Below are 144,179 nucleotides of genomic sequence, written 5' to 3'. Positions count from 1 at the left end.
TTTGAATGCTGTTAGTCCCAAGTTAAAATTGGGGGGATGAGTGATCCATTCATTTAGGATTGTGTAAGAATCTATTGCTTGGTAGGAGCTGAGTTTTGTAACAGAAGTGTTTCTTCCAGAACAGTTAAGAAACAGTGTCAGAAAGAATCACATTTACTTTGTTGCTGGATTTGCAGGATTTAAATTCAAACATTCAGAATTCAACTCTCCTTCCCTTTAAAGTTGATAATGGCAACTGTTTTGAAGATCAGAAATGCAGAGGAACCAAAACTGAATCAAATGTTGGTGTGGATCTGCATGGCAATGGAAAGATGGACACAGCTTCAGGGAACATTTTGGGAACTAGGCCTATTTCTGCCAACACCATTTCACCACTGAGAACCATAGTGCAGGGTATTTAGACTTCTTATTCTGAAAGAGTTTCACCGGATATTTTCATCTGGCCCTTACTGCCTCCAAATTCTTTTGACATTAGAGTTTATTGACTTCATGGTTGGTTGAGTAGTGTATTGATGGTGTCAACATATTTCTGCATTTCAATTATATGTCTCTGTATCATCCTAATTTTATTTGAAAAAAGCAATTAGCTTTTGGTATTTTATTAGTTTTTCACACTGTCAAGCAAAATGGGTGTATGCTTGTTTTAATCATGTTGTATGAATAAAGGGCTACATGTACTTGATTCATTGTTCTTTCCTTGTCAAAACATCTGAATTCAGAATCAACAAATGTAGAAGAGGAGGAAGTACTGGAGATGATTCGTGGATGTTTAGATTTGCGGGATACCTACGTTTACAGGGAAAAAGTTGCTCCATGGGAGAAGGTAACAGAGCTAGGAAGTACTGCACTGGAGACAAGCAGTGATCCATTTCACTTTGACCTTGTTGAGACAACTACTGTGAGTTTTCCTTTGCTTGCTTGTAATTGTCTTGCTGCACAAAGAATCTATTTGAATTCTCTGGCAGTCAAGTAAAGTCAGTCACTTTTCTTTTAAGCTTCTGTTTAATGCTGTTTCTTCCATTTTCCAAGCAGCATCACTTCAGGATGGAAGATGGAGTTGTACATGTTTATGCGAGCAAAAATGGTGAGAACTAAGACCTGCAAGGAATTCATACTACAGTGCAAATAAAAATTCATTATGTAGTTCTTAATCATTGGGCTGATATAAGTTTAGTTGCTTAGTTCATCAAATGTGAGAATCTTCTCTCTCCCTCTCTCTTTCTCTCTCTCATTTTTATTTTTTTTTTAATTTTCTTTCAGACACTCTGGATCTTTTCCCTGTTGCAAGTTCAACAACATTTTTCACTGATATGCATCATATTCTAAGAATTATGGCTATTGGAAATGTTCGATCTTCATGTCATCATCGACTAAGATTTCTTGAGGAGGTGGTGTTTTTCAAACTTCCTTTCTACTTTTACATTGTGTTATTAATATTGGCCTGTGTTTATAACTTATAACTGAACAATATACAGAAATTCCGCCTTCATCTGTTAGTAAATGCAGATCGGGAGTTTCTGGCTCAGAAGAGTGCACCACATCGCGATTTCTACAACATTAGAAAGGTTGATACACATGTGCATCATTCTGCCTGCATGAACCAGAAGCACCTCCTGCGCTTCATCAAGTCTAAGCTCAGAAAAGAACCTGATGAGGTATGATCAGTCTTTCATTTGAATATTTTATTCTGTTGCTTATTTGCTAGGCTTTAGCCATTTTACTTCAATGATAATAAAGGTAAGATTCTGCTTTGCTTTGGCTTCCAAAAACTGTTATATTCTTTCTTTTTTTTGGATGCTTTTTCTCATGGTTTCTACTTTTCAGGTTGTCATATTCCGAGATGGGAAGTATCTCACACTTAGGGAAGTTTTTGAGAGTTTAGATTTGACAGGGTATTCGTTCTTGTGGATTTGTTGATTTTTCTTGTTTGTTTCGGATATAGAAAATGTCTCTTCTCAACTCATATTTGCAATTGCATGGCAGGCATGATCTGAATGTTGATCTATTGGATGTGCATGCTGACAAGAGTACCTTCCATAGATTTGACAAGTTCAATCTTAAGTATAATCCTTGCGGACAAAGCAGATTAAGAGAGATCTTCTTAAAGCAGGACAATCTTATCCAAGGTTTGAAGCACATTGGAATGAGAACTTAAACTTATTACCTAAACAAAATTTGGAAAATATGAAGTCGATAACAGTCATTTTGTTTGGTGTCATCGTTATGTGAAACAAGTGTTACTCAATTGGCTCTTCCTTTTAGATTAGAGACTCATATATGTGAGCCACTTGGAGCTAACAATGGGTAGGGTATGGGTGAATTCTGCTGTAGTTGGACCTTGCCCAACAGACCCAAAGTGTCAGATTGTTTATATTAACAATATTCAGTTTATATCAGGATACCATTGAAGCTGTAACTGAGGAGCATTACATAATTAAAGCTATATTAAATTTCTTAAGAGACATAGTCCATAATTAAAAATTGGGTAGTATTTGATATGAATTAGTTTAGTTATCAAACCCAAATCTTTTTAACTCGAGTAGTTCGAACAGATTGGCAAGTTTGAGTCAAATTTGCTGGTTCTACTAAGTTTTGCTTAGAGGTTTGCAATGGAACAGGCCAGGGCAACATGACCTGACATGGTTCCTGCTGCATACTAAGGTAACCCACTTGTATTATTTCCTTGAACTTGGCTTGGTTTGGCATATTTCATCATGAATGAATCCTTTGTTAGACCAATATATGCTAACTCTAGCCAACTTGAATCTCCTCACGACAAAATCAGTAGGTTTTCCAGTCACTTATCACAATTGAAAATTTTGAACTTCAAATAAGTGCTATGTTAAGGTGCTTTGTGCTGGCATATCTGTCGGCCTTTGGACTCATTTGGTTGCTGGGGAAGTGGATAAACAATGGAGAGAATGCTGAAAGCAAATTTGCATTTTAAAAAAAAAACGATTATGTTACTCATCGATTGAGTTTCTAGTTGACACCACATCCACTAGTACCCTTGGATAAGGGTGTGATGCCATCAGCACTTACCTACCATATGTAAAGTTTCATATCCTCATTATAATCGGAAGAATTTCTTTACCCTCAAATAGATATGAATGTTCAACAATAATTGTAGATTTCTTATGGCTAAAATTGTTGTTTAATGTTCAAAGCCAACACATGGGAGGTTACCATTATTTCACAGATTTCAGAAGATTAGCAATATTGTTAGATACCCAAGGGATGTTCTCTAATATTTTCCGTATTCCCTTTCTTGCCTTTTCAGATGCAAGGACAGTTGTAATGCATAAAAAGAATTTGTTTTCTTCAACACGTCTAGGTCAACTTGCTAACATGATGCTTGGACATCCATTTTTACCATGTTGATAATGGGTTACTAAGAGAATCTGGAATTTATCTTTTACAACATGAAGATGTTTTGTACCTTTAACCATTGATGATTAACTTTGCTCTTTAAGTGTTATTTCCAGTTAAACTGGATTAAATTATTATGTGGATCTTCTAATTGCAACTCACCTAGTTATGTAAATTTTCCTCATTATTTTTTTAAAACTATTTTGATATTTGAAATGCATATTTATTGAAAGCAAGGCCATAATGGTATTTTCAGCATGAATTATGCATAAAAACATTTATTGGTATTGATTAGATATTCGAATATTTCAGGGCGTTTTCTAGCAGAATTAACAAAACAAGTTCTATTGGATCTTGAAGCAAGCAAATACCAGGTCTTTGATTTGTTTTTTGTGTGTGTGTATGTGTGTATATATATCACTGTTTCTTTCCTTTCAACTTATTATATGGTCATGATTAGTTTTATACTTCTCCTAGTAATGTTTGTTTTTTCCCCTTAAGTTTCCTTTTTTTTTTTTTTTCTTTTTCTTTTTATTGCTAGAAACTCCTGCATTAACAAATACAGTGGCTTACTTTGTGCCCTTGAGGCATGGCTCAAGTGGGAAAGGGATGGGGAGGGTTTGTGGGAGGTTCTAGGTTTAGGTCCCAATGGGTACAAAAATTTACCTATCAATATATAGTGGCTTACTTTGTGTTGATGTCAAAGTCCTATTTTGTGCTCCTTTCATAGGCTTGCCCATTTGTGCATAGTTCTATTGAGATATGTTGAATTTCTTAATGAATTGCCTATAACATGCTGCCTTGTGGCATGAACTAAAGCCATGATTCTCCATTTATATGAAGCCTCACGTTTTGCATTTCCATTGTGAGCTCTGCATAAGTATTTTCTAATTTACCTTTTTGTGCGAAGATGAAAGTGATGCTTAAAATGGTTTGCTTATTCCTTAGGTAGATAATAGCCCCAAGCATCTAGATTCCACAACCATGATGTATGCCAAGGAAGTTACACTTACCTACCTCTAGATGGAAAGATATTTGTTGAAAACTCTATAAAGTGTTCATCCTCATTCGTGAGGAGGAATGTCCTTTCTATGTTTTTTATGGAGGAAGACCCCCTTGGAAAGTGATTTGGAAGTGGCTGTGTTAAGATTGTTGTCTCTTTTGTTCTTTTTTCTGATGGTGAAGGTTTCCTTATTCATTATAGATATAGATCCCCCTCCTTGAATAGTAAAGGAAAAGGCTTCTCTTTAGCTTATATTTCAAACAAAGATGGCTCCTAAAATCACCTTGCTCCACGATTAACCTTGATTATATCCATATCTTCTTGAAGATGTCCCATCCCTCCCTCCCTCCCTTGACTCCTCAGACATAGTATCCCAATGTTATATTATGATATAAAAGTCAAGAATAGGGCTGGAGGCTCCTATGTAGACTTAGTCATCTCAGTGAGGGGGAGTGGACCCTTTTATCACCTAGTATTTGGAATTTGCTTGAGGACTTGGTTTGGGAAGCTTGAAACAGATGTGTGTTGGACCCATTTCAGATATATTGGGAAAAGGGGCCCATTGTGCATGGGAAATGCATCTCACCACCAATGTGTAATGTGCTATGGCAAAGAGGCCCCTTAAATCAAAAGTTCTAAGGGGCTTACAATTGGTTGGATCTTGCTTCCTATTATGCTTGGGTTTATTTGGTAGACTAAAAGGCCTCTATTAGTTAGGTCTTGCTAGTTGGGTTTTCTTTGTAGGCTTTTGTATAATGAACCAGAGATCATTTAGAGGTAGGAATTTTCTCAATCTTGAAGATCTCCTAAGCCTATCATGCCTTTGGATCTTCTTTAAAAGCTCTAACCCCCATTAAGATTACTACCATCTCTTTGTGTACTCCATTTCTTCCCTCAGCTTGCTTGACCTCCTTTCTATAAACAATGTAATGGTCGTTATTCTTTAACTTGCAAAGCTCTTCCTTCAAGCAAACCACGCTCACTCTTTGCAATCTGTATAGGGACCTAATTACTTTTCTTTTCACGTTGTCATTAACCCCTCTAAAAATTCGGGACAGTATCCACAACTTCAATGATTAACTAAAACCAACTCCCAATCGTTCTTTCCACCCTTCCTACCCCTTCCAACTTCATGCTAATTGATTGAGCATTCCAACTTCTTTAATTCTCTTTCAAGCTTTGACAAGCAAACTTTCCTTTTCCTAAAAGCGTTAGACTAACACTTTGTCTCTTTCCTCACCTTCAATTTCCTTAAGAGATTCAAAATCTTTGCCTCGTAACCTACAGTCAGCATGCCCAAAAACTTGCTAAAATTTGCCAAATAACTTTCAGCCCAATCCTCTGGGTGAGAGCCATCCTCATTGCTCCTCTCACTATCCTCAATTTCTCCCAAAAAAAGTTCTCTGTGTGTTGTCACCAACTAACCCAGCCGAACCTTCCAACTTGACCTCATTGCCATCCACCCAAACCATTTTAATCAGGTTAACATCCAAACAAAGACCCCCTCTTCTGGAACCCTAGGTTCCGTGAACCTCCTCCAATCCAACAAAACCACAGAAGCACCCAAAGAAGAAGAAGAGGCACCCAAACCCCCCAAAGGAAATATCGGAAAGGGAGAAATACCTAGGAATCTTTCGGCTTCCTCCATTAGGGCATCATTAGAGAGCAAAGAGCAAAGGGACACCCCTCCACACGATGAAGCAAGCATCACCAATTCATCGTCTTCCCCACATATTCTCTCCTTCATACTCAAATCACCAACCCTACGGCTTTGGTTCATTGCCTTAGCTACTTCGCTTGTTACAAGGGAAGAAAAAGTAGTAGGAGCACCCATCGGTTCCTTTAAAACAGGCGAGAGCTACCTTAAGCTCCTCTCCGGCCCAAAACAAGGGCTTCTTAAAGATTGCCCCTCACAACTCTTGGACTGGGCAGAAATAGAAGGCCCAATAGAGCCCTCATTTGAATCACAATCAACCCACTTCCTAAGGGCCTGTTCACCTCTATTTGGGCTAAACCCTCAATCACTCAGCCTAACCCACTTCCTAAACTCCTCTTTGCAACACCAGCTGCATCACTATTCCTGCACAAGCCTGCAGATCTGTCAGACACCCCATTAGAGCATGCTGTCCCCTCCCTCACAGGAACCTTCCCCTTCCAACCTCGAGAAGTCTCATTCCAACCACAAGCAGCCACCTCACCCACAACTTTTTTACTTTTCATAGAGTCAATTTCAGACTCCTTTAGGGCGCGTGAACTCCCATCACCCTCATCCCTTACCTCTCGCCAGTTACCTTTTGGGACCACTCACGACGTCCATAAGGGGACTTCCCACCAAAGCTGCTCTGCAAAGCAAACCACCCCAACACCACTTGTAGAGAGCTAGGAAGCCTTCTCCCAACAGATTTTACAAGAACTCTGGCCCATTGTTTGTTGTGACTATGGGCAATATCTTCATCCACAGTCACGAAGCTGCCACACCTATCTCCTAACATTTGGAAAAGCTCCATGCTCCACAAGTGCAACAGAAGACCTAAAAGCCTCACCCAAACTTCTATGGCATGAAACTCATTTCGAAAGCACCCCTCTTGAGGGTCTCGCTTCCTTAAAGACAAACTCTTGTTTTCAAACAATCTCAACCCCTTGTTAAGCATTGAATCTGCCTCCAAGGAATCTTTAAAGACAAATGAAATAAGAGCACCCCCAAGCAAAAAATTAAGACACTCCTCTTCTCATTTGTCAGTTCTAAAAGACCCACTTCTTTAAAACACCCAGGTCAAGCACTAGATCTCCAAGGTCCCTGTTTTAGGTTTATGAAATTTTCACTGACTTTAACCCTGTTTGTTACTCCCTATCCTCATCTTGTGATGGGCAGATCCCCATTTTCAGTCAAAGAAGTTTGAGGTTCTTGAGCTCCTTCAAAGGTGGTTTTTATTTATTTATTATTATTATTATTATTATTATTATTATTATTCATTCTTGGGAGGTGATTTGGGAAAAATTATGGAATTGGACCAGTTAAAGAAAAGAGATAGGGCTATAGCTAATTGGTGTTGCTTGTGCAAGAACGATACCAATCATATCCTATTTCATTATGGTGTAGCTCCTATTCTTTGGCACCTATTATTCTTGCTCTTTAACGTGTTAAGATGGTGTGGTCCTTTTCTTTTTTTTCTTTTTTTTAATATTTTGGGTTGTGGGGAGGATTTGGTTTAAAATGTGAAGAAAAGCTCGAGGTTAGCCTCATTATATTTGTTCTAGACTATTTGGTAGAAGTTGAAATCAAAGAATTTTTGAAGATGTGGAGAAGTGATCCAAATGTTAAAGGATTCTTTTTTTTTTTTTTTTTTTTCATACAGTATTTTCTTTGGTCCAGATTCTGTGTGGGAGCAGGATGTTCATTTGTGCTTGATTTTGTGGGTTGGTGGGGCCTCAGTGTGTTTCCTTTTCTTGTTTCTCACCCTTGATTAACCTTTATATACTTCCTGTGTTCTTGGATTCTACCCACTTTTTGATTGGCATTTTAATAAATTGTTCATCTGCCTATAAAAAAGGTTGTTGACCCGTACTGTGGGTGGGAAATGGCCTAAAACTGGCTCGAGCTTGGCTTACACCTTGCTAGGGATGGACCTCACCACCATACAAGGCTTGAGCCTTACCCAACCTCAGTGCACACATATGCTAGCCTAATCTTGGCCTGCACCATAGCCTATTTCAACTTGGGGACTAAACAATGTCAACTTGCAAGCTAACCTAACCCTTGCTTGTAGGCTACCTAACCTCAGCTCAGAAGCTAGCCTAACACTAACTCATAGGATAGTGGCTAGCCCAATCATAACCCCAACTTTAAAAATAAGCTTAAACTAGCTTGAAGCCTCTTTATATTTTATTCTTTCTCTTATAGGTGGGAGGATTTGAACAATCAAAATGAGTGTGTGCTTCTTATTTTCTAAGTGGAGGGAAAAGTGATTTCATTTTCATGCCTACTTAAAATGCAGCCTCGGGGCCTAGGTTCAAGCCTTTATTTTGGTAAGTGATTTAACTTGAAGGCACTCTAGGGTTGTCCAAGTCCAATGCTAGCCAAACTCAACTCACCTCCCACCCCTAGCCCCAACTAAGTTTGTGGGTTTCCTTAAATTTTATTTTGGGAAATGTTTGAAAAACTATTTCCATGCCAATTCAAGTTTGGATATGAAGAAGTTTGAATCCTTGATTTTGACTTGAGTTTGATGCTGCTTTTTCTTCTTTTTTTTTTTTTTTCATATAGCATGTCATTTATCTAAACATTTGAATCTAAGTAGCCTTGGCAATTTGGGGATTTGTGAATCCCCCATAATATTGCAATTTTCCTAGGAAATCAATGTAAACCATAAAACAAGGAATTGGAAGCTCTTGGCAAGAATCTTGTAAATATTTGTATAAAATTCAATAGTATATTGAAAAAAGAAAAGCTAATGGGGATAAGCCTTTTAGGGTTTATTCACAAGGTGAGATCAATAGTATTTTGGTAATATTTGTATATAGATTATATACTGTCAAATTTTGTAGTAGTTAATTCTAGTCCTATTTAGAGTTTAGAAAGGGAGGATTCAGTTGTTTGGAAGGGTGGGGGAAATGGAAATTTTGGGGTTAAGGAAGCTTATAACTTGCTGATTGCTCCCAACGATTTTGCCTTCCCGAAAAAGTGCATTTGGGTGAATAAAGTCCCAACCAAAGTTGCCTTTTTTGCTTGGGAGGCCATGTGGGGGAAGATTCTTACCCTAGATAGGCTTCAAAAACAGGGGTGGTAGCTCCCTAATTGCTGTTTTTTATGTGGTTGTGAAGAGGAAACTGTAAATCATATTCTTTTACACTGTATAGTGGTCAGAGTCCTTTGGGAGATCGTCCTTGCCTTATTTGGTATTCAGTGGGTGTTCCCAGAAATAGTCAAAGAGGTGTTAATTAGTTAGAGGGGCCCTTTTGTTTGTTTGTTTTTTTTTTTTTCTGATTGCCATAGCCTTCTGTCCGTGTTCCCTTCTTTAAATCCTTAAAGAGTGGAGCCTTAGCTCACCTTGTTCATTATAGAGTCCTCCTAGGGTTGTCCTACATCAAAAGAAGGAAAGTCAGCCAGGTAGGGGTTTGTAAATTGTCATATATAGAATTTTGAATTATTTTGAAATGATCCAGTATGAATTCAGATTTAATTGTATGAACTGATTAGTTATAAAATCAAAATATTGTTGTGGAATGAAAAAGTTATAGTCCTTACACGTGGAAACCTGTTCTGTAATTTTGGTTTCGATCCTCTCCTGAGTCCTATATGGAACAATTTCGATAGCCTCAGTCCACCAAATCATTATTCTTCAGAATTACATACTTTAGTCTCTGATCCAAGCCCAAGGATTTGTAAAGCCTGAACTTGAATTGTTTGGTGCAGTTAAGTATTGATTGAAACTTCAAAGAAGTCATTAAGGGAAAATGGAGAATCTTTGGGCAGCATGTTGTGGTAACAATTGTAGATGTAGTTGGAGATAGAAGAGTTGGGAAAACTCATGACCTCTCTCTCTCTCTCTCTCTCTCTCTCATGCGCACTTGTTATAGCCTGCCCTTGAGGTGAGAGCTTGGTCATTATCTTGTTCAGGCCTCTATTTACTTATCTCTCTTTTCAGCCCTGTCCAATCTATCGGCCCTATTGATTTCTCTCCAGAAAAATTCATATGGCAATCTAAAGCCCCATCCAAGGTCAAGGCCTTTGTATGGCTAGTGGCCAACAAGAAGATCAATACCAATGACTTGCTACAAACAAGAAGACTTTACAAGCCCTTAATCTTGATCATTATACTCTATGTACGAGGAGTGGTGAATTGATTGATCATCTCATTTTACGGTGTTTGATGACCTTGGCGCTTTGGCTAGGCTTGATTGGAGTCATCCTAGGAGCACAAGTAATGCGATGATCATTTCCTTTAGAGGTTTGGGGAGTACAAGTAGAGGCAAAATTCTTTGGAAAATTCAATTCCTCACTCTAATTTGGATAGTATGTTAAGAAAGAAATGTAAGGATTTTTTAGGATAAGTGAAGAAGTACATAGTCAATAGAGGACTTAATGTATTTTTATTGTTCTTCTTGGGCCTCAACAGTTTCAGCTTTCAAAAGCACTCCTCTTAATGTTATTTAGCTCAATTGGAATTTGGAGTGTATATAGAAAGTGTTTAAATAACAAATCTTAGAGCAAAATTTCAGTCTCTTTTGTAGATGTATTGATGCCCTAAAAGAGTAGAGCTACATTTCCTTTGTATAGTTTTACATGGTACAATATTGAGGTATTTGTCTAGATGGTATATTGGAGAAAACCTATTCATATGTTCTTTTGGTTAGAGTTTGTATATTTGGGAAGGATTCCTCATCCTTCACATGTAATTTTGAATCATTATATATGAATATTTTGTTTCTAGCAAAAAAAAAAAGAATTGTAAGTGTGGTTGAGACCTTGGCTATGTTTGGCCAGCTGCTTATTGAAATCTGTTGGCTGAACCGATGATATTTTGGCTTTCAATCTGTTCTTAAAGATGTCTCCAACTTCTACTTGTTCTGAATGTGAGACAACACATTGTCATTAATATGATTGAATTTAGGATGTTTTATTTCTGTGTCAGTCTACCCATGCATTCACTTACATTCATTCCTTGTCTTTGAAGGAGGAAAGGCCTCAACATTCAAAATATTTTCTTTTTCCCAAACTGAAGTGAAGTATTTGATAGAAGTTCAACTATTATGGAAGAATTGTTATGAATTGCTCATCTATTTAAGGTTATAATATGAAATACTAGCTTTTTAAAAGTAACGAATTGAGGTCTGGGAAACGTGTTCTGTTAACTGTAGAAATATTTTTATATATTTTTTGGTTATTTAAATATATTTTTTGGTTATCTAAATTTAATCTTTCTATCATAAACTGGATGTATCTTGCATGAAAAAATAAATAAATAAATAAAATATTTACTAACATGTTTGCTAGGAAAAAAATGATTTTGGATATAAACAATTTCAAAGTAAACAATGAATAAATAATTTTTTTCTGATCAAGAGATCTTGACACATAATTTTGTCTCAACAGCTCTTAAATATAAAATACTCATCTAGAATTTTTTGCCTTGTTTCTCAATTAATATCCAACTGGCCCTGAACATGTGTCAATTGTTGTGCTATTAAGCTCTCTGAATATGTTAATCTCTACTGTTTAATTTCTCAAGAACTTGGCCTATTTTGAACTCTAGAGTTGCCCTTATGGACATGGATGCAACTTATTTATGTTAGCTTCTCTTCAAAACATTATTTTTTGGAGTATCTAATTCTGGTTACTGTATGATGTCCAGATGGCTGAGTATAGAGTGTCAATATATGGAAGGAAACAAAGCGAATGGGATCAGCTGGCGAGTTGGTTCATTAACAATTCAATTTACAGTGAGAATGCTGTTTGGTTAATCCAGGTATTTTTTGACAATAACATTTCTTCTGGCAGCTGCTGTGTTGTGTTCCATTAACTGGCTATCTAAGTTCCTGGTATTTCTTATCAGTTTAAAATTTTTTGGACTTATTTCAAATGATTTTAAATAGCTTGATCTTGATTCGCAAAGCTGTATAGTTAATGTCTGTGATAGAATTTTATTTTAGCATTTGTTTGTATATTTATTTTTTGAGGGTCTTTTATGTTGATGGTGAACCAGACAAAATATAATGTGAAAATGAGGTGGCTTGGCTCAATGGGTGAGCAAATACATCCCTCTGAAAAGGGAAGAAAAAGAGTAAGTGATAGTGGGAAGAGGAATGGGGTGAAGAAAGACTCTAGTGAATATCTACTATTTACTCTCTCTCTCATTCTTTATATATATATATACACACACACACACTTGGACTCGCACATACGCCACTCTAGGCTTTGCCTTTTAGTCTGAGAAAGAAAGGACCTCGGAAGGTGGCAAAAGACGGATATTTTCATATATATATAAACCTATAAAGGAGAATCCTGAATAGAACTGTGGCCTCCTTTCAGTGTGTCATTTTGTTGACATTGGACTAGCAGATGATTGTTTAAGGTTCCCTCCAAAGGAACCCACCAAACAGGATTGGAAGAATGGTTTTTCTGTTTCAGCAACTACTGACTAGCCTTCCTATTTGTAACATGATTTCAATGTTACATGTGAGTTGGTGTTGACTTGTACAAAGTTTTGTTTTTGGTCCGTATGTGGTATTTTCACCAATCAAATGTGATTTTTTTCTCTCTAAATTTTGCGTGATTGTTTTGGTTGCTATTAATTTTGTGGACTTACATGTTTTCATTCTCATTTTGGTGCAGCTACCACGGCTATATAATGTTTACAAGCAAATGGGGATTGTTACAAACTTTCAGAATATTTTAGATAATGTGTTTATTCCTTTATTCGAAGTAACAATTGATCCAAGTTCTCATCCGCAACTACATGTATTCCTAAAGCAGGTTAGTTCATCTGTTTGCATGTCTCTGAGAAAGTCATCTGCTGAATTATGAGTTGATAACGATTCAATTTTCATTCCAAGTATGTTGACTATTTATTCATGAATGTTGTCCTTGTTTTTATGCTTGTTATTTTAATCTTGAAGTTTTATAGCCACATAAGTGATCTATATTGAAAAAACCTTCTTCTCCTTGGTTTTATTTTATTTTATTTTTTATTTTTATTCTTAATTATACAGAGTTTTATGTGAAAATTTATTTTAACATTCCATATGTGATGGTTTATGATTATATTTGTTGGTATTTTTTGATAGGAATTATATTTTATTATATTTGTTGGTATTGCTCAATGTAAATGAAGTTAATATTTAGAAATTTCCTCTTTCTTACTATAGTAAAGCGGATTTTATGTATTTCCACCATATGTGCATTTAATATTTTATAAAATGCATAAAACATCTAAATATCTAATAGTTCAAATGCATAAAACTAAATTTTTAACTTTTAAGTTTAAACTTGTCTTGCTGAGGGAAAAAGGCTAAAGTTGTCCTCAAACAAATTGTTTATCTAACTTTTTATTGACAAACCTAATTTTAGAGAACAGTTGATTTCTTACGCATAATTGGAATTTTTTATCTAAAGGGTGGTCAAGAAAATATATATTCAGTCAAACTTTATTTTGCACTCATCTGGGTTTGTGGAACATCGCACTTGATATAAAACTACTTTGTGGAATCATCATACTCATGAAAATTACTTTCTGGACGTGATTAACCCTCTCAATAATCCTATTTAGTTATATCTAGATTTTTAATTATATTATTTTGTGAAATATGGTAATATCAACCAAGATGAAGTCGTTTCTCAGCCTGATGACTGATTCTGATACTTAAGAGCATGGGCAGATGCACGCTGCATATGTAGGAATGCATCTTCGGCTCATCTTCTTCTTGGGATACCTTGTATTTTAGTTATCTCTCAGGACTGCACTAATGGTTCTTTGTTTGCCAATACAGGTTGTGGGTTTCGACATTGTAGATGATGAAAGTAAACCAGAAAGGCGTCCAACTAAACACATGCCCACACCTGCCGAATGGACTAATGAATTCAATCCTGCATACTCTTACTATGCTTATTACTGCTATGCTAACTTGTACACTCTCAACAAGGTTTGTATTATAACTTTTTTTCCCCATTTTCACAAATTAAGGCCACTGTATTCCTCTTTGTTCAAATGCACTTACATAAATTTTGAGCTCCCAACATTGACTGATGGGTTAGAAGTATAGATTAGTAGAACACTGTAAATCTTTTTGTGAAAGCTTTATATAGAAATTTGCCTTTGGGTTGCAGTGTTATTGATGCTTGCATGCCTAAAATGCATTCCTACCATGTATTGATCTTAGTGTCTTCAGATGGATTCATGTTTGATGGTTGACTTAACTTTCTACTTCTGCTTCTGTCATTGCTGGAGAAATTTTGAAACTCATAGAGTCTGCACTTCAGGTTTCTAGTTTTAGAATGACGGCTCTTCTTCATTAGTTTGCTTGCATGAATCTGGCTGGTGCTGATGAATAACCTAGCTTTAATCCTAGATTTTTGGAGATCTTTTATTTGAATCATGCAGTGAGGAATGATTAATGGCTTTGAGGATCTCTTGACTCTGAATAGTTGCTTTGTTCTCTTCATAAGACTGGCAGGCAACATGCAATATACAAGTTTAACCAGCTGATCTCCCTACATTTTGATTATTTATAAAACTGAAATGAGTTTAAAAGATGTTGATGTTGCTTTGAGTTTCTTTAATTCAATTTCTATATCACAATAATGGATAAAATTTGTTAATATAAAAAATTACGCTTGAAAGATTCACCTTGCTACTTCCTAGTTGACAATGAAAATGCATCCTTGTTATAAAAGTACAATACAACACTCCCCGCACCCCTTCCCCCCCAGTCTCCACTTGCCAGCACAAACCACCATACATATACAGGCACACACCAAAGTCTACCATTTAATTGCTGGATTATATGGACGTTCCTTACCAGTTATTTTCTTTTCCCAGCTTCGTGAGTCAAAAGGACTGCCAACAATCAAATTCCGGCCACACTGTGGAGAGGTTCTGCTTCTCTTCTTCTTCTTCTTTTTATTTTCTTTTCTTTTCTCCTCTGTACTTCATTTTAGTTCTATTTATTATTTTATGGCTATTAATTCATGTTTCACAATCTATGCAGGCAGGTGATGTAGACCATTTGGCTGCTGCATTCCTTCTCTGCCATAACATTTCTCATGGGATTAATCTGCGGAAATCCCCTGTTTTGCAGTATCTCTATTATCTTGCTCAGGTTTGACTTTGCCTCAAATTATTCATTGAGATCAACAATGAAACTTTCATACTCTAGAGGTCATCATGATCATGTTCTTGTTGTAGATTGCTGGCCCATCACTTGACCTGACTGTCATAAATTATAACAAATTCATTATTAGAATTTTGTGGTACACATATTTATGCCTCATATAGTTAATTTTAATATGGAGTTCATTAAGTGGAAATGTGATGTGTGAGGTGCCTTTATTGGTTTATTCTTTTTCATTGTTAGTTTAAATTGTCTTAATGGCTAGCAACTTGCCTTATCTTTCAGGTTGGACTGGCTATGTCACCACTGAGCAATAATTCGCTTTTCCTGGATTATGGTCGCAATCCATTTCCAATGTTCTTCCAGCGTGGCCTAAATGTTTCACTCTCAAGTGATGATCCTCTGCAAATCCATTTGACAAAAGAAGCCCTTGTGGAAGAATATAGTGTTGCAGCACAGGTTTGCATATTTTCAGACTTGGTTTTTTGTTATCCATCATTGTCATATATCTTATGAAATCTGTATTTCCAGGTGTGGAAACTCAGTTCCTGTGATCTATGTGAGATAGCAAGGAACTCTGTCTATCAATCTGGATTCTCACATATGGCAAAGGTGAAAAACTTGATAACATTAATTTTTGGCATTGTTTGTGTACTTCTGGAAAAGCAAAAGAATAGTGCATCTTTTGAATTAATTTAGTTTGCTTAAATCTGGTAATTTCCTTGAGAATTTAATTGATGGATCTATTAATAGTTTATCTGCTACCCAATGTTAGTTTTTATTGAATGGGGATTTGAGAAGTTTCTTTCAGGGTTTTGAGGCTGACAACTGATTTTGGCTTTAAGTATTTAGCCTATGATGCCAAAGCAAAAAGGGTTAGTAATACCAAAATGCTCCTTTTCAGAAATTGGAGGGTTAAGATTACTTTGGCAAAAATGGATTTAGGATTCTAGAACTTCTCACATCTGATGATTAAGGCATCAAGTAATTGGCTTCATTTGCTGCTCAGATGGGTAAATTGAAGAGATGATTCCAGATAACTGCCAGTCCTCCCATGTTTGGGTTACAAAAATAGAAGTGGCCTCTTTAGGGGACTTCTATGATTGAGGGTTACAAGCATAGAAGTGCCCTCTAGAATATCTCACATCTGATGATTGAGGCATCAAGCAATTGACTTCATTTGCTGCTCAGATGAGTAAATTGAAGAGATGATTCTAGATAACTGCCAGTCCTCCCATGTTTGGGTTACAAGCATAGAAGCGCCCTCCTTAGGGGGGCAAACATTGTCTATCATCTGTTTGTGCTAGCAAGTGGTCAGAGTCTTTAGGTATTTGACACAAGCAGGTCGACATGTTGTTAGGACCAGATGCTTCCCTGAGATGGAAGAAAACTGTGATTTATGGGGGGTTGGTTTTCTAGAAATTACATTAGGTGGAAATGGCTTATTTATTTATTTATTTATTTTGTCTTCTACTCTCTTTTACTGTTATCTTTATTAGAGCTAGAAATGCCTCATTCATATCATATTCTTCTGTCTCAATATCAATCTTGTGCCTTCCTTATGAGTTTGTTCTTTCTACCCTTCTTCCGATTGTTGAAAATCACTTTAAACAACTTCCCATATCCGCCCATCTGAGGGACCAAATGCAGCCTGAGTTATTTTCAAAAACCGCAGAGATACCAAATATTTTCAACCTATGGAAAAATTGTAAATTTTGACCATGCTTCATGTTAGAAGCTCTTTTTATTTTCTTTTTCTTTTTTTCCTTCTATCAATTCAGATAATGTGGTTAAAAGGACCATTGTATACTGATTTAAATGAGTTATCTTGAAACTGATAGTATTATACTTCAATTAATTTTCCATGATTGTGAGCTTTTGAAAATATATCAAGTTTAGGGTGTTGCCAATATCCTGGTTATTATTGTGTATTATAGTTGTTGTGTCCTTTGATTACTGTTCCAGTTGCATTGGCTCAGTGGTAAATATTACATGAGAGGTCCTAAGGAAACGATGTTCACAAGATTAATGTACTGGGCCTCCCTTCCATTTGAAAAGCTTTCCTTTTTGTTGGTTGAGAGGACTTTAGCTAAGCACCCACAGATGCAGTGGCCCAAACTGATTTTGTGTTTATGCTTCATTGATTTCCAATGGTATCACGACTTTCTATATATTTTGGCTACAACCAGTTTTCTATTTGATTAATTATTGTTGGTTTTTCCCCATTTCTTGATTACCGTTGTAGATGCATTGGCTTGGTAGAAAATACTTCATGAGAGGCCCTGAAGGAAATGATATTCACAAGACAAATCTACCCAGCACAAGGATTGCCTTCCGTCATGAGGTAAAGTATACATGGTTTCTAGAATAAAATCATTTTTATCCTTTCCTGCTGTTGATAATCTAGAGCTTTTGCAGACATGGAAGGAGGAGATGATGTATGTCTACGCTGGAAAGGCTAAGTTTCCTGAAGAGATAGACCTTGTATAAGTGAACAAATAAAAAGGAAGAGAATATTTATGATGCAAATGAAATTCTGCTGTTGAATTGGGGATGAATAAATATCTCAGCATGAGTTAGGCTGCCAAATTTTTATTTACGGTCCCACTGATTCAGTGAAATCAGAGATTGTTAAGAGCACCAGCTGCAACTAGGATGATATGGGGAAGATCTTTTGGTGCTATGTAGTGGGGCTTGGAGTTTTCTTTATGGATAGCTGTTGAAAACTTAAATTTTGAATTGCTGGAATTCCTGCTGAGAAATGTGCAGGTTTAATGGTATACAAGGTTTCTGAAAAATACCAATTTCAACTTGTAATGAAAGAGCCATTTTACATGATTCGGATGACATGTGATTTGATGTGGAACCTTGCTTTACCTCATCTTTTTTTTCTTACTTCTCTGCAAAGGTTTGAAATGTTCGCGGATATTTCGCTCGACATGATATCCATTATGGAAATCTTGAATGAGCAATTTTTCGGTTTTTTCTTAAACCAACTCAGTAAAGGTACTTCCAAGGTTTGAAATGTTAGGGTATATTGTAGATATATTGTCGTTATTTTGGATATGAGATTTTCTGCATTTATCATCGATTTATCACCGAAATTCTGGTATTCCACATATATATCGATGATTTTTTTGGCCACGTTAGCAAGGATTTTCACTTTTCCTCTAGAAAGCCTTAACTCGGTAGTGGACTTACCATCCATTTTCTTCACTCTTGGGCCTTTGAGCCCAGTATCAGTTATATCTTCTTTTGGAATTAACCGCATTAGTATCTCTCCATGATTTAAAGTGAGATTGTTTTTTTTAAAATTTAAATGGAAAAATTACTTAAAATATGTAAATAAATTATTTGAACCAAATATTAATATTTTTAAATTAAAAAATTACTTACGCATGATATTTTTTTATATCCTTCAATATATATCATTTTTTTTAAAAAAAAAAAAACAAGTATTATTATTTTTTACTATTATTTTGGAAGATTTTAACTATTTTTATGAATTTTTTTCTTAAATTTCATTTTATGGTTTTACTGTGATAATATTCATTAATATTTTTTTTTATATATCTTGATATATTCATAAAATCTAACAATTGATAAATCCATATTTGCTAATGTTTATATCCTTATCCTCTCCTTCTCATACTACTAATACTAAATACTAAATTGTCTACATTAGGGGGCAAAAGGGAAACTTTATGATGTACTTGATATTTCATAATGAAAAGAAAATGTGTTTGGTTTGGTTGAAAAGTTAAAAAATTGATCTTCAGAACCTCGACAAAAATAAAAAAAATAATTCTTTTTTTTTTGAAAGAAAATGAGTACAAAATACCCATTTGATTTTATTTTATTTTTAAGACAAGTACAAACATGGCTCACAGAGTCACAGTTCCCTTTTTTTCATCTTCTCAAAAAAGCAAGTGTTCAATTTTTTTTTTTAAAAAAAAAAACCAATAAATATAGAAATTGTTTAGTAATTTTTTTTAAAATAAACTAAAAATTGGAAGAGAAAATTATCCATTGACTTAAAAATTTAATTTTTTTATTTATCAATTAATTTTTAAACGTAAATTCATTTTTTTTTTAAAAAAAAAAAAAGAAAGAAAAAGATGTGGAATTCTAAAAAGATATTATCACATTAGAAGGATAAAAACTCTTCTATCATTTTTCTTTGTATATAATCACTGCTCCCACTTTCCTTTGCAATTTGACAAACACGGAAAAAATTACCATATCTATGGCTTAAGAAGATGTCATGTCCGTTTTTTTTTAAATTGCATTATCTTTTTTCGTTTGGAATTAAGTGAAATAAAAATTTTGAATAAAATAAATACTATTTTGTATTAAAGTGAATAAAGATAAAAAAAAAATTCTATCTTTTTCCATCTTGAATTTTACCTTGAAAATTAATTTAATTAATTACTTGTTAAAAATAATAAATTAAGTGTCCAATTGGATATGCTTTTTATTTTAAAAAAAAATTAAGAATTTGGGTATAAAAGTCGATCATTGTGCGTGTGTATATATATATAGCTTACTTATATTTTTAAAAATTATTTCATAAATTTTAAAATTTTAGATATACCTCAATTTTTTTAAATAATTTTTAGAATCATTACTTTTTCAATTGAAGACTCTAAGAGTTCTTGTATTTTGTATAAAAGTTGTAATTACTTTTTTTACCTAACAAACAAAAAATATGAAGTGTATCCAAATTGAACTAATTTGTTTTTGTTTAATTTTACTTTTTTTTGTATATATAAAATAGTATTCAAACTATCAAAGAAAATTCTTAAATTTTAAGATAAAGAAACAAACAATTTTTAAAATTTTAAAATTTATTTAATAAAATTTATTTTTAAAATTTTAAAAACTTTTTATTAAAATTTAAAAAACTTTAGAAATTACTGTAAACCTATAGATTTCATGATCACACGTTCTTAGGATCACCTAATGAGACACAATGTCTCAAAATCCATAAGATATCATGGTTTTATTGAAAATATTTATTGCCACCGAATCTCATCAACATTGACCAAAAAGAACACCACCATGCTTCCTTATGGTTTCTTATACACATATGGCTCATCCTCGTTTTGATCAAAATTGAAAGTCTTGATTACCTAATCAAAATGTCTTTTCCATGAGCAAGATGCTTGTTTTAATCCATAAATGGATTTATGCGACTTACACATAGGTGCTCTTAGCTCTTTGCTATGAATCCATCTGGTTGCATCATATAGATGTTTTCTTCAAGATCACCATTCAAGAATGTTGTCTTAACATCCGTTTACCATATCTCATAATTGAAATGTGCCACAATGGATAGAGTATTATGATGGAATTGAACATGACTACCGATAAGAATATTTCCTCATAGTTGAAACTAGGCTTTTAACTATAATCCTTCACCACAAGCCTATATGTCTCAATCTTTCCATTTACTCTTTTCTTCCTCTTGTAGACCCACTTACACTTTATGAATTTTATCCTTCAATTGTTTCTACAAGATCCCACACTTCATTAGAATACATAGATTCTAAATTTGTCTCTATATTTTCTTGCCATAGAATAACATCATTATTGCTCATCATTTCATCATAATATGTGGGATCGACCTCATGTTCTTTTAGAATTGCTCGAAAGACTCTCCCAAATACATGAACCTATCTAATTATTTAACAACCCTTCTATTATGATGAGGCTCTAATATACTAGAAGTAATAAGAATAGTAGGTGTAACGACCTTTGGACCTAAAGTCCTTTATGCTAATGTGAGAGTGTCTTCAAGTGCTCTTCAATCTATACTATGTTTCCTATTACTTCGTCCAAAAATCTGGCATTTGTGCTAATAACTACCTTCTAGTCAGCCTAACTATAAAAATATTATCCTCTCGTTCCTTTTGGATAGCCTAGAAATAGACATACTTGAAACTTTGCTTTTAATTTATCTACCTTTGGTTTCAACACATGTGTTGGGCACTCCTAAATGTGAATATATTGCAAACTAGGTTTGCGACCTTTTCACATCTCTGTGGGAGTTAAAGGTACCAACTTGGAAGGCACTAGGTTAAGAAGATAAGTTGCGATATCCAAGGCATATTCCTGAAAGGATATAGGAAGTGATGAGAAACTCATCATAGATTTCACCATGTCCATCAATGTTCAATTTCTTCTTTCTACCACTACATTTAGTTGTGGAGTTCCTAGTGCACTCAATCGATATATAATATCATGCTTCTTTAGGAAAGAATCGAACTAAGCAAACATATACTCACCACCTCAATCAGATCATGCCTTGATATGTTATCCAAATGTTTTTCAAATTTCGCTTTAAATTCAATGAATTTATCTCAAGCATCAAACTTCCTATGCATTAGGTAAACATATTTGAACCAAAAGTAATCATCTGTAAATGCAATGAAATACTCATACCCTTCCTATGCATGGACATTACAAGGCTCACACACGTTAGTATGTACTAACTCCAAATACTCCTTGGCTCTATATCCTTTAATACTAAAGAGTCTCTTGGTCATTTTACCTTATATACAAGATTCGTAGAATAGAAGATCTTCTAGAATGAAAGGTTGTGATATTCTAGACTTAACTAGTTTTTAGATTCTATTGAGTTTAATATGACCTAGGCATAAGTGTCAAAGCTATGCTTGATTAGTGAAAGGTTCTTTCAGAAGATCATAGTTCTTTTTCTCTTAAGAAGATAGAACCTTAAGGACTTAGTGTTATCCTCTCTCTTTTGGGGTGAGAGTGCTTAGAGGACCACCACAGGTGTCGTTCTCCTTCTCTTTAGATGAGAGAGTCTAGAGAACCACCCATCCAAAACCAAATGGACTGTCCCAAAAAGAATACCAACCCCATTAGCAACAACCAATTTATGCTTAAATAATATTGGAAGCTATCTTCTCATGAAAGTTTACTTTTCTGAATTAAATCCAAAATCCCTTTTTATTGTTATTCTTTAACAAATATTTTGGTAACCTTCTTAATCATAAATTATCTATCATGGATTTTCCAAAATTAACTTGTTTTCTTTAAATTAGAATCTTGTGCATAATAGAAAGAAAAAAAATCTTGTTTTACAAACACTTGAAAAATTAAGAATTTTTCCTTAAAAGGAAAAAAAAATATATTCTTAGATATATCAAAATTTGAGAAGATTTTAAATAAAATTAAAACCTCTAAGAATTAATTTTGAAAATGAAAAGAAGCTCTTAATAGTTTTCCAACTTATCTTTGATTAAAATAAAAGATTTCCTAATCACGACACCTTATAATTTAATAAGTCATCTATTTTGGAAAAAAAAAAATACATGAAAAATTATTTCCTTAATAATACCAAAATATCTTATTTTAGGGCACATATGCAATGTATAAAAATTATAAAAAAATAAACAAGGAAATAATTAAATATTTCCCCATGGCCTTTAGGGATCTTGTCATAGATTTTGTACTCTCAATTTGGAATACCAAATATCCAAATTTTACTAAAATACCCTTGAAAACAAAAAGGATTAAAAAGTAGAAAACAACCCTAAAATATTACCCTAACTACCAAATAGCCATCATTCAAGCACTCAAGTACCCAAAATTTCTAAAGAGGATGTTAGATGTTACTTGAAATGCTTCAACATTGAGGCCACTTGAACACTAATATAAGCGCTTGAGCGTAGCTCCCTATAGTCGTTCATCCAAAGCTTTTCCTTCATCTTTTGTGGCCACTTTTCCACTAGAAAACTCACTTTTACATATGGGTTTTCCACCAAGGATGTTTTTAAACACTTGGATTTTGATTATTTTTTTCTTGGTTTACAAAAATAAATAAAAATATGATTTTTACAATTAAAAAATCATATGCTTCACTGAAACAAAGCTTACAATCTATCTAAGAACAAAAACAATTTTTACATTCAAATATAAAATCTTATGCTTCTAAACGTGGAGCTTATAACCTGACTTAAAGAAAAAAAACACTTTTCCATATTCAATCAGAAGATCAAATAAATATTCATACATACATCCTTTTAAGTCATGGGATGTAAAAGAAAAGAACCTGCAAAATAGATGTAAGCACACCCTAGAATAGATCTAACATGCAAAACCTTATCTTAGGGCTCTGATACTAGTAGCTAGGAACTTCAGATTACTCCATTCCCTAGTCTTGAATCATATAGGATGCGTGATTTCTACCTTAAGTTTCTCTAAATCTACTGAAGCGAAAAGTATGGTATCAAAAACCATAAAATAATCTAGATCTAGAGATATAGAGAACATATTATAAGGAATCCTTGATCACTTTGTTCTCTATCTAGGACCAAGTTTGCATGATTATCTCCCTAGGTCTCTAGACCCTAACAATGAAAGCAAAAAACATACTCTTTTTTAAAAAAAAATCTAGTTTTTATGGTTTTAAAATATTACCTCTGATTTGGATGTTCCCAAATCAATTATTTTTAGTGAAGATGAAGTTTAAAGTCTCTAGAGGTCTCAAACACCCAAGATCTTCTGTCTGATTATTCTCATTTATTTTTTAGCACTCAAATGGTAAGAAGGTTGGTAGGGTGGAGGCTAAGGCTCTTTATTCCTTCTAGATGGTGGAAGATGACTAACTAGAAACCCTAATCCCTAAAGGGGTATTTATAAGGCTCCTAAATAGGCTTAAGTGACTTAAACCACATGGGCTTAAGCCACTTAATTTAGCCTAAAATTGATCATAATTGATTAATTAACCCAATAGAGTCATCTACTTAATTAATTAGCCCAATCTAGAGATTTTGTTCACTAACCTTGTGCAACCTTACATAATTATCGAAACACCCTTATACACATAAGTGAACCAAGAAGGTATATGAGCTCGATTGAGGACAACTAGGACCTATAGGATAGTATTGGCTCCCAAATAATCCAATTCTAAAATTGATTCAATATCTCATTATAAATAATCAACTATATTCTAGTACTCTATGTAAATAACAATGAGACACTAAGTGTTTGAGTCCGTGACATAGTAATCCATTGTGTTTAGTCTTCCCATAAATTTGAATCCATAGTCCAACAAGGTGAAAGCTATCAACCTTTCAAGTCTACTTCTAACATCCTTGAGTTATAGATCCTCCTATTATGTGATCAATTGACATTTCTTATCTTTTCAAGAGTTCATGTCAAGTTCTACTAAGGAACTATTATTGCCATAGTTTATATGAACACACCACCTTAGGATCACCCAATGAAACACTTTGTTTTAAACTTGTGAGAATCATGGTGCCTCTATTGAGAATACCTATTGCTATTAGTTTCCACTAACAATGATCCAATTCATAAGGAATATATGATCACTTTAAGATTTCCCTTATAAGTCAAAATTACTACTAATTTGGGCACAAACTCAATATTTTCTCAAGGTCGAGAGACAATAAAAATGAAGCAACTTAGTAAAATCATGACTATTTGATAGTGTTATGTCATAACTCACGATAGGTCATATCCAATGTGTAATCATACGCACTAATGCACCCACTAGTTTCCCATCCCAATGACCAAGACCAATCATCCCTCTAATTTAAAGGTAGTCTACTATAACCTTTAATAGGTTGCCTAGACCCACAAATTGGTTATGATTTAGTCACCTTTTTGCAAGCAACTTGTGACTTGGATCTTTTGTGTAACTCTTAATGTACCCAAGTCACGTACAATGTAAAAGGTGTAGACTAGAATGCTTATAAAGTATAATGCATAAAATGGGAATATATAAAAGTGAAACCAAACTTTATTAATTAATAATAAATTTCAAAATTTATTACATCATGTCATGTTTTTAAGGGTTCTATCCTAACATATACCTTCAATTTGGTTGTTCCTAAATTATTTCCAAGTTAATGAAGTCCTTGAAAATGTTGTAGAACTCATCTACCAAGTGTTTTTCCACCCAATCTCTCCTTACATGGATCTAGACATGAGAAAAATGTGGGTTTTTCTCTTTTTCCTTGAAGGGAACTAAGAATTTTCTTTGGTAGCTCTCTAGAAGACAGAATTGCCAAAAACATGAAACCCTAACCCCTAAGGGGGTATTTTTAGGTTTCTTTATAGGCTGAAGTGACTTAAACTCATATTAGGCTTAGGTAACTAATCCAACCCACTTTGTGTTATGATAGAGTCCTTAAAAGCATGATATCATGGAACAAATTTAGAGTTTATTATTCATAAATAAAATTCCAATTTCACTTTTATCATTCTTTATTCCACACATTGTACCTTATGAGCATTTTAACCTACATCTCTTGTATTGTACATGACTTGGGTACATTAAGAGTTGTATAAAATATTCAAGTCATGAGTTCATCACAAGTAAATGACTTGTTCTCAACCAATTCATAGGCTTAGGCAACCTATTAAAGGTTGTTATGGATTACCTCCAATTTGAAGGAATAGCTTATCTTGGCCAGTGAGATGAGTTTCTCATGGTGAGTGGACTAGTGTGTGTGGTTACACATTGGACAAGACTTACGGTGAATCATGACATAAAACTATGAGGTAGTCATGATTTCACCAAACTATTACATTGTGTTGTCTCTCCACCTTAAGAAAATATTAAGTTTGTGCCAAAGTTGCTAGTGGCTTTGATTTACGAGTGAAATTATAAATTAATCATATATTCCAGATGGATTGGGTTACTATTAATGAAAATTGGTAATAATAGGTATTCTCAATAAAGACATCATGATATCTCATAAGATTGAGACAGTGTCTTATTGGGTAATCCTAATGGTCATAATAGTTTTTTAAGTGCTCCAAGAGCTTATGTCAAGTTCCACTTAAAAAACTATTATGACCATACAATAGGAGGATTTATAACTCAAAGATAGTGGAAGTAGTCTTGAGAGGCTCATTCACCTCGTTAGGCTACAAACATCAATTCATGGGAAGACTATATGCAACAAATAGTAAGTCACAAACTCAAGCACTTAATGTCTCATTGTTATTTACATAGAGTATTGGAATGCAATTGATTATATGTAGTGGGGTGCTAAATCAACTTTAGAATTAGATTCTGAGGGAGCTAGTACTATCTTATGGGTCCTAGTGGTTCCTACTCAACTTCATATACATTAATGACACAATATATAAAGATTGGATTAGTATTATGTACAAATGTGGGATTATCTTCTAGTGTTCTTTAGTTTATATCACCCTTTGTTTTATTACTTATCATATAGTCTTTATCCAAAAATATGACATTTGTATTAACAAATACTTTTTGTTTATCGTAACTATAAAAATAATAACCCTCATGATCTTCTTGGATATCTTACAAACTGGTATACCTCTTACCTTGCATTCACTTTGTCTACCTTTGGTTTCAGCTCTTGTGTTAGACACTCTCATATGCAAATATGTTGTAAATTAAGTTTACAACTTGTCCATATCTACATGGGAATCTAACATACTAACTTGGAAGGTATTAAGTAAAAAATGTAAGACACGGTTTCCAAGGAATATGTCAAATGGTATGGGAAGTTATGAGAAACTCATCATTGATCTCATCATGTCCATCAAAGTTTGATTTCTTCTTTCCTCTACTCCATTTTGTAATAAAGTCTTATATGAATTAATGATTCAATTGGGATATAATATCATGTTCCCTAAGGAAAAAAAAAAATCAAACTTACTGACATTAACTCCCCACCTCAATCCTATCAAAGTGCCTTGATATGTTTACCCAATAGGTTTTCCTATTCTACCTTAAATTTAATGAATTTATATCCAAGGCATTGGATTTTCTATGTATTATCCAAACCTAAAGTAACGATCAGTAAAAATGATGAAGTATTCATACCCTCCCCATGCATGAACATTAAAAGGTCCACAACATTAATATGCATTAACTCTAAACATTCCTTAGTAAAGGTCTCCTTGGTTACTTTACCATTTATACAAGATTCACAACTAAAATTATTATGGAATCAAAGTGTCTATTGTCCTAGACATACAGTCTTTGGATCTTATTTAGATTAATATGTTTAATTAAAGTTAGGTTCTTTCCTTTGTAGTGAGGTACGATTATTCTTACTACTTGGCAAAAGTGGTGATTGAGCAATACAAAAAAGAGCTTATACATCCCATTAGTTTGTTCAGCTAACCTTGCAACTAAAGTTAAAGTAAGTACACCCTATTTATATAAATAACCTTTTCTTTTGTTGAAAACCCTATGAAAAATTATAGATAATGGGTTTGGAATCTATCCACCATTATATATTCAACAATGAGAATATGATATGTGTTTTTCTTCTTTTTAAGCAATCCATACATTTCTTTTCTGGCATCTCAAAATGCCATAGAGGAATCACTTACCCCTGAGTTTGCTCTCTCATTCCCTTTCTTGAACTTTCTTATTTAGTTTTGTTGTTTTTCTTCTTACTATAAGAGCTTGAAGAACCCTTAACTCTCATATGAACATCTTTTTTATCTTTGAGAATCCCCTTAACCATCCTTAAGCTACACTTGCATTAGGAACTTTGGATTTCTCTGTTTTCTTATCTTAGATCATATTGGGAGCTTGTAATATATTCTATGTTTCTCTAAAAACTATCCTAATAGAAACATTGGATTTAAAAACCAAATAGAACAATCATTTAGAGAATAAAAAATCATACCTTTGATTTGGTCATTTCTAAATCAAATCCAAACCGATGGCGATGTTGTAAAAGATTCCGCAACTGTAAAAATTCCTCCAAAACACGTCTACCTAGTGCTCTTTCACTCAATCACTCCTCATAAGGCTCTAAGCACGAGAAAAGAATGGACTTTTCTCTCTAAAGGGAAACTAAGCTTCACATTATGAAGGCTCTCTAGAATAAGTTAGTATAGTGTGTGGGAAACCCTAATCCTAAGGGGTATATTAGCGCTCCTAATGGGCTTAAGTGACTTGAGCCCAATTGGGCTTGGGTCACCTAATCCAAATCACCTAAGTCATAATTAATTAACACTATTGAACTCCAATTAATTAATCAATCCATGTTATAATGCTAATTCATTAGATTTAGTGCAACCTTACATTTTTACCAAAACGCCCTTTTATGCACTTATGAACCTAGAACCTAAAACCTAATATCCTCAAAATAAAGATTTCTTTCTTAATTAAAAGCTCAAGTGAAGACCACAAGGACCCCTAGGAAAATCCTAGCTCTCTTACAATCCAATTATGAAGTTGATTTAACATTCTCTTAAAGAGAATCATTTGCACTCCAATATCATTTATAATTACAATGATACAAATGTTTAGGTCCATGTCCTACTATTTATTGCATGCAGACTCCCTATCAATTGGTGTCTATAATATAACAAGGTAGTGTTATCACCTATCAAGAAATGAAAAGCTATGATCATTGTCTCCAATATCACATGTCCTTTGGATCACCCAAGGGGACACATGATCTCAATACCATGAGATATCATGGTGTCTCTTTTGAGAATATTTGTTGCCCCGAACTCTATCAACAATGACTTAATCCATAGAGATATATGACCATATTAAGGTTTTAACCATAGGTTAAGTCCCCTATTGATTTTGGCATAGACTTAATATCCTCTCAAAGTTGATAGTTCATGTAATAAAGTAGCTTAGTGAATCATGATAGTTGATAGCCTTGCATCATGATTCACCATAAGGCCAGTCCAATGTGTAACCATATACATTAGAGCATTAACCATGAGAAACTCATCCCAACGGCTAAGCCAAGTCATCCCTCCAATTAGAAGGTAGTGCACTACAATCTCTACTAGATTACCCAAATTCTACTAGATTACCCAAATTCATAAACTAACTGTGAACAACTTATCTAGTTATAAGGAATCCATGATTTGTATCTATGTGCAACTCCTAATGCACCCAAGTCATGTGCAATATAAAATATATGGGTATAAATGCTCAAATGTCCAATTTTTGCATATGGGATAATAAAAGACAAACCAAGAAACATAGATAAATAAATTTATAAATGAATCTCAATCTCTTAATCATGTCATGTTTTCTAGGACTCAATCCCAACAATTTGGTTCTCAAAAAATTAAATAAAAAATGGGAGATAAAGAAAATAAAAAGAGAAAAAAAAAGTGAAGGAAAAAAAAAAGGTTTAAAGTCAATAAATTATGTGTATCTGTCACTTTAAACTTATTTCACATATTTTACTTCTTTTTTGTATAAAAAAATTAGCTAATGTTAATTATATTTTATTTTCTTTCATACTTTTCTTAGTGAATCCAACATGAGAAAATAGTTTTCCTTAGTAATTTTTTTATTTTCTTTGTATGTTTCAAGAATTAAAAAAAAAAAACCATAAGGAATTTGATGAGGTCTATAATATCATGTGCACCTTGGTGTTCATAATAGCCCTAATGGCATCCTGTCTACCTTATGTACCCTTATCACAAAAAATTACTTATAAACTAAAGAGAATTGTTGGGAATACCTCAATATCTCCATTCTCATCCCTGAACCATTAGAGTGCAGGCAAATCTTTCCTAAAGCTCTCTAGATCTACACAACGGAAGCAAATAACATATATAAACTTGATTTAGAGATGAAAATGTCATACTTATGATCTGAATGTTCCTAGATCAAATCTTATCCCATGAAAAGACATTGTAGGCATCATAAATCTTGAAAACCAAATTTTTTTTACCTAGTAACTTTCTTTTTTCACATCCTAGCCCGAGATGAGGTGGAATCCTCTCTAAAAGGATGGAAGGTGGGGTTTCTCTTTGGAGTCCAAATAGCAAAAGCATAGAATGATACCATAAACCCTTAAAGGGGTTTATATGAGCTTTCATGTAGGCTTAAGAGTCCATCTTGGGCTTGGTTCACTTAATTTAGCTCACTTGGGTTTTAATTAATTAATTAGCCTTATTGGTCTCTAACTAATTAATTAACCCAATTTAGAAAGACCGTTTATAACAATAGCAAAGAGTTAACTAGACTCCAATATCTTATGATATTAGAACGAGATGTAAACTCATATTGCATGCAAACTCCTCATGAAATGGTGTTCGTAATCTATCAAGATATGTGCTTTCAACTTTTTAAGATTACCTCTCAAATCATTGAGTATCTGATTCTCTTATTATGTGATCAATTGACATAATCTAACTCTCTAAAAACATTTATCAAATTCTAATTAAGGAATTACTATGACCATATTTTTCTTGATCACATGTCTAATATCACTCAAGATGACACCTTGTCTCAAACCTATGAGATATCATAATGCCTATGTTAAGAATATATGTTGTCACCTACCTTAATTAGTAGTGACCTAATCCGTAGAAAATATATAACCACCTTAGATTCTCACTTTATAGATCAAGGCCAAGGCCACTAAAAACCTTAACACTATCTCAATATTCTCTCAAGGTTGAGAATCCATGAAACATAGTAGCTCGATGAATCATATTAGTGCACTCACCATGGGAAAACCATCCTAATAACCAAGACAAGTCGTCTCTCCAATTAGGAGATAGTGCACTAAAATCTCTAATAGATTGTCCAACTTCATGAACCAACTATGAACAACTTATTAACTTGTAAAAACACCATGATTTAGATCTTTTGTTGAACTCTTAATGCACATAAGTTATGTACAATGCAAGTGATGTAGGCCTAAATGCTAAAAAAATATTAATACAAACATGGATAGAATAGTTGAAACAAAAATTATAATATATAAATATATTAATGAAATCTCACTTTATTAAATCATGTCATACTTTTAAGGGCCCTATTCCAACAATACTAGTTTCAAATACTCCAACATGAACCTTGTAGGACACTTAACTTATATCACAACAAATCAATCTAAGTCATGCCTAAAGTGTGGTAGACTTATTAGCTCAAAAGATACAATTCCTTATAAAAGAAAACACAAAGAAAAACACATGAAAAGGTTGATATTACTATAGAAGTTCTATCTAAATATGGGTTATTAAATTTAATTTATCAATCACAAAATAATAATCAAATGGCTCCTAAAGAGAGATAAATTATACATTTAGAACATAAAAATTCACAAATACCTCAAAATAATGAAATCTCTATTGGTTATCTACATAAGTGAGAAAATTTAGATTGAAATATACTGATTATAAACAATATCTTTTCTTTCCTAATGGCTATTAACATTAGAAGAATGATAAGGGTCAAACTAAAAATTGTGGATGAATGTCAACTTAGAAACAATTGGCCAAAATGGAAAGAAGAAATCCAAAGTTTAAATCATTAAGAAAACGAGAAGTATTTGGACTTGTAGTCTAGATGCTTAAAGACATAAAGCTTGCTAGATATAAATGGGTTTTTGTACGAAAATATAATAAGAAAAATAAAATCATAAGATATAAAGCGCAATTAGTAACACAAGGTTTTTTGTAAAGACCTGGTATTAACTATGAGAAAACAAAATCTCTTATCATCAATGCAATCACATTTTGATTTTTTTATTTATTTAAAAGTCTCAAAAATACTAGATATGCATATCATGAATGTTATTACAACATATATAAATGGATTCATAGATAATTATATATACATAAAACTCCATAAACAATTAAAATTGTTTTAGTAAATAATACAAATCCTCATAGCATGTACTCAATCAAGTTACAATAATCCTTATATGGATTGATCTATGTGGTACAATCATCTTAGCAAATGCCTTCTAAAAGAAGGATATGTGAATAACCTTATTTGTCTATGTTTTAATTAAAAAATAATAAATTAGATTTGCAACTATTGCAATGTATGTTGATGATTTGAATCACGTGGGCACTACTAAAAAACTACTAATTATTTTTAAAAAGAAAATTTGAAATATTAAGGAAAACAAAATTTTGTTTTAGCTTGCAGATCAAGCATTTTTCAATTGAAATGTTAGTATATCGATTAACATATATAGAAAAAAGTCCTAAAACATTTTCCTATGGATATATTGCATCCACTAAATTTTGCAATAGTAGGTCATTCATTAGAAGTGAAAAAGACCAATTTTGTCATAAAGAAAATAACAAAAAAAATATTTAGTCTAGAAGTATATTATCTTAGTGCTACTAATGCACTCATGTACCTTGCAAATTATACATGACTAAATATAGCATTTTCTATTAACTTACTTGCAAGATATAGTTCCACACCAACTCAAAGACATTGGAATCGGGTCAAACATGTAATACAATATTTTGTGGAACAATTGACATGGGATTATTTTATTTAAAAAGATCAAAGTCTTAATTACTTAGATATGTGGATGTTGGCTATCTTTTAGATGCTCACAAAGCTCAATCTCAAATAGGATTTATATTTACCTATGGTAGTACAACAATAATGTGGAAATTACTTTTTAAAAAACATAATGATAGTTACTTTTTCAAATCATTCAAAGATATTCTCAATTCATGAAGCAAGACATGAGTGTGTATGGCTAAGGTCGATGATCCAACACATTAGAGAATCATGTAGACTATCCTCGATTAAAGATAATCCAACTAAGTTAAATGAAGATAATGTTGTTTGTCTTGCATAAATTAAAGAAAGGTTAATAAAGGGTGTCAAAACTAAATATATTTCCCCTAAGTTCTTCTATACTCATGAGTTCTAAGAGAATAATGAAATTGATGCTCAATAGATCTAATTATGTGACAATCCAACCCAATAGATCTTTTCAAAAAAGCATTATCATCTACTGCATTGAAAAAGTTAGGATATAACATTGGAATGTGAAGATTGAGAGACATACAAACTGAAGTGTTGAAGAAAGCATAATCATGTCCACATCAAGAGAGGATATTAATGTGGATACATTGTACTTTTCCTACTTTTGTTTAAGTTTTGTCATATTCAATTTTACTGGCAAGGTTTTTAATGAGACAATTTTAATGATAAAATTATTTAAAGAATATTATACTTTTTTTTTCTTTTTCCTTCAACTACAATAAACATGATGTTTCACTACAAATATTTTCATGGCAAAAAGTTAGATATTCATAGCAAAAGCATATTTTTCACAAATATTTCATGTTGCAATTGTCGCAACATGTCTATGACTAATTAATTTTACCCATGAATAAAATTTTGTTCCTAAAAGTTACTTTTAGTGATAAATAACATTTATGGCTAAAACTATTATAATAATAATAATAATGATAATGATAATGATAATAATTTATTATTCATTTTTTTGGAAAGGTTTTGAGCATGAGTTGTTATTTCTAGAAACATAATGACACCTCCCACACCTATCCCAAGCCTAGGGAAGGACATTTTGGTCTCTTAATAATTATTATATTACATTGTAATTCTTGTGGCAAGATCTTAGACCCTTCATATTATTACCACTTAATTAATAATTATTGATACGCATTTCGATTCATGCGTTTCCCACTCGATGGCGAGCTCGATTTTTATTTAATTTGAAAAATTATTTTTATTTGTTAAGAAAATGACTTGAAGTCGCCACTTATTTTTGTTTTATTTTTAAAGGGTAAACAAAATAAGAAAGAAAAATCCTAAGTGTGATTCCTCGTTTTGGAAAAGGTGGTCTATGAAAAACCGAATGGGGTTTGGGGGTCAGGCTACTTATCAGGAAGGTACGGTAAAAACCGTAGAACCCCTCTAAATCCCTAAAATCGAGTTTCTACTAATAAAATGAAGCTGACATGACAACCAATGAGAAAGTCAATGAATACTCAAATCGATCATGCACGTATGAGAATTAAAACAAACATAAGGAGTGACCATGATGCGAGAAAATACGTACCTGGGTGGCGAACCAATATGCGCTTATAAAAAAAAGTGAGGTTAATACACAATTAAGAAATAATTTCGAGCATGTCACATAGCGGAATAAATCAATCATGTATGATAATCAAGTCAATCAATCGATCAGTCACATATGTGGGGCCCCCACCAAAGCCCGTTTATTTTTGCATGACTTAATGTCACAGATTCCATTATTCTGGAATTATGAAAAATTCGTTCACGCTTATTAACATCAAGAGGAGCATAGGATCGTTTGAAAACCAGAGCGGAATTAAAACTATTTGAGAGAAAATTAGATTTTGGAAATTTAATTGAAAAATTGGAGTCTCGAAGATCACTAGAAAATTGGAGTTTTAGAGTTCATTTGAAGATCAGACTTTTAGAGGTTGAATGTGAGAATGAGAATTTTATAAATTGAATTTGAAAGAGGTTGGAATTTTGAAAACGATTTGAAGGTTCATGATCTTAAAGAAAGATTAAGTTGCGAAAACTGGGACTTTGGGAGTTAAATTTTGAGAGAAATCACAATCGTAAGTTATTTGAGGAGTAGAAATTATGAAAGTTGATTTATGAAAAATTGGAAATCTTGAAAATCATTTAAAAGCGGACTTTTTAGAAATGAACAAACGAGATGGTAACAAAAATAATGATGATAACAAATGAGTAACTGGGTAAATACGATAATCAGAATATTGGAAACTGAAAATTAAGTTCAGAAATAGGACAATTGGAATTTCAGATAGTTAAATTTAGAAATCGGAATTTTGAAGAATTAGGCTTTAATGATTAAGATTTGTAAGAGAAATAAATAGGTAAATAGGGAATAATGTTGTTAATTAATCAAAATGATATGGGAACGGGTGAAAGTGAATATTGAGATTTGTGTGATTGAAGATTAAATTGAAACTCGGGTTCCGACAAAAATAATGTTTGAACGAGTGAAAGTGAATAGTGGGATTTTGAAAATTAAGTTTGAAAGGCAGATCTTTGAATGATTGAACTTTAATTATTGGAATTTTTAGAAGAAAGAAATAAGTAAACGTGGAATTTATAATAATGATAACAAAAATGACATTTAAATTAATAAAAGTGAATGGTGGAATTTTTTAGTCTAAATGTTAAATTTGAAAATCCGATTTTGAAGAATTGAATTTTAACGATTGAAATGAATAAATAAATAAATATGGAATAATGATGCTAATTAACAAAAATAATGTTTAAACAAATAAAAAGAATGAATAGTGGAATTTTTCTAATTGAAAATTAATTTAGGGCATTGGATTTTTGAAAGATTAGACTTTGAATAAATAGGTAGGTATAGGATTATAATACTAATGAACAAGAATAATATTTAGGCGAATAAAGATGAATAGTAGAATTTTTGGGATTGAGAATTTAATTCAGAAATTGGATTTTTGGAAAATTGGACCTTATATAAATAAATAGATATGGAATAAGAATTCTAAATAATAAAAATAAAATTTAGACGAATAAAGGAATGTCTATGATTGAAAAATTAAATTGGGACATGAGATTTTTGAAATATTGGACTTTAAATATCTATATGAATATATGATAATAATTCCAATTGATGGAAATAAGACTTTAAACCAATTAATGAATCATTAAATTAAGGTATGGGATTTTTGAAAGGGTTAGACTTTAAATAGCTAGATAATATGGGATAAAAACTCTAAAGGATGAAAGTGATATTTGAACTAATTATTGAAGAATTAAATTAAGACATGATTTCCTTGAAAGATTTAGATTTTAGATGGCTAGATGAAAATGGAACAAATAATTCTAATGGAAGAAGATGAGATTGGAACCAATTATCGAAAAACTAAATTAAGCCATAGGATTTTTGAACGATTAGAGGTATAGGGATTTTATTTTAAATTGAGGCAACCAAGTGGGCTAGCTTAACATGGACTTGGGCCATGAGGGTCGCTAGTTTGAGGAGCCATGAGGCCATCAACAAGCTTGGGCTGGGCTCCAACTCAAGCCCAAACCCGTCACCAAGAGCTTAGGTCTAGGCTCCAACTTAAGCCCAAGGCACCATCACCATCAAAGCTTGGGCCTGGGCTCCAACTTAAGCCCAAGTTCAAGGCCAACATGGGCAAGCCCAAGGCACCCATTCTTAACATCAAGTTGGGCCGGATACTTTAACTTAAGCCCAAATCAATTCTCATCATGGGCAAGCCCAAGGCATCATCTCCTTCAAAGCTTGGGCCTGGGCTCCAACTTAAGCCCAAGTTCAAGGCCAACATGGGCAAGCCCAAGGCACCCATTCTTAGCATCAACTTGGGCCGGATGCTTTAACTTAAGCCCAAATCAGTTCTCATCATGGGCAAGCCCAAGGCATCATCTCCTTCATGGCTTGCCTCTCCGCCTGGATATCCTCTTCAGAGGGAGGCTCCCAACGCCGGCGGCACCATGGAGAGAGGAGCAGCGACGGCAGTCCCGTGGCGTCCAAGAGATGTTGCCGCCGTGGCGGCTGGTGTGAATGCCCGCATGGCTGGAGCGGGTGACGGCGGCTGGTGAGGAGCAGGGGCCTCGTTGACGCCGTGTATGCAGCAAAAAAAATGAGGGATGGGGAAGCTGGGTGAAGGTGGCGACCATGCATGGAATGTGGGGTTAAAACAGAGCTTCATTGCTCTCCAAACAAACCAAAAAAAAAAAAAACGAAAGAGATAGCAGCATCTAAACCATAACTATGAACCATGAAATAAAACATATGCTCGGATGATATTTACTCGAAACTATTAAGAGAAAAATAAGGAGATCATATACATCAAATGAGTCCAAGAGCCATGGTAAATATCATACCTCTCCCTTCTCCTCATTTCTCCTGTCTTTTTCCCAGCCAAAAACCCACTGCTCCCTCCTTGCCCTCAGCTTCCAAAAAACAGCCACCCCCCCTAACATGCTCCTCTCTACCACCTTCTGACCAGCCCCCTACCACCCCTCCTTGCTTGTAGACATTCCTATCTCTCTGCCAAACTGTCCTCTCCTGTCCATTCTTTCATATCTCACCCTCTCCTAAAAAAAATTGAAATAAAACTTCCTCCCCGGGGTCCCCTGCCAATAGGGGTCTTCATTAGTGTAAAGTTAAATATGTTAAAAAAAATTATTTTCATATCTTCATATCTTCGGTTATTTCTATTATAAAACAAATAAATTAAACTTAAAATAATACCAAACAATTTTAACTATTACTAATTCAATATTTAGAGTTTTAATATTAATTTTTGGTTTTAACAAATACAATTTAAAAGATTAAAATTTTAATGTAAATTGATAATTTTTAGCACTAAAGTTTTTTAACACTTAATTTTCCACACAATTAAGAATTGTGTTTGACTAATTTTATACGCAAGAAGAAGTCTGGAATTGAGATGTTTGACTAATTTTAGGGAAAAGTGGGTTTTGACTCACTAATTTTAAAAAATATAGATAAAAGAACTCCAACTTTTATAAATTTATTTTATCTTCATTAATTTAAAAATATTTTAAAAAACATATACTTTTTCATAATTCAAATAATTATTTCTTGAAAGACCTTTTTATTTGATAATATTAAATAAGATTATCTAAAATTAATTTATCATTTTAATTTAATAAAAGTGTTTTACAAATAAATATATTATAATTTTTTTATTATATAATACGAGACACAAATCATTGTAGAAAAATGCTCGAGGATCCTTATGTGGTAAATAAAATCTTTTTAATCCCCTAATTAATAATAATTTTAATAAAATTGAATAAAGATTTGTTAGTTGACATCAATAATAAAATAATGAATTTTTAAAATTAAAAATAGAATACATAAAAATTAAATATAATTAAAAACAAAAAAAACTTAATTTTTTTTAAATTTGATCCCATTATATTTCTAGTTTTTTCTTGATATCCATATTTTTATTTTTTATCAAAGCTTTAAAGTTTTTTTAGTTTTAATTTTTAAAATTTCTTATTTTATTAATTTCAAATAAATTCTTACATTAATTTTTTTTTAATTGATGTTATTAACATCACAAGTAAAAGGGGTAGGGAATAATTATTTTAATTATGAAAAAGTGCATGTGTTTTAAAATATTTTTAAGTGGGTGAAGATAAAACTAATTTATAAAATTTAATGTTATTTTTTCTATATTTTTTCAAATTAGTGAGTGAAAGCCCACTTTTCTCCTAATTCTATATATACAATTGATTGTGATATATCTTTCCTAAAACCAAAAAGTTACCTAGGAATACAACATGGATTAAATTGAGAGGCTAATTATCTATATCTATATATATGTTTTTTATTTACATTTTTGTAAAAAGATTTATTTATATCTATGTTTTATTCATTTATATTTTTGTAAAAAAATTATTTTGGTCCAAAACTCTAAAAAAATAGAATCCGTCTAAAAATAAGCAAAATAGGTTGGCATTAAAACCACTTTCATTTTGATGAAACTGGGAATGTATAATGGGTTGGCGGGTGTAATTATAAGTTACATGAGCCAATTTAACAGTGATTTTAAGAAATAATTTTAGTGTAAAAAAATGTTTTTGAAAAAAATTAGAAGTTTAACAAAAGTAAAAAATAAACCACTTTTAAAAATCTTAAAAATTGTTGAAAAATCATTTGTAGTGTTTTCAAGAGAAACACTTTATATGTGATTCACTTAAAAACACCTTATGAAAAAACATTTTCATTAAAAACACTTTAAATTGAAACACTCCTAAACATATTCTTAAAGTGCTTTTGAGAGTGATTTTAAAAAACATTTTTAACACTTAAATGATAAAAAAAATTTAAATGTTAAAAATATTAAAAACATTTCCTAAAATTATTGTCAAATGAGCTCTTATCTTATATAAATCACTTGATAATTCGCTTTATCTCCATTTTGAAATGGTAGGGTTTGTAATCATCTCCATTTTAAAAAACCAAATAAAATGAAAAAAACATATATTTAAAAATCATTAAAATTTTATTAAAAAATAATATCCACTCAAGTGAAAAATAATATTGTATTATTAAAAAATAAAATATTATTTTAGGTTAATTTCATTTCCTTTTTATGGGGTTTAATGTACTTAATTTTTATTAATTTGAGATTCTATTAACTCAATTTATCATTTTTATTCGTCCCATTTCTCATCAAGTATTTGATATAATTTCAAATTAGTGAAAATTAGATATATTTAATTAAAACATTAAAAAAGATAACAAAATTAACCCTCTTATTTTTAACCCAAAAATATGTAAAATAACAAATATTTTAAAAATTGGATGGTAAATTTAAAATATTAAATTAAAAAAAAAAAGAGTTTGTATTCTCTTTTACATATATTTTCAAATAAACACGTGAAGACATATTCTACTCCCTACAAAATAAATTAAATGAGCAGCCTAGAGACGAATCTTAAAGGGCATGAATTCGCAATTGACTTATGGGAATATGCACTGCCACGCTTTTAGACCAAGACCAGATCGAAAATGGAATGTGGTGGAATCCTGGCAGTTGTTGCACCCAATCCATATCTGTTTTGGGTCGGGTCAAATGGAACTCGTTCCATGTTACCCATCCAAGTATCCAACTCATTCGCCAATACCCAAATCAAATGTTGAGACTTCGAGTCTAATAATTATAACAACAATAACAAAAACACTGAGGCTACCAACCATATTTTTTTTTTTTTAAATAAAAAATAAAAATAAAAGGAGAAACCCTCCTTGATGTTGGCTCTTTATTAAACGCCACTCACCGCTTCATCTTTGCCCTCTCTCCTCTCATCCACTTGAGCCCTCAAAAACCCTGTCTTTCCCCTCCTCCGCCGAAAGGGGCACGATCACAGGTGGTGCTCCGACTAAACGCCACCTTCCAGAGCAGCAGAGCAGCGGGGAACAATGGCGGCCTCTGACGTGACCGATGGACCTGTTCTCAGTCTCATAAACAAGCGACTCCGTGGCCTCCGCAAGAAATACAACCGTATCACACAGATGGAAGAAGCTATTGCCCAAGGCAAACCCATCAACAAAGAACAGGAAGACGTTCTCCGCTCCAAGCCCGCCGTCACCGTCCTCATCGACGAGTTGGAGAGGCTTCGCCAGCCCCTTTCCGCTGCCGTTGAAGAGGAACTTAGTCTCGCTCTCCAAAGCAACCACTTACCCCCCTCTCCGCCCCCACAACCCTCGTCTATCATTAACAAGGACGGCGCCGACGACGGCGAAGAAAAACCTGAATCTGATCATCTGAATGTTGAGAATCTTCTGAATCTGCTCTACTTTGGCTACTTGTTCGACGTCAAGCCTCAGACCGATTTCACTTCGACGATGCTGACCAGAACGCACGAGCGAGGGTGTTGCTTGACCTACGATTATGTAACGGACGATGCTACCGATCTCCTGGGCGAGAGGGATTTGGATTTGATTTCTCAGTTGAGTGGTCTCTTGATTTCACGGCCTGTGGATTCGAGTCTTTCTCACAAGAATGCATTGCAGCGCTGCATTGAACACGCAAGGCTCTGGCTTGCCAACTCTGACCGGCCAATCGAACCGGATGCTACTGTTACATGTATCCTCACTATATAATCCTATGTTGACTCACTGTTTTTTTGTTGATTATGTATGTTTGTGACCTTAATTTGATTTCTAGATGCGGGCTTGAGAGAGAAGCTCAACAAGATTATGGCTTCGGATTACTTCACTACCACACCCGAAATGAAGGCTCCCGTGGAAGTGGCGGCAGCTGCTGCTGCTGGAAATTATGTCTCTTTTCAGGTACCGCTGCACAGCTCAGTGGTACCGGTTCAAGTTGAAGGGTCAATTGCACAGTACCAGCAAAAGGTAAAACTTATTTTGTTTGTTAATTTGGATGATTTTGATATGCGTTTGATTTTTTCTATATGAAATTTCTGTTAGATCTTTCAGTTACCTGTGCATATTCAATAGGTGGCATTCCATGATTGTTGTTTTGGTGTTTGTACCAAATCTGTGTGTTAAAGATATGAATTTATGGGCATCTAGTTATTTACTCATTTGATGGATTTGTCACTTCCTATGTGTGGTGTTTGCTGGCCTCTGTTTTTTAGACATTGAGCAATCCTTATGTAGATTTTAGATCAATTGTTTATGCTGTATTTTTTTTTTTTTTTTTTTGTTTCTCATTGTTTGGATTTTCCCATGGCTATTTTGTTTTCTGAAAAGCTTGTTTGCCAATCAGATGATTGGTGTCTCTCTTAAACATTTAGGATCGGTTTGGAATAAAGAGTATGAGGGGAAGTACGAGGCAAGGAAAATTAATGAGGAAAAATGGAAGGAAGATATAAAAATTGGTTTAAACTCAATGAAGTTCTTACATGCTTCAGATTTATTTCTCTTTGTTCCCCTTTTATATAAAGCATGAAGAATCTACAAATGTATAAGTCTCAAAATAATGTTAATTACATTAGATTTTCCTTTTCTTGGCAAGTTCCACGGTAAACCAAACAAGAGATTTTGGATTCCCGCCTTTTTGTTTCTTTATATGATATTTTAAGTGATCCACATGGAGTGTTAAGGTTTTTATGGATTATACTCATGATAAATGGATTGAAATAAGAGGTTCTTGTTCTCATTTTTTTTTTCTTTAGTGAGAGAATGGTTTAATCTTATTTTAGGCTGCCCCTTATCCTTGGCAACAGAGAGGTACTTGATTGGGAGATTATTGAAATGATGTATTGCCATTTTACTGGATTGGAATGGTGAAAAATGATTACTTTTATGAGCCTCAAATAGAGGTTAATGGGAAGTAATAACTAAACAATTTGCTTATTTCTAAGCTAAGTTTGCAAAAGACGAGGTTTCCTCGAGAAATGTTCTATTTTCATTAGAATTAATCGATGGATTGCTTTGTTGTGAATCGAAATTTGTGCATCATTTGTTTTACTTCTAGGCTTTATCTTGCTGCCTAGGAAAAAGAAAATCAAGGAAGGGACAAAGGGAAATCCATCAATTTTTTGTTTTTCTATTGTAATATAATGTTGAAAAGAAATTAATGAATAAACCCAAATAATGACTTGATTAGTGTCTTAAAAGGCTATTGGCGCTTATGCCTTGAGGTATACATCAAGGTGAGACTATGCAAATTAGCCTTGAGGTTATATTCTTAGAATGGGGTAATAGAGACTTAAGACTTGCCTTATTAAGGCTTACAACCTTGAGGTTATAACCTTGAGGCTATGAAGGTTTCAATCTCAAATATGTTCAAAGGGTTTTAATTGGTTTAGGGCCTTTATATATATATATATATATATATGTATATATAGAAGTTTAAGCCTCAACATTCAATGGTTGTGATGGGTTGTGCTTTTGTAGGGTTTTGGTATAGATTTACAAGCTTTATCTTATGTTTAAGGCTAGGGTTAAACTTTTTACAAAATAAGTGCTTAGCTAGCTACAAATTGAAATAGAAATGGAAAGAAGTGATTGAGTAGAAGAAACAAAGGAATTATTGGTCACTATAGTGATTGAGTGACCAATAAAGAGGAGAAGAATGGGTGGACCAATAATATATGATCATCATCTTATTATTGATATATAAAGAAAAGGTATCACTGCATTTAGTGGATGAATAAAGAGGAGAAGAATGGGTGGACATTAACATTGATGGAGAGGATGATAAAAGTAATTGGACATGACTATCATTCCTTGGAGGGTTTTACTAATGATGGTGATGGCATGGATTGAAAAATCGGTTTTTATCGGTGATATTTCGCCGATATATTAGATATCGGATGACCTCGAAAGGATATTGAGCATCGATTATCGAACGGGAGGAATGTTGGAAAAATCGCCAAAATATCGGCTTGGAACTGATAAATTGGCGAAAAAATCGAGCGTGAAACGACGTACAGAGCAGTGGAGGAAGTCTGTTAAAATATCGGAGATATATCAGATATATTGACGAATATATCAAATATATCACCGATATATCTGGGAAATATGGGAGATTTTTTTGAAAGCTTTTTTTTTTAAAAAAATATTTGTCCTTTTTTATTTTTTTATTATTCATTTTTAATTTATTTTTTATTTTAAATCTTCATTATCATTTTATTTTAACTACTTTTTATATTTATCTCATTAATGCTATTTTAAAAAATTACTATCATTTCATTTTTTTTATGCGTTTAATTTTATTTAATTTTAAATGTTTTTATTTTAAAATATTAAAAATATAATTTTACTCAAAAATTGCTACAATATAAAAAAATTAATGAAGTCCTAATATTCTATAAATTAAAATTAATTCAATAAGATAAATTAGTAATAATTTTAATTATTTAAATAAATTAATGTTAATAGAAAAATTGTCACTTGTAATAAATTTTTAGAAATCAAATCTCAAATAAATATTTTATATAAATCAATTTAATTTTTTATTTAAAATTTAATAAAATGTGTTTTAATAAAAGTATTTTAATTTTTAAAATAAATGAATAATATATATTAAAGGAATTTATCCTAATTTTTTATAAAAATTTGATAAATATTATATGTACGATTAAAGATAATATTTATCAAATTTTTATAAAAAATTAACATTACTTACTTATTTTATCATTTTTTTTTAGATTTTTCAAGTATTTTTGTGAATTTTGAATAATTTTCGTCTCATCGATATTTTTGTTAAAATATCCACCGATATTTCTCCTATATTTTCGATATATTCATAAAATCCAAGTACCAATATATCCGTATTTACCGATATTTTAATCCTTGGGTGATGGTAGTATTGAAGATTATTTGATAAATCCATGAGAGGGGAGTTTAATTTTAGAAGACTAAAGAGGAACGGAATTATAAATTTTAGATAGTAACATGCAATTAATTTGATTATTATGAATTGTATAACCATCTTATTTTCTAATTTTTATGTGATTTTATTAGTATTTTTCTGATTTTTGAGATTTTATTTATTATTTATTTATTTAGTTTAATTTGAGGCTTATGCTTTGCTCTGCCTCAAGGCTTCCATTTCACCTTATTTGGTAAAAGCACCTTTTAAAAATTGAACTTGATATTTTTTTTTAAAATAGGTAAATTAAGAGTATATAAAAAGTGTTTGGAAAATGGCACAACAAAGTGCTCAAGTAGTATACAAATGACTCCATATGGCAAGCAAAAAAGAAGAGAAAACAACAAATATCAATTACCCTAACAAAAACCAGCCCTCTAAACCCTCCCTCGAAAACTGGACTACCCCCAGTAGACCCTCTTGACACTAAAACTCCCAAAACCAAGAAATATCCCAATCCTAGACCAAATACAATCTCCCCTTGAGCAAATTTGCAATAAAAAACCCTCAACCAATTCAAGAGCAAAGTTCAAGCAACCTCACACTAAGAAAGCGCAGAGGAGACCTATTGTTTTTGCTAAGAGAGCGTCATTTACTCTTGAAACCTACCCCGCTAAGGCATCACCTTCAAGTGAGCCTTTCCACTATCTCCTCATCCACTGCCATGAAGCCACCATAGGCATCCCCATGCCTCTTAAAAAACTTTGTTCCCCATAGATGCACTTGTAGCCTTAACACTCTTACCCAAACTTCGCTATCACAAACCACTTCTTTGGAACAACCAACATCTAGCCTTCACTAGTCTAATTGCAAACTTCTTCCCTTATATAGAATGTTCCTCATATGCCATTCCCTATTGGCTTCAAAAACATTATCAAACTCAAATAATATTGGGAAATTCACATCAAACCAACAATTTCCTTCATGGGATTCCATCACTTAGCAAAACCCTAGAACCCTAACCACCTTGGCTTCAAGCTTCCAATGTAACATAAGGATATTATAATATACTCTAGAACTAGACTAGGAACCCCAAAGCCCAAAACAGACTCCTATGGGAGGCAATAGTGGGGAATTTTCTGTAATGGACGAAAGCCTTGTTAACCAAAAATTGATATGTTCGACTTTGTGGAGTAGTAGGCTCTAAGTAAGGCGTGGTTGGGTTTTTGGCCAGTTGACATCCTTGTATACAACATGTTCTAGGCCTTTTATGGTGTCGTTTAACACAATCAATATTTACCAATCAAAGAAAAAAAAAGAAGCAAGAAAGGAGCTTCAATGTTTAAGGTTGTTTCATAGGAGATGTTATTTCACCTTGCTGTTGAGTTGTGCTCTAACTCCACCTTTGTTTTTCGTAAGCACTCTATTTTGTTCTCTCTCTCTCTCTCTCTCTTATTGCCCTTTCCACCTTACTTTTATTGTCAAAGCACCCTCTTTATTTCATTCACTATGAGGAAATTTTCTTTTGCTTTCTCCTTTGCTACTTTTTTTTTCCCCAATAAGTCTTTGAAAATTGTGAAAGAGGTTGTTTCATTCTAGATTAACTTAGATCTCCTAGATGACCCTCATATCAACAAAAGGTTTGCAAAAGTCATATTTTTGAAAGGTGCAAGGCTCAAAATTCTCCTATAGCTTAAGCGTAAAGCGCACCTGAGCAAAATGAAACTGACTTAGGATGTATATCAATTTTATAAAATATAATTCAAAATCTAATCCAATTAGTAAATAATTTAAAATTCCAAAAAATGTAAAAGAAGCATTCAACCATAAGGTAATGAAATTATATAAATTTTAATATATAGTTAGAAATTTTAAGAATTAAAGTGTTTAAAAGGAACGGTAAAGTGGATGAGACGTGCCTCTCCAACAAGGCGCATGCCTTGGCAAGTGAGGTCCAATAACTCGGGGGTGGTTGTGCCTTGGGCTTAGGCACACTTTCAGTGTGCCTTTTAAAACCAGGACAAATGTTTTGAATTTACCAGGTTATTACTAGAGCATATGTAACAGTTACTTGGAGCTCCTTAAGCCTTCATTCTTGGAATTAAAAGATATTATTTCACCTTGCTTTTGAGATGCCTCTCTCTCCCCCCTCCTCATCCCCTCTACTGCCTTGCTTTTATCATGAAGCAGCCTCCATTTTATTTGCTCTGAAAAAAATCTTCTTCTACTTCATTTTTACCCATTAAATTTTTGAAAATTATGAAAGAGGTGGTTTTGCAACTTCCATAAGAAAATTTTCTTCCATTCTAGGTTAACTTTGGACATTTTAGAGTATTTCTATGACTCTATTGTTGACAAGGTTTGCAAAGGTTCTAAATTTACTAGTTAATTTTAGGGCATTTGTAACAATTAATTAAAGCTTAAGCCTTCACCTTGCAACTTGGTAGATAGTATTTCACCTTGCTTTTGAGATTTCCAAACCTTTGCTTCTATTGTAAGCACCCGCCCTTTTGTTCTCTCTCTCCCTCCCTCCCCACCCTTCCCCTAACCTTCCTCCCTCCATGCCCCCCTCTTCCTCCCCTTTCCCACCTTTCTTTTATGGTTAGGCACCCTCCATTTTGTTTGTATGAATAAAATCTTCCTCTTTCTTTCCCAATAAATAATTGCAAATTATGGCAGAAGTTGTTTTGCAATTTCCATAAGAAAATAGTCTTTCATTCTAAATTAACTTTGGACCTTCTAGTGACTCTTTCTATTACTCTTTACATTGATAAGGGTTTTACAAAGGTCCTGAATTTATAAGTAATTATTAGAGCATCTGTATTTGTTTTTTTGATAAGCAATTATAAAGAAAGCTCTAGAAATAGGTGCTGCAAGGTACACACGGTGTTTGCAAAGAACGCCAAATCAGGTAAACAAAAAAGAAAAGGGAACACAAAAAACCACCTTCCTCTCCTTTAAGCTCGGCCAATGTACAAAGCCTACTATTCATGTAGCATGATCATCTATATACAATCTAGCCTAATTCATACAATTATACATGAAGGAAGATTTAATCACTTGTTGTGACTGCTCTACACCTTCAAAATACCTTGTGTTTCTTTCCTTTCATAACATCCCAAATAGGCACAAAGGAGCAGCCTCCAAGCTTTCTTTCTCTTCTTTCCCACAAAAGAACTATGTCAACTTAAAAGATTGTCTTTGATGGAGTAGTGCATTACCCATGCCACTTAAAGCTTCTCAAGCCTTCATTCGTTTTACCTTGCTTTTATGTCTCTCTCTCCCTCTCTTTCTCTCTTTCCACTTCCCCCCACCTTGCTTTTATTGTTAAGCACCCCACATCCCTAATTTTGTTCGCTTTGGAAAATATTCTTTGCCCTTCTCCTCTTTTTTTATTTTTTTATTTTTTTTATAATAGATTTTTGGAAATTGCGAAAGAGGTTGTTTTGCAATTTCGACCAGAAAATAGTCTTTCTTCTAGATTAATTTTGGCCTTCAGTGACTCTATGTGGCCTAATATTGACGATGGTTTTGCAAAGGTTCTGAATTTACGAGGTAAGTTTTAGGGCATCTGAAACAATAATGTGAAGCACCACAAGCCTTCATTATTGTAACTTGGGAATTGTTATTTCATATTGCTTTCAAGATATCTCTCTTCCCCCACTAATCATCCTCCATTTTGTTCTCTATCTCTTTGCCCCTCCTCCCCATGTTTTTATTTTCTTAATCACACTTCGTAGGCTCAATCTGAAAATATAAACTTGTCCTTTCTCATTTTTCAACTTTTCTTTTCCTAATATATATATTTTTTAAATTGCAAGAGAGGTTGTTTTGCAATTTTTACAGGAAAATAATCTTTCATTGTAGATTCACCTTTGGACCTCCTAGTGGTTCTTTCTAATATCCTGACCTTGACAAGGGTTTTCAAAGGTTCTGAATTGATTAGGTGATTTTTAGAGCATCTGTAACAATCATTTGAAGCACCTTAAGCCTTTATTATGCAACTTGTAGCATTCTTATTATGCAACTTGTAGCATTCCTTTATGCTTGCTATTTATATGCCAATTGACATAAAGAGTAACCACATTTTGTGGAGTTGATTTGATTTGATTTGAAAGCATTGGTGGCTAATGGTACAACCTCCTCTTAGTAGAGATCTCAAAGGAGGTTATTTTGTATACTGCTATCTCTGGCCCATTGTTGAGAAGATTGACCACACCAAATTCATATGAGGATTTCTTCCAAGTCCAATACATGTTGAAGATAAACTGTAAGTCATTGTCTGACAGTTCAGATTGATAGAGTGCAGGACATAGTTCAGATTGATAGAGTACAGGATATTCTCTGATGATATTAAGGTGAAACTGATTATTGCTCAAAAAAACAGACATAATTCATTCTCATTGGAGGAATGGGCTCTGAAAAAGAAATCGCTTTGTAATTAAGACTCCTTTATGGTATTTAATCTGGGAAAAGTGGCTTGGTGGAGGAGCTTAAGGTATCAAATGCTGACAGTTGGTTTATGTTGAAAGTTCAGATTGGGAGAATAAATGGAATCCTTGAGGGTTATTTAAGGCACTTTAATGAAAATCAGAACTTTTGGAGCTGTTGGATGTTGTTTAGTGCTGCTATTCTGGAACTTTAGTCCCTTTGAGTTTGTTCATGGGGCAGATATCTGTCCTTTTAAGCACTATATAGTTTGTGAACCTGTTTTTTTAAAGTTTTTGAAGGCTAGAAAGGTCATTGTTGCGATCAGAGGAGTTGCCTTGTATTTCTTAAAAATTCTTAATCTTGTTATGTGGCCAAACCTTTGTTTGATTAATGGAAAGAAAAAAAATTGAAGATTACCTTAGGCCTACCTTAGATGGGAAGGGGTTGAGGCGGTGATAGTGGGGCTTCTTGGATCAATTTCAACTAATAGTTTTTCAAAAAGGAAAAAAAAAGTTAAAGATCATAATAATATATGAATAAACATGTGAATATTTTTGTTTTAAAGTTTAGTATGCTTTCCAACATTTCTAAACAAAAAGAGCTTCAGTTAACTCTTTTGCAATAATATGTCTAGAGGCTTATGTTGGAGATGTTAAGTTGAAGGACATGCTTTTATTTATTTACTGAGTAGGAAAATTAGAGATATTTAGAGTGGCCCCAATAAAAAAAGGAACCCAAACCATGTGCACGCAGACCATACAAGGTACAACCTGACCCCTCCTTAAACTTCTGGTGAAATCTAGTTGGATACATTTCCAACCTTTGCACAGGGATTTTAGAACGATGTATTTCATTGCTAATTTTGCTTATTTTTAGCCTTTAAAAAACCTCTGATTACAATCTTTTCGAATGCATCAAGACAAATCAAGGGTTGCCATTCTCTACATGCGCTTTCAACCGTTACCAACAAAGTTGATGTTATTTTATGCAATCCTTTGCATATCAAAAAAGGAGGAAAGAAAAAAAATGAAAAAAACAAAAATGCAAAAACGCAATATGTTCCTCACCAAGGAAGTACCTAAAATATGAGTAATGAAGACCTCAAAACCAGCCATAATGGAGAACATGTTTCTCCTTCTCCTCCTTTTGCTTAGATGGATATCACCTGTTAACAAGAGTTTGTTCCATGTCATAAGTTTATGTAGTTGTTATCTTTCCCCAAACTACCTCCCAAGCAAAGAAGTCATTAGAAGGAGCCCATGAGTTCTCTTCTTCCTCAGCTGGGAGCAAGAACATGGCTGCATACGACAAGTTGCATGCCCTAATGTACACAAATAGTTTCTTTCTTTTTTTTTTTTTGGTTTTGTTTTGATAAATAAGAAAACATATTAGAGTGCTAAAAGAACTTGCGCATGGGAGTACACAGGATGTATACAATAGGAGTCAAGCGGCAAAACAATAACGAGGGAAAACTGAAAATTACTTTCCCTCAATAGAAATCCATCTAATCTACAAAATCAATTAAAGACATAGCTTTCATCTATGTACACCTTAAGATCTAGATAGAGATTATTGAGGAAAGTGCTTTTCAGTGTTTGGTTTGACAACTCCTCATTTTTAAATGATTTTAGGTTTCTTCCCTTCCAAATAGTCCAGAAAAGGTGAGGGAGAGCGGTTCTCCATGCATTCCTTTGCTTTCTTCCCACAAAGGAGACATGTCATCCTAAGAGTTTCCATAACCGACGTATAAATAACCCATGAATACTGAATTATGAGAACAATGGATGCCTCTCTACAAAGTGTGCACTTGTTTAATAATGACAAACCTTTTCTTTGAAGCTGGTCTAAAGTCAATACCTTGTCTCCCAAGCAAAAAAGCTCACCTTAGATAGAATCCAGGGGTTTAAAATTATCCCAAGCGGAAAAGGAATGACATAGTTTGGCTCCAAAATAGGCTTTCAAAGATAAACTCCCCTTGCTATCGTACTTCCATACCACATTATCCTCCTCCCTATTCATTGACTTTACTTGAAGTTTAGAAAAAACAACTCTCCATGGTATCTGACTCCCAATCATTTAAATTCCTTGCAAAATGAAAATTCCAATGTCCTCCTTTCCCTTGCTCCCATACATTTGCCACCTACGCCTCTTTCTTAGCTAAGGCAAACAAGGGTGAAAGGCAATGCATAAAGGCTCTTCACCATACTATCTATCCTTCCAAAATTCCACTCTTCTTCTATACACAAATAGTTGATTAGATGTCGTAACATTTCAAAGTGATATTACATGGGGGAGACCAACCACATATGATAATGTTAAAGAGTTCATAAGAAGAGAAGTTAAAACTCCTTTAATACCACATAAGGGAAGGGATGTAATGGAAAGGACATGAGGGAGAGAGTTGAGTTTAAGCAAACTGTTTGAACTCTTCATCATTGGGTGGATTGGATGGAAATGATGATGACTTGCTGCCATGTTTTAAAAGGTTATTAAGGCTTATGCCTCGAGGCTCACCACCCATATACTCTATAACTATTTGAAGTCTTCATCATTGTCTCAAGGCAAGACCCTACAAATTAGCCTTGAGGGTATAACCTTAGTTAGGGTAATTGAGGCTTAATCCCCACCCTATTGAGGCTTATAGCTTTGATGCTATAGCCTCAAGATTGTTGAGGCTTAAGCCTCAAATATCTAAAGGATTTTCAGCCTTTATGGGCTTTTAACAAATATTTTATAAAAGGCTTAAGTCTCAATATTTAATGAGTTTTAATGGGTTCTATCATGTATGCTTTTGTGGATTTTTGATATAGATTTCATGAATTTTGTATTGAGTCCCTACTTGGTTAAACCTTTTACAAAATAAGGGTTTACTTCACTTTTAATTTACTTTTTAAATGAAAGAAAAAAAGAGCGATTGAGAAGAATAAGGAAATTGTTGACTATTCTAGTGGTTGATCTAATATATAATCTAATTATTGATAGATAAGAAAAGATACCACTACGATTGGTGGACGGAGAAGGAGGATGAGCGGATATTAATACCAATGGGGAGGGTAATATAGCAATAGGATATGATTGTATTCCTTGGAGGATCCTAGTGATAGTAATAGTAATGTTGAAAATTATTTAGTAAAACCATGGGAGAGAGCTAAATTTTATGAGAGAAAAAGAAACTAAATTAGAACTATTAACAATGAAAATAATTAATTTTATCATTATGAAGTTTATTTTCTTTTTATTACTCAATTTTATTGTGAGTTTATGAGTATTTTTTAAATTTTTGATTATTTATTTGTTAAAGTTGAGCTTACTCCTCATTCTACCTCGAGGCTTACACCTTGTCTTATTTAGGCAAAACACCTCAAGACTGTCGTCTGTTAAAGCATTTACTTGTTGATTATGAGCTTTGGTTTATGTCTTTCTTTTCTTCTCTTTTTTTCTTTCTATTCTTTTTTTCTTTCTTTCTTTTTTAAAAAAAATTATTTATAGGTAAATAGTGTTCATAGAAAGCAGATAAAAAGGGTGAACCTTGGTATACGACTAGATTCTTGAGATTAGGATGATATTTGCTTTCTTTTGGTTTTAAGATCAATAGCTTAGAAAAATGCACTAATTTCACATGTCTCAATGGACTGAAATAGTCAAAGAGGCACAGTTCTCCATTAAACCATCTTACCGGTTAACAAAGAATCCTTTTAGATAGGAACCAAGATATACCAGAAGCAGAGAGAATACAATGGTTCAGAGTATTCTAGCCACCTTTCCTATCAATTGAAACCTCTCCATGAGAAACCAAAATGAGGTGGTCTTGGAGTTAGTTTTTAAGCCCCACTCCAGATGTGAAGCAAAATGTCTCCCTGATGGCTTGTTGAAGCCCCTCCCATATGCTTAGAATTTTGCCCTATTCTGCAGCCCTGAATTTCTCCTCCACCATTCTCCTTCAGATCCTATCCAATTTATGTGTCAACCTCTATAGCTGCTTTCCTAACAATGCTTAACTCAAAAATGAGCAAATTGTTGTTCTCTCTCTCTCTCTCTCTCTCTGAGCCAACCTTAGAAGTTTGAGCATGGGTTCTAAGGAGAGTGGTGGCAAACAAGAGAGACTGGAGTGGTGCAAATTACTTGATCTTAGGTGGATAGAAGATCACTTGATCATATATGCTCTTTTTTCCCCTCACATCCGCCATCAACATTCTTAAGAACCTATCTCTGTGTGAAATTCCAAAACCAGTACCCTAACAATGCTTAGTATACCCCCTGTATACTTGTGGCTTTTTGGCCCTTTTTTAATATATTTTGTTGTTTAGCTATCAAAAAAAAAAAAACAATGCTTAGTTAAGATGAATTTTTTTTTTGATTGTACACGCACAATGAGCTACTTCCTCAGATGCTCTCTCTCTCTCTTTGAGGAAGGATCTGAGTCCACTTGACAGTTGTATAATTACAAGTACATGTTGATATTATTGATTGTTTCTGAATCATGTGTACATATATGTATGTATGTGATGAGGTTGTGATCTTAGTAATAGGACAATCAAGTGTTCAGTGGATGGAAGTGATTTGGTCATAGTTTTAAAAGGTGTATTTAGGGCGCAAAAATGTCCTATAGCTTAGGCGTAAGGCGCAGCACAAGGCACGTGCCTGAGTGAAGTAAAATGCGACTTAAGATGCATATCAATTTTATAAAATATGATTCAAAATCTAACACAATCAATAAAAAATTTAAGATTCGAAACATTAAAAAGAAGTATTCAATAAAAAAGTAATGAAATCATATAAATTTCAATATATAATTAGAAATATCAAGAATAAAAATGCTTAAAAAGGAAGAGTAAAGTTGACAAGGTGTGCCTTTTCAATAAGGTGCATGTCTTGGCAAACAAGGCTCTATAACTAGGGAGTGGTTGCACCTTGAGCCTAGGTGCACTTAAAGCACACCTTTTGAAACTATGGATTTGGTGGAAAGGGTTGAGATTTGATCAAATCTGATGGTGTGGTGGTGGCTATGATGGTTTATTGAGATTGGTGCTTCTTTTGCAAAGGCAACAGCTGGAAGTGATAATGGCTTTGATGATAGCATGTGAAGTTAGGAAAATGGTGGGTTGAAGTAGGTGTTAGTGGTGTTAGGTATGAAGATGACAAAGGAAGTGGTGATGTTTTTATTGGGAAGGGCTTGCTCCCTTGACATCTATTTTGTGTCACTGTACTCTCCTATTTTTTTCTCAGTTTCTCACCAAAAGTCTAATCCTTAAACAAAATGATAACCTTCTCGCATATGAAACCCTAGCAACAATGATGGCTAGTTCTGTGGTGAAGATAATGGTTGAGATGAAGGTTGATGATGATGTCCTGTGATGTGACAATTTTTGTGATTTGAATATCAATTGGATTTAGTGGGGTAGTGTTGAGGATTATATTTTGAAGGGTAAGGTGGTTGTGGCTTGGGCTATAATGGAAGTGGATTTATATGGTGGTTATTGTCAATATGGTGTGGTGGATGGTGGCTCTTGAGAGTTGCTCTGAAAGAGGTGGATTTAGGTTGGCTCTCATGGTTTAAGTTGGTGTTCAATAAAGACACATTCCTTTACATTGAAAACTTGTGTAGTGAAGCACGGTGGTCTTAGTCATCAGATCCGATGGGAGGCTAGTGCTATTTCATAAACAGCATTTTAGGTCCCTATAATAGTAAATAATCTCTTAGAGATTTAAGTGTGGCTCCTTCAACACTTGCCAAACTCTCCTTTGAAAGCTTACTTTTCTTGCATGCCAAATGCAACCTTGAAGGTCCATCACTGTGGCTTCTTGGTGGTTGAGGGTTCTATTTGTCATTATATAGGGAGCTTGTGAAGAAAAAGTTGGGAAAAGTCTCAAACTCTATTATGTCTAGAGACTCTTCTTCTCTAACGAGGATTGATACAAGATTTAAGTTGATGGTCTTGATGGTGGTCCAAGAGGTGGGTTTTTGTTTTTTTTTGTTTTTCTAATAAATTATAATTGTTATCAATACTAAAATTATTATCATTAGACGGATTCAGGTGGTGGTTATTACTTAAGTTAGTGGTCCAATAAAGGCTATATATATATATATCATTTTCTTAACATTGTAAATTTTTATGCTTTAGCAGGGTAGTATAGCATCTGGTAGTATAATTAAATCAGATGAGAGGCTAGTGTTATTCTGGAGACACTATGGTTGGTTCCTGTGATAATAAGAAACCATGGGAAGTAGTTCTTTCAGCATTTTGTTTGGTTTCCTTGCATGCCAATGTTGGCTTTAAGGGTTCATCAATCTAGCTGTGCTTGGTTGAAGGTTCCATTCTCATTATATGGGGAGCTTTTGGAGAAAAAGTTGCAAACTTTCTTGTACTCAATTATGCATGCAAATTAGGCTCATTTTCTCTGATGGGCATTGACATCCAAAATTTAGGTAAGAGCCTCTCAATATCTCCTATTTGTTGGGAAAGTTGATGAGGCATTGATCTGTGGAAGTTGGAAAAGCATTCTGGTGTGCCTTCTGTGCTTGGAAAAAGTGAAACAAGATAAATTTTGAAGGACTTAATTTTTGGTACTGAAGCTGAAGGAGATTATTTTTGACAATTATGTATGCATGTTGACTCTAAGGAAGATAGATAATCTTTGACCGACTCCATTTATTGTTTGAACTGTACATAGTAGTATAATGGTACATGGGCCTAGGGTGGTTTGATGAGGTGCTCCTTTGTTCTTTCTTTTGGCCTCAGAGCTCCTTGTATGCTTTCTTTGTTTGGGACCCATCTTGGTTAGACACTTCTTTTTTATTGAATCTCCTTTTTGCCTATAGAAACAAAAATCCCTTCTGTTTTATGACCTTTTGTCACTTCTCCTTTTCTAGATTTTAGGTGTATTTCCTATGTATTCCTGTGTACTTGGATTGCACCAATTTATTTTTAAATGGTTTTACATATTCAAATGTTTTCTTCTGCAGATAGCAGTTTATTAGGAAAGGACCAGAAGATTTAGAAACCAGACCATAGTACACTTTACCCAATCCATTATTTATTATTATGTTATTATTAGATTTATTTAATTAATTTATTTGTCTATTATTTTTGGTGTCCTTGCTATTTTGGCGAGGGGTTTTCTGCTGATTGCTTAATCCTACATGTACTTCAGGATGAAGACAACTCAAATGTTCAAGGACATGAAACTGGTGATGACCAATCTAGTCCTGTGGAGGAACTTCACCAGGTTCTTTTTTGCCCTATAAACACATCCTGTCCTTTTGTGTTTTATTTTTTGATAAATATGAAAATCCTCTGCTTTGCAGGATGAATTAGAGATTGAAAATCCTGCAGAGGTTGTATCAGTTCAACAAGAACAAGCCAAACAACAGGCAGAAGTGGAGTGGAGTCAAGGAGATGTGGAGTCAAAGGAGCAGTATGTTCCTCGAAGAAATTATCAGAACACAAGAGGTGGCCGTGGTGGTGGGGGGAGTGGCCGCAGGGGGGGTTATCCCAACGGTCGTGGAGGTCGAAGCGGTGGCAGGGTAGGTGGATCCTACCAGAATGGTCGCAGCCAATATTATGATCAGCCTGGCAATTATTATTCGAGGGGCTACCATAACAATAGGGGAAGAGGTGGCAGGGGGGCTGGTGGAAACTCCTACAATAACCATGTTTTGGGAATTCAAGGTGGTCATGCTCCCACTGAAGTTGGGTTGGGTTCGTGAACCTCTTCTTTTTTCCATTTTTTTGTAAGTGGTTGGGTTCTTGAACTTGTTACTCTTTTAGGTGTCTATAGGATGTTTGGTTGCTAGCTTTGTAGGTTGGTGGTGAAAATGTCTTTTTTTTTTTTTTTAACCTTTTATGGAACATGATTTGGATGTGGGTTGCTGTTGATGAATGAGCCATCCTGACCCCCTTTTTTTGTAGTTCAATCGATGCAGAATTCCCATTTAGTCCGGAAAAGAAGTTATCAATACCTTATTAAAACTTTTTTATTTTGCTTTACTGGAATTTCTGCCAGCTTATGAAATTCTACATACATTAGCCAATGTGTTCATAAGCAGATGGAGATGCTCGCTAAATATTGTATTCTAGCTTCTGAGCCTTTAAATGAAGAATTTGAAAGTGAGGAATCATTTGGCTACAATTTCTTCTCCACCTTTATCTTCTTTTCTGTTAGGGTTGCCAGCATCTAATACTAGCATTTACCCTCTTCCATTTTCAACTTTGTATTGTATTACCATTTATACCTGGTTTAATACTTCACAGCTTTTCCTGTTTTTACAAATTTGGCAGATGGGCTTGGCAGTAAACGAAAACACTTGCAAAACATTCTAGGTGCGCACGGCGCAGATCGATCTCTCTGAAGAGGGTGGAATTTGGGCCGCAGGTAATTAAAATATGGGGAAATTATGTAATCATACTCCAACTTTGAACTTTTCTCCTTTCAGTTGGAGAGTGAAGTGGGGAGAAAAAAAAGAAACCTAATTCAACACACTAAGAATGCTTGCTAAAAACTAACCAAAATACTCATAAAAACCTAACTTAGGGTGACCAAGTTGGAATGACCATATAAGCCCAGCATGCGGTGTAAGCTTATGCCATGTAACATGTTCCATGTTAGCAGACTATAGGTACATTTCATGTAGGATTTTAAAAAAATACCCAGAATAAGAAAACCATTTCATCCAAACAAACAAACAAAAAAATTCATTTTCTTCGAATAATCTTTTTCTTTCAAACAGCAAACTCGTCTTTTCCTCTCTTATCATCGTCAAACCCAATTTCACCTCTACTTTTTTGGACACAACAAACTTCATTTTCTCCATTTCATCCGACCACAGAAATAAACCCATTTTCTTCAAACCACCATTTTATTCCTAACAACAAACCCATCTTCTCCTCTCTTCGTCGCCAAAACCCTTTTTTTTTATCCACATCTCTAGCCATATCAGACTCCATTTTCCTCATTGCATCCAACCAAACCCATTTCTTCAACTATTTTCTTCAAATCACCACTTTCTTCCAAACAGGAAACCTGTCTTCCCCTCTCTCAACCGTCAAACCCATTTTCTTCTCCACTTCTCCACTTCTCCACCACGGCAACCACTTTCCCATGGACGACGTTGCTCCATACTCCTACACCGGCCATTAAAAAGATCCATTTTTTTTGGTCGGCAACCACTCCTTGTTGCCGTGTAGGGAAGTTCTTATCTAGCTTTTGGAGGTTTCTTGTGTAGTAGGTTTATATTAAAAATCCAAAATCTTGGGATTTCTCATGTGTCGAGATTTTGGAGAAAGTTTCTACGATTGGGTTGACAAGATTGAATGTGAGTTTTGCCACTTTCACAAGCTTAAGTTGAGAGAATAGTGGAAAATCAAATTTTGGTTTGTTGGTGTTTATGTGAATGAGTAGAAATTGAATTTCTAGAATTGGGTATCGAATATATGAGTTTTAAGTTTTCATTTGAATTTGTGAGTTTTTGGAAAATCAAATTTTGGTTTTGTAATGTGTGTTGCAACTGTACTTTCAATCTTTTGAATCATTTTCCTCATTTACTTTTTCAATTTTTAATGAATATATTAAAAAAGAAAAGAAAATGGTTATAGTAAAGGAGGTTTGAATTAAGATTAAATTATGTGGACAGTAAATAGAATAAAAGAAGCCAAACCTTTGTTTTAAAGGTTGACCTTTGGATGTAAACATCATCTTCATTTGATGTGGATAGTAGGTAAAATAGAAGTCGATATTACCCTAAGACTTGAACATTGTTTTGATGTAATGTGTCGACCTTTGTTTCAAATAATGACATTTGGATGTAAATATTATTTTGGTTTGACGTAGATAGTAGATAAAATAAAGGTCATCCCTTTGTTTGAAGGGTTGATCCTAAGATGTGAACATTTTTAAATTGTTCCTATTGTCATGAATCTTCCCGTAAGTTTCATTTAGTGGTTAAATTATTATTATTATTATGTTTTAATTTTTTTTATCTTGAATGTTATATTCCTTTACTATAATCAAGTATTAAATGAATGTTATTGTGATGTTTGGTATAGATATAACTAACAATTAAATTTTACTTTATGTTGTTCATAAATTGTATGAAATATGTTACATAATAATAGAGGTTTATTAACAAAATGTGTACTTTGGTGAAACTTGTTTGAATATCTACTCTAGTGATGTCATGACATTCACATGTTGCTCTATTCAAATAAACATTAAATATAAAAACATAATAATACAAAAGAAAAAAAACATATTTAGAAAATAAAATGATGAAACCACCTAACATTTGCTTTTATTTTGGTAACCCACTTATCTAAATTGTGTTACATTAATTAGGCACAAAGACATAGAGAGTTTGGGATGTACATACATCAATGTTCATTAATTATATTTTAATGGACAAAACTAGTTTGCATTTCATACAATCACTTGTCAATATTGAAGAACCAACAACTTCATCCCCAGAAAATAGTGTTGTTGTTGCATTAGACTAAATAAGTGGCCACCCATTATGAATGGGGTATGGGTCATTCAAATGGTCATATTTTGAATATGTTTATAGAGCTATATTGCTTGATATTACATAATATGATTTTGATGTTTACAATCTAAACTGCAATGAAATTATTATGCATGACCTATTTCAAATTGGTTATGTGGAAGACACAAGAGAAGTTAATGAAGTAATTATAATTCTAAAATTGCAATTTGTACACCTTTTTAGTTCTTATTTTGTGATTTGAATTATTTAGTAATTGTAATTGGTTTATGTTTTGTGCAGATGTCACCGTTGTATAAAAAAGTTAATTGAAAGACTAAAAGATAATGAAGACAATAATTATAAGCCTTGTAATATAAAATTAGGCATCTCTTTCAATTAAGATTGATAGTAATTTATATTAAATGAGACTTAGGAAAAGACTTTTAACATCTACTTAACTAGAGTTTAAAATAAATTATATATTTTTTTAGTAGTCATTATAAATGCTTTGGAATTGCATATATAGCCATGTAGAACTTTTAAAAAAATGTCCTTTCCCATTTTATTTAAAAATTTTCATAGACAAACTTATACACTAATCAATATTTAGGAATAATGTATATTTTTTTCTTAAAGATGTACATAGACTTAGAAATTGGCCATAAAGGAAGGGAAAAGACTCAAATTTATTCCTAAGGTTCCACAAATGAATATTTAGACATTAATAAAACATAATAAGGTCCCGACACACCTTAAAAAAAGTATGTATTTTTGTTAAGAATGCACTTTTTTTTTAAAGACATATGTAAGCTAATAAATCGACCATCAAGGATAAGAAAGAGCTCAAATTCATTTATGAGGTTCTACAAATAAATATTTAGATCTTAATAAGATCTAATGGGGTCCTAGTCCACCTTAAAAAAATGTACATATTTTTGTTAAGAATATGTATAACTTTCTTAAGGGGGAATTATGCAATCATACATTAACAAAAAAAATAAATATTAACTTTTTAAAATTTACTCTTGTCTTTTCAATTTGAGTGTAAAGTGAGGAAACAATTACTCATTCATGGGCTTTAATAATATTTTTGAATTTGTTCCAAAATTACTTTCAAAAGTTTTTATGACAAGTATGCTTACCAAATTTTTTTTCTTCCATACCTTCTTTAATTTAACAGTCACATCTTTTTTTTTTTTTTTTTCTCTCACCATCATATCCATTGCCACCTATCATACTTATTATTATTTTTCTTTTTTTCCTTTGATATTTCTTTTAATATGCTTATGTATTCTCTCATAAAACCTCTTTGATTTTTTTTTTCTTTTCACTTTCTAATCTCACCATCTTTATTGATTTTAATCATTTTTTGGACACATTAAACTTAAAATGATAATATATAATAAATAGTTATTAACAACTAATTAAATACATAATGGACAAAAATGAAAACATTATCCCACAAATTATATACTTGATTTTTAAATATTAATTACAATAAGACATTTAATAGTTTACAGTTTAAAACTAAAAATAATATTTTATTATTTAGAGGTTTATGATATAATTTTTTTATATTAATGTTAATTAAAATATTTATTTATTTTGTAAATCTTACCACATGTAAAAGTAAAAATATCTTTGTAATACTATTTTATTATTTATATTTTTTCATATCAAAATCATAGTAAGTGATGGTGATTTCAATTTTTTTTATTATGGTTTTAACTTCATTGTGGTTCTAACTTTTTGTTACGGACATCCTTTATAAAAATACATACATTCTTTAATAGAGCCTTGGTATATATATTAATAATGCACGTATTATTCTTAAAGATGTACGTGTGGGATTCCAAATCACATTTCAGGATGGGCAAAGACCTCAAATCAATTCCCAATGTACATACTTATTTTTGTAAGGAATGTACACATTGTTCTTAAAAATGTATATGGGGTTCCAAATCACATTTTGGGACGGGGGAATGAATTAAATCCATCCCAAAGTTCCTCCAATGAATATTTTGACCCAAATAGGGTATAATGAAGTCCTGGTTGACCCTTAAAAAAATGTACCTATTTTTGTGAATAATGTATATACTTTTCTTAAGCATGTACGTGAAGTTCCAAATCGCATTTCACTATAGGGGAAGACCTATATATGACCTATATGTTCCTTCGAGGACCCTTAGCAAGTAATTTGAACTGTTCTCCGACCCACAAAATGGACTTTGGAACCCCACGTACATCCTTAAGAAAAATATGTACATTATAAAAATACATAAAATTTTTCCATGGGGAACTAGGACCCTAATCACCCTTATTATAACCTATATATTCCTTTAGGGGTCCTTGAAAAGTGATTTGAGACATTCCCCCACCTTGAAATGGACTTTGCAACCACACGTACATCCTTGAGAAAAATAAGTACATTTTTCACAAAAGTACATACATTTTTTCCAAGAAGAACTAAGACCCCAATCACCCTTAGTATAACCTATATATTCCTTTAGGGACCCTTAGGAAGTGATTTGAAGAGTTTCCCCACCCCGAAAAGAACTTTGCAACCCCACATACATCTTTAAGAAAAATAAGTACATTCTTTGCAAAAATACACACATTTTCTTTCTCTAAGGGGAACCACGAACCCTATCACTCTTATTATGACCTATATATTTCTTTGGGGACCCTCATGAAGTGATATGAGATGTTCTCTCACCCTGAAATGGATTTTGGAATGTCATGTACATCTTTAAGAAAAATAAGTACATTATTAAGAAAAGTAAGTAAATTCTTTTCAAGAAGAACCTATACCCTAATAACCCTTACTATGACTTATGTATTCCTTTGAGAACCATCGGAAAGTGATTTGAGGTCTTCCCTCACCCCAAAATGGACTTTAAAACCCTATGTACATCCTTAGAAAAATAAGTAAATTCTTTCCAAGAAGAACCTATACCATAATAATCCTTATTATGACTTATATATTCCTTTAGGGACCCTCAGGAAGTGATTTGAGATATTTCCCTACCCCAAAATAGACTTTAAAACCCCATGTACATCTCTAAGAAAAATAAGTACATATATATAGCTAGGATCCCTATGACGCTTACTATGACTTGTATATTTCTTTGGGAATTCTCGAGAAGTGATTTGAGATGTTTTTCCACCCTTAAATGAACTTTGGAACCTAAATTTAATTCATCCCTCATAAATCGTATCATCATGGTATATGAGTTTAGAACAATGACTAGTGGGACTCATAGGAGTATTAGCTCCCTCAAAATCCTATTCTAAAGTTGGTTCAACATCTCACTACAAAGAATCAACTGCACTTTAGTACTCTATGTAAATAACAACGAGACAAAGCTCAAGTCCGTGATCATGACCTACTATTTACTGCATGCAGACTCCCCATAAACTAGTGTTCATAGTCTAACAAGATAATGTTATCATCTATCAAGATTACTATTTCAATTCTTGAGTTACAAATCCCACTCTTTATGTCATCAATTAACATACTCTAACTTTAAGGAACATATGTCCAATTTCTATTAAAGAAAATGTTATGGTTATAGTCTTCTAGATCAAATGTTGTTTAGATTACCCAAGGGGACACATTGTCTCAATAAATGAAATATCATGGTGTCTCTATTGAGAATGCCTATTCCGTTAACCTCCATCAGTAGTGACCCAATTCATAAGGATGTATGACTACATTAGGGTTTCACCTATAGGTCAAACCTCATGTTAACTTTGGCACATACTTAATATCTTTTTAAGGTTGAGAGTCCATACAGTATAGTAGTTTAATGAACTATGACAATCAATAACCTTATGTCATGATTCATTATAGGTCCTATCTAGTGTGCATCATATACACTAATGTAATCATCATGGGAAAACTATCTCAATAATTAAGATAAGTCATCCCTCCAATTAGGACATACTGCACTACAATCTCAAATGGATTGCCCAAATCCATGAATCGACTATGGACTACTCATCACTCTACAAAGAACCTATAGGTGAGATATGAGTGAGAAAGGACTGCAAGTTTTGGCAAGGAAGTTCTTAATTCCCTTGGCTAAAAATGAATTCTTATCTTCTGGTGATCAATGTTTGGTTAGAAAACAACATAGGGTTTTCTTCAATAATAAATCTAGGAAGAAGTTAGAGAATTTGGAATTAGTATCCTCTAATGTTTGTGCCCTTATTGATGTGGAAACTCTTAGAGGAAACATATATTTTGTCACCTTTATTGATGATGCTACCAATAAGGTATGAATTTATTTGCTCAGATCAAATGATCAAGTCTTTTAGTATTTTATATAATTTCATGCCATGGTTGAGAAAGAGATTAGAAAGAAATTGAAATGCCTTAGGTCTGATAATGGAAGTGAGTACACCTCGAGGGAATTTGAAACTTACTACACTAATAATGGTATAAAGCATGAGAAAACAATCCCTAGCACTCCACAACATAATGGTGTGGTTGAAATGATGAATCACACCATTATTGAGAGAATTAGGTGCATGATGAAGACTGTAAAGCTTCTAAAGAGTTTTGTGGTGAAGCTACTCAGACCGTCTGTTATTTGATGAATAGATCTCCATCAAGTCTATTGAACTTTGAGGTTTCAGAGAAGATGTGGATAGAAAAAAATGTTTCCTATTCCCACTTAAGGGTCTTTGAGTGTAAAAATTTTGTGCATGTTCCCAAAGAATAGAGATTCAAACTTGATGATAAGGCGGTTCTACGTGTCTTCATTTGGTATGATGATATTGGATTCAAGTTGTGGGATCCAACCAAGAAGAAATTGGTGAAAAGTAGAGATGTAGTCTTCTAAGATGATCAAACATTAGGAAATTTTGATATGAACTAATCAATCCAAAGGTGCAAATGATGACTTCATTGAGTTGGTACCTAAATCTCCATCATTAGAGCAACCTAGAAATGAAAATGAGGAAATTGATGAACTAGTAAAACATGATGGTGCAAGTGACATATCTACACTAGAGCCAGTTGAACATGAGGAGTAGGGGGAGTAGTCATCTCTTCAAGAGGATTTGGTACCCTAGGTTAGGAGGTTTATTAGAGAACATCGTCCATTTGCCAAATATCCTTCCTCTGAGTACATGTTAGTAGCTAATGAGGAGTTATAGGGTTTTCAGGAAGTGAAGTCTCATGAGGATAGTAGCAATTAGTTGAAAACTATGCAAGATGAGATGGATTCCATATAGAAAAATGAAATCTATGAGTTGGTACAACTTCCTAAGGGAAATCATTGAAAAACAAATGGGTGTTCAAGTGGTTTAGGGATATAGTGGAAGAAAATATAGCCAAGTTGAAAAAGATTCACATAAACAAGAATGCCTCAAACATGTTGACAAAGGTTGTTCCCAAGCATAAGCTTTAGTTGTGCATTGGCACAACAGGTTCGAATATGGATTGACATTCTTCCTTCATGTGTTAGAAGGGGAGGTTGTTGGGCTAAGTTTATCCAACCCATGAAAGTTTCCTAAGCCCATATATTAGGTTATTTTATATTTGGGTATTCTTTAAGCTCATATATAAATAACATTAGAGCTTTGGTATGTTGGAACAAAAAAGGTGTTGAGAAAAGGGAAAAAAAATTAGAGTTATATTTTGTGCATTGTTGTAGGGCTTAAGGGTGAAGTTACAAGTCCCTTCATCAACCTTTTGGGGAAGTTTCTATGGTATGGATATTTTTTATTTATTTTTATTTCTTTCAGTTTATTGTTTTATAGGGTGATGGATTCTCACCTCAAGCATTAATATATATTTATATAAGTTTTCAAGGTGAAGAAATCAATAAGGACTTAATTATTTGTATTCCTATTTTATTAAAGTGAAAGAAATTTTTTCTACAATTTTTTACCTCAATTTGGAGGTTTTTCCACGTTACATTTGGTGTCTTTTTTTTATTAGATGTTATTAGATTATTATCATTTATTCTTGTTAAATTGTTATTATTGTTGAAAAATTGTTATTTTGTGGAGGAATGCGACATAAATTTCCCCTTTTAATAGTTACATTTTGTAGCTACTAAATGTCTTTTGGCACAAGACTCTAGCTTAGATGATATCATAATTCATTGATTGACGCTAAATTTAAGGTTCGGTGACTATAAGGATATAAAATCTTTTTATGACTGACGCCACAAATGAAATTCCAAAATAGAGAGTGGTTTATCATACTTGAACCACATCATATGAAGACCCTGCAAAATTCAAAGCACCAGCACGTATCATACTTGAAAATTGAAAAGGCTCAAAACAAGGAATGTGCATTATGCGTATGAGACGTCCATGGTGTGCGCCTTAGCAACACGTTTTAAACACATCATGTGTGACGAATAATGATATTGATGCCAACGTTTTTTGCATGTTAAGTATGAAGTTGGAGCAGGATGGGCAGAATCCTTTATATGTATGTTCATTTTGACTTTTCAATTGTTCAGGGCATCGGCTGTGGCACGAAGCTCATTCATCTGAAGAATGCGATGCCGGACAGAGACAATCACCATGAATGGTAAGGGGGAATCGCTTGAAACATTTAATAATTGTACTCATTGGCTGTGCTTAGTGGCCAAGTAATGGTTGATAGCGAAGTTGAAACACACCTCTTCTTTTCTTTCCTTTTCTTTATTGAAATTATATTCACCAAAACAAAAAGTTGATGGAAGAAAGTAAAAAAGAAGGAACACAAGACACTGTGGAATGAAACATATATACATATATAGATAGATAGATAGCTTTGAGGTTTTCAAGAGACTTTCCGGGTATGAGTGATTTGGGGCCCCTGGTCACGTACAAATGTAACGCTTTCACTTTGAGCCAATGTTTGCCATTGGGCCTTGCTCAAAGGGAAAGTAGCACGCGCGTGGAGGGAATACTTATCATGGAACGGGGGAATATAATTTGAGGCAAGTGGCGGTGATAATAGGTGGGTGGTGGTGGTGACCCAAAGTTGAGAAAGGAACCACTGTGAAAGGAGATGCCTTGCTGGAGCTATAGCTTAACCTTGAGCCACGGAAGTGTTAGTGTGTATGTGAGCTCATAAATAGACGGCTAAGGAAAGAGAGAGAATTTCCATCTTATGCCTGATTCCCTATCTGATGGGGATGGGGATGGGGATTCACCTCTAATGAACTGGTACAGAGAACACGAAAGATGTCATCCAAGAACATTCCAAATGTATGCCCTATTGGACAATTTCTACTTGTATCCAAGCTCTACACGTCAATATCCTGATTCATGGGTCATTCGGTACGAGAGACAAACAAGGCTATATGTATCCCAAAAATCTAATATGGAAGAAGTCAGTTCCAAGCTGTATCATACTCAAAAGTCATACCTGATTTATTATCATTCCCCACAAGTAGTCGTGATTCTTTTGCTTAGCATCAGTGATTGCAGCCCTGCCACCATATACACGAAAGCCATTTCCATACGTCAAAAATATAATTATTTAGTCTTACAATTATTCGGAAACAAAAGAAGAAGCACCCAAGTGATGGCCAGCTATGGGAGGACCCTTTTTCCCTCATCACCCCACACCTTTTTGGAGTTATTAGTGGGTACTTATGCTCTTAACTCTTTCCAATTAAATTTGCTTACAACCGTCCAAATAACGGCGGGTTTCATCAAGGAAATCGAATCCAATACCCATACCCATCTGAATGAACTTTCCTACTATATCATCATCATCATCATCATCATCATCAACCCATATAAAAAGGCGTTCACGCCATCTCCCATAAATCACGCCAAACATCTTCCACCAAAAATATATCCACAGCAGGGCAGCTGTGTGTTTCAAATACGATTGGCTCTGGTTTGCCAGCAGTCTCCAAAAAGAGGAAGAAAATGGGAGCCAGCCACTCGTCTTCTTCAAAGTCATCTCGTGTCCTCACCTTCAATTCCTCAGCATCATGGAAGATACATTTTGAAGAAGCCAAAAGCACTGGCAAACTGGTAACACAACAATCACTATTATCTCTATATACTGCATGCTCAGCATATGGGCATGTGGCCATATTTTTTACTCTCTTGATGTTTAAATTTTGCGTTGAAGATGGTTATCGATTTCTCGGCTACATGGTGTGGACCTTGCCGATTCATGGAACCCGTCATTAATGAGTTTGCTGAGAAATATACAGACGTGGAGTTCGTCAAGATTGATGTGGACGAGTTGTCGGTATTGCTCTCTTCATTTTCTAGGACGTGTTTGATAAATTTTCTTTTCCTTTCTGCTCTTTCTTTTGTTTCTTCACCGCATACTGGGCATGGGGATGCTTACGACTAGTAAATGAAAAACAGGATGTGGCTCAAGAATTTGGAGTGCAGGGAATGCCAACATTCTTACTGATCAAGAGAGGAACAGAAGTTGATAAAGTGGTGGGAGCCAAGAAGGAAGAACTCCAGAAGAAGATCGAGGCTCACAGGAAAAATTGATGACTCTAGCCCATGATTATGAACTAGCAAAAGGAGACGAGCATGAAGCGCGAGCCGAATAAGACTGCGTATGACTACTAATTAATCTCAATATATCACATTTAAATAAGATGTATCTTTGCTATATATGTTGTATCAATATAAATATCAATCAATTATTCGAGCCACCGATTCAAGTATAGCCCACAAAATTCAATATTTTCATAATCAAATCCAATCAAAACATTCTAAATATATAATTTACATGTTATTAAAATTTAAAATAATTATAAAAAATTAATATTATAAACGATTTTAAAATTTTGTTATCATTTTATCTTTTATATTAATAAATTAAAAATAAAAGAAAAATATTTAAATATTTTTATTTTATTAAGTAACAAAATTATAATGTTTAATTGTTGAAAATATATATAATATATTATGGACATATATCTTTCACATGCGTTCACACAGGATAGTGAGATTTGCTTTTTATTTATTTGGTAAAAAATATGATTTATAAAAAAAAAACTTGGAGTCACAACTTATTTTTGTTTTATTTTTAAAGGGAAAAAATAAAATAAGAAATAAAAACTCTAAATATGGCTCCTGAAAGGAAAAACAGGTTTGTAAAAAATCGAGTTTAGTTTTGGGGTCAGATTACCTATTGGGAAGGTATGATGGTGAGTCATAACATCTCTTTAAGCCCATATATGTATCGTATTTTTTAAACGAATTATAGGAAATTGTGACAATTAATTAATTAGTTATAACTACCAAGAAAAAGAATCTCATAAATGAGTACGTACAAATCATGATAAAAAATCAAATTACAAGAATGAACAAAATAAATAACAATAGAATTATCTAAAATGATTTATTAAACTAAATAAAAAGATATTAAAAAAATTAGTTTTCAAAAATTTCAAAAGATTTTATTAAAAACGATTTTGAATTAATGATTTCAATTTTTTATTTAAAAAAAAAGTCAATTTATTTTCTCAATTTCATTTGTATTCCATTTTCAAAAAAATTATTTACACTTATTGTACAAAAAAAATTATTATAAAATTTCAATTTGGATACAAAAATTATTTTTACTTGCTTTTACTAAAAATGAATGAATTTTTACAATTTTATTTAAAAAAGTATTTCAATTTATTTTCCTTTTATTTTCATTTAAGGAAAGTGACTTATACAAATTATTTAAAAAAATATGACTTTATTTGCAAAATAATTTTTAATTAAAAAGAAAAAAATTAAATCCTTATTTCTAAAAATTACTTTTAATCCTATTTTAATTAAGGAAAATAATTTATTTAAAAAAACATTTTTAAACAATTTTATTAAAAATTAATTTTTGGGACAACTTTATTTACAAAACAATTTTCAAACAATTATTACTAGAAACAAATTTTTTGAATTTTATTAAAAATGATTTTCTAGATTTTCCTAAAAACACTTTTATGGATTTTTATTAAAAAAAACTTACTTTTATTAAAAAGAATAATTTCTCAACTATTATGTTATTAAAACATGTTTACTTGAATTGTACCTCTTATTCAAATAAAATTTTTGGTTTGTTCAATATGTACACAAAGAGTAAATATATATAAACAAATATTTATACAAACTAATCAAAATAAAACCAAATAGTAATGAAAAATAAAATGTATCCAAACAAGCTTATGACAAGTTCAATGCTCCATTTATGACTTTTCGAGTCTTACTTTCTCTCAAGAAATTTCATACTTCTCATGTAATAAATTTGCACTCCATCAATAAAATTGTAGAATGAACCCATACAAAAATAAAAATAATTCAAATATAAATATCTAAAAATATATAAAGTTCACAATAAATAAAATGGGAGTCGTGGAGTGTGTGGAAGGGGCTGCTGGGAGAAGAAAAAAATTGGAGGGAAAATAATGAAAAAGTGGGTAGGAAAAAAAAAGAAATAAAAAAGAACTAAAAGAAAAGGGGAAGTCAGGAGAGGGGGGTCGGTGGTCTTGGAAATGGGAGAAAGAGGGGGGGTTAGGTGGGATTAGAGGGAAGAAAAAGGAGAGAGGAAAAAAGAAGAAAAAGAAAAGAAAAATAAAAAATGAAAAGAAAATGAAGAAATGAGAAGAAAAGAAGAGAGAAATAAAATAAAATAAAATATGATATAATTATAATAATAAATAAAATAAAATATAAAATAATAAAAACTAAAAGTTAAAGGATATTAGTAAATAAAAAAATTTAAAATTTAGTTGTATTAAGGATTTAAATTTATTGATAAAATTAAATTTAAAATTAATGTAAAAATAAAATTAAGACAAATTTTGAAATCTATAATTAATATTATATTTTATTATTTTTATTCACGAGTCATTAATTATATATTTTATGATACTTTAAATTTATTATAAATCACTCCTTTAACAAAAGGAAAAGTGGCCACAAGGGTTGGCCGATACCACATTTGTAAGGTTTGGGCTCCAGCTCAGCCCAAACACCCTCATTTTTTGTGGTTGGAGGAAAAGTCAAATTTGAGAGGAATCAGAATTAGATAACAAAATTTATTTAGTCAAAAGATATGCTTTATTTCGAATAATGTGCTTTTATGGGTTGGGGCGCTGGGGAATGGGAATGAAATGTCATACATACATCTCTTTCATTTGGCACTCCATCTGAACATGACCTAAAAGATTTATTCTTTAACATACTACCAAAACAGAATTATTCGCTGACTAGTACAAAATTACAGAATTTACAGATTGAAGGCAAACAAGCCTATTTCCAACTACTAATAGCTTGCTTGTATCAAACTAGAAACCACAACTAATACCCAGAATGAAACATATAATTTACTTTCAAAGCTTTTTCCTATGCACAATTTTCCTCTATATATATATATATATATATATATATAAGGGTATGATATCTACATTCAATTAACATCTCTGTCATCAAGTGTTAATCCATAGTTTATCAAGCCTAACTTATAATCTAAATTAGTTATCAGCCCCCAACCAGCACCCTCTTCACTTCATATTTCTGTTGTGCAGTAAGCCTTGGTGGAAACTTGACATCAAACTTGATTTTGAGGTTTCCTTTCTTCGTGGGTTCTTTGGACATGGGCATCCCTTCATCTGGAACCACCATAACATAGCCAGGGCGGACAATGTCTGTCACTGGGATTGTGAGATTCCTTCCATCTAAGGTTGTCAGAATGAGAGTCTTCCCTGTGAGAGCATCCAGTAATGATATACTCTGTTTGACCACCAGATCATTCCCTTCCCGCTCATACAGCGCATGGGGCTTCTCATGTACCACAAAGATGAGATCAGATGGGGTCATGCCAGGTTCTTGGTTCCCTTTCATTGGGAAAGTGATTTTTGTGCCCTTCTTCCATCCTGGTCCAATGGTTATTAGCAGGGTTTCCTCAACAATCCTGGCCTTCCTGCAATAAGAGTTCATACCATATAAAACCAAAGGACTAAATTCATCAATTAATCCTCGTTGAAGAAACACTGATGTAATGTAATCAAAATGTTAAACAACACTGCATTTATCAAAAGAGACTATTGAGGAGCAAAGCAGAAGAAATTGCCCACAACTTCGACTAAAGTTTTTCCCCAAGAGCTCCTCCCTGACTACAAGGATGAGGCCCTGTCATCAAGAAAACCTCCCAAACGCAAGTGCCATCTACAATGGCATCCACCAAAACGTTTTCTTGGCATATTTGGAGCAATTGCCAACCATTTAATTCCTCAATACTGAGTCTCTAATACAATTCTGGCTTTCAAAACTGAAAAAACCCTTATTATGCCTTTTGCCTGTTCTCCCTTATTTTCGTACTCATCCAACAAGATGATCAGATTTAATATCACAAGCCCAAAAACCCATTTCCAAAAGCAAATAATTCGGATTTGAGAAATAAAAAATAAAAAAAATGATCATGATTAACTAATAACAAATAATTAAAAAAGAAAAAAAGAAGAAAGAATTATATACCCAGATTCACGAATGACAGTCCGGGAAATCTTGATTTCCCTTTTCGAACCCTGGTATAGCTCCTCCAAACTACAATCCAGCCTCTTCTCCATGGCCTTGCCACCACTACCAAACAACTCGGCGAAAACATCCCGAGCGTCCCGGTGATTGAACGAGGCATATTGATAGCCATAGAGATCGTAGATCTGACGCTTCCGGGAATCACTGAGAACATCATAGGCTTCGGAGATCTGCTTGAACTTGGCTTCAGCTTCAACCCTGTTATGATTAGGGTTCTTGTCTGGATGCCATTTGATGGCCAATCTTTTGTACGCCTTCTTCAACTCTTCCGCACTCGCGTTCCGATTCACTCTCAGTAGCTTGTAGTAATCTGCGGCCATCGCTCCCCACTGCAACTCAATTCTATGAATTCCCAATTGATTCTATCTCACTCTCAAGTCATGAGTCAACCCAACCCACACCCCTGGTATAATACTCCGTGGAGCGCACCTCGCGCCAAGCTACGCGTCCCATATATTCGACTGGGTTGTCCCACTCCTTAATAAAGAAAATTAAACAAAATCAAGAAACGCTCTTATACGAAAAAGGTATAATAATTTAATAATTGCTCAAAATTCACGATTCCTTCCTTAATAAAGAGAATTAGGAAAACGAAGGAGGATTTCGTGAGAGGAAAAAGAGAGAGCGACGGAGTGAGATTTAAGGATAATTTTGGTTAAAACGGTGCCGTTTCTATCATTATGGTAACGGGTAAGCGCTCGTTATCGTGATGGGTCCGTTCGATTTTGGTTAGAGACTTTGTCAGTTTGCTATAATTGAGAAGGACAATGATGGTATTGTAAACAAATACTTTAAATGCAAGAGTGATGTGCATTGTGTGTGGCTGTTGCCCAGTCTTAGTCTCCCGTCTCTACCACCCATTTTTGTGGATTCCCATTATCATTTCCTACAGTTCTCATTCAATGCAAACTATTAAAAATCATGACTGATTAGCACAAGCTATCTACCTTTATCACATTTCTTTTTCTTTCAAACAAGAAGTTTGTATTTATTGGGAATTTTTGTGTGTGTTTTGGTGATAGGAACCTTTGGAAACAATAAATGCAATATCTAAGTCCGTGTCAAAAAAAATTATTAATTTCCTTGTTTGCCCTCCAACGTATTTGCGTTATATTTGGAATCAAGGGCTTTGCATAGAAATAAGACTTGATTTCAAATCTTTAATTTGATATTTATAAAATATATTTATAGAAAAAAAAATTGAAATAATGATTATGGGGGAAGATTTTTTTTTTTTTTTTCTTATTCTTTCTAAAGCTATCAAATTCCTAAAATAATGTTTAAATAGATTCATATTCATTCAAATGTAAATAAGATTTGATAATGATATATCAAAAGATATAAAAAAAAGTTAGTGTTTCATCCCATAACCCACAAATGCTACCATTTTTAAGTATATTTGATTATATTACTATGAAAAAAAAATACAAAAATTGTCTCTTTTTTGTCTTTTTCCACTATTACACCTTTGTTTTTTATAATTTATTTTTTCTTCATTCTTTTCTTTTATTTTGTTATTATTATTATCAACCATTTTATAACGTTAATATTAAAATATTAATATAAATATTTTATATTTATATATAATCTTTAGTATCCTAATGAGCTTTCTCACATTCCTTTATCTTGGTTGTCTTCCCTTGTCAAAAGTTGGAAAAACGGTAAAATTAGTTGGATTTCCTTGAAATGACAATATAAAGTTATTAAGAGAAGTTATCCCACGAGGTAAATGTACTATAGTCATTATTGAGTTGCCAAAATAATACACTATCGTCAATTGTTAGTAGCCTACATGCTTATCAAACCATAAGGATCTTGTAGTTATGTCCTCTATATAATCACACACACACCTATAATGTGCATAATGTGATTAATTATATTGAGTATTCATAATGACAATATAAATTAAACACTTGTTAAAACATATGTATGACAAAAATTATTAAATTAAACCATATATTAAAATGATTAAGTCTTAAAAAGTCTTACTTCAAAGGGTTATTTCAATCAATGTTTTGAAAATCAGTTGGATCAATTGATCCAATCGATCCAATTGTCGATTAGTGGCATTTTTTTTTTTTTTTGTCTAATTCTCCCTTTTGAACCATTTATCTATTGGACTAATTTGATTGATTTCAAACCGCCTAAACCAGTAGTTAGATTGGTAAGCCGAGTGATTTGGCAAAATGGGCTAGATTGACCCTCAAGGCCTAGCATTCAATACCCCATTTATTTTGCAAAATGGGAATTGCCCATGCACCAAGCCTCATAGCCCAATGGTTGTTTGCTTTAGGAAGAATGAATGAGGTTTATAAATCTCTTCATTTCTGATGTGGGATCATTGTAGTGATAATCAACTTTGAAGCTATAAGAGGGGACTTGAACAAGGTACAACAAGTTCAAGGTAGAATAGTTGCACCACTCTGCCACTCTTTCGATTGTGTTAAAAATGATAAAAACAAAAAAATAAACTACATATGTTATTTCAAAAACTAATATAAGTATACATACATACATGTAGTATGTATATATACTTATATACTAATATATAACAAAGTTGTACATATTATTTTTTGAAATAATATACATATTATGTATGTCTAAGTATATATACTTATATACTAATATATAACAAAGTTGATCTATGATTTTTCTTTTCTTAATGTCTAAAATATTATAAATATATAAAAACACATGTAAAATACTAATTTTTAAGTCGATTCCTCTGGAATTGATCAATAGAGTATATATAGAATTGTACAAGTAAACACTAAAAATATTCAATGACTTGATTGTATGCATAATTATAGGGTCTTAATGTGTGCATAAATATAGCTAAATCATACAATCAATTAAAGCTAGCATGAATCATACAAGAAAGGTTATGGTGAAGGAAGATTGGACAAGTCATGATCTAGTTGTGCATTTCCTATTATCCTCCCTCAAGATATGTGTTCTATCATGAAGACCAATCTTGCTACCATGTTAATTCATTTGTTGATGAGAAAGTGGTTTAGTTAATGAGTCAGCTAATTAGTCAACAAAGTGCACATGTGAAACATGAAGTAGCTTCTTGGAAACTTGATCACAAACAAAATGAAAGTCAACAACAATATGTTTCATTCATAAGTGAAACACAAGGTTGATGCTAAGATAAGTTGCTCCTAACATAGTGAATGACAAGCATAGCATGAAGATGGAGATAAAGCTCATGAATCATATTTTAAAGCTAATTTATTTTAACAATTGCTTTATATTCGACTTCAATAGAGAATCAAGCGATAGTATGCTACTTTATGAAGTTCTAGTTGATTGGATTTATACTAAGAAAAAAAAATTAAGGTTGATGTTGAAGTACAATCATCAACATTTCCAACCTAATCAACACTTGAAAATGCATGGAAAGACAAGTTAGAAAACTTATAAAGAAAAATGTCATAGTGCAAGGTGCCTTTGTGAACGACTCTTTTAATTACTATCCATTGATTCATTGAAAGACAATGCATAAATTAGGACAACTTATTCATAGCAAAGGAAGTATAGGATCGATTGAATGATAAGTACTACAAGGCACCTACAACTTGGCGGCATTGAGAAACATCTAAAATAGGAGCACCATCATGCAGTGTTAAAGTTTCAATGGTGGAAAGGGGGTTGGTTACTTCCTTTGTATTTTATATGAGTTTTCTCTAAGAGATCCCAAATATATTTGTATTGGGAGAGGAAAAGACCATCGTTGGTTTGGATAGCTTCAACACCTAAAAAATAATTCAATGATCTAAGATTTTTAAGAGAAAAACAATTAGATAAGGAAATGACAAATTCTTGCATTGCCTATAAATTGTTTCTAGTGACAATGATATCATTGACATAAACAAGAAGTAAAACATATTTTTCTTGATGCATGATGAGAAGAGAAGTGTCAAAAATAGAGTTGATGAAATTATAACTAATGAGAAAGGTTCGTAGTTTATGAAACCACGTATATGGAGCCTAACAAAATCCATAAATGACTTTGTTTAACTTACAAACATGATTAGGAAATTGTTTGTTAGCATAGGTAGGAAGTTGTTGCATGTTGACATCATGATCAAGGGTACCTTGAAGAGAGGCATTGTTGATGTCGGTTGACGAAGTAGCCAATTAAACTGAACAAGTGAAAGGACAAGTCTCATAGTGGTGGTCTTGACCATTGGATTGAAGGTTGAAAGTCTTTTCTAGGGCATTGATGAAAACCCTTAGCAACCAAACTAGCTTTATGACAAGCAATGGTGTCATTCAAGTTTTGTTTAACCTTGAAAATCCATTTACAAGCAACTATATCTCGTGTCAAAAGAAAGGGCAAAGGTCCATGTGTGGTTTCAAAGGAGAGCATCAAATTCATCGCTTATATCCAAACGCCATTAAGGATGTTTTTGTGCTTTGAGGTAAGTAGTTGGTATGATAGAGTCAGGTATGAAGGGAAATGTGGCAATAAGACTATCTTTTTTTTCTTTTTTTTTTTGTTTGAAAATTCATAAAGATTTCCTTTACTCCAATCTTAAACAAGCAAAACTTTCGCTTGTATTAAAAAACCATCATAACAAATAAAGTAAGGAAAACTTTAATGGAAGTGTTATTGTGTTTATAAAATTGAGAAACAAACAACAAATTCTTTTTTATGGAAGGAGCACACAACCATTATTAAGTTGAAAAATGGAGTTAGGAGTAATAAACTTAGTAGAACAATGTGGGTGATGGGAATGCCATTATTGTTGTCATTGATCATGTCATCAGTGCCCCTATACTCATAGAAAAGAGACAAGTTCTAAAGATCAAATGTTATGTGGTACAAAACACCCGAGTCCATTATCTAGTTAGGTTTGTTGGAGTTGCTAGCAATGAAATGAGCCTATGGTTCAAGTGAAGGAGTATATCAAGAATGACAAGTTTTGGCAGAGTGACCAATCTTATCACATAGTTGACATACAATTCGATTATGGTTCTCATGTTGAGGACGCCAATTCTAATTGCAAAGATTGAGATGATTTGTTTGAGTGCAAAAATGTCCCATGTGGTTACGGTTTGTGTTGGTTCCTTGATTCAAATGCAAATTCCCATAATTGTAGTTGTTGTCTTTCTTACCATACAAATTGTTGCCTTTATTCTTGTTGTGGGAATTCTTCTAATTGAATTGGGTTGTTATTTGCACATTTCTCATTGAGTAGTATGCCTCTCGAGATATCATTCATGATTTTCCAAATTCTCATAAAATTCTTCAAGGAAATTAGTGCATCCCTGGTTTAAACAACAATATTTATTTCTTTGAATTCTTCTATGAGTTCGTTTAATATAAAAATTACTAAATCATCATCCTCAACAAGGCTTCCAACAAGTGTTAATTCGTCAACAATGGTCTTAGCAATTTGCATAAATTTTGTAACTTTCATCTTGTCCTTTATGAGTTTAGCAAAAAACTCTTTGAGATTGAAGATGCGAGATCATGACCTATTGGCATGTCTTATGCAATCGATCCCATGCTTCTTTGGTTGATTCAACGTAAGCAACAAGAGTTGTAACTTGATCACTAATAGATGCAAGCATGACATTGAGGAGGAAACTATCTTGCTTCTTCCAAAGTTTGTACTTTGGATTTATAACATCAATGTCATTCTTCTTTATGGTTATAGGAGGTGCAAAGTGCCATCTATATACCTTATTAGATCATAGCCATATAGCAAGATTAGAAATTAAGTACATCAAGTGGGGAAGTGGGGCTATTGAGTTTTACTGGTAGTTATGTAGTTCAATAAAGAGCCACCAAAATGTTGGGATTTCCTCTGAAAGTGACAACAATAGGAGTTTGGTTTGATTCAACTATATAAGAATGTTAAACCATTATGGTAAAGAAAGAGAAAAATATCAGATATGGAGCAAGAAAGATCAGAGATTCTCATTGAAGTAATGGGGCTCTAATACCATAAAATATCAAAGCACAGTAATGCAGAAAATATTTTGTTCATTCACATTGATTTATAGAGTATATATAAAGTTTTACAAGGAAAAAATGAAAATATTCAATGACTTGATTGTGTGCATAATTATAAGACTTGAATGTATGCATAATTACGACTAAATTATACGGTCAATGAAGGCTAGCATGAATCATATAAGGAAGGTTATGGTGGAGGAAGATTAGATAGGTCATGATCTGATCAAGATTATATGCTCTTTAAACCAACTTGTGTTGTAGTCTATTATGATGATGTGCCATATGAATTGCAATTCCAATATGAATATCTAAACAAATAGAAAGCACATAAAATGAATCATTTTGAAGAAGTCTAACTAATGATTTGAGAATCTTATGAGAAAAATCTTGGGCGAAGTGGATCCCCAACTAGTCTCAAAAAAGATAGAAAGCCATTATTTAAAAAAAAAATACTAATAATAAAATCACTATTATTTACATTGGTCTCTATATGAATAATCTTACCCTTCATTGAAGGTAAACAGTAAGGATAAAAGGGAAAAATGTGTAAGCACCTTCTTGTAAATAAGCTTTGCCCTCTAGGGCAAAAGGCAAGAGTAAAGATCAAGAGAAAAAAATATATATAATTTCTGTGTAAAAGCTTTGGATTCATCATTAGAGCTTCAATTTATTTTTAAATTAAAAATAGTGTCTTATTACTTTCTTCATATTTATGTTTATATTATTTCTTTTTAGTTAAGAAAGTTGAATTTTTTTTAATATATATCATTAACTTGCCTTTCCCGAGCAGGGCAGATTTAGGCATGGCCTTGCCCCCCTGAAAATATAGAAAAATAAAATAAAATAAAATAAAAAATTCATTTCTCATAAGGGGAATCAAACATCAAACTTAATGTTTTACCCCCTTAAAAATGTCGTGGTTCGCCAATAGATTAAAACAAATAAATTCATTTCTTATAAAAATGGGTTGCATGTTTTAAGAGAAAAATTCAGAGATTGATTTGTGCTTGTTATTCTCCTACTTGATTTGCAACCAGGCAACATACCCCATATAACATGAAAGCCTCTCGTTAATGCTATTAAGAAATATTTGAAAAGGATTTAAAAACATAAACCCAAAAGATAAAGCAGAATTAAATAATAATAATAATAATAATAATAGAAAATTATATATTTGTTTGAATATATTTTTTTGTTTTTTAAATAAAAAATAATAGTAATTTTTATGGTAAAAAAATGAATTTAAAATTTGTAAATTTTAAGATGGTAATTTTTTTTAATATCTTCTGTTTTAAATAATTTTTAAAATTAATTTTAAAAAATATTATATTTTATATAAAACTTCTTATTATTTTTTATTTGTTTATAAAATTTTAAAGTACATAATATCAGGACGCCTAGATCTAAATCATCTAATAGGCGAGGAAAGAAAATATTCAAAATAACGAAACATTGCACGGGTGCTTTTAGTTTTAGCAGGGGAGCTGTGAATTTTCTCACAAAGGAGCCGAAGCTTGTCCAGCTCAGTTTAGCCGAATATGGCTAGTGAGACAATGGTTGTGCATGATTGAGTGGTGAGTCTTCCTTGTATATGGCAATGGTTCTCGCAGCTGTAATAGCTCCACCTTCCCATCTTCCCCACGCCATCAGCAACAGCGACTCCTTCACCCATCACCGCCGCCTTCTCCTCTTCCTAAATTCATGCACCTGCATTTCTCAGCTCAAGCAACTTCACGCCCAGACAATTCGGACCACATCTTCCCACCATCCAAACACCTTCTTTCTTTACAGTCGGATTTTGCATTTCTCCTCCTTACATGATCTCCGTTACGCGTTTCGGGTTTTCCATCAAATTGAGAACCCCAATTCGTTCATGTGGAACGCCCTCATCAGGGCCTGTGCACGAAGCACTGACCGCAAACAACATGCCATTGCGCTTTATCACAGAATGTTGGAGCAAGGAAGTGTTATGCAAGATAAGCACACTTTCCCCTTTGTTCTCAAGGCTTGTGCTTACTTGTTTGCTCTATCAGAAGGGGAACAGATCCATGCCCAGATTTTGAAACTTGGATTTGATTCAGACGTTTATATTAATAACAGTTTGGTCCATTTCTATGCCACGTGCGACCGTTTGGACTTTGCAAAGGGGGTGTTTGATAGAATGTCTGAGAGAAGTTTGGTTTCATGGAACGTTGTGATTGACGCGTTTGTTCGATTCGGTGAGTTTGATGCTGCATTAAATTTATTCGGCGAGATGCAGAAGTTTTTTGAACCGGATGGGTATACCATTCAGAGTATCGCAAATGCTTGTGCTGGTATGGGGTCTTTGTCTTTGGGGATGTGGGCTCATGTTTTTCTGTTGAAAAAGTTTGACGCTGATAGAGTTAATGATGTTTTGTTGAACACTTCCTTGGTGGATATGTATTGCAAATGTGGGTCATTAGAACTTGCTCTGCAACTCTTTCACAGAATGCCTAAGCGTGATGTAACCTCATGGAATTCGATGATTCTAGGATTCTCCACCCATGGCGAGGTGGCGGCCGCATTGGAATATTTTGGTTGCATGGTCAGAACGGAAAAGTTGATGCCCAATGCCATCACGTTTGTAGGTGTCTTGAGTGCGTGTAATCACGGAGGCTTGGTTAGTGAGGGCCGCAGGTATTTTGATGTGATGGTAACGGAGTACAAAATTAAACCTGAATTAGAGCACTATGGCTGCCTGGTAGATCTTCTTGCGCGTGCTGGGCTTATTGATGAAGCCTTAGATGTTGTGTCAAACATGCCCATGAGACCAGACTTAGTCATTTGGAGGAGTCTTCTGGACGCTTGTTGCAAGCAAAATGCAGGTGTTGAGCTAAGTGAAGAAATGGCCAGACGAGTCCTTGAGGCAGAAGGGGGTGTTTGTAGCGGTGTTTATGTGCTGCTGTCCCGAGTATATGCCTCAGCTAGCAGGTGGAACGATGTTGGGATGGTTAGGAAACTGATGACTGATAAGGGTGTAGTAAAAGAGCCTGGATGTAGTTCAATAGAGATAGACGGTGTCGCCCATGAATTTTTTGCAGGGGACACATCTCATCCTCAAACTGAAGAAATATATTCAGCTCTGGATGTGATTGAAGAGAGGGTGGAAAGGGTAGGGTATTCCCCCGACTCTTCACAAGCGCCCATGGTTGATGAGACCATTGATGGAAAACAATACTCACTTAGGCTGCATAGTGAGAGACTTGCCATTGCCTTTGGCCTATTGAAGACAAAACCAGGCATGCCCATTCGCATTTTTAAAAACCTTCGAGTCTGCAATAACTGTCACCAGGTGACTAAATTAATCTCTAGGGTATTTAACAGAGAGATAATTGTGAGAGATCGTATTAGATTCCATCACTTCAAAGATGGTGCCTGTTCCTGCATGGATTATTGGTGACACCGAATCTGCTTTGCAACTTGTATCATGACCAATATGCTTTGTTAACATATAAAGAGTTACAAAATCTGTAGTAAGGTCGAAAAAAAGACTAATCCAAATTTGTATATACACATTCATTCTTTATGTACCATGTGCTTTCCACATCCAAAAACTAAATTGAAAGAATAAATTTTGAAAAATGGAAAAAAAATCAGTTAAAGAGGTAGATTTGGTTGAATTGGTTCATCGATGGTCTTGGGTCAGAATCTTTTTTTAACTCTGCACCATCGATTCCACTATTATTAGTGAGCAATAATGGAAAATTTCTTTATAGGCTTGTCTAAGAAATTCAAAGTCTATTAGAACTCTAATAACCTATTATGATTCTAATTCTAATTATAACATTCAAAGTTTACTAAAATTCTAGTAACCTATCATGACTCAAATTCTAAATATATTATAACTTAATTAGGTAATCCTAAGACTCCAACAAATATTAATTCTAATTTAATTCCAAGTAATATTAATATTATTTTAATTACAACTAATACTAATTCCCTTTCTTGATATATATCTTGAATATTCATCCTTATCAATTTTCATAGAGATAGGGGACATAATTCACATGGATATAGTAAGTCTCGCTTAGCCTGCTTTAATGGTAGCTTTTACATTTTCTCTTTCACTCGTGGTATGGGGAACAAGTGGACTCTAGAGGTACTATTGATTTAGTTGAGGAATCAAATTGTATCAATTGTTTTATAGATCGTTCTGCAAAGCGTTTTTTTTAACTATTTTATATAATAAATAAAAATATCTTCATTTCAAAATTCCATTGTATTCTAGTGGAATAATGTATTATATGAATAATACTTTTTCAATCAAAGGAATATTTCAATGATTCCCATGATTGTATTTTGAAAGTAAAGTAAAAGGTATATAGATGATAGGAAATTTATTCCAAACAAATTTGAATTCTATTCTTCCTAAATTTTCTATTTCGATGAACTGGTTCTTACCAGAATTTTATATGGACAATGAGGAACAATGGACCATTTTTCTTATTTGTTTTAGTTGTTTCCTTCTTTACTGTTCAAAGAGAAAGAGAAAGTCGTTTTGTTATTAAGTGGATACACATTTTCTATGGGAAAGAACATAGACATGATGGTTGTCCAAGATATTACACATAATAAGATCTAGTCTTGGTTGGATTTATGCTTTGTCGACTCATTTCAAATCATAGTTCAAAGGTTAAAAATTGATGGGTTTTACTTTTACTATACTTCTTTTCGAAATCCGAAGAAGTTATCATATAATTCTCTAGATCATCTATCAATGACTCAATCAATTACTTCTTTGAAATGCTAAAAAAATTACTTGGTTTTCTTTAGCTGTAATCCATTGTAACTACCTTAGCTGTAATCCCCTAACATCAGTCAAAATAAATATAAAATAAAATAATGATAGGAGTACGTTTACCATAAGTCAGTCCTATTTCGAAGACTTCTTACAAGTGTAGTTGATACATTAGAAAAGGAAAGAGATGAAACCATCAATCCAAATTTAAAAAGGATTAGCAAACAGGTTTTTACAACAGAATGCATTGCTCAGGCTGTGGAAGAAAATCAGTAGATAAAAAGTGATCAGCCCATGTCCAAAAGTAACCACAAAATTTTACAACAGACTCAATTGCAGAAGCCCTCAAAGAAAATAGGTACCAATATTTAAGAAAATAATAATCACTGATGGAGGCAGTGTTGGTTTTATGACCCCCTTACAGTAGCTGTAGTGTTTTCCATTTTCTTCTTTTATAGCTTCCATCCACGATTTTTGCTGTGGGGCAAATCGTTACACAGCTGATTCCTGGATATCTCAGCTAGCTTATGAACAGGCCTGAAGCAGAATGTACAGAACAGGTAGTTGAGCATTTATGATATGAACAAAACTGTGATGCCAACTCAATGAATTTCGTCATGGGATCCCAGGTTTTGCAAAACTTCTTGCAGCTGATAAACAAAAGGAGCAAAAAGGCAGAAAGTTAGCATGAGAAATACAACCAATAAATCAACTCAATGAATGCAAAATGAGAAACCCAAAACACAGTAAGTTATGATTATGGCAGCTAAAGAGCCTAATGTGCATGGAAGATAAGAGATAAGGACCATGTTGGGAAGAGTTTCCCTGACAGGATCTTAATGGTTTTTCTTTTGCTCAACAATTCCCTCAACTGCCCTGCTTTTTCAAAAGTAGGTTTCTTCATATAATACTAGCTATCACTTGACTTTTGTGCACACATCTTCCAAATTTCCAATAATGCACCAGACTTGCCCAGCATCTCAAGAGAAAAAAGAAAATTGATCACTTTACTTTTACAACAATGGCCAACATCCATCCTCACCTGCCTCCAACCACCCACCATCCCCACCTTACTAAGGTGGTTCATCCTTGGGAAAAAATGCTGTGAATTCATTACAATACTTACTAGTGAAAGGTATCTCATTAGGTGTTAAAACCTTGTATGAACTACATAAGTAATGGCGGCATCTCAGTGGAAATACAGGTGTATGCCCCAATTTCAGTATCTATCATATGAATCTAAAGTTATTGCTGGTGAACTTCAATACTAAGCGGAATTACAACATGTCTAAACATCGATCCAATGATAACCACATGGAACAAACCCTAAAGCAAATTGAAGCAAATAGTAAGTTTCCAGCACCTTGACCACATTCTTGGATTCCTCTAAAGGTGCATAACAAGACTGCACCAAATTCTTAGTCTTTATAGCACATAACCATCAATCTACTCGACCTAACACACAGTAGTAATGTGCTCGTTTTGACTGAATATCCCACCTATCCTATTGCTCCTTCTAATTGGCAAAAACATCAACCTTTTTTTGATAGGTTTCTAATTGGCAAAAACATCAACTTGTCATCACACAATTCAAATTATAGGCCCCAACTAATTATAAGATAATTCTTTTCATCTTGTCTTCTCAGTGGCCGGATAGAGCATAAATGCAAATGGGTGATGAAATGAAGTATTTGTTTGAGAGAGTGTAGCAACCCACAAAACCAGTATACCATACTTGAAACAAACTGATACAATTAGTTTATTTTACTTAGAACCCTTGAGCAGTCTAGAAGGCTAAAATATGTTCACTAGATAACACAGTTCCCGGATTTTCATCAAGATTAGCACAGGGGTAGCAAAGGAGCATCAAGCGAACATAGCGAAACTAAGTAAAAGAAGATACTCACCTTTTGAGGATGCTTGGATTACAATTACATGCATAGTTGCATTGTTTGGAGGAAGTTGCAAGCGCAGGGGATAAAGCTTTCCATTCAAGTTACTCCGAGAACAGACAATGATATCCTCTAACCCCGTCTCTTCCTCCAATCTGCGAGTCAATTCAAAAACCCCATTTTCCTTCAGTGTGAAATAGTGCCCTCCCGCAGAGTCGTCCACATTGCCATTGTCATCAGCAACATGGTAGTATATGGTCCTGCCCTCAGTTTTTGGGGGAGAATTCTCCAAGGAATCATTGGACTGCCACATAAAAAGAGAAAGAGTTATGATTATTATTCAAAATTAAGTCTTTAGCAGCTGCCCAAATCTTGAAATTCATACCTCTTGTCTTGAAAAACTGGCAGGGTGTAATGATACGGAGGAAGGCGAACTCGAATCAGATGCGCTCGCAAAAGAATCCGTATGGGAGAGGGATTGGAGCGGGGGTTTAGCATTGGGAGACTGAATCTGAATTTCAACAATATCGACAACCCAAAGGATCCAATCTTGGGTAGCCGTTCTATGAGGAACATCATGGGTCACCGAATTTCTCCACGGCGGCAGCCCTCCGTTGGCTCGGAGGAAATTACCGTAGCGAGTTCTGAGCTTGATTCGGTTGCCCTCTTTTACGGGTTCCCACTCGACGGAGGAGTCAAGCCTCCCAGGGCGAGTCTGGAGGACTTTGCGACCAGTCATGCCCAAGAGGAAGGGTTGGTTGGAAGCGGTAAGGTACTTGTTAAAGCAGCTCCTGAGGCGGATGATGTTGTCGGCGTCTTTGACCAGCTCCACGGTCCATCGCGCAGTCTTGGATGAGCCGCTCCGATCTTGGATAACGGACTCTTCGTCGTCGTCGGCCAGCAGGTACTTGTCGTGATGGCTACGGAGGCGAACGGCCTTGGCGTTGTGAAACAACTCCATTGCGATCTGAAAAAACGTAGCACAGAATCAGGAGAAGGTGAAGACCAGCCTCCGGTTGAATATGTTTTTCTATCCAGTATTAGAATTTTATAATTGTAAATTTTAATAGGTAACTGCTGCGCTGGAATACTACATAAGGAGATGAAACCGCAGTCCCAGTCAGCGCCAGGCATGTGATATCACACCGTCTGGGACGCGGACACCCTCACGCGGCCCATCCGCGAGACATTGGGTGGGAAAGGGGATGTTTTCAATTATACAGTCCCGACGTGGATCACCCATTTCTTTCGATGGGTCAAACTCACTCATTAAATTCCTTGGAAACATCGGTTTTGTCCAGAAATTTCTACCCTTATGATTGTATTCCTTAGAAACCCTATTAATCTTATACCATGCCTGCCAGATGATACCACCGTATGTCTATCATTATCATACTATGATTAAAAAAAACAAAACCATATTATTTTGTAAGCTGAATTGTCACATGGGAAACAGTCGTGACATTCTCCACTCGAAGACAAATTGAAATGGGTGATGCAATGAGTGAAATGACCTAACAAGGTAATGGCCCAATATGAGTGGGTGGAAACCTGATTGGCGCTAATGCGTCCTTTAAACCAGTGGAGTTATTTTTGGTGGACTTGGGAGGGGGCTGGTGAGAGTGTGTCGTGGACCACTCTTTTTTTTTTTTGAATTGGGATAGGTCAAAGGAGTGCCACTAAGCCCATTGCTCGTGATCCTCTCCACTAATCTTTTACCAGTCCAAATTTCCAACCCTGCTTTTGATTCTCCAACCCTGTACGCAATCGTTGCGTTGCGTTGGGTTGGGTACCAATAACTTAAAAGCAGCAAACTTCAGTTTTGATAAGCTCTCCATCTCTCTCAGGTGCCAACCCCCAACAAAAGCCAACCATTATTTTATCCCAAAGTACTACATATTTTTTCCGAATCAAACAAAGTAACGCAATAATAAATAAATAAATAAACATAGCATTTTCACATTCAATGACTACATACGGCAGAGCGAAAATGATAGAAATAGTAATCTATCTTTAAACAATGGTTAATGATTTTACTCTGTGGCATGTGTGACACATTATGATAAATAAATCCATTAAAGTTATGATTAGTTTATGAATATTGAAGGTAGCGAATATGTTTATAGGAATCATTAATCAATTCTTGAACATTACTACAAACCAAATAAGTCCTTTTGACTAGTGCTTACGCGTTTAAGACATTATAATACGGTATTTACAAAGCTTAATAGGAAAAAAAACAAACATAAAAGATTGGGAATGAGGGATATTCTTTTATCATTTTCAAAGCACTTCCAAATCCACTTCGAAAAGTAAATGCTTTATAAGTGTGTATGTGTTCCTCTGTAATCCGAATCCATTAAAGATAAAAGTGATATCCAAAAAGTTAAAGATAGAGATGTGGAGGACGAGAGAGACGATGGGTTGCCCATCTTGACTCATATGTATTATTTTAACTTATTTTTATTTATATCCTAAAAAAATTTAAACATGGAACGGTTATTTGATATTATCAAATTTCAATTTTTCTTCAAAACCCCATCTCGAAATCATTGATTTCCTATCTTTAAACCCATCTTATTAAGGTTTTCGTGGGAAGGGCCCCTTGAAAAACCAAGGGACCTCATGGAGGACCCAACTATGACCAAAAATTGGTCTAAATACTAATCGACGGAAAAGCTTATAAAGTGGATATGCAAAAACAAACTAAAAGTTAGGTAAACAAGGGGGAATTGCACTGACATTATGGTAGGTAGACTCATAATCCATGATTGATATATGATAGATGCAGTGTTCCAAGGGTTAGGTGACCCATGTTCACACTAATTCACATGTTTTTCCGATGATATGCCTTTTGGCGTGTTCATAAGCCCTAACTGTGGAGAGACGGGCAATCCATGAGCTCGTCATCAATTTTGTGATCACCTCTTGGCTCTTACCAAACCTTATCATATTTAATGATATGCCAGATCAAGATTATATAACTGAAAAAGGGCTTTCGGAGAAACAGCTAACAGGTCAGAGAACATACCCTCTTCGAAGACAGGCCGAATGGCTCGGTGGCCGTTATCGACATCGGCGACGGCGGCTCCGAACCAAAGAGATCATCGGAAATCGAAGAAAAGCTCGACAGCGAGGATAGGTAGTCCGCCACTGGATCAACTTCCGGCACTTCCACAGGTTCCACGTCCCAAAGAATCCAGTTCCGTGTTGCACTGCTGTTAGGGTAATCGTGAGTAACCGAGTTTCTCCACGGTGGCGTCCCTCCGTTTGCTCGCAAAAATTTCCCACCCCGAGTCTTGAACTTCACCTGAAACCCATCCCGTATTGGCTCCCACTCAATTAACGCGTCCGATGTATTCCCCGGCACCGTCTGAGTCACCTTTTTCCCAGTCATACCTAGAAGATAGGCCGTGTCGGAGGCCGTGAGGTAGCGGCCGTGGCAGCTCTTGAGGCGGATGACATGGCCGCTGCCTTCGACCAGCCATTTGGCTCTCCGGGACAAACCATTTCGGCTCTGGCGAACCGTTTCCTTGTCGTCGTCAGCGACCAGGTACTTGTCTAGGTGGCTCCGGAGTGTGACGGCTTTGGCTGTACGGAACAACTCCATATGATCAATACACACCAACAGCTTCTGAGGAAGGATGAAACAAAGAGATAGCGGAGAATTAATTAAGGAATAAATTAAATTAATATAAGAAGGAAAAAGGAGTGCTTGTCTTTTTGCTCGAGGAGGGAAACAGAGCCGGAGAAAGAAAAAGAGAGGGAAGGGCTTGGGCTTTGGGATCCCAACTTCTTACTTTAAATTGGTTTCTTAGCAAAGAAGACAGCGAAAGCTGGACGAAAACGGGCAGGAAATCTCCAAGCCTTATGCGTCCAAGACTCGGAATGCGTTGACGACGAAATATTGAATTGAGACTATTTATAGAGGAGGGAAAGAGGAAACATCTAAACTCCACGCGCTGCGAAATAGAGTACAAGAAACATATTCACTTCATCGCCACTAAATCTGTAAACGTGTATAATGTGCTTCCATTTAATCCAAGGTTTCCCAAAATCAAATAAATTTTTACACACCATATAAACCACTTTCTGTTACCACAACTACATAACTCTCTTTCCAAACTTAGTTAACGACGTGATCTCTCTTATTCCCTTAAAGAAGTTTTGAATCCTATACAGCAACAACCCTATCTTCCTTTTATAAGACAGTATAAATTATAAGATATCCGGATTTTCTCAACAAATTTAAATTTTTCGAAACTTCAAATGATTTCTAATTCTTTTTTTAAATGATATAAATATTTCTTAGAATTACCAAACATCCACTCCAACTTCAAACTCCCAAATATACTACTATTTAATAAGAATAAATAAAAAATAAAAGGATATTTCCTTTTTTACTTCAAATAGAAAGGAAGTTGCCATAACTTCCTTGCATTCATAAAAGGGGATGGTTGGCGTGGGTGAGGTAGTTTTAAGTTGCGCGTGGGATTGGCTCACAGACTCACGGTCCTTCCAGAAGCAGAGCCGCGTGGTAGCCGTCAAGAATTAAAATTACCGCGTTGAAGATGGAAGCGACGCCACTTTCTCTCCCAAATTCCCAATCGTTAATTCTAAATTTCTAAGCACACCCCCACCGTACGCTCTTGTATTTTATAATTTTTTACTGTTTTATTTTTAATTAAATGAAAATTTTCCATCACGAAAAGTTGAGCATAGAAAGGACGAAGAAGAGAAGTCAACCAGAGTTTCTAATTTTCTTTTTTTTTTCTTTTTTTAATTTGGTTTCTAAAATATAAAATTTGTATGATCTTCTTTTATTTTAAATTTCCATTCATGTAAAAATTGTGAGAAAAATATAATAAAAATTATATATATATTCTTATATTGTATTAACTTTTTATTCTTTTAAATTTTGTACTATATTTTATACTAAAATATTCTAATATATTTATAATTAACCATCTAAATTATTCTAATTTAAAAATATATTCACTCATAATAATCCATATTTTAATAAATAAATAAAATACTCTTAAAGATAATATTTGATTTTAATATTTTATTCATATTAACATTTCTTTTATAACATTCATATTTCTAATTTTATTTTATTTATTTATTTTTAATGTATTAATTTTTTTTTTGAAAATATTAACAATTTTTTAAAAACTTAAAGCAAAATAACATTATCTAAAAATGCATATTTTAGTGATTTTAAAAAATGTTTTTAACGTTTTTAATATTTAAATTTTTTATTTTTCAAATATTAGAAAGAGTATATTTTATAGTAATGGAAGTGTTTAAAAAAATTATTTTTTTAAATATTAAAAATATTAAAAATACTTTTTAAAATCATCCTTAAACTTCATCTAAATATATTTTCTGATTTGATTTGAATAACAAGACCGAGGTTTTCATTTTGTCCGCCTTAGAAGCAATTAATGCCCCTACAAATTACAAAATACAATAAATAAAGTCAAAATTATATTATTTTTTAATATTAATTTATTTCAAGTTAATTTTGTTTTGTCCTTTGGATGTGATGGTTTGCATACGACCAAAATTTATTTTTAAAAATAATTTCAAATACTATATAGATAAAAGAAAATATTTTTAAAATGTTTAAGCATATATAATGCCAACAAAGTAATATTTCAACTAGAATTAGAAGAAGAAAAAAAAAAAGATAACTCCCAATTTAGTAATGCCACTGTTGCATTATGCTTAGATATTAAATACTAACTTTTGATAGCTAATTTAAATTCAACCCAAATTAAGAAATAATTAATTCAAGTTCAATCACATCCGACTTTTAACCTATAATACTTAATTCAAGTCCAACTCAATCTTGTTTTTCCAAACTTGGGTTGAATTCAAGTTAATCGGATTAAACTCCGGTTGATTGGATTAAACTAAATTGGTTAGGTTAATTAGGTGGAATCATTCAAAATTCATGCATAGTTTAATATATATATCATAATTTAAATAATAAATAAGATAAAATTTCAAGATAACAATGAAAAAGTAAAAATAAACTTATATATCTTTAAAAAAAATGAAAAAGTATATGATATAATTATAATTTGATATTTTTTTTTGAAATCTAAAAAGAAAATGAATATTATTATATAAAATATAAATATTATAAAAATATTAAATCAAATTCTCAAGTTGTTTAAACCTTAATCCAAATCAAATTGAGTTCGAATGGAGAAAACTTAACTTAAACTCAACTTGAATATTCAAAATATTTGTCAAATCCCATCCAAATATGAATTATGTTCAAATTGGGTTGCCCAACTAATTCAAGTTACACCCCTAAATAGGAAATACTACATAATATTTATATTAATTTATAAAATAAAATGAAAGGATTATCCTTCAGTGTTCTATAATTATTTAAAATAAAAATTATATTATATTTTAATATTTATTATTAAAAAGTTATAAGTGTATGTTGTGTTTAGTTTTATTTTAAAAATATTCATCAATTTAAAATTAAATAATAAGTTTTTATTTATTTTTATAATTTTCATCATTAAAATATTTAAAATTTATAAATAAAAATTTACATTACTTTATTCATGAAAATAATTTTTATATTAAATAATACATGTATTAATATTATTTTACAATATATTTATATAAAATTTTTAATTTTTCTTTTTAACTACAAATTTAATTTTAGAATCAAATTTTTTTGTTTTGAAAAATAAATAATATAAAATAATTAAAATAATGAAAAAAATAGTTGGATAATATATGTATTTATTATTTTGTTGAATCCATAATAAAATAAGTGATAAGATAGTTTATTATGTCTTATTAAGAACAAAAAATTCATATTTATATTATCTCTTCCTTTTTATCTCTTATTCTATTAAATTTTATATCAACTATTTATGTTCTTCACACATAGAAGGGTGCAAATTGAATCCAGGAAGTTGAAGGGAAGATTTTTGTAATTATTACTTAAAAACTAAAAAAAAAAAACTCAGGGAATAAATCTTGTTAACTGTTTCTTGAAAATTAAAGAGGGGGATTTTGTAGATTATCCTTAAAATCAACGAAGGAACAAACCTTGGCAGAGGCCTACACGGAAGAGGCGGGAGAGAGAAGATAGATAGATGATACCTTTGAAGAGTACAAGGAGGCGAGAATGGAGATGGGCCACGCCATCGTTGATCTGTCGTCAGAAATTGGAGGAAACCCCGAAATCGCCGAAAGATAATCGACAACCGACTCACACTCCGGCACCTCCACAGCTTCCACGTCCCAAAGAACCCAGTCTCGTGTCATAATGCCACTGGGGTGATCGTGAGTAATGGAGTTTCTCCACGGCGGCGTCCCTCCGTTTGCGCGCAGATATTGGCCACTTCGAGCTCTCAACTTCACCTGGAACCCATCCCATGTAGGCTGCCACTCAATCAACGAGTTTGATACAGTCCCGGGCACAGTCTGAGTGACCCTCTTCCCAGCCACGCCCAGAAGAAATGGATCGTGTGAGGCGGTAAGGTAGCGGCCGTGGCAGCTCTTGAGGCGGATGACATGGCCGGTGGCCTCGACCAGCCATCTGGCTATACGGGATGAGCCGTTGCGGCTCTGGCGAACCGTCTCTTGGTCGTCGTCAGCCACCAGGTAGCTGTCCAGATGGCTTCGAAGTCTGACGGCTTTGGCAATGCTGAAGACCTCCATACCATTAATCAATCAACAACACCCACTTCTCCTGTTGGTGGAGAAAGGGCTCAAGGCTGATTAAAGAGACAACCCAAAATATGAATGTCATAATTTTCAACACTAAATTTTCTTTTATTGATATGATTTAAAGAATTCCTTCTCCTATTTTATATTTCATTTTCTGTTTGGAGTGAATTAATCCAAAATCTACCCTCCCATGCTTCACGTGAAGTCCTTTTCATTTGTCATATTCAGAATGACAAAAAATTTACCATAAATGAAATTTACAAATTGAATAAATAATTAATAATAAAAGCATTGCTATAGGTGAAATGCACAAAAGTAGAAATAATTTAAAATTTTTCATTTAATTTGTAAAAACATTTGAAGTTTATATTTTACTTATAATAGATTGTTTTTCCTTTTTTTCTTTTTTCTTTTTTTTTTCTTTTTTTGTCTTTTGACAAAATTAATAATGAAAATGAAATATTTGCATTGGAATATGTTTTATGTCAAATATGATTAAAATAAAGGAAATGAAATTTCAGCCTTCTCAAGTGGGAAATAATACTCCTTATTTACCTCTTTTTCTAACTCCTTTTTTTTTCCCTTGCATTTTCATTTACCTCCTATTTTACTCTTTGCATATCTAAATATGCAGCCTTTGTAGAAGATTAAATTCATTCAATAAAGATTGCAAAAAGAAGAAAATTATAATATTATTCATAATATTGAAGTTCCTTTCACATGTTTAATAGTTTTATTTTCTGTGTTTTCATATTTTCAAAAGTTGTTTTTACCTTTTTAAAAATATTTTGAAAATGCTAAATCATTTTCCATTGAACTCGATTTTCCAGAAAATAGGAACAAAAGAAAATGTTAACATATGTTTCAAACTTACATTGTTAATTAAATTTGTCCATTTTTTTAAGCATTATTTTCTAGACTTATGTTGAATTCCGATTGGATTTGAATTGGTCAGTATGACGTGATTGTATGTAACAAATTTGAGTCCTATAGATTTTTCAATTTGCTATTTTCAAAATTCCATCAACTTCATTAAATGTATGACTAAAATTCTGGTTACTCTGAAAAGTTGGTGGTATTCTTTATTCAAAGAACACCAGATCTAATAATCCCAAGCGTTTCCAAATCAATCTTTCAATCTCATCTCAATTATTGCATGAACGCTAAAAGTTGGCAACCAAAATGATGAAATGCCCTCAGGTTGTGTCTGCCCAGGGGAATCAGAGAGAGAGACCACCTCCATCCTTTCTGATTCCCGGACCACCCCAAGCGCCCATTCCTAGTCATATAACGGACAATGAAGTAGCCATTTCCGGGCCCAAAATATACCTGTGAGTCTGTGGTGGTGCCCAGGGGGCTTCAGCAAATTATCTTAAAATTTAAACTACTCTTAAGACAGATTTCGACTGTCAACACGCCCTATTAAGAGAGCCAAGAGGTTCACGTTGAAGCTTTTCACTGCTCATGATTTTTTTACTATAAATGTTCCATAATTATTTGAATAGTCGATTCATAATTTATTTTTTTGCCCTAAATTTGAATTTGAATTCGAATCGAGATCCTTGATGCTTCCAATTCAGGGTGTAGGGTGGGGAGATTATTCTCCTACCATTGGGAAATGGCCTCTTATTTTTTATCTTCTTGGTTGAAAAAAAGGTGGGTGGACTAGAAAATACAGTGGGGTGGTTTTTTCCAACACGAGTGGGAGAATGTGAGAGGGGCATCCCAAAGTCCCAAGTTTCACGCAAAAAGGAGAAGGGAAAGAGAGGGAAACTCACCCCTTATGAGCGCAGTGCAGTTTTTGAGGCAGCACAACGTACGAGTGATGTAAATTGCAAAAGCAGCCCCCCAATTAATAAAGTTAAAGAGATCGGTATTTCCTCCACACCCACACCCGCCTTATCTCTCTCTTTCTCTACCCCGATTTTGGCTTCACCCTCCCCTTCTCTTCACGTGACCTCTCTGTCTCTCCCAAGCCTCAACGTGCTGCTTCAGCAGCCTACACACACACCCAGTCCTACTAGCTCAGATTCAGATCCCCTTTTTCATGACTACTGTAGCTGCCGCTCCTCCGTGCCTCCATCGCATTGCTTCCGCCGCTCTCTTCTTCTCGCTTCTCCTGCTCCTCTCCTTTGCTCCTGCACTTGAGGCATGTTCTTCACGCCCGGGGACTTCCGGATCTTCCTGTCCACCCTTCACTTCTACTCCTTCTTTCCCATTTTCTTCAACCCCAGGTTGTGGTCATCCCTCTTTCCAGATTAGGTGCTCTTTTCCCCACTCTATCATCTCCATTAACAATCTCTCATTTGCTCTCGTTCAGTACCAACCCAACTCATCCTCTCTCAATCTCGCTCCTCAACCCCTCATTCCAGCCACCGCTCATCGGAATTGCTCCTTGCCTCAGCTGCTCTCTATTCCCAATCGCTCCATCAACCTCTCCGGCTCCCCATTTCGAGTCTCCGACGCCTCCTGTTCTCGCCTCTCCCTTCTCCGTCCTTGCCCCCCTCCAAATCTGCCCAACTGCAGCCGTTGTTCTTGGGAATGTCGGCTCATCAAGAACCCACTTCAACTGCTACATGACTGTGGATCTACCCATGCTACGCTTTCAGAACAGGGTTGCCAACCAGACGTTTTGGGGTTTCTTGACAGGTTCCTGAAATGGGGGATCCAGGTCGACTGGGATGAAGATCAAGATGCCTACTTCACCAACTGCAAGGAATGCCAAGCCAAGAATGGAGTTTGTGGCTTCAATTCATCCGACCCCAGACAGCCCTTCATATGCTTTCACTTGAAAAATCAAATTTCGCCACCATGGATTCGTCAGGATAGCCCTAATCGAATCGCTATCTTGTGCTCTATCTTCGTGTTGACTTGTGTGTTTCTTGCCATTGCGGTAGCTACCGCTATCTTGCGTTCAAAAAAACTAAACTCAGCCGCGGAACAAGATCCAACCACTCTCTTCCTCCACCGCCACCGCTCCGCCAGTCTCCTTCCACCCGTATTCACGTACGAAGAGCTAGATACTTCAACCAACCGCTTCGACTCCAAGCGCAAAATCGGCGATGGTGGGTTCGGTTCTGTCTACTTGGGTCAGCTCTATGATGGCCGTATCGTCGCCGTTAAACACCTCCACCAACACCACCCAGCGGCCGCCGCTGGGCGAGCCTTCTCCACGAAATCCTTCTGCAACGAGATCTTGATACTGTCGTCAATTGATCACCCCAACCTAGTGAAGCTCCACGGCTACTGCAGCGACCCAAGAGGGCTTCTTCTCGTCTACGATTACGTCCCAAACGGGACACTCGCCGACCACCTCCATGGCCCAAAGAGCTTATACCGCAAAGCCTCGTTAACATGGCAAGTCAGAATTGATATAGCGTTACAAACAGCCATGGCCATCGAGTACCTCCATTTCTCGGTCGAACCAGCCATTGTTCACAGAGACATTACCTCATCAAACATCTTTGTAGAAAGAGACATGAGAATCAAAGTAGGAGATTTCGGACTGTCTAGGCTTCTGGTATTCCCAGAAGCGACGTCATCCTCTTCATCTGGGTACGTCTGGACTGGTCCTCAAGGCACTCCGGGCTACTTGGACCCAGACTACCACCGGTCCTTCCGCTTGACGGAGAAGAGCGATGTGTACAGCTTAGGAGTGGTGTTGCTGGAGCTGATATCTGGAATGAAGGCAGTGGACCACACCAGAGACAAGAGAGACATGACGTTGGCTGATCTGATGGTGTCCAAGATCCAGATGGGTCTGCTCCACCAGGTGGTGGACCCAATTCTATTGCTCGACGCAGACGCCATGAACGGTGTCGATGCAGTGGCGGAGCTTGCGTTCCGGTGCGTGCAGACGGAAAAGGACGACCGGCCGGATTCCAAGGAGGTGGTGGCAGAGCTGAAACGGATCAGGAATCGTACACGTATCCAACGTGGGTCCACTCAGGATGCAGATGAGAATGTTTAAGAAGTTATGAGACGTGGGATTGGTGGGTTGACTATGACCAGCGGGTCTTACTGAGACGTAGATGATGCAAAATGGAAGGTTGGATAAAAAAGGGGGAATGTAAATACATCTAACGGCTATAAATACTCAAAGGTCATACCAAACCAACTTCTCTCTAGGTCGTTGGGGTGGAGTATCCAGAAGATAATAGCACGTGTTGTTGTCTTTTTGTAGCACGTGTGGTGTGATGTTGTTGTGACTTCCAGCAGTAGACAAGATTCAAAGATTACGTGCATCCATAAGTAATTATCTTGAGTTTCAAAGTTTACACTCAATTCTCACTAAATTTTTGTACAAGTGTCTCAATTTTCCTGGGTAGAGCTGGCCCGGTTCCAAAAACCATTCTCCCTTGTGTTTTGTTTGGTTAAAAAAGGGACTTGCGTAAGTAGGTCAGGTGGCACCTTCGTCAAAATCAAAAGAACACCGTGCCTCATTGCCTCTACATAGGATTCCATTTCTCAGGCTGGTGTTTATTTGTTAACAAATAGAAAATAAAGTCAAAATGAAATAGAGAGGCGTGGGGGGGCCCTTCATTCCCTTATCATTTATGGCATTATATGCCTTTCAACGGTTGTAGAAATTTCCAAGGATGTCAGATGCATGGGTCCACTTTTTCAAATCAGGTCTTGGCCAAATACGAAGCACTTAATCAAATCAGCTCTTAACTTAAACACATGATTTGGCATTAATTAAAACCAGAATTCATGCAAACAATCCATCAAAGCATCTTGCTGTTTTTCTTTGGGGGATCGTCTTCATCTGCCAATTATATAAACAAGGGAAATACATCTGGCACCAGCCATACACCGCATCATTAAGTGTCATGAATTTCAGTTTCTAATTATGTATAGTTCACAAGCCAACAACCAGATCAGCGAAATTATTTTTTTTCATCATTACTTACATCGACAAATCCTTTAGCTTCCAAGCACCCTTTATTTTATTTTCTTAATACAATCATTCATACTTTGTTCCCCCATGTGCCACAAAGTACGAATTAACGAGGGTGTTTCCCAATAGTGATATTGAAGTTTTATAACCATCCACCAAGAAGGTGTTTGCATCAAAATATCAACAAGGAGGGAGGGTTGAGGTTACTTTCGGATAGTTTGTTGTAGTAACCGACAAGTCAAGTCATCTCAATTGGTAAAATCAGCCTTGCCACAAACCAAACTAGTTATACTAAACAAAGGATCTCCAAAGTGAACCGATGGATGATGGGTTCCTAGCAGGATAGGAGATGAGCCACAAGAACAATAAGGAGTCAAGGCCCAAGGATGGAGTAGAATGGATGGACTAAGAGGAGAGTTGGGGAGAGGAAGTAATATTAGTCCCTAATTGGGGATGAAGCATCAAGGAGCACTCTAGAGGGACCTTTGGAGATGGGCTCCAAGGGTTCTTAAACTAATGATAGTTTTAATTATTTTTTATTATCTTATTTATAAATGAAGCTTTGGACTGTTTATACAGAAGCCTAAGGTTGAATCTTATTGGTTAGTGAGACACAACCAATGAGAGACTTCTAAGTACTTGTATCAACTAACTTTTGTATAAACATTCTTATTCTTGTGATGCATATGACATACGATAACAGAGGGTCCCTAAGTGATGACATGACCCCTCCTATCCGGCTAATTGAAATGACTCCAATGCATGCACAATCTAGCTCTTCATCCGAGTTTTGGGTCAAAATGACCCATTTTTGAAAAAAATTGTAGCATCTAACCACTTTTTTTAACTTATGTTTAAATGAGCTTCTTTGATGCCATGTAGGCGCCACGTCATTAAAAAAATATTTTTTTTCGTTATTATAGTGAAAGCCGCAGTGGGAAATGCGGCTTCATTTTTGTACTAAAGCCGTAGTTGACAAACGCGGTTTCATTTTTGTACTAAAACCGCAGTTGCCAAACGCGACTTCATTTTTTAACTAAAGCCGCGGTTGGCAATTGCGGCTTTAGTTAATTTTTATTTAAATTTAAAATTTAATTAAAAATTAATAAATTATAATTTATGAATGAAATTTAAAAATATACTTAAATAATAAATTATTTATATTTAAATTTAAAATTCTAGTATTATTTCAACAAATATAAATTGATAAATAGAAGATATTATAAATGAACGTTTTATTTATTAATAAATTAATAATCTTAAAATAATAAACTTATATAACATATAAATAATATATAAAATTGTATAATTTATTAATTTAAAATATTTAATTTGTTAATTTTTAAGATATTAATTTATTTGTATTATGATAAATTTATCTTTATCGAAATAATAGTATAGTAGTTGATTACTGAGATTTCAATTATAATATTTTTTTTTTACTTTCAAATTTAATTAAAAACTATTAAATTACAATTTATGATTGAAATTTAAAAAATATACTTAAATAATAAATTATTTATATTTAAATTTAAAAATCTAGTATTATTTCAACAAACATAAATTAATAAATAGAAGATATTATAAATGAATGTTTCATTTATTAATAAATTAATAATCTTAAAATAATAAATTTATATAACATATAAATAATATATAAAATTGTATAATTTATTAATTTAAAATATTTAATTTGTTGTTTTTTAAGACATTAATTTATTTGTATTATGAAAAATTTATCTTTAACGAAATAATAACATACTCTTAAGCCGTAGTTGTCATATATAGATTTTTTTACAAAATTAGTTAATGAAATTAATTACAAAAAGTCTACTACAAAATGTAATTTTTAATAGTTTAATTAAAGTCACAAAAAATTTCCACTAAACATTAATATAGTGGAAAATAAAAAACATATATAATCTCACATGCCTCCACAATGAGAGAACCTATGTGTAACTGGTACTCTCTTCCTTTTTGGACGCTCCTCTCTAATTGTAGCAGGTATTGCATGTAACACATGAAGAACATCTGTCTGTGATGGGGTTAGAGCTGGAAATAGAGGTGGTAGTGGAGGTAGCAATTTAGGTCGACGTAGGCCCCACCTACCCCTCGGAATGGCTGGCGATAAATCTAGCTGAGTAGATGTGTCAATCTGCACTAATGGTGGGTCTGAAGATGTAGGAGGTTGTAATGAAGGTAGGTCTAAAGAGGTAGGGGGTTGTACTGATGGTGGGTCTGAACAGGTAAGGGGTTAGGCTGATGGTGGGTCTGAAGAAGTAGGGTACTGCACTGATGGTACGTCTGAAGAGATGGGTGACTGTACTAATCGTGAGGATAAAAAGATAGAGGGATGTAATGATACTGATACTGACGATGTGATGGGCTGACAACTACTATATCTACCTCTCCCTCGAGATGTCGACCGACCTTGAACAAGTGGTGGTCGAGCAACTGTCGACTGAGCTGGTGACCTATCTCCTCCATGCTCTACATGTAGGAGACGATAATCCTCCCGAATAATGCATATAACATCAATGGCCATACAGATAATATCAACAATATCAGTGCGGCAAGCATCAGTATTAGAGTCCTCCAATGCATGACCTCCTCGAGATATGATAGATGTCATAGTCTCAATCTGTCACATAAAATGATATATAATTATTTGTTGGAATAAATATTATACAGAAAAAAAATTAAATTTTAAAATAAATGTATAGTAATTATGTTAATTTTAAAAATCATTTTTTTCCTAGCAAACATGTTATATATATATATATATATATATTCATGCAAGATACATCCAGTTTATGATAGAAACATTAAATTTAGATAACCAAAAAATATATTTAAATAACCATAAAATATATAAAAATATTTTTACAGTTAACAGAACACGTTTCCCAGACCTTAATTCGTTACTTTTAAAAAGCTAGTATTTTATATTATAACCTCAAATAGATGAGCAATTCATAACAATACTTCCATAATAGTAGAACTTCTATCAAATACTTCACTTCAGTTTGGGAAAAATAAAATATTTTGAATGTTGAGGCATTTCCTCCTTCAAAGACAAGGAATGAGTGTAAGTGAATGCATGGGTAGACTGACATAGAAATAAAACATCCTAAATTCAATCATATTAATGACAATGTGTTGTCTCACATTCAGAACAAGTAGAAGTTGGAGACATCTTTAAGAACAGATTCAATCCAACATATCATCGGTTCAGCCAAGGTCACAACCACTTTACAAAACAGAATATCGCCAGATTTCTGAAACATGGCTTGGAGACTCACATTATCTATTGAGTCGGTCGAAATTCTTAGCAAACACATTCCCTATTCCACTCAAATTCTAAAAAAAGAAAAAAGAATTAAAAATCATTCCATTCAAATATGTTTATCATTATTTACAACTTTCATTTTTTTTAAATCTGTTATCTATGGCTGTTAATATTATTAATTAATGCCCCATAATAAATTCAAAAAATTCTTTTCGATTAATCCTAATTTTTTCCCCTTAACTACAAAATCTTATAAGTTAATTTCGTATATATGATAATATCCTCATAAATCCTTTTATTATTTAAATATTATAGAATATTATATTTTTGTTATTTCCAAATTTAAATTAAAAATGCATTCTAATCTCTATATGTAATGCATTTTCTACCCAAAGTCCAAACCAATTTGAACATCTCCTAATCCGTTTCAAGCAACCGTTTCATACTACAAATTTACATAATTAACCCTATTTTTTTCTTTCATCTTTGAAAAATGATGGAGATGGATTTAGTATATAAATAATATTATCATAAATCCTATTACTATTCAAATATTATATAAAATTAATTTGATTGAGAGTCATGACTCATGCACACACAAATATTAATCTTGGGATACCTAAAAAAATATTTAAAATATAATACAAAATTTAAATTATTGAAATAGAAATTGGATAATTTTTTGGTGGCCGGCTACTTTTTGAAACAAAAGGTTATTGCAAACATGGACTTAAATACAAAAAAAAACAAACCCAGAACCTCCATTTTTTTAAGCAACAACCATCTTTTTCATATTCATTTCCTTTTCTTATTCTATTTTTCAGAACATTAAAAACTCATTTTAATTAAGCCCAACAGCTGCAATGGGAGGTCTCGATTTTTTGTGACAATAATTTACTCTCCTTGTAGTCAATTCTCACTAACCAAACAGAGCAACAAGTGTAACACAATCAACACAACCCATCTCACTTGTTTTTCCGTAGATTGAGTAGCTCCTCAATGCCGACACCGCAAGCCTAATCCTCCCCAACGACTGCCCCAAAATCTGATACTAACAACCATTAATTCACCATAACCACACTCCCTAACCAATCATTCACAACAATGGAATTTTTTTTTTTTTTCTAAAAACTAAGATTTTGAGATGGGAAAAAAAAATGGGAAAGTGCCAAAAACTTTACATAAGCCAAAAAGAAGATTATGACTCACCTTAAACTTTATGCTTTGTAGCTCCAACGTCTTTTTTAGTGATCCACTGGTGGGGCTAGGGTTTAGAACAAAAAAATCACACAGAAGAGATAACAACAGCACGGGGATGGAAATGGTAAAGTAAAAACAGTATAAAAAATTGATTTCTGGGCTGATGTGGATTCAAGGGGCCATTTTGAACAATAGTTTGGAAATGAGCCCACTTTCAACATTATGTTCCAACATAGGCCCATTTTGGCCCAAAAGTCTCTTCATCCATTAAATCAAGATATGGACCTACGTTTTTTTAGGTGCATCCCCACTCCACGACAAGAATTACTTTTTATTTATTTGATGAAAAATATGATTTTTAAAAAAGACTTAGAGTCGCTACTTATTTTTATTTTATTTTTAAGAAAAAAAAGAAAGAAAGAAAACCCTAAGCGTGATTCGTTGTTTTCAGAGGTCGGATTACTCATCAGGAAGATACGACGAAAGTTCGAAGCACCCCTTTAAGTCCCTAAAAATGAATCTCTACTAAATAAGGTGAGACAAGTGTAACAATTGATAAGGAAATCAATGGATACCAATGAAATGATCAAATAATAAAACAAATCGAGTATGAGAATGAATAAATAAATGAAGTAGGAGTGGGAGAGTACTTTAACAGCAAATAAGAATGTGTTGTTATGGAAACAAGGTTAGCTCATAATGATAAATGTAAAATATCTCACACAAAACTGGTCAAAATTAAAAATATCAATCATGCATTTCACTTGACATGTTTTCAAAGAAAATATTATGGATGTTGGGCTCCCACCAAAGCCCAAATTACTTTTGTATGAATTGGTTCAATGAGTTCCATTATTTGAAATTATGAAAAATTTATTCATGCTTGTTAAAAATCAAGAAAAACGGAAAATTATTTGAAGATCAAAGAAAATTTGTGAAAATACTTACCTAAAGGGAAATGTAGGAAGTTTATTTAAAATGAGATTTTTGGTGACTCTAAATCCTAAGAAAGGAAGAAGAAAAGAAAAAACTTAAAATGATTTGAAAAAAAAAAAAAAAAAACTAAAGTTTTCAAAATTGAAATCTTGAAAATTAAATTTAAAAATTGGAATTTTGAAAAATTATTTGAAAATGGGAGTTTTGAAAATTAAATTTGAGGATTGGAATTTTGAAAATTGAAGTTTTGAAAATTAAATTTGAGGATTGGAATTTTGAAAAATTATTTGAAAATAAAAGTTTTGAAAATTGGAATTTTAAAGAATTATTTGAGAATTGAAGTTTTGAAAATTAAATTTGAAAAAAAACTTGAGTTTTGAAAATTATTTGAGAATGATTTTTTTTTAAATTAAATTTGAAAATTGGAATTTTGGAAAATTATTTGAAAATGGAAGTTTTGAAAATTGGAATTTTGAAGAATTATTTAAAAATTGGAGTTTAAAAAAAATTATTTGAAAATTGAAATTTTGGAAAATTATTTGAAAATGAGAGTTTTGAAAATTAAATTTGAGAATTAGAATTTTGAAAAATTATTTGAAAATTGAAGTTTTGAAAATTAAATTTAAAAATTGGAATTTTGAAAAATTATATGAGAATGAAATTTTTAAAATTTAAATTTAAAAATTGGAATTTTGGAAAATTATTTGAAAATGGAAGTTTTGAAAATTAAATTTGAAAATTATTTGAAAATTGGAGTTTTAAAAATTATTTGAAAGTTGAAATTTTGAAATTTGGAATTTTGAAGAATTATTTGAAAATTAAAGTTTTGAAAAATTAAATTTGAAAATTGGAGTTTTAAAAATTATTTGAAAGTTGAAATTTTGAAAATTAAATTTGAAAATTGGAATTTTGAAAATTAGAATTTTGAAAATTAAATTTGAAAATCGGAGTTTTGTAAAGTATTTGAAAATCGGAGTTTTAAAAATTATTTAAAAATTGAATTTTTGAGAATTTAATTTTGACATATGAGGATGAAGAATAAAAATGATGGGATGTGGCTGTTGGATGGCCATGCATGAGTGTAAGCCGAGGTGCAAAGGTGGCTGCATTGTTGGTGTAATACTCAATTACAAACCCAATAATAAGCCTAGCTCAAAGACCAACACCCACACACAAGAACAACTGTCAATTCTTCATAATTTTCTGAGACCCAAAAGGTGAAGATTGTGAAGGATGATGGAAGGGTAGCCCAACTGACAATTGCAACTCCCACAGTCATAAGAACAGTGGAGATGATAATCCATTTCTTTCATGCTGGTTTGATTTCCTTGACAGCCTTGATCTCAAAGAAATCCATTGCAAAGAGAGTGGTGATCAAACAAACAAGAATACCCATGGAACTGACAAGCAGGGGATAACACATAGCAGTGAAATCATGATTGATACCAAATGATGAGATGGAAGCAACAACAAGAGCAGTATAGGATGACTCATCATAGAGCCAAAAAAATAAGATCCCATTCCAGTAATATCCCCAACTTTATCACCAACATTGTTTGCTATCACAACTAGATTTCTTAGATCATCTTTAGGAATGTTCCTCTCAACCTTTCCCACAAGATTAACACCAACATTAGCAGCCTTTGCGTAGATTCCACCACCAACTCTACCAAAGAGAGCCATGGAAGATCTACCAAGTCCATAACCAGTAACAGCCTCAAAAAGGCCTTCCCAGTCATCACTATAGTAGAGCATGAAGAGATTAATAGCAATGTATAGCACCAAAAGATCGTTTGCAGCAAGTAGAAAACCCATGACAACACCAGACCTGAATGCAACAATGGATGCCTTCCCAACACCCTCAAACATCAAACAACAACAAACAAATAAAACGGAACATCGAAAAAAAAAAGCAAAGAAAAACGACACCAACCAAAACAAAACGCACGGATTCAAGAAAAAAAATCATACAACCCACATCATATAGCGATCCAAGGAGGGGAAAACAACAAATACCGAGAAACGATTACCAATTTTTATCATCTGGGTCGCAATCAGCACTGAAATAAAGGTGGTTTGGCGATGAATTTCAATTGCATTTCATTTTGAAATCATCTCATTTGGAATTTGGGTATTTTTCTATGAAGGAGTTGGTGAGGCATGTAAAGATGTTGTATACGGTTACGTGTAGCGTAGATACATATAGGTACGGTGGCCTCACACCATTAAAGCTGGAGAAGAAGAGATGCTATAGTAGTCCCTGATAGGCCTCCCATCGAGCCCAGCTTCCAACTCCCTTTCTCAAGCTCTCTCCAAAAAGTCTCGACCCCGCTTCTCTCTGGCTCTCTGTTTTTACTCTAAAAATCTCCTTTGTTCCTCACTGGTACTCCTCTGTTTTTTTTTATTTTATTTTTTTGCTTCACTCCCCAAGCCTCCACCCATTCTACTTCTTCCGTCAATGTTCTCTACCAGTTCTATTACTCCTTGCTCAAAGGTGTCTCCATCCTAACCACCACCATGGCAAGGTCGTAATGTCTTTGTCACATGTCTCAATAGCTTGTTCACCCTTGGAAGCTGTCCCCCACTCCTGAAAATGAAATGCCCAGCTCACTCTAAAAGACCAAGCTCTCCCGGTCCAAAGAGGGGTCTACACAAGACCTTCAACATATCTTAAGACTCGATGATGGGAGGACTAAGTTAGCATTGAGGTGCATTAGGTTCATGCAGGAGCTATTGAGCGCAACTCTTTACATGGGCAATCGTAATAGAGTTAAGGTGTTACACCTTAAGTGGGACATTTTCTAGGTATTGTGGAGATAAAGTGAAGAGACCATGAAATGATACAAATTTGAAGAAGATGCCCCCAATTTTCATAAAATGAGAAGGGTGTGTCGATACCACCCATATGAAATGTGAGGTTAACACCACCTACTATAGGAGTAAGTCAATGTCAATCTTGCATGATAGATCCAGTCAACACCACTTTATGGGAATTCAAATTGACTAACCTTGTAAGACTACTTCTACAAACTTAAAGATTTCATTCCTCTTCTCATGCAGACTAAACAATAATATCTTACATAAAAAATATCTTCTCAATTGGAAGGTGATGGTACACTTCCTCAACATTTGGCATAGGCAGACATCCACTAAGGTGGGGGTTGGTGTCCATGGCAAGTGTGCCTTTGGCCTAACATATGGACCATTGACTCAACCTTTACTCTCTATAAGTATATAAAGTTAATACATAATAGCCTTGGTCATTAAAAACTAGAGAAAAGGCTACTACAATTAGTAGTAAGCCATGTTGTTGTCCTCGAGATTTGATCCAAATGTGCTTTGATGATTCTAATACTTATATTAGACTAGTTGATTATTTTTGAAACTTAAACAACTTAGTTTCTATTAAGATAAAATTATTGAACTAAACTAAAACAAAGATATTTAATCATAATGAAAACAAACTAACAAAAAAAAGAGGTTTTCTTTGCTGCGGGAGAATGTTAAATTTCACGCAAACTATCCTAAAAGTTAAAATCGTGGTTGGTAATTATGACTTTGACAATTTTTAAAAATTCAAAATCATAATTATCAACTACGATTTTATGACGTAGAGGTCTATGTGACGGTAATGCAAGATTAGACATTATTTTGAAATCATGTTTACTTTATCATTTTTTTTTAAAATCCTTTTTTTTTGGTCAAAACTCCCCTACTTTTCCCATTATCCGGCAATAGGCCAAAGAGAAGAAAATGCAAACTCACAAGATTAAAGGGAGCACCTTTGAATCCCATTGGTCCACCACGGAGCAAAGGACTCTGCATCAGCAGATATTGAACCCTTATTCTCCTCCTATAATGGAGCCTGAAAAATCAACAAAGTTTTGAAACACCAAACATAGATAACCAAGTTATTCAATACCTGCCACAAGGAAGCAAAATTTTAAATGTTTATTTACATATTTATTCATTTCTGGAACATAAAATAAGATGTTATTTTTATTTTTAACTTTTTAATGAAAGTAATTTGCTTTCATAATTTAATTCATTTGCCTTTTTTTTTATACTGATTTTTTAATTTTTTTATTGAATAAAAAAAGCTAAATTATTTGACTTTTTTTTTTTTCAATGTTGAGAGAATCTGATAGTTTTTCTTTACTTTTTAATACTTAATAAATATAAAATATTAAAAACTCAAACAACTTAGTATTTAACATTATTAAACATTATTTAGTTTTAAGTTCTATAAAAAAAACACATACCACCTAAATATACAGAGGAAATGCGCTCATGGCAAATTACATATTTATTGATTATGATACATCACCAGAAATGTGCTAACTATTTGATTTAAATTATATGATGACATGCCCGAGATCAGGGGAGCAACAGTTCACCCTCATTAAGCACTAGGGCTGGCAGAGCAAAAAATGTCAGCCCGGTCGATTCATGCCAGCTATTTGAAATATGAAGTCTCCAAAGCCATAGCTTTCTCGCCTGCAACCCTCGCTTCCTGCTTGCCAGTCATGGAGTAACCTCTCTCCTGTACCAACAATGCAGATATATACATCCATTCATATCCATATATGATAATATTCAACCCTCCTGCACAAAATTTATACCAAAGCAAAAAGGGCCATATGGCAGAGACATACCAACAGGCGCCACAAGAAAGGGACTCCTTCCCTATTCTTAACCTGCTTTTCAATCACTTCAATTGCTGCAAGTGACTAATCGGAGTCAGAAATAAATCATCACAATGTTTTACTAAAACAAAAGGGTGAAATCATACCCTTCGTAGCTTGTCCCGTGCTCAGCAACATGCTGTACCAAAGTTCATTAAAAACATCAAGCTGTTCATCTGATGCCCCAATCATCTGGAATAAAGAAGTAAATTCATGTTTCTTTCCTGGAATAAATAATAATGTAGTCAGAATATAGACACCAACAATAGTGCTTGATGAAAATACCTTACAGTGATTGGCATTAAAATCTGGACCAAGCAATTCCAGTGCTCGTATGTGGTTACCCCTACCATACTCGTATAGGGCTTCTGCAAGCTGGGTATGTATAAAATATGAAAATATGCCTCAAATTGCAAGAAAAAACAACTTTGAAATGGATCAGATTCTGAGTAACATTCTGTTTGAGATAACATTCTGTTTTTGGATTTAGCTTAAACTACAGCTGCAGCTAAAGCCCAAGCCATAATTTTCAAAGAGTAATATTAGTATTGTAAAAGTTTCATTGCATATAAGTCAACTTCCTGCATAAACCAAAATAGGGTTTAAGCTATAAGCCTTTTTAACAAAATTATCCAAACAAGTAGAAACGATCTTCTTAAGTTTGTAAAATGATCTTTGGCTTCTCAAAAACCAATCCAAGCAAGGCCTAAGCAAGTTTTAAAATAACAATATTTAAGACATTATATACAATGGTACCATGAATTTGGTTTTTTGCTTATTGTTTTGTTTTGCTTGTTTTCCTAAGAACAAAAAATATATCATACATATTGTGAAGTGTTATCAGATAATTTAACAACAATTCTCACCCAATTTAAGAATAAGCATTTTCATCTATTCTGGTTTTAACAAAGTTGTTTTGATGGAGTAAATATCTTAGTGGATCAGCAACTCAAGCTCGAATGTATTCAGGCAAGTTCAGCACCAGCTCTAATATATCCAAACAAATTCAACTCCTATGGCCATCCATAGCGAGGGTCAGGTAGAGTTTTGTGATGCTGATTTATCAAGGGACCAACCAATAGGGAAGTGCATGAACTAATCAATAAAGACATGAATCAGTTGGGAACAAACCAGAATCCCTCTCTGCATGGTTTGTTGCTTCTTCTTGCTCATCCTAGAAAGCCTGTAAAATGAAAACATCTACAGTAAACTAAATGTCAGGCTACAACTTATAGGAAAGAGGGAGAAAGATCCCTAACCTGGATTTCAAGCCCTGGAGTAAAGCCTCTGTTTTAACCAATTCTCCAGTGCTAGCCAAAGCCCATATTGTCAGCAAATCAAGGTGCCATTCTATATACCAGGTGGACTGAACATTGTAATGTGCATAAAAAAATCAAGAATGATTGGTTAAATCATGAAAAAGTAGAGGGTTTAAATAAATAAGATAGCATAGAAATTACATCACCCCAAAGCAGATTCAAATTGGGAAGAAGTACTCAGAATATATAAAAAAATTGATACGCAAGCACGAAAGGTGTGCAGGGCATCAACACTCTTAATTTTTGGCCTAAAATGAACGTCCTTTTCTCACCAATAGCAATTTTTTTTCTCTTTCATTTTTTTTAAAATTTCTCTTGAGTGATATTGATTGGCATGCCTTTTGGAATATTACATATTGCATTACAAAAGCCTACATGCATGATATTGATCATGAAAGTTGGATCAAATAGGGAAGCCCTTTCTTCTTTTAGTCCAACATGGCCTGAGATGAAAGGGGTTATGACATAAAATGCTTCTCAGGATTCCAATTAGATTTTTGTTTCAAATCAGTGCAGGGACCAAATATCAGGCTGTTCAATAAAAACCCTGAATACCCTGTAAATGTGTAAGAATATTCAACATTCAAACATAATCTCAAAATGCCTATTTTCTATAAAGTAACAATAAAGAAGTAGAATCGTTGGTTCTGGCTGGAGAAACTCAACAAGTATGTATGAGAACCAGCTGTCTGAAACATCCTTTAAATTATAGAATTTTCATGCCTCAATTTCTTAACAGACATCAGATATTAGACATCTCATAACAAAGGCAATGTATCCTTACTTGATCTGTCAAACGGCTCACTAAGGTCTTCAGACGGTCCTCAAAGACAACAGCATGACCTCGCACATATACCCGCAATAACAATCCCAGAGCATTCAAGTACACCTGAATTCACAAGAAATTTAGGACTTACTACAATAAAATGGTCTATATTTACGAGACTATTGAACAATTTACCTCTGCAGATGCAGCGTCAGGTCTTTCCAACTCCTTCCAGATATAATTGTCATAAACCTCCAGGACTTTTCTGATTGAGGAATGACCTTCTAAGTAACAAAGAGAAACATGCCACCAGTTGTGTGTCAACCTGAAGTATAAATTTGTTTAGCCATCTTAATTGTAAAATAAACTTAATGGTAAAATCTTGCTTAAAGGACATAACAATCCATACATGAAAGATGAACACAAACTCCATGAGGATGAGCATTCTTCCATGAACTCTACTGCTTCTTTGAAACGACACTCATATTGAAGAACATGGCACAACTGCACAAAAGTCCTGCCATTATAAGAATCAACTAAGGAGTGAAAATAATCTGGGTTCTTACAAATGAGAAAGGAACAAGGTTCCAGCTGCAACCAGTTATTAATATAACAACATAAATTTATGTTACTAACAACTTATATTTAGGCCATACATGAAACTTGGAGTCATATTTATATTAATAGTTGAACTTTTCCAAAAGATGATGATAATAACAAACTTTCCATGTTCATAGCATTAAAATATGTATGGGCACGTTGTTGTACCAGCAGAAGTTTTAATGGAAACATATTACTTCAAGAACACAAAAGTAAAATAATCTACATAAAGGTACACAAGGTTTCAACGTGGTTTGGCTAATATGCCTACATCCACGGATGAAAGAGAATCATTCCACTAAACCATAGAGAATATTATCAAGGACAAAAACCAGGTACAACTATTAGGTTTCTAAAGCATCTCATATTTTCCCACTCCTTGTACCTACGCTTTGAACCACGAGCCTCTCGCTCCACCAAGTGTCTACTATTATTTCTCATATTCTATCCACCTCATATAGTCTTTACGAGTCCATCTCCATCTCATAACTTTTCCCCCTCATGATTTAGAATATTTATGGAGATATTCCTAATAACTTTTCTTATTCTATAAAAAAAATCTAATATTACAATAACATATCAACTTAAGAAATAGTTTGTGCAATATTCTTTACAAAAAGGAATCTATACTAATTAGGAATTTGGGACACTTTCCAATACATGTCATGTAACCAACAACTGTGCATCAACTTGAACCCAAAAACATATATTCTCTAGTATATGGTGAATGCATACAAAGGTAAGTTAAAACATTGGTGAAAAGAATAAGTTGAAGTATAAAGAAACAAATAAGTATATCTTATGCAGATATAATAGTTTTTACTCACAGCATGTTGTGACCAGCAATCTTGCTTGTTGATCTCAAATCCCCTTTTTGCAGCTTTTTCAGCATCTACCATTTGACCACACTCTAATAAACTAAAGGCAAGCATGCCATAAATGTAATTTTCATTCTGGTTTTCATGTAGAACCTGTTAAATACATAAATGATAAAGTACCTAATCAACATGAAATAGATGGAGAATCAGTTAAAACATAAGATATGTATCACATGTATTCCTGTATTAGTAAAAGAACCATAAATTTTCGGAAAGAAATTATTAGCAAAATGCAGCATGGTTTAATAATGATGTTTCCACTGAATAAAATAAATAAATAAATACATTTATTTTATTTTGTGTAGAATGGAACCTGTTGAACAAGATTGAAAGATAGATCAGGTCGACCCATGTAAAAGCAAAACACTTGAGCCCTCTTTAAAGATACCAGATCTCTTGGAAAATCTTTTAATAACTGCAAAGGAGTATGAATTTGCATAAGAATGGCTGAGTTATGCACATCACAGGTAGGGAGTAAAACTCAAGTTAAATTCTTTATGATAAAATCACTCTATCATGGTACAACCAATAGCAACAGTCTCTTCAATTCATGAAATGCAACCATCAAGCTCTCAATATTCATAGCTTTTCAAACTATAAACAGAAGACAATTTTTTAACATTAAGCCAATTCAACCATATTTGAGCAATCATGATATTTTCACATGGATAATATACTTCTATTTGGGGGCTTACAATCAGGTAATGTGCTGTTACTGGTACATGGAAAAGAGTAGTTAATACATCTTGATATATGTAATATTCAGCAATCAGAGGATTGTAGCAAGATTAGAGTAGTTAATACATAACATAATAAGATATAAGGGATGTGACTACTCATATCATGCATATCTAAGCGTACACTTATATGAACCTCGTTCTTTTAGGCCATGTTTGAAACATTGGAATAGAGAATGAGAAATCAATTCCATTCCCATTTATTAATGTGTTGGGATTGTTTTTCCAGAATGGAAATAGGAATTCATTGTCAAAGAAACCCAATCTCACACTCACTAGAATTTTGATTCTTGTCATTTACATTGTATTGTTATTCACCTCCCTTCCTATCCTTTTTCCATTCCTATTCCCCACCTCCTTTCCTATCCTTTTTCCATTCCTATTCCCATGCATCAAACGTCACTCTTATAGTGAATTCAGTTGACACATCCTTTTGTGGAAAAATTCAAAAGTTAAAGACAGATTTTTAGGGCAGAAATCGGGTGCTTGCTTAAAAAGGCATTGAGAATATTCCTTGCAAAATCATTCACTAAGATTGGTTTAATCCGATTTGAAAGGATTCCCTGTGGAATGTGCTGAACTGGTTTTGAAATGATATGAAGTCCTACCAGGTCAATTGAGCTTGGCTCCATTACTGAACAATCCAAAACACAGAAATAAAAATTGATTGAAAATTGAAGAAATAAAGAAACCTTAGAGTGCAACTCCAGAGCAAGATCATCATCCCTGTCCTGGGAAATCAAACAGCTGACGGCATCGAAAACCGCTTTCTCATATGCGGAGGCTTGTTGCTGTGCATACATAAATATATATATATATATATATAGATATGAAATTAGAAAACTTAATCTTAAAAAAAAAAGGAGAAAGAAGAGAACTCACGAGGCGAGACTTGGCGGCCTGAATGTGGAGCGGAGCACGGGAAGGATCGGCGGAGCAGAGGAAATGAGCAGCCAATATGTTGGCTAATACGCAGTGTTGATCGCGAAGCGGCGCTTCCAGAATCACGGACCTCTCTCTCCCGTAAATCAGCAGCTTCAATTAGTTCCCAAAACACCAAACTGAGTTCAGAACTGGAAGGCAAGGATTCTGGAACTCTGAATTTTGAATATATATATATAGAGAGAGAGAGAGGCCAAACCTGGTGGTAGTAAGCGTTGATGGCAGAGATGCAAGCATCGGAGGAGGTGTTCACCTCATACCCCCATTTATCCACTTTCACTTCCTCCCCCATTGGCCTCTTCTCCTTTCTGTCAAGGTGCAAGAAAGTAGCGTAGAGAGGAGGTGCGAAGACAGAATAAAAGTTCCAGATGTCTCTGTCTTGTCGTTCCTTCCCTGACAAGTTTTCGGAGTTTTGTTGACGAGCGTCTTCTTCACAATGGATGCGCCTACACGTATAGGCCCAATTTGGGGAAACTTTGTAGGAGGATGAAGGTTACCCAAGTGATATAAACAGAGTACAAATAAACAGGTCCAGATAACATCGAAACTTATATTTCCGTATCACTTGATTGATACTGTTTTTTGTACCGGAGAATTGTGATTTATACCGACCCGAGTTTGATAATTAATAAAAAATCTTTCAAATATATATAATTAATTACAATGATATGAGATAGGAATAGACAAAAATATCCCTTTGACCTACTCCCTTCATTTTATTTAATCATTATTTTCTTTAATCTTCTTCCTTCTTAATTTAAATAATTTTTTGAACATAGACTTTTTGTGATAAGTTACATGAAATGTTGAAAATTTGTTTATTAAGAAAAAAAATTAAATTTGTTTTTTAATGATTTATACCGACCCGAGTTTGATAATTAATAAAAAATCTTTCAAATATATATAATTAATTACAATGATATGAGATAGGAATAGACAAAAATATCCCTTTGACCTACTCCCTTCATTTTATTTAATCATTATTTTCTTTAATCTTCTTCCTTCTTAATTTAAATAATTTTTTGAACATAGACTTTTTGTGATAAGTTACATGAAATGTTGAAAATTTGTTTATTAAGAAAAAAAATTAAATTTGTTTTTTAATGATTTATACCGACCCGAGTTTGATAATTAATAAAAAATCTTTCAAATATATATAATTAATTACAATGATATGAGATAGGAATAGACAAAAATATCCCTTTGACCTACTCCCTTCATTTTATTTAATCATTATTTTCTTTAATCTTCTTCCTTCTTAATTTAAATAATTTTTTGAACATAGACTTTTTGTGATAAGTTACATGAAATGTTGAAAATTTGTTTATTAAGAAAAAAAATTAAATTTGTTTTTTAATGATTTAAATTAATTGAAAATTTATTGAAATAAGGAAAAAAAAGAAGAGAAAGAAGATGAATGAAGAGTTTTTATTTAAATATCCAATTAAAATGCTTTCGTATTTAGAAATGGATTATATCAATACATATTACAATAGAGATTGATTTTTTTTTTTATAGATAAAAGGGTTGAATGATATATTTACTCATTTTAAATGAAAATAAGTAATTAAAAATTATATAGATTATGTTTGAGTTTGGTTTTAAAATATTTTTTTAGTTTTTAATTTTTAATTTTTAAAAATAATTTTTATTTTCTATATTGTCTCTTTTTGAAAATATGTTTAATTAAAAAATGAAAATTGAATACCTTGTTTAATACTATTTTTTTTGTATGAAAATAATAAAAAAATTAAATTTCATTTATTGATTATTTTTTTTTATTTTTTTATTAGTTATTTTAATAATAAAATAAAAAATATAACATGTTCACAATTAAATAAAGGAATCGGTCAATTGTATATTTTTTCACAAAAATATAATGTGTTCGCAAAAAAATTGGATTTAAGTTTTTCACTATTTTTCTTAATCAAACTACTAAAATCATGTTTAATTTGTAACCCTATATAAGGGTATTCACTAATTGTACAAGAGAAATGCACTAAGTGTACAAAAAATGTAAAAGATTATCATTTCTAAAAGATTCTAATCGATTCTGAACAACTCCTTTATTTTCCTTGTCACCCATGGATTGCGTACCTATATCATGTACTTTATTTAGCTCTCACATAGAAATTCCAATACTTTCTATAATAATGATGTTTGGTGAAAAAAAATTTAACCCTAATTCATCCACTTTTTTCTTAGCTAAACCATTAGAAATATGGTTAACACACGTATATGGACACATTACTTAGGAGAGATATATTGCGTTATTGTACAATGATATTACACTAAGAGCCCGTTTGATAGTGATTTTCAAAAGTGTTTCTACCCTTAAAAACACTTTTAAGTGTTATTGGGATGAAAATAAAGTGTTGGCAAATTTTTAAAAATACTTTTGAAAATCTGGGAAAACACTTAAAGTGATTTTTAGAGAATCACTTGACAGGTGTTTTTTTAAAAAAACACTTCAAAAAATTTGAAATATTCCAAAAATGCCCCCAAGTGATTCTGATATCTTCCTTCTCTTTCGCTCATACCTCTCTCCTTCATTCTCCTCCTCCATTACTCTCCATCCGAGACTACACACTAGGAAAGACGCTCCACTTTCATTCGACATCGTTGATCGGATCGAAGGTAATCCTCTGTTCTTTTGTTGTTTTTCTTTTCCATTTTTTTTAATGTCTGATTGTCTTGAAATGTTAGTTAGGGTTTTGGGTTTTAGGATTGTTTGGTTAGGAGGAAAGTATGAGAAAATGAAATCTATAAATCCTCAAATGTTTTTACAGGAATTACTTCAAAGCCTTAACAGTTTTAGATCTATTTTTCAATAGAGCAATCGAGTCTCATTTTTGAGTACTTCTCTCTGTAAAACTCTCATTCTCTATTCTGGTTCACATATGCAATTGCTCTGTTTAGGGTTTTTGAGTTCACATAGTCTCGACAATTCAAAAAAGCAACATTCTAGTTCCCTAAAATTCAACTGCATTTGAACCTAAACACACGCAATCCTTCAGAAATCAATTGTAGATCAACACATATCATAATTCTCAACTCGGTATCAGAAATTAAACATAGCCAATTCAATTCAAAGGAATATAAAAACTATTGATCCAACTTATAAATAAAACATCAAATCATAAATTTTAAAATTGGAAGACTAACCATGCATTGTTGAACACTAGACTGGAAATCCGATAAAATCTAAATGTTGATGTTATTCGAAATCTTGCTGTTGGCTACAACCGCCGCATTTAAGGTATGATTAAAAAAAAAAAATGAAAGATAGAAATCAGGATCTTAACTGACGAAATGGAGAAACTTACTAGTGAAGAGAGAAGATTGAATGCCAAAAACGAAAAGAGAGAAGAAGACGACAACGCAGATCAAATGGAAAAGAGTGAATCTCATCCTATTGGAAGAAGGCCTGCTTGGGGGATGAAGATGTCTCATGATTGAGATTCGAAGACTAATATCAAATCAATTTTCGTGTAGATTTCTGCTATAGATGATAGGGGGAGTGTGGATTGTCTACAGTTCATGCTTCTTGGAGTTGTACCTTCTAGGTTGAGAATGCCTTCTATGTGATTCTCGAAGTGGTTTTCAATAAGTTATAGAACCACTCTTTTTTCCCAGTCTGATCTTAGGTTTTCTATGTCATATTGGGTTGTCCATCCTCTGAACATGGGTTAAAACATCATCTTTGCATTCTCAATGAGCCAAATTCTAGAGTCATAATTAAGCTGCTCTGTAACACCTACAAGGGGGAAATGAGCTGGTTTCAAGCAAATCATGGAACTCATTGCGAAAAGGTGGAATTGACTTCCTCCTATATGTGAAACATTCCAACTAGTTTTCAGATGGTCAAGACTTGATTAAAGATACATTGCAATACATGTCTAAATGTAAAGAAGCGGTTAGAGTATGACTTGCAATAGAAACAAAGAAAATGTAGACTCATTAAATCAATATCCTAATGCAAAGAAAAAAAAAATTATGAGAGAAGCGGAACTAAAAAATTTAGTTTCTACCAAATTTAGGATTTGTAGGCTTTGTATGTATCTTCAGTTTCTACCAATGAGGATTTATTTTCAACCAAGAATATTGCACTTGAGGATTTCTTTTTCTTATTTGTTTATTATGCTTTACAGAATCTGCCTATATGATGTTCAATACCGAGTTTACATTTTAAAAATTTAATCATACCAAGCATTGTCTACACTAGATAACCATATATTATTGATGTTTTGTTCCTTAATTCTTTCTTTATTCTTCATTTTAAAAGTGTGATTCTTTGTTTGAAAATTATTATTTCTCTAAAATATATATTTTTTTAAATAGAGAATGTCTAGCAACATTATTAAACCATTACAACAACCAAGTGGTGGAGAAAGTGAAAAAAAAGGCAAGGCTTATTGGGATGATATTACAATGGATGCTTTTATCAAAGTTTGTGTGACTGAGACTTTGGCTGGAAATAGACCAAATAGTCACTTTAGCAAGTTGGGATAGAAAAATGTGATAAAAGCCTTCAACAATTTAATTGGAAGAAACTATCAATATAGGCAACTTAAGAATAAATAGAGTTCTCTTAAAAAGGATTGGCAACTTTGGAATACCTTGATTAGGAAAGAGACTAGCCTTGGGTGGGATCCTATGAGACAAACCATTAATTTAAGCAATGAATGGTGGGATAAGAAATTGAAGGTATGTTTTGTTTATTCATTAAATTTATTTGATTAATTTATATATTGGTTATGAAATATGATAAATTAAATACTCTTGTAGAAGAATCTTGAAGCAATAAAGTTTAAAACAAAAGGTTTGAAAAATGTTGGGCTTGAAAAATGTTGAGCAATTAGACATACTTTTCAAAGATATTATTGTTACTGGTGAAGGAGCGTGGGCACCATCACAAGGCTTTGTAGGACAAGATGTTGATGATTCATCTAAGGTGGGGTAACACGAAGATAATATAATAGTAGACCAAGATGACCTTAGTTGCAATCCGCCACTTAATACTATCTCCAATAGTTTTGAAGCTACTACTCAACCTTCTATGGCAAAAAAGAATGAAGGAAGAAGAAAGAGGAAAAGAAATGAAACCAAATCTGAGCTTGTGGCTATCTAGTTAGAGCGCATTTGTAGTGCTGTGGAGAATAGGTCTTCTATCTCATCTAAAGGAGATAAGCCAGGTTGTAGCATTGCTGAAGTGATGAAAATCATACGTGGGATGCCTGAAGTAAAGAATTACTTTGAGTTATATATGAAAGCCATAGATATCATGGTTGTCAAGGAAAATAGAGATATGTTTGTTTCATTAGAAGACCCAATTGATCAGATTGCATGGCTTAAACATAAACATGTTTGAGTGTTGGAGTTGTTTCTTGTTTTTATATGGAAACATATTTTTGTTACCTAATATTGTTTAGTTGTTAGGTTGAGGGGAGGAAAGAGATGTTGGTTTGCTTTATGTGTGAATTGCAAAAGTCATTATGCCCTTATTTGATACTTTTTATTATTTCTTTCTCTAAAAATTGTGGCTATTAGATGAGCTTTGGTGGTAAACTTCTTACAAAATTTGGTATTGTTTTTCATTTTATTAATGTGTAGTTCCTCTGTTCTTTTTTTATATTTCATCTTAGTCATTTAACATTTTTTTTTAGGTTTATTATTTCTATAAGATATTTTTTTACTACAGAATGTCTAGCAATGGTAGGAATTATAAACTTCAATTGTGTACTTTTGAATTTTTTAAAATAACTATAGTAATTGAAAATATACATTATTGTTGTTTATTAATGTATTTCTATTTTTATTTGTGTAGATGTCTTCTAATAATAATGATCAAAATTTTGACGATGAAAGCGATGATGAACATGATTTTTATCAATTGGTGCTTGCGGGTTGTGCTGTAGCTGCAACACTTACTAGTTTCAAAGAAAAAAAAACCTTGTAGAACTTCTTCCCACAGAGGATACAAGTTTGTAATGGATGTCTTAAATGGCCATGAAATCAGGTGTTTTGAGCAATTTAGAATGAAAAAACATGTGTTTATGAATTTATTAGAAACACTTACTAAAAGTTATGGCCTAAAAGAAGGTTTTGATATGCCCTTAATAGAGGTCTTAGTAATTTTTCTCACTACAATAGGTCATGGACTAAGCAATAGGATGATTCAAGAAAGATTTCAACACTCTAGTGAATCTATATCTAGATGGTTTGAGATTCTATTAGATGTTGTTTGTCTTATGGCTAAAGATATTATAAAACCAAGTGATCCACAGTTTAAGGAAGTCCTTGATAAAATAAGAAATGATGATCGGTATTGGCCATATTTTAAGAATTGTATTGGGGTAGTTGATGGAACTCATATACCTATTGTGGTTCCTAGAGATAGAAAAATACATATATTGGTAGAAAAGGTGTGACTACCCAAAATGTTATGGCAGTATGTGATTTCAATATGTGTTTCACATTTGCATGGGTCGGATGGGAAGGTGCTGCTCATGATGTGCGGGTCTTTTTAGAGGCATTAAGAAGGCCAGAATTGGGTTTTCCTCATCCACCTAGAGGTTTGTGAATGATAATATCAAACTTGTTTTGTGATCAAATTTTTATTATCTAATATATATTTTTTGTTTTTTTTTTTTTGTAGGTAAATATTATTTGGTCGATGCTGGTTATCCTCAAATGAGTGGATATTTAGGCCTTTATAAAAGCGAGCGTTACCATCTTCCAGATTTTCGACGAGGTAGTTCACCTAAAGGTAAAAAGGAAATATTTAATCATAGGCATTCATCATTGAGGTGCACAATTGGGAGAATGTTTGCCGTTTTGAATAATAGATGGAAAATGCTACGAGAAATGCACAGTTTTCCTCTTGAAAAACAAGTAAAGATTGTTATTGCTTCAATGGCTCTTCACAACTTTCATAAGGATTAATGCTAGAACGGATATGGAATTTAAACCTTATGATGATGATCAAGGGTTGCTTCCACTTAATGAAGAAGAAAGTAGAGTGGATTCACTTGTTGAGGAAGATGGTTCACATCATACAAAAGAGATGGAAGAACATCGTGATCGAATTGCAAATCTTCTTATGTCTCATTAATGTTTGATTATGACTCTAATATGTAATAATATAATTTTTCCCATTTTTTTTGCTATGAAAACATTTGTCTTCTTATTTGCTTTTAATTATAATTTTTTTTTGATAAATTAATAGGTAATCATATATTGTTTTACTTTGAAATTTATCTTTTATTCAATGTTCTTTTTTATTTATTTAGATTTTTTTTTTTGTAAATATTTTTTAAAATTTTAGTATAGTGATAAAAAAATTATTAATTTTAATTAGAAAAGTTTTTTTTTTTTAAGAAATTAATAGGTAATCATATATTGTTTTACTTTTAAAATTATCTTTTATTCAATGTTCTTTTTTTATTGATTTAGATGTTTTTTGTAAATATTTTTTAAACTTTTATTATAGTGATAAAAAAGTTATTAATTTTAAACTAATATATGATATTTATTATTTATTAATGCAATTCTTTTTGTATGTTTTTCAAAATTATATATATTCTTTTAAGATAAATGTTTATATATTTTGTTGTAATAAAAGTTTTTTGTTTATTATACTATTTTTTTAATTAAAATTGTATGTCATTTTTGGTAATTTATTAATATTAAAAGTGTTTCTATTCTTATACAATATATTATCAAAAACACTATTAAAATCATTTTTTCTGATTATCATAAAAGTGTTTTTCATAGAAACACTACAGAAGAAAACACTTTGAATAAAAACACTTCCACTAGAATCACTATCAAACGGACTCTAACTATATAAGAGAAATGTACTAAATGTATAAAGGTATACAAGACTATTATTTGTGAAAGATTTTAATTGATTTTGAATTACTTCTTTATTTTCCTTGTTACCTATGGATTGTAAATGAAAAATGCACTACTATACAAGGGTGTTACATTCACTATACAAGACAAATGTACTAATTATATAAGACAAATATACTAATTGTATAAGAGGTGTACAAAACTACCCTCTATGCAAGATTTCAATAAATTCTGAACCATTTTTTTTTCTTGTCACCTAAGGATTAGACACTTCTCCCCACACATTCCTTCACCTAAAAATTGTTATAATTTGAATTTTTAAATTTCATCATTCAAAATTTGTAATTGTATATTTCATTTGAGTAGTTTTAACAATATTTTTTTTAAGTACATTTACATCCCATATAAAGGAAAATTAACTACAATATTTAGGTACTACCTTTTTTGTAAAATCATGTATGAGGAAAAAAAAAAAAAGAAGAGAAAATTATGATATATTTGCTTGCCTTAATGACATCATGTTTTAATAATTTAAAGCATGTCAAGTTCAGATCTATTTCATATTTAAAAGGGAATTTTAATATTTTTCAAATTATTAAATTATAATACATTATTCAATTAAAATTAATTATCACTATTAGTTAAAAGATGGTCATGTTAAAAAATAATATATTAAGACAATGTTTATATATTGTTCATAAAATAGAGAAAATATTCAAATAAGTGTCTATAACTTTAAAGATATTTATATAAAAAATAACTTATATATATTAGATAAAAAAGAATAATAATATTTTTTAAGGTGTTTAAAAAATATTTATTATATATTTTGTAAGTTTGAAAAAAAATATTTTATGAGGTGTTTAAAAAATATTTACTTAAAAAATGTAGTAATAATCATTTTTAACCATTGATTTCCAATATTCAATTTATATTAGGCAGGATTTTGAGAGAAAAATAATTGGTGGAAATAGTGACACCTTCCTAACTAAGAATTAATTTACATGGTCTCACCGATTAATATGTGAGAAAAATGTAAGGTGAATGAAGAGAGATAAAGGGAAATAGAGAATGAGAGAGAAGTGGAAACCCATTGTTTTTTTTTATTCTCTCTAAGGGCATTTTAGGAAATTTTGAAAGGTAATTTCCTTTAACTCAATTTTCACTCTTCTATCAAGTCTTGGACTCAAATATAAGAGATATGAGGATTTTGGGCCAATTTTCAAACCCGTGTGGGTGTAAAACATAATTCTCTATTTTTCAATCCCTATCAAAAAATATTATTTGCTATTTAGGTGAACACAAAATGTTTTTTTTTTTTTTTTTGATAAGTTTAGGTGAACACAAAATGTAACTCATATTAACTCACAAAACACATTTAACAAACTTTTTAATAAAAAACATTTTCAATAAATTTTTAAGAGACATTTTTTCGATAATTTTCTGTCAAAGTATTTATTTTTAATTTTTATCCATGAAGCATCGGGAGCAATTTAATTGAAAATATGAAGAATATTTAAAACTTTTTTACATTCTACATATTCACTTTATCTCCTTTTTAACCAATGTTCTTCAAATTAGACCAATTTTGAAATTTGTTTAAGAATTTCCTTTTTTTGTAAAGGTTTTTCTAACTTATACATTAATCTACATATTTATATCATCTCTATCTTTTTAATTAATATTCTTCAAATTAGATCAGATTGTGATTATGTATTAGTTGGACCAATTGGTTTGGTTCAATTGAAACCATAATGAATATTTTGATCATTAATTGTCTGCCGTTTTTTTTTTCTTTGCATTTTTTTTAAATCATCAAAGCATGTTTCAAACCCTTTATCTAGAAGGTGGTACAACTCATTGTAATTAATTTTTAATTAATATATATATATGATGTCATGTTAATATGATGATTGAATCATGATTATATCGATCCGATTATTCAACTATGATTCAATAATTTTGTTTTACTTTAATCATCAATCTAATTATGAAAATATTGAAGGTGACATTAAAAATTTTGTGGCTCGACCAAATTTGATTTCAACAAATGACCAACTTTTTCAAATTGGACATGTCCCATCCAACTCAAAAAAAGTCTTATGGGTTGTATGATTGATTTGTGACAACTTTTATAACAACACAAAATTAAGTCTCACAAGATTATAATTAAATCAAAGTCAAAAGTCTAATTTATAAAAAGTTTTACATAAAACCTTTACACCTTCAGGAATGAAGTCACATACAAAGTCTTGGAATTTCTTATCAAGTATGCAAACGGGAAAGAGAATTAGGGCTTATTTGATAATTTCTGTTCTTTAAAACAAAAACCTTGAAAAACTCTATTGACAATTAAAAATTGTTTTCTATTTTCTATTCTTAAAAATAAAAAATAGAGTGTTTTCAAAAAAACATCTTTTACTGTTGTTTTATGTTGTTTTCACTTATTTTTTTTAGAGTTGTTTACAAAAATAATTATACAAATATTTAGAATGATTAAAAATAAAATACTACATATAAAAATTATTTTTAAAATATTAAAAATAGGTTAGAAATATTTTAAGTTATCAAACAAACTTTTATTTTACAAAACATTGATATATCTTTATCTGATGTTATAATAATGATTATTATTTAACCAATGTTTTTTTTTTTTAAAACCCTTCCATAGATTTTGATCTTGAAAGACCGATTGGAGAAGTGTTTGCCAAAGCAAATATTGTCTTCTTCAAGTTTAGTGGAGGATCTAATAGGGAAAGCGATCTTTCTAGGAATTGTATGAAATGCACCCTTTTACTTCTCCAAGAACATTATTTGCAAATGTAGTACATATTATAAAATAGAAAAGTAAAGGGAATGTACAACTTTTACTTCTCAATTTGTACTTCTCTTGGATCAAAGTAAAATTTATAATGGTCTTAGATTACAATAAGGGTGTAATATTGCTCCCAATGCTTGGTAAATGGAACATGTTTCTCAAACCAATGCCTAAAAAATCACATGTGAATAGGCTTATTAATGGTTTGTGAAATTTTAGTTACCAAAATTGAATAGAGGTGGTATTATGTTCATGAATCAAATCTAGATGTTTGATCATGTTTGATCAATATTTCATAAGTTTGGTGCAAGAAAAAAATATAAAAGATGAGAAAAACCACTTAAATATATTTCATAGGTTTGAAATCAACATTTCTTCCTATGCCTTGATACTTACTTATATAGATCCCAAATTGTTTAAGAAAGCTTAATTATTAGAGGTAGAGCTTGATGTTTTCTATTATTTTTGAATGGTTAGCATACTACAGTTTGAATAGGAAGAAATATAGTGGACACATGAAGAAAACATTAATTCCATTGTAAGCATGTTAGATGTATAAACATTATTATATTAACCACATATTTACTAACCAATCATTGGTAGCATAAATCTAATATGGTGCTTAATAGTGATTGTTAGCCCAAGGCATCCTCTAATCATGTTTTAATGATAACAAATTATGGTTAATGTACTAACATTTTTAAAATCAAGATAAGCTTCAAGGTTCAATCCAAATATTCAAATAAGGAATTAAGTCAATAATCAAAGGATCCAAGAAGTATAAGATTAAGAGAGCATGAAGACTATTGAAGAATATGAACTCAATGTAACATGGATACTTAGGTGCACTTGGGAGTTTCAGTTCATTTATGCACCATTTTTTATATTTGTTTTGAGCTTTAAAAAAGATATTTTTATAAATTTGAGTTTTAATCCAAAACCTTATGCAAAAACCTCGTAATTTGTTTTATACTCATCATGTTTTTTGTTTTGTTTTTGTTTTTAATTTTTTCCCCTTGAGCATATACCTTTCTTTTCTATTCCTACTAAGTCTCGTAATGTTTCTAAATTCAAACTTGTTCACATTGATTCTTTCTTGGATGATACAAATAGTTTTCTTATAGATATTAGTACTTTGGTTCTTGATCATCATGCTCCTTCTTCTCCTCCTACGGTTATTCCAACACCTTGTGAGATGATGGATCCTCTTCCCCCACATTCTTTTTAGTATCTTTGTAAGTTTACTCAATTATTAGATTTTGTCTAATCAATTTATTTAGATTATTTTACATCATTCTTAGTTTCTATTCATAATCTTTTTGTGTCTTTATCATATAGAGAAGTTGTTCTTGATTCTCTTTGTCAAAAGGCTAAGACTAATGAATTTTCTGCTTTGCATAAGATTGATACTTAGGATTTGGTACATTTATCACCTGGTAAGAGTATCATTGGTTCTCGTTGGATCTATAAAATCAAAACTAAGGCTGATGGTTCAATTGAGTGGTACAAAACCTGATTGGTTGCTAAAGGGTTTTCACACTAGTGTGGTATGGATTATGAAGAGACTTTTGCTATCATTACAAATATGACTACTAGTCAAACACTTGGAGTGTGTTTGGTAATGATTGTAGGAAACTTTTTAGCATTTTTAACACTTGAATGACAAAAATTTTCAAGTCTTAGAAATGTTAGAAACGCTTTCTAGAATCACTATCAAACATTCTCTTATTGTAGTTGCTTATATTTGTTAGTGTCATATATCTTAGTTAGATGTTAAAAATGCTTTCTTGAATGGTGGTCTTCAAGAAGAAGTCTACATGATCCATTCTCTTAGTGTTTCTCATAACCCTAGAGAAGTTTACAAGCTCAAGAAAGCTTTATATGGTTTCAAACAAGCACCTTGTGTTTGGTTTGTGAAGTTATTTGATGTGCTTACTTCTCTTGGATTTCACCTTATTCATCATGATCCTACACTTTTTCTAAAGTACACCTTTGCTGCTCATATTTTTCTTTCTATATATGTTGATGATATGATTATTATAGGTGATGATATTAATGGGATTGTAGTGTTGAAATCCGATTTAGCTTCTTGTTTTGAAATGAATTATTTAGGTGTTCTACAATACTTTTTGGGTATTGAGGTAGCCTCTTTCTCCGAAAAGTTATTATCTCACAGTCTAAGTACACAATTGATATTCTTGATTGATCTCACCTTATTGATACTAAGACTATTGATAGTCATCTTGAGGTTAATGTTCGATATTCTTCTTCTAATAGTAACCCCTTGCCAAACCCTACTTTGTATTGTACCATTGTTGGTAGCTTGGTTTATCTCATCATTACACATTCAGATTACTCATATTATTCACATTGTTAGTCAGTTTGTTGCTTCTACTATAGTTCATTGAGTTGTTGTTCTTTGTATTTTGCGGTATCTCTTTAGCACTATGAAAAACAGTTGTTTAGTAGGATAACACCTAGAAGAGGGTCAATGGGTGATTTTTTTTTTTTTTTTAAATTATTGAATAAGGAGTTGAATTCTTAACCTAATTTTAACCTACAAGATATCAAGGATAATCATTATAATCAAAATAAACAAATAAGTATGCAAGTGACACAAAATTTTTTACGTGAAAAACCTCTACACTAAATATGGAGATAAAAAACTACGGGGTCTAAGATTTCAAATTTAAATCCACTATATGAGATCAAGTCACACATATTTACTTGACCGCTTTACCTTAAAGACTTACTCTTCAAAACCTACAACTTGATCTATGCTCGCGACACAATAATATCCAATTGCTCCAACGAATACACCTTAACCTCACTGAAGGGATGCAAGTCTTCAAACAACTCAAGATTCAGCACTTTGAATCCTTCTTAAGAGTTTGGGAATGGTAGGGCAAGCCAGGTTGAGTCTCTCTCAATGTATTCCCTAAAAAACACATTTAAATAGGGTATATATAGGAAAAAAAAAACTAGTAGAATTAGAATCAATTTAGGAATTATATTTTACTAAAAATAATTTAGAAACTTAAGAGTTTTAAAAGGATTTGGAAAGATTTCATATTTTAAATTCAAAAAGATTTGAAAAAGATTTCTTTTTAAAATTCTTAATTTTAAATCCTCAATTTAAAATTCATTTTTTTTTATTATTTGTAAAGATTTTTCTTTTTAAATTCTCAATTAAAATTTCTTCCCAAATTAAAATTCTTAATTTAAAATTTCTTTCCAAATTATTTTTATTATTTGGAAAGATTTTTCCTTTTAAATTCTCAATTTAAAATTCTTTTCAAATTAATTAAGACATTTTAGTTACTATATTAGAATTATCCTATTTCTTTTTTATGAGTAAAGGTAAATTAGTATTTATTTCCTTTTATTAGGTCTATTTAAACTCTAATGATGTTGTATCTTTTTTCAAGAGTGTTCATAATAAGAAATCCTTGATATATATATATATTGTCTCTTGAATCTTTTTGTATTTCACACATCTCAACTAATTAAATTGTATCATCACAGGTAACTTAGCAACACCCAAACCATTAATTTATATTAAATCCTCGAAACATAACCCACAAAGAATAAAAAACAAATGTACATATTTTATACTATGAAGGCTTGCAAATATGGACATTTTCACAATAAGAAAGCATAAAGTTATGCAAATGACTCATAAGGATCCAATAATTTCATAAATAGTGTAGAAAACCTAAGTAGGTTCTCCCTAAAAATAGGATATTTGAGTTGTTTTCATGTCAAAATCATGGATATATTTCATTATCATCAAAGTATAACAAGCTCACAATCAAACCTAGAACATCAATATTATGGAAAAAGAAAACATTTTTTTTGTGGATTATCATAGAAGTATACGAAAAACCATCATTCTAGCCAAACTTAAAAGATCTAAATTATAGATAAAAAATTATTTTTAGATTTTCACAAAATTTTATGAATTGAATGGGACAGTAGGTTAGAGTAAATAACAACTTATTAATCAATAATTTTCTGAAGTAGAATTAGCATTTTAACGTTGTATAGTCATCATCACTGCTAATACACAACAATGAAAGAAATCAAATATATCACTAAAAATTTTAAATACTTATAAGATTTTATCCTAAGAATGTAAAAATATTAATATCATAGTGTGGACCCCGCATTTCGGCTCATGCGTTTCCCACTCGATGGCGAGCTCGATTTTTATTTCGAAAAATTGATTTTTATTTGATTAAGAAAAATGACTCGGAGTCGCCACTTATTTTTGTTTTATTTTTAAAGGGTAAACAAAATAAGAAAGAAAAAACCCTAAGTGTGAATCCTTATTTTGGAAAAGGCGGTTTGTGAAAAACCGGATCAAGTTCGGGGGTCAGGTTACTTATCGGGAAGGTACGGTAAACACCGTAACACCTCTTTAAGTCCCTAAAGTCGGGTCTCTACTAATAAAATGAAGCAATCATGGTAATTGATGATGAAATCAATGAATACTCAGAGTGATCATGCACACGTGAGAATCTAAACATGCATACCGAATATGACCAGAGCGGATGTGGATGCGTACCTGGGCAGTGATCCATGAAGCGCTATCAAAAAGTGAGGTTAGTGCAGAATTAAGGAATAATTCTGAGCATGTCATAGAGCAGGATAAATCCATCATGTATCATAATAAAATTGATCTATCTGTCAATCGATCGATCAGTCACATATGTGGGGCCCCCACCAAAACCCGTTTATTTTGCATGAATTTATATCACAGATTCTATTACTCCAGAATTATGAAAATTACATTCATGCTTATGTAAAGTCGAGAAACATGAGATTATTTGAAAACCGGAATGGAATTAAAACTGTTCAAGTGAAGACTGGATTTTTGAAATTTGTTTGAAAATTGGAGTATTAGGAATTAAATTTAAGAATTGGAATTTTAGAAGTTAAGTTCACAAATTGGATTTATTTAAAAATTGGAATTTATTTAAAGTTGGAATTTTCAAAAATAAATAATTAAGATGAATAAAATAATAACAATAGCGAAAATAATAATGATTAGATAAAGAAATGTGAAAAATGGAATTTTGAGGGATTATTTAAAAATGGAATTCTTTTAAAAATGAATGAATCAACAAATAAATGGATATAATAATAATGAAAGTAATAATGATTAATTAAATAATGTGAAAATTGGAATTCAGAAAAATTGGATTTTTGAAAATTAGATTTTGAGAATTAAAGTTTCGGAAATTAAATTTGGAAATTGGAGTTTTAAAACTTATTTGAAAACAATTTGGAATTTTTGAAAAATTAGTTGAGAATTGAGATTTTGGAAATTAGATTTAAAAACCTAAGTTTTAAAAATTTTATTTGAAAACGTGAAGTGGAAATTAAGAAAGAGATGAGAGCATTTAATAAAAAAAGAAAATGGGTCCATTGTCTGTAGGCTTCAATGTTTTATAATGGGCTGTGTACTACTTTGTTGACTTTTGTTTTTTTATTTATTTATTTATTTGTTTTTGCTTCAGCCTTTGCTAGAGACCTTCACAGTAGAGAAGCCCATTTTCTGGTTTTTTGAAACAGCGCTCAAATTTCTGAGCATGACTGGTTATGGATGGAGAGACCCATTTTCAGGCGACATCCGTGGCCAAGGTGGGTGGAATTAACAGAAGCGAAAAGCATGATTTCGGGCATCAAACTCAAATAAAACAGAGACAAAAATAATTCCAACACCAAAATGAAGAAAACGAAATGAACTATAGCTCAGTTAATGCAACTCACGAATCAGTTAAATATGCTCTCTGATTCGCACCTGGAAAATCCCGAAAATCCCTTTTGCTGAAAATCCTTTTTCAACCCCTCTTTCCCAGCTTCTCTCTCTCTCTCTTCCCGTTCCTCTGTTCTGCTCTCCAGATTTTTTTCTCTTCAAAGAATCCTCCCAACTGCTACCCGTTTTCCTCTCTTTCACCCAGCTCCAGCTGCTCCTGATTTTTTTCTCTCCCAGCTGCTGCCCCAAATTCTCCACCACCCCTTTGCCCCCAAAGTCCTATCTTTTCTTTCTCCCAGCTGCTCTCTGTTTTCCCCTCTCTTCTCTGCCAGCCTCTTTTCAATATCTCTCCTTCACAAGCTCGAAGAAAAGAAAAAAAAGAAACCTCCTCTCAACTGGCCCCCCTTCTCCCAGATCACTTCTTTTCTTCCCTTCCTTTTCTCTCCAGTCGGTTCCTACCTTCTCGGGCAAGCCATCACCTGCTTCCCTGTTTTAGCAGTCAGCAGCATGCCTTCCTTCATCAGCAGCATGGCGTCTCTTGCAGCTGGTCCCACGCATGGAGAGGGGTCCCCCCCACACTTCTCGGGTGCTGCCAGCTCCTCTAATATATATAAAAAAACTAAATACCCCTTGGCTCTTCAAAGGGGGTCTACACATAGCATACTAGAGTACAATTTACTCTTTGTAGTAGGCTTAAATGCACCCAAGTCATACACAATGTAAGTGATATAGGTTTGAATACTCAAATCAATATCAGTGCAAATGACGGATAGAAAAGTGGAAGCTCATGTCTAACTTTGTTACATTATATCTTGTTTTTAAGGACTCAATCCCAACGCTTATAACTTCTTCTAACTATTCGCCAAACCCAAACAAACTTTTTAACGCATGAAAAACATCTATCAACAAGAAATAAAACATGAAATTAAGCATTGTTCAAAATAAACCATATTGGTTTGATGTAAGAAAAACTCCCATCACAAAGGGAGGTAAAACAAACAAAGACACTACAAGTATCAAAACGATTTTGGGAAAAGAATAGAGTCAAACAAAGGTGGGTTGGCCTTCATTGGTTCTTAAGACATATCCTTCTCATTCATGGACAAATTCATGTTGATCTCCAAAACCCTGCCTTTACTCTTGACAAGAAAAGAACTAGTAGTTGAATAAATTGGAGGAACCTCATTTCTTGCATGGATTCATTTCTTGGCCTCAATTGCACTCTAAAAAGCCCTAGCTATCGTATTCAAGCTTTGAGCCACTTCTTCATTTCTAGGATTTGATTGTCGATAAGACTAAGAACCTGGTATTCAATAGAATATTAGTTAATAGATTGTACAAGAAAAATGAAGAAAAAAAAGGGAAATGCCTTTAGAAAAGTCTACCTCCATATTGGACTTGGTTAGACTTTCACCTATGCTCAACAACAAGTCACCCACCAAAAACTAATTGGAAGATCCATCATATTTATTGCCTGAACCAATCTCGGGGTCGAAGGATTTGAAACCCAACTTAAATGTGCTTTAGCCTAGCCCAAAACGTATCCCTCATTTTGATTTTGCTTATCCCTAGCTAAATGATCTTTAATCAACTGCTTGAACACTTTATCGTATAAATATTCTTTTTCTTTAGCCTAACTCTCCTGTAAATGAAGCAAATCAATCTCAGACAACACCTTGGCCTTCCTAGTCTTTTCAAGAAAGTCACTTGACTCTTCCATCTTCTAAGTCGTAGAAGTTAGATGAGATTCCCATTCTTCTAACTAATCTTTTAGTCATAAATTTTCTTGGTGTAAGTAAATTGATATGTTGCATTTTGTTCTAGTTCTACCTTAGCTTGAGAAAGCTCCTTTGAAAGATTGTCCACTTTGGAAGACATGCTCTTGACTTGAGCCTTAAGTCTTACCTAATTAAGGTGAGAAGAAGTAAGACAATGACAAACATCCAAGTTAAACTGTAAAACTTGTTAGAAGGAAACAAAAAAACAATGGGAAGAACACTAGTAAAAAAACATAGTGATATAGTGAACAAAGACAACCACCTTAAACTTGGTAGCATAATCCAATAGATTTATTCATCCCAATCATGTTAGACAAGTCACGTATAAATTTGGTATCTCTCTCGAGAGTTGATCGCCTTGCAACTATTAGAATTGGTAAAATGGTATTTCATATTAATGAGAAAACAGAGTTTTACAACTTAAATAACCCTTTCTGTATCTAACTACTTCTAACAATGTGTAACTAATAGGTAAACAGTGTAACTAATTTCATAACTAGATAATAATAACATGTTATCTCTTCATAGCCCCTATCAAACAAAGAGTGGATAATTGTTAAACTCTTAGTTTGTTTTTTAACAACAAAAATCGAGTATTAGATAAAGCTTTGGTCAGAATGTCCGCAATCTGATCTTGTGATGAGATATGTCTTACATCCAGCTCATTCTTCATAACTTTCTCACTCACAAAATGTAGGTAAGCTCAATGTGTTTTGTGCGAGCATGTAGAATAGGATTTGCTGACATGAGTTTAGTACTCAAATTATCACACCATAGTACTGGAACAGACCTTGAGGAATTTGTAATTCTATCAGTAAGGATTGTATCCAGGTAACTTTTGCTGCCAACGTAGCTAGACTCTTATATTTAGCTTCGGTACTACTCCTTGAGACTATGTTTTGCTTATTTGAATTCCAAGATATCAGATTTGAACCAAGATATACACAGAAGCCTGTAGTTGATCTTTTATCATCCGGGTCTGAAGCCCAGTCCGCATCACAAAACCCTATAATATCTAAGTTCATTGATCTCTTAAGGCGTAAACCATGATCAAATGTTCCCTTTAAGTACATAACAATCCTTTTTACTACCTTCCAGTGAGAGTCCAAAGGCTTTTGCATAAACTGGCAAACCCTGTTGACTGAGTAAGCAAGTTTTGGTTGTGTAATTGTCACATATTGTAGGGCTCCAACTATGCTTCGATAGAGTTGTGGATTGCCTACTGGATTACTTCCAATGCTAGACAATTTTTCTCATCCAAACATAGGTGTGGGCAACTCTTTAGCAACTGCATCTTTGTCTTACACAAAAGATTTGTTACATACTTAGTTTGTGATAAATGTAAACCATCTATAGTATGTTTAACTTGAATTCCTAAGAAATAGTCAACTTCACCAAGGTCTTTTAATGCAAATCTGGTATTGAGTTGTTGTACCAAGGCTTGAATCTCAAAATTTGGAACTTTTAGTCACAAGTATGTCATCAACATAAACTAGAACAAACATGGTACAACTAGTAGAATGTGTAATGAATCAAGAATGATCAGATTTGGAGGACATAAACCCCAAAGAAACTAAAACATCCCTTAGTTTTTCAAACCAGGTTCTTGGAGCTTGCTTTAAACCATATAATGCTTTATGCAACTGACACACCAAGTGTGGAGAATTTGAATCTTCAAAGCCAGTTGGTTGTTCCATATACACTTCATCCTATAAATCTCCATTTAAAAAGGCATTATTCACATCCAACTATCTTACATACCAACCCTTCAATAAAGCAATTGTCAAAACAATTCTTATTGTAGTAGGCTTCACTATAGGACTAAAAGTCTCTATAAAATCAAAACCTGGAAGTTGGAGAAACCCCTTTGCTACCAATCGTGCCTTATGCTTCAGTATACTGCCATCTGGATTTTCTTTTACTTTAAATACCCATTTACAACCAATTGTTTTCTTGTTACTTCTTAACAAGTGTTGAATACTCCTCAGCCATAGCAGCTTTCCAATGATCTTGTAGTAAAGCTTCTTGAATGGAAGCTGGTTCTTTAGAAGCTATAAAGACTTTAGGTTTGAATATTCCAGCCTTAGATCTGGTTCTCATGGAATGAACATTTCTAGATACATTTGATACAGACTTAGCACTGGTTTGATCATAATTAGATTGGTCAGCAACTGTGTTTGTAATAAAAGAAGTGGAAGGTGAGAGTACAGATAGAATTGGGGAATGAATAGGAATAAGAGCAGAATGAAAAGTGGGTGTTGGACTAGGAATAGAGGAAAGACAAGTAGTGGACTTGGTTTTGGCAAAATGAGATGATTTCTCATTGAATTGAACATCTTTGGATATGTAGATGCGACCTTGAGGATCTAAACACTTGAAACCTTTATGTTTGATACTATAGCCCAAGAAAGTACATTCCACAGACCGAAATTGGAACTTAGGATTGTTGTAGGGTCTAAGGTTTGGAAAATAGGAGCAACTAAACACTTTCATCATGGAATAATTTGGTTGTTGTTTGAACAAAACTTGGAGAGGAATTTGACCAGAAAGTACTGAGGAAGACAACCTATTGATAAGAAAAACTAATGTTCTAATAGCTTCATCCCAATATCGTAGAGGTAAAGAGGCATGAGCTAAGAATGTCAAGGTTGTTTCAATGATATGCCTATGTTTGCTGATTACTACTCAAAAAGTGCTATTTTGTAATTTGTAATTAACTCTTTTAAACACTCTTGAGTAGTAATTATTACCTTTTAACTCAATTGACATGTTAAGGACCCTTGCAATCGTTTCTAATTAAATTGTGTTAAGTTTTGGTGTTTTTGATAGCTTTTAGCTACACCAAAGCAATCCAAGAATGAGGGAGAGCTGTATATAGTTCATGGAAAAGCTTTTGGAAGCTCAAATTCATGAAGAACCAAGCTTTGGAGCTCCATAGCCCTTTGCCAAAGTCGTTCAAAGTATGCAAGGAAAGAACAACGGAGAGAGGAAAAATAGAGTGAAGAAAATAGAGGACAGCAGCTGCAGTCTTCTTTTACACTTTTGGAGCACTTCCCGAAGTCCATTTTCTACATTCTATATACCATTTCAAAGCTCAGGAAGTCAAAAATCCAATGCTTCAAACGGTACATGATTCGGAGTTGAAACGAAGGAGTTATAGCCATTGCAAGCAGATCACTCCAAGCTGAAGGAAGATTTTTTGCACGGCTGCGAAATCAGCCTTTTGCTGCGAGAATTTCGCAGCCATTTTGCACAGTGCACAGGTGTTCTCCTGAAGCTTCCCGATAGTTGCGACCGACACTTTTGGATATTTTTCTTCAGATATTTTTGTATAAATTTCCATTCTTCTCCTTGTAATCCACCAACCATAAAATTTCTTAGTTAGGAAGGTTGGAAAAAAGTCTCTATATATATTCCCTTGCATCCACTGTAAAATATATAGATATATAAATATATAGAATATACAGAGCCTTGCTCTGTTTTTTCCTTCTCTTTCATTTTCATTTTCTTGCTAGCTAACCAAACTCTGAGGATTTTTCCTCAGAGAATGAGAGGCTAGGCTTTTCGTCTCTTGGAGTGAGGAAATCCGGGTAAGTTTCCACGTGCATAATTTGGAAGTTTTGTTGTTTTAGTTTTTAATGAAGAGAAAGTGTGACCCGTTAATGGTTTTTATCTTTTTAGTTAACTTAAAACACCTTTAATTCACCTGAGCCAACACTTGGTAAGGCAAGTGATCTCCGTCCATGGAGATTCACTAGTTTATCTCTTGCGAGCCTTTGGGAGGTGGTTTGAAGGTAGGATTTTCTAGAATAGCCAACACTTGGTAAGCTTTTGGACTCCAAGGAGACATCCATTAGTTATCTTTTGTGAGCTTTTGACGGGTAATCCAAGGTTGAAGATCACCTTGAATGGCAAGTGCTAGGCGAGAGGTATGAGCCATTGAAAGGTGCATCAGTGAGAAGGATTTAGTGTTTGAACCCATTAATGGGAAGCATCTGTACAACACCGGTTATAGAATTAACTATATGTTAATTCTCTAATGCGAGGAAAAGAAACAAGTGACCGGAACTCCCTTTTTGTATGAGGAATCTGAGCCTAGTGATTTGAAACTCCAAGAAACATTTTTCTTTGTAAGTAAAATCAGTTACTATTTTTGGTTAGTTTAAAACCAAACCTTTTTCATTCAAACATCTTTATGTTTTCTTTTAAAGCTAACCTTGAAATGAAAAGGTACTAATTCAACTTTGAATTAATATCATTTGTGAAGTGAAAACCCATCCCAGTGAACGATCCTAGAGCCACTATGCTATAGTAGCTTTGTCTTTGCTACCCTAGTACATGGTGTAATAGGTTATAAATTTTGTTGATTACTCCCTCAATCAAGGAGTACCAGCTAGACATGAATCAGCTAAGACACCAATTGGGCACGAATCATTTGCGTTTAGCAAGACCATTTTGTTCATGGGTTCTAGAACAAGCAACTTAGTGAATTCTGCCATTAGACTCAAGATAATTTGTAAAAGCTTGGTACTCACCACCCCAATCAGTTTGGATTTTCTTGATAGAACAACCTAGTTGTAACTCTACGTGAGTTTTGAAGTTAATAAATGTTTGCAGGGCATCAAATTTATTTTTGAGTAGGTAAACCCAAGTGGAAGAAGAAAATGAATCAACAAAGTGAACATAGTATTTATAGCCATTAGAAGACAAAATAGGGGAAGATCCCCACAAGTTTGAATGTATGAGTTCTAGATGTTTAGTGTACTCAGTAGTAGAATCAAGAAAATGAAATTTATGATGCTTTCCTAGACAATAAGCATTACAAAAATCAGGCAAGTCTTTATTGATTATTGGAATATTACAAAGAGACAAGACTTTTTGAATCACTTTAGCATTAGGATGGCCTAACCTATTATGCCAAAGTTGAAAAATAAGATCAGTTGAAGCATTAGAGATTGTTGTTGCAGCTTATACATACATACATTTTGGATTTATAAGAAAGCATGGAACAAGATAAGCTGACGAGGACTAGAGTGATTGGGGCTGGAGTTGAATGCTTGAGCTATCAAAAACATACAGTCCATTTGTTACTTTACCCTGCAGTATGACAGTTCTTGTGACCTGGTCTTTAACAAAACATTGATTAGAATGAAACTCAAAGAACACGTTATTATCATGAGCAAATTTAGAGACACTCAAAAGATTTTTTGAAATGGATGAGACATGAAAAAGCTATTTTAGAACTAGAAATTTAGATGAAAATTGAGAAGGAAAAGTTGACTAACCAATGTGTTGAATTTCAAGACCAGTACCATTTCCCATATGAATTTGGTCATTTCCTACATATGTGTCTTGTATAATGAGATTATTGGGATCCGATGTACAATGGTTAGTTGCACCAGGTTCGGCACACCAAGTATTATCTGTCACAACATTAGGAATAACCACCATAGTAGCCATCTGGGCAGGCAATTGTGGAGTTGTATTCTGCTAAAATTGAATTGGAATGAAGGTTGGATCAAACATGTGGTAGCATTTTCCAACTACATGCCCAATTTTACCACACAACTGGTATTGTGGCTTCCATTGTTGCCTACCACTTCTTCCATTTACTTAATTTTTTCTGCCAGAAGTAGGATTGAAATTTTTAGATTTGTAATTACCTTGTCCAGTAAAATTGTGTTGAAAACCACCTTGTCCTCCATTAAACTTTTTACGGGGCTGTTGATTGTTAGAAATCTTCGCTATATTCATTTGATTTGTTGAATCAAGCTCCTTAGAATGTTTTTCAATCCCGTTTTCTTGTGCTAACAACAATGATTCAATCTCTGCGACTGTATACGAATCATTTCTTGAATTCACCGAAACAACAAATGTATCATACTCGAAAGACAATCCATCAAAGATTGCATCTATATGATCTTTGGTTGTAACAATATATCTGACAGAAGCTAGCTGATCAATTAGGGATTTAATCTTTAACAGATAATCTTTTACCGGTAGATCATCCTTTTTTATGTTCTGGAGCTTAGTCTTGAACTGAGATATCTTAGCTTTGGTTTGTGAGGCAAAGAACACCTCGAGAGTTTTCTAGATCTGATGGGAAGTTTCACACCTAACCATTCGTGTGAGCATCACTTTTGTCATTGAAGAGAGTAGCCATGAAAAGAATAGTTGATCTTGTTGTTCCCAGTCAAGACACTCTGGATTTATCTTCCCTTGAACATGATCTCCAGCCGTAAGAAACTTTTCTGGTTGATTTTCATTTTTCAGAATAAATTTTTGCAGTTTGTGACCTCGTATTACAACTCCAACTTGCTGTTTCCAAAGAAGAAAATTGCTATCATCTAATTTGATTGACAATGAGTGTGCGAATACAACTGGAACAAAGTTCTCCATGGAAGGAGAGTTCTCCAACAAAAAAGAAAATGAATTCTCTCCAGCCATTTAAGGCTCTGATACCATATTAGAATTGATAAAATGGTATTTCATATTAATGAGAAAACAAAGTTTTACAACTTAAATAACCCTCTTTGTATCTAATTACTTCTAACAATGTGTAACTAATAGGTAAACAGTGTAAATAATTTCATAACTAGATAGCAATAACCTGTTATCTCTTCACAACCTCAATAGCAGGTAGTAAGTCTTCACCCATAAAGCAGGTAGTAAGTCTTCACCCATAACATTAACCCCAAACACTAAAGTCTTCCCTTTCTCCAAGCCTATATGGGAAAGTGAAGGAGACTTAACAAAAGATTTCTCTAGGTATGGATATTCATCCGAATTGGGTACCTTGGATGGGCTAATAGCTAATCTAAAAGTCTCATATTTGGTAGAACCCTCCCAAACTTTCCCCTATACTCAATTGGGGAATTAAATGATATTAGATTGCCCTTAATAACTCCTAAAGAAGACCTAGTCACCCTGTTACTAGAGTGAACCCTACAATAAACGCTGTAAGCTGTAGGAGACCTAATTGAGTCACCCGTACTAAAACTAATATTTTGAGACTTCCTCTCTAAGGATGACTACTTAAGGGAAAGTTGTTTGTGTTTTTTTTTTTAAATGCTCTATTGTAGTTGGTGAAGGAGGCAATAATTTTTTTTTTTTTCAAAAGGTGCTTGACCTTCAAACTTGAAAAAAGAAATGTAGCAACTAGGTGATATCAAAATCAATGAGATAAATGTGGCATACAATTAAGAAGGTTTCAATAAGATTTGTTGATCGTGAAAAACACAATCAATCTTGAATAGTTAGAAATTTCTTCTTAACAGGAATTTTCAATCTCAAGACCTCAATGTCCTCTACCACTAAAACAAAAAGAAACAATTAAAAGAAAAGATGAGGAAAAAGAAAAACATCTAATATCAAGAAAAAGAGAAAACTTGATGCCTCATGAATTCTAGAGACCCTAGGAAGCCCTTCATGCTTAGAAGCTCCAAATTCCCATTTTCCAGACACAACAATGGTACCTCGATCAAGGTCTTTGTTGGTCAAAGGTGCCCTAGTGATAAAGAAACTCATACCCAAATGAAGCGACAAATACCATTCATGAGAAATGTGTGATCTCTTCACATTATAGATATACAAAATATCATTTACATAGATACCCAAGCCCTTCATATTAAGCTTTCAATAAAGTTGTTTTTATTCACAATCAAGATAATTTCTTATTTTTAGCTTTAATTGGATACTGAAGTTGAAGTCAACGAAACAACATTTTTTTTACTTTCATATTAAGGTTTTTTTTTTTTTTTTGTTTTTTTTTTGTTTTTAAGTTATAAATTCTTTAAAGAAAATTAACTTAACAAGTATAAAAATTCTTATTGAAATTTATAAAAAAATAAAAGCTTTTGACTTCTCCAAAGTTGAACAAAGCATGGTCTTAGTCAAGGATGAAAAAAATCTCTGTCAAATAACTTTTGTTTTCACAACATCCTGGGTGACCATTAGGGCAAGTTTGCCTTTTAATTATGTACATGCACTAAAATATGTATATTAAAGTTACTCATAAAAACAAAATATTAAAAGAAGATTTAATAAATAAATAAATTTTAATTATTTTCTTTTTAAATTTCATTTAATTGATTACAAAAAATATAAAAACTATCTTGACAATTTTCTTAATAGTTTTTTATATTATTTATATTTAATTAAATAAAAAATATAAATATTTAAAAGAATTATATATATATATATATATATATATATATATATATATATATATATATATATATATATCTCATCTTATTTTATGTCATTGAATATATTTGAATTAAATGAAATATAATTTTAATATTAAATATATTTGAAAATTAGACATATTATAATCAAATGTCACAATATTATTATTGAATAATATTTAATGTAACTTAATACTGAATGTGTACTTATAAAATTCATATTTCTTATTGACTCACATGATATTATTATCAAATATAATAAATTATATCATATATTTATTAACTTTTTTTAACAAAACAACTTCAAAATATCTATTATTATTTTACATATATATATTTTTAGAGTTTTTCCAAAAATTTTATGAGTTTATTCAATTTTCACTCTGATATTCCTGTTATGTCTGTCAAAACCAATATTTTCATTCTTAGTCTTATTATACCAAATTTCGTAAAGGCTTAGTAACACTTAGAATAATACAATAAGACAAATTCGAACAAATGAAAAATAGTATAGTTTTAGATGTTGTTTTATTGAATTTATTTTATCATGGGGATCATAATTTTACTTGGAGTTATCAAAGTTGAGTCTTAGACAAACGGACCTAGTTTTAATAATTGTGATAGTAATAATGAAAATGGTTCATTCTTTAACAAAATTATATGAGTAAAATATGTTATTACTACGAGAATATGCACAATTTACAGGGAATGCTCAATACCAAATTGTTTTCAAATATAATAAAGTTCAAAGAGTTGAAAAGTAATGCTTGTGATGTCTATTTGTCAAGTCATCCACCTAAATTGGATGGTACTGTACATGAAAATTAAAATGGGTATATGGTTCAATTTAAGTCGGTTTTTAATCAATTGGAATATTAAGATGAATTGATTGATCAAACCAACCTGATTACTATTTATTCATTTGGGTTAGCTTGGTTAATTTGGTATTAGGGATGACAATAGGGCGGGTTTGGGATGGGTCACTCCTATCCCATTCCCACCCCCGATTACACAGTTATCTCCTATTCCTTGTACAAACCCATGTTGAGACAAATTGATTGGTTCCCATCCCCCTTAACAAAAGGATTAATAACCCCATCTCCACCCCTTCCCATATGTGCATTAAGCCCTAACCCTAACTAGTAATGAGTGGACATCATACCTAAATTCACTTTTCTTTCACGACAAAATAATGAGATTTTGATAATATACCAAAATTAACATCATAACAATCAATAATCTTAAGCCCATAGTTAGCTTAAATGATTAAAAATTAATGCAAAACACAAAAAAGTAAAAATAAAAATCATCTTAATAATTCACAAGAGAAAAAAATGAACACTGATCAAATAGGAACATGGGTCAACATGAACCATGGATTTGGATCCCTCTCCAAGCTAATCTGTGAACCAAGACTTAATCAAATCTACTACTTCAAAGGCTTTCGCGTTCCTCTTGAGTTGTGCTCTTGAACAAAGACTTCAAGCGATGCTCGAAATGATTGCCTTGCACATATTTAAGGTAAAGAGATTAGGGAAGCTTGAAGATGCCAACATGGGTACGATTGAGTAGTGGATATGAACAATGTGACTTATGACCAGTTTGATGTCGCGATAGAGGAGTTTTGGGTGCTAAGGCTAAAGCAAGAGCAACATGGAATTGATTTTGGAGTCTTTTAGTTGGTGTGAGGGAGGAAGAAGAAGCAAATTGATCTTGGAAATAGGATTTCAGGCAGTGCATTGGAGGAAGAAGAAGAAGAAGTGACCATTGAAATTAAGGCAAATGTGAAGAATGAAGTATATAAATATTGAGAGTTTTTTGGCATTTTAGTAGTAGTTAAAGGATAATTTCATAAATTTGTATTCAAGGCAAAGTAGGGCAAGTTGGGACAAAATCCATACCTGTCCCAAACTCGATTTAGGTTTTTAAAATATCTTCAAACCCGATCTATACCCGATTTTTATATTTTATACCTATTCCCATCGGGGTGAGTTACCCAAGTAGCCCACAAAATTGCCATCCCTATTTGGTATGGGCAAAGTTGGGTCCACACATTTCTATTCAAATTTATCATAAAATTTAAATAATAAACATTATCATACTATGCTTAAGAATTAAAAAAAAAAAAAAAAGGATAATGTGTAGGTTATGGATGAAGAGAAATGAGTTAGCGGCTACTGGTTGTGCTTGTGAAAAAAAAAAAAAAACAAACATGTATAGTGGATTCAATTGGTTTAAAAAAATTGATAACATGTAAAGTGGATTGAAATTAAAATTAATTAAGTAAATTTAAAATTACAAAAAGGAAAAGAAATTAAAAAACAAGAAAAGAGAAAAAAAAAAAAAAGGAGAAAAAGACAAAAAAGCCCCGACTTGATTCGATTGAATTGGGTCCAATTTCTTGGTTTGGATTTGGTGACTTTGCCCAACCTTTAGGGAGAATTCCATGGAGCTGTCCAATGTGCTATACCAAGGTATCAATAGAGGGGTGCTTGAATTAATGATTAAGATTCGAACATTTAGTCGGCAAAAGAAACGACAATAGGAACAGACATACAGAATTCCTCGGTGTCCATTGCTTCTTTGACTCATCCTAGAAACACTACAGAACAAAGTAAGAAAAACATCCATTAAAGCTAGGTTCAAGAGTATGATTTTTGTGGCAGAAAAAGGTTTCTTCAACAAATTATCAAGTGTAAGCAACCAAGGTCCCAAGGAAAATTGAAAGAAAAAGTAGAATTTTAAAATATAGGCTATCTTTGATTCTCGAAAAGCTTGAAGAAGAAAATCAAAGAAATATAGGCTATCAAAATATAGGCTATTTTAAAATACCAGAGAAATAAAATAAAGAGAAAAAAATAAAAGAAATAAAAATCAAAGAAGACAAAAAATAAATTTAAAATTAATAAATTTTTTTATATATTATTTAAAACTCTTTTAACTTATTTTACTCTTTTATATAATGATTAAATAATTTTAAAATATAGAAAATTTTTAATAATTTTAATTATATTTATTATTATTATTTTTAATATTTTTCATAGTAAAACCAAATAAAATTATTTTTCTTAATAATTTTTTATTTCAGGAACCAAACATCGTTTAACAATTTTAAAAAAAATTTCAATTCTATAACATTTTAAAAGAATCCAACTGAAAGTTGTGTTATGAAAAAACGAATTTCAATTGGTGTCATAAAAAATGTCTCCGATTTAGAATAGTTTCAAAACTTTCATATTTTATTAAATGTTTTTTTTTAAAAATAAAAATGATACTTCTGTCCAAACTCCGGTCTTAATCAAAAGGGATGCTGCATTCACACCGGGTGGCATTAAGGATGTAGCGTGCAATCAAAAGAAGAATAGTTACTTAAAGCTGAATTTGAAAAAATAAGTGTACGGGGAAAGGTTGAAATGGGAGGAGTTTTACATAAAGAAGAAAAGTATAACAGACATTAGGGGTTGAGACCACCGAGGCTTTCTTCTGTGTACAAGACTCCAAGCCCAATTCTGGAAAGGGATTAATTTCTCTTTCAAAAACATTTTTCCTTTTTAGTTGAATATATCCAATACATTTTCCTTCTGTGTACACGATATATTCAATATGACAATCCATAGGATAGAGTATGCATTTAAATCCTATCTAAATAGAGAATCATATGAATACATAAGGAAAATAGCAGAGAGTAAAAAGGAAGGATTCAATATTAATATTTTTCTTCTTTTGTTCCAGAAATATTAGCAAGATTTATTTTCAAAATATCAGAATTAGGAACAAGAATGGTCAACAATCCAGTAACGTCTTCCTGATTGATCCGATCGCAGCTTGTCCTAATTAATTATTAGAAGAGGCATTGAGTTTGGCCCTGGCTTCGAGGATCATGTTAGCAAACTCCAATAGCTCATCTTTGTCTGGCATCACATCCTTCACAGTACCATCCTCACAAAACTTGTTTGCCCATGCAGCCAGACCAGGCATCTTGTCTTCAACAAGCAGCTTTACGTCGTTCCTCTTCTCCGCCACATACACCCACCCCAAGAAGCACCCTAGAGCAATATCAACGTATCCAATTCGATCCCCGCTGAAGAAATCCTTACCTTTGCTGCACTTCCCAAACGCCTCCTCCAGTACCACTAACCCTTCACGTACTTGATCCAACGCCGCCTTTTTTGCCTCCGCTCCTTGAGCATTCGCTACCCCATTCAGCCATGGAAACCACTGCATCCATTTGAAAAATATTATGATAATAATAATGAAAAAAAAAATTAGAAAAGAAGAATTCCGAACCATGCCTTACTGAAATACACAGTTGGAGTGACTCAACAAGAAGAAATAGGCAAACCTTGTCGTCAATATAAGCAGCCCAGAAGCGGGCAACAGCGCGGTCGTAAGGGTCTGAGGGGAGGATGGAGGGAGCGGAGGACCAAGCCTCGTCGATGTACTGAACAATGGCGAGGGACTCGCATATGGGTTTGTCATGGTGGATGAGAACTGGGACTTTCTTGTGTACTGGGTTGGATTGGAGGAGGAGCTGGCTCTTGGCTAGCAGGTTCTCTTCGAGACACTCGTAGTCAATGGATTTGATGTTAAGGGCGATGTGGACTCGCAAGGCGAATGGGCTTGGCCACGCACCCAATAGCTTCACGTCGCTCGTAGCCATGGCCGCCGCTGTCTGAGTCTCAAAGCAAACCAGCAGAGTCGTTGGAGAAACTCACAAAAAACACACAAGCTATATAAATCTGGAGTTGGAACTTGGGCCACCATGTGTGAATGCGTGAATATAAATAGGTATGAAAGGGGCTAGGTGTTGGATGCGGCAGTGTCGCCTACAATGAAGGAGATTGATGTAAAACGTCCATATAAAACCATCATGATGGAATCACAGTGGGATGCCACGAGGCCATACCAAATTGGACTTGGCATTCTAAATTACCAATGTGGACAGAGAGACTAATTTGATAGAACACTATGAGCATTATTATAAATAGAAAGTCAAAACTGTCATAATTGAAGAAGGATGTCAAGCAAATGGATCTCTAATTAAAAATAAGGATTTGGTGCATAGAGTAAGGATCCAAGAGATTAATTAATAGCAGGTATTGATTCATCATGTTAAATGCTTGATCTAAGTAGAAGATAAACATAAAAATTCATTCTCAATGGGAAGTTAGTGAGAGAAAATGTAATTATTTATTTAAAAATAGTGTTATATATTATCATAAATAATCGCACAGCAATGTCAACTTGTGTTGAATAAGGCCTTGGTTCGGTCGGTCCAGGACGCCGGACCATAAATGAGGGAAAATATTTTCTTTTGACATGATGTAGGATTAAACCCAAAGAGAGAAAATCTATCCGAGTTCTATATGTGCACCCACTTATCCTTTTACATCCTTTTAATGAAATTTTTTTATAATATTAAAGAGAAAATTATCCATCAACATATCATCCCTAGAGATGTTCCTCTTCATGGATTTTTTATTTAAATAATAACCTTTAAAATAAATACTTTTAAAAATTCAATGCACTTGCATTGTTTCCCAAACAAATAATGCTTACAAAAATTTAGGATATATTTGGAAATGTTTTTTAAAATGGTTATTTAAAAATAGTTTTTGATAACAGTGATCTAATATTTTATAAAATAAAAAGTTTGTTTGGAAACTTCCAATGTTATTTAATTCATTAACTATGTTTTCATGTGTTTTTTGCTTAAAAAAATTAATTTTTATATGTAGTGTTTCATTTTTAATTATTTTTCATATTCGTATTATTAAAAATCTAGTTGAACTTAATTTATCTTGCATTGTTTTCCAAATTCAAAATGCTTACAAAAATTGATGATATGTTTAGGAACATTTTTTAAAATGATTTGCAAAAAACAGTTTTTGAGAATAGTTTAAAAAATAATCTATGATGTTTCATAGAATGAAATTTCATGATGTTTTCCACTTCTTTTCTATGTTT

General features: G+C 33.2%; 10 protein-coding genes, 1 long non-coding RNA gene and 1 pseudogene across 16 annotated transcripts in view; 5 read left to right on the top strand and 7 right to left on the bottom strand.

Moving 5' to 3' along the window:
* LOC100265525 (probable AMP deaminase) overlaps window positions 1–18,046 on the top strand; it is a 20,953-nt gene extending 2,907 nt beyond the window's left edge. The window contains exons 3-20 of one of the 4 annotated variants that reach the window (XM_059740463.1): window positions 177–393; window positions 720–898; window positions 1,033–1,084; window positions 1,261–1,388; window positions 1,476–1,655; window positions 1,825–1,892; window positions 1,984–2,126; window positions 3,281–3,334; window positions 3,682–3,743; window positions 11,725–11,838; window positions 12,705–12,845; window positions 13,859–14,011; window positions 14,908–14,961; window positions 15,077–15,187; window positions 15,485–15,658; window positions 15,731–15,811; window positions 17,445–17,543; window positions 17,618–18,046. In XM_059740463.1, coding sequence (XP_059596446.1) covers window positions 177–393; window positions 720–898; window positions 1,033–1,084; window positions 1,261–1,388; window positions 1,476–1,655; window positions 1,825–1,892; window positions 1,984–2,126; window positions 3,281–3,334; window positions 3,682–3,743; window positions 11,725–11,838; window positions 12,705–12,845; window positions 13,859–14,011; window positions 14,908–14,961; window positions 15,077–15,187; window positions 15,485–15,658; window positions 15,731–15,811; window positions 17,445–17,543; window positions 17,618–17,689 — 2,082 coding nt within the window. In that variant the 3' untranslated portion in view covers window positions 17,690–18,046. The remainder of the gene's footprint in view (window positions 1–176; window positions 394–719; window positions 899–1,032; window positions 1,085–1,260; window positions 1,389–1,475; window positions 1,656–1,824; window positions 1,893–1,983; window positions 2,127–3,280; window positions 3,335–3,681; window positions 3,744–11,724; window positions 11,839–12,704; window positions 12,846–13,858; window positions 14,012–14,907; window positions 14,962–15,076; window positions 15,188–15,484; window positions 15,659–15,730; window positions 15,812–17,444; window positions 17,544–17,617) is intronic. The other 3 variants (XM_059740464.1, XM_002269179.5, XM_010654263.3) reach the window with 3 other exon arrangements.
* A 21,628-nt stretch (window positions 18,047–39,674) lies between these two features.
* LOC100248339 (uncharacterized) lies at window positions 39,675–56,220 on the top strand. The gene is made up of 4 exons (XM_002269108.5): window positions 39,675–40,600; window positions 40,682–40,872; window positions 55,385–55,459; window positions 55,539–56,220. Exons 1-4 carry the CDS (start codon window positions 39,934–39,936, stop codon window positions 55,938–55,940), a joined length of 1,335 nt encoding a protein of 444 aa, XP_002269144.1. The 5' UTR covers window positions 39,675–39,933; the 3' UTR covers window positions 55,941–56,220.
* Window positions 56,221–66,241: 10,021 nt separating this feature from the next.
* On the top strand, window positions 66,242–67,354 carry LOC100246832 (thioredoxin H2). Its single transcript, XM_002274627.4, has 3 exons — window positions 66,242–66,707; window positions 66,808–66,930; window positions 67,053–67,354. The coding sequence occupies exons 1-3, from the start codon at window positions 66,600–66,602 to the stop codon at window positions 67,185–67,187; spliced, it is 366 nt and encodes a 121-aa protein (XP_002274663.1). The 5' UTR covers window positions 66,242–66,599; the 3' UTR covers window positions 67,188–67,354.
* A 2,488-nt stretch (window positions 67,355–69,842) lies between these two features.
* Window positions 69,843–71,852, bottom strand: LOC100251972 (uncharacterized). Its single transcript, XM_002274483.5, has 2 exons — window positions 71,169–71,852; window positions 69,843–70,614 (listed from the first exon to the last, which is right to left on the bottom strand). The coding sequence occupies exons 1-2, from the start codon at window positions 71,546–71,548 to the stop codon at window positions 70,173–70,175; spliced, it is 822 nt and encodes a 273-aa protein (XP_002274519.1). The 5' UTR covers window positions 71,549–71,852; the 3' UTR covers window positions 69,843–70,172.
* Window positions 71,853–78,638: 6,786 nt separating this feature from the next.
* LOC100253661 (pentatricopeptide repeat-containing protein At1g59720, chloroplastic/mitochondrial) lies at window positions 78,639–80,648 on the top strand. Its single transcript, XM_002269065.4, has one exon. It carries the CDS (start codon window positions 78,791–78,793, stop codon window positions 80,618–80,620), a length of 1,830 nt encoding a protein of 609 aa, XP_002269101.2. The 5' UTR covers window positions 78,639–78,790; the 3' UTR covers window positions 80,621–80,648.
* A 1,428-nt stretch (window positions 80,649–82,076) lies between these two features.
* On the bottom strand, window positions 82,077–87,823 carry LOC100257102 (uncharacterized). 2 transcript variants are annotated; one of them, XM_010654286.3, is made up of 5 exons: window positions 87,651–87,823; window positions 86,882–87,484; window positions 84,236–84,817; window positions 83,866–84,154; window positions 82,077–82,608 (listed from the first exon to the last, which is right to left on the bottom strand). In XM_010654286.3, exons 2-5 carry the CDS (start codon window positions 87,458–87,460, stop codon window positions 82,574–82,576), a joined length of 1,485 nt encoding a protein of 494 aa, XP_010652588.1. In that variant the 5' UTR covers window positions 87,461–87,484; window positions 87,651–87,823; the 3' UTR covers window positions 82,077–82,573. The 2 variants fall into 2 exon arrangements, with proteins under 2 accessions (XP_010652588.1, XP_002274433.2); XM_002274397.5 differs by having other exon boundaries at window positions 86,882–87,823.
* Window positions 87,824–90,948: 3,125 nt separating this feature from the next.
* Window positions 90,949–91,551, bottom strand: LOC100263972 (uncharacterized). The gene has a single exon (XM_002268973.1). The coding sequence runs from the start codon at window positions 91,549–91,551 to the stop codon at window positions 90,949–90,951; it is 603 nt and encodes a 200-aa protein (XP_002269009.1).
* Window positions 91,552–93,166: 1,615 nt separating this feature from the next.
* Window positions 93,167–95,837, top strand: LOC100241694 (LEAF RUST 10 DISEASE-RESISTANCE LOCUS RECEPTOR-LIKE PROTEIN KINASE-like 1.5). Its single transcript, XM_002268929.5, has one exon. It carries the CDS (start codon window positions 93,608–93,610, stop codon window positions 95,528–95,530), a length of 1,923 nt encoding a protein of 640 aa, XP_002268965.1. The 5' UTR covers window positions 93,167–93,607; the 3' UTR covers window positions 95,531–95,837.
* Window positions 95,838–98,219: 2,382 nt separating this feature from the next.
* LOC104879884 (uncharacterized) lies at window positions 98,220–102,016 on the bottom strand. Its single transcript, XR_009466837.1, has 2 exons — window positions 100,719–102,016; window positions 98,220–99,101 (listed from the first exon to the last, which is right to left on the bottom strand). It is a non-coding gene; the product is annotated as an uncharacterized LOC104879884 (long non-coding RNA).
* An 804-nt stretch (window positions 102,017–102,820) lies between these two features.
* On the bottom strand, window positions 102,821–105,939 carry LOC132254560 (pyrophosphate-energized vacuolar membrane proton pump 1-like; annotated as a pseudogene).
* Window positions 105,940–106,071: 132 nt separating this feature from the next.
* Window positions 106,072–112,344, bottom strand: LOC100262208 (uncharacterized). 2 transcript variants are annotated; one of them, XM_002274154.4, is made up of 14 exons: window positions 112,012–112,344; window positions 111,753–111,905; window positions 111,563–111,661; window positions 110,447–110,548; window positions 110,083–110,226; window positions 109,065–109,159; window positions 108,851–108,980; window positions 108,674–108,778; window positions 107,830–107,936; window positions 107,702–107,753; window positions 106,856–106,945; window positions 106,678–106,762; window positions 106,541–106,605; window positions 106,072–106,428 (listed from the first exon to the last, which is right to left on the bottom strand). In XM_002274154.4, the coding sequence occupies exons 1-14, from the start codon at window positions 112,102–112,104 to the stop codon at window positions 106,342–106,344; spliced, it is 1,407 nt and encodes a 468-aa protein (XP_002274190.1). In that variant the 5' UTR covers window positions 112,105–112,344; the 3' UTR covers window positions 106,072–106,341. The 2 variants fall into 2 exon arrangements, with proteins under 2 accessions (XP_002274190.1, XP_019076247.1); XM_019220702.2 differs by lacking the exon at window positions 110,447–110,548 and having other exon boundaries at window positions 112,012–112,316.
* A 29,545-nt stretch (window positions 112,345–141,889) lies between these two features.
* LOC100267378 (glutathione S-transferase U17) lies at window positions 141,890–142,970 on the bottom strand. The gene is made up of 2 exons (XM_002274083.4): window positions 142,555–142,970; window positions 141,890–142,430 (listed from the first exon to the last, which is right to left on the bottom strand). Exons 1-2 carry the CDS (start codon window positions 142,870–142,872, stop codon window positions 142,047–142,049), a joined length of 702 nt encoding a protein of 233 aa, XP_002274119.1. The 5' UTR covers window positions 142,873–142,970; the 3' UTR covers window positions 141,890–142,046.
* Between the last annotated feature and the right edge of the window lie 1,209 nt (window positions 142,971–144,179).

Source organism: Vitis vinifera, chromosome 1 (assembly GCF_030704535.1).
Source record: "Vitis vinifera cultivar Pinot Noir 40024 chromosome 1, ASM3070453v1".
In the NCBI taxonomy this organism is placed as follows: Eukaryota; Viridiplantae; Streptophyta; class Magnoliopsida; order Vitales; family Vitaceae; genus Vitis; species Vitis vinifera.
Note: the sequence above shows the minus strand (reverse complement) of the source record. Positions and strands in the feature narration are given on the sequence as shown.

Coding starts and splice junctions, on each gene's coding strand:
- LOC100248339 (XM_002269108.5), top strand. CDS start 39,934: ATGGCGGCCTCTGACGTGACCGATGGACCTGTTCTCAGTCTCATAAAC. Junction 40,873..55,384: donor TTGCACAGTACCAGCAAAAG/GTAAAACTTATT, acceptor CATGTACTTCAG/GATGAAGACAACTCAAATGT. Junction 55,460..55,538: donor CTGTGGAGGAACTTCACCAG/GTTCTTTTTTGC, acceptor TCTGCTTTGCAG/GATGAATTAGAGATTGAAAA.
- LOC100246832 (XM_002274627.4), top strand. CDS start 66,600: ATGGGAGCCAGCCACTCGTCTTCTTCAAAGTCATCTCGTGTCCTCACC. Junction 66,708..66,807: donor CCAAAAGCACTGGCAAACTG/GTAACACAACAA, acceptor TTTGCGTTGAAG/ATGGTTATCGATTTCTCGGC. Junction 66,931..67,052: donor TTGATGTGGACGAGTTGTCG/GTATTGCTCTCT, acceptor AATGAAAAACAG/GATGTGGCTCAAGAATTTGG.
- LOC100251972 (XM_002274483.5), bottom strand. CDS start 71,548: ATGGCCGCAGATTACTACAAGCTACTGAGAGTGAATCGGAACGCGAGT. Junction 70,615..71,168: donor ACTGTCATTCGTGAATCTGG/GTATATAATTCT, acceptor CTCTTATTGCAG/GAAGGCCAGGATTGTTGAGG.
- LOC100253661 (XM_002269065.4), top strand. CDS start 78,791: ATGGCAATGGTTCTCGCAGCTGTAATAGCTCCACCTTCCCATCTTCCC.
- LOC100257102 (XM_002274397.5), bottom strand. CDS start 87,460: ATGGAGTTGTTCCGTACAGCCAAAGCCGTCACACTCCGGAGCCACCTA. Junction 84,818..86,881: donor TCGGCCTGTCTTCGAAGAGG/GTATGTTCTCTG, acceptor ACGTTTTTTCAG/ATCGCAATGGAGTTGTTTCA. Junction 84,155..84,235: donor CCAGTTTTTCAAGACAAGAG/GTATGAATTTCA, acceptor TTTATGTGGCAG/TCCAATGATTCCTTGGAGAA.
- LOC100263972 (XM_002268973.1), bottom strand. CDS start 91,551: ATGGAGGTCTTCAGCATTGCCAAAGCCGTCAGACTTCGAAGCCATCTG.
- LOC100241694 (XM_002268929.5), top strand. CDS start 93,608: ATGACTACTGTAGCTGCCGCTCCTCCGTGCCTCCATCGCATTGCTTCC.
- LOC100262208 (XM_002274154.4), bottom strand. CDS start 112,104: ATGGGGGAGGAAGTGAAAGTGGATAAATGGGGGTATGAGGTGAACACC. Junction 111,662..111,752: donor AGGCCGCCAAGTCTCGCCTC/GTGAGTTCTCTT, acceptor ATGTATGCACAG/CAACAAGCCTCCGCATATGA. Junction 107,937..108,673: donor TGAGCCGTTTGACAGATCAA/GTAAGGATACAT, acceptor TACAATGTTCAG/TCCACCTGGTATATAGAATG.
- LOC100267378 (XM_002274083.4), bottom strand. CDS start 142,872: ATGGCTACGAGCGACGTGAAGCTATTGGGTGCGTGGCCAAGCCCATTC. Junction 142,431..142,554: donor CTGCTTATATTGACGACAAG/GTTTGCCTATTT, acceptor AAATGGATGCAG/TGGTTTCCATGGCTGAATGG.